The sequence below is a fragment of the Phocoena sinus genome, chromosome 7 (assembly GCF_008692025.1).
Source record: "Phocoena sinus isolate mPhoSin1 chromosome 7, mPhoSin1.pri, whole genome shotgun sequence".
NCBI lineage: Eukaryota > Metazoa > Chordata > Mammalia > Artiodactyla > Phocoenidae > Phocoena > Phocoena sinus.
The window spans coordinates 102680661-102824839 of NC_045769.1; positions in this window are offsets into that span (position 1 = coordinate 102680661).

The following is a 144179-nucleotide window of genomic DNA, read 5'->3' on the forward strand; positions in this document are numbered from 1 at the left end:
GTGTCCCCACTGAGTCCATTGTTTTTGGTCCAAAAGTGTATGAATTGCAGCCCCAAGATTTTGCTTTATTCTTTGTTATGAAATAGGTAACCAGATCCCGCTGAATGGAAATCCTCCTTCGAAGACTTTCTGGCATCCGACTCCACTTTCAACTCTTGCAAACCTTATTTTGGAAAAATGGTCATTTATAATATCAACATTTCTAGCTCATGTTTTAAAGACGGTTACAGGCATTTGGAGTAACCACATGCCAAAGCTGTCTACTTCTAATCTAACAACCCCCTAGGTTGAAACCAGAGCGAAACTTAGAGACAGGAGGCCTAGAGCCGAAAAACTCTTGGGGGATATTTATAATCCCCAAATTCAACCAAAATTGTTTCCACTCAAAATTAATACTTGGAAACAGATTTTGAAGCCCAAATTTAGACTCTGCCTTCAGTTTCTTGGTTCGTCGTGGAGCCAACTGCTTGAAATAAATGTATTTGAAACTGATTGAACATTAAAATGATTGTCTGTTACATCTAAAAGAAAAATAACACAGAATATTTGGAGGGATGACCCTCTTTGTCTACAGCTTTCCTAGCCAAGGACTACATGTTGGCTAATGTCCATAGTGAGAAAGAGTGGTTACCAGGAGTGCGGACGTACCTCTGTTTACACGTGCGATCTCTCTGTATCTTAACTAAGGGTCTGTTTGGTGAATGTAGTTGCAGTTCATATTTATGAAGGGAATGCAATACGCTGGAGAGCATTTTGGCCTTGGAGTTAGAGAAATCTACGTTTAAAGTAGATTTATCGGTTTAAACTTAAAAGCAGTTTAAACTGCTTTATCAGTTCCAAGTTGTGTAATCGTAACAAATCATTTAGTCTCTTGAAATCTCAGTTTCTCCCTATGTAAAATGAGGCTCACCAGCCCTGCACTGCCTCCGCCTTAGAGCTATTACAGACTCAAATGAGGAAATGTCTGTGGAAGTTCTTTATCACTAATCCAAATGTGAGGCGTTACTGTGTGGTTCTGGGTTTTCTGTTTGTTTTGTTTACTTTTCAAATATCAACAATGTTTTCAATTTCAAATGAGTATCAGACCTTACTTAATCAGTAAATTGCTGTGAAAAAAGAAGCATAACTATAAAGGAAATGGATTTGCCAAAGATTATCCCCTATACGGACAATAATTAGGGCATTGTCCTTGACCTGAATACATAGAGAGATTTTTTTTTTTTCAGAGTTTGAAACATGTTTCCTGGTCACTCATCACAATTGATTTTAAAAATTTGAGTTTTTAATTCTTCATTTGTTTCTGTATTCATGCATTTCACATTCTTGTTAGAATTCAGATTCCTTTTCAGAAGGTAGGGAGTAAAAATTCTGAATTTCTAACAACCTTCCAATGGCACCTATACAGCTGGTTGTGGACAATACTTTGAGCAGCAGGGCGTTAAGATACTATTCTAATAATACTGGTGACAGATGATGGTGGCTTGGACCTTCAAAGTGACTCTGGACATGGAGAGAAGTGGGCAGATTTGAGATATGATCTGGAGGTAGAATTGACAGGAGAGTTGAGGGGATATATATGTGTGAGGGTTAAGGGAGAAAGAATAAAAGACGACCCAGGTTTTCTGGCTTGGATAACTGGAGGGGCATTAGTGTCATTTATTAAAGTGCACAAAACAGGTGGTACAGGTTTTTGAGGGGCAGGAGGAATAAGGAGTTCTGCTTTGGACATGGTAGGGGTGAGACGTCTATGAGATAGTCAAATAGACTTGCCAAGTAAGTAGTTGCATAGGAGTATGGAGTTCAGAGTAAATCTCTAGGCTTGAGCATAAATTCATGAGTCAGAAACACACAGAAAACATTGAAAACCATGGGAATAAATGTGCTGATCTAGAGAGAAAGAGTAGAAAGAGAAAATAAAATGGTCCAGAATTGAGTTGAATGCAATGTAGATATGTATATCATACTCAGGAAAACTCTAGATAAACTATATAGATCAAGGGTCAAAATCTTAAAAGCCCACCAATGACAGGCATGCCAGGTAAATGAGAGAAGAGGGCTGGCTATAAGACAATGGAGAATGGTAAGGACCATGGATCTCAGAGGTGAGGATGACTTACTTAAATGGGTAGCTACCATCCCACTCCTCTGGCTGATTGGAGCCCAGCACTAGGGCTTGACCCTCCAAGTTCTCAAAAGAAGCCAGAAATCCAGATAATTTATGGGAAACTCTTTATGTGTTGGCAACCAAGCCAATGTTTTCAAACACTATTCTGGCCAAATAAAATACATCAGTGGGATGGACCTAGCCCATGAGCTCCTAGTTTGCAGCCTCTGACATAGACCCTTGAATGTATCAATTTAGCTGTTTTGATGATTAGTAGGGGAGGAGAGTGGCCTGGAAAGCCTATGACATGGAGGAATTTATAATTGCCCTGAGACACAAATTTGAATCACAGTCACTGGTTTGCAGAGTTAGTGAGTGACTGAGAACCCACACTGCAACAGGGTTTTGTAGCTCTCTACTCACCTCAATGCGTAATCCTTGTGATGCAGAAAAAGCAAACTCAGGGATTTTTTGAGGAATGGTTGCATGTAGTTTTAGTTTAAGTTTTAAAGTGGTGAACATTTGGTGGAGACTAGGTCTAGGCAACATGTGGTTCTAGTTGGAAATGTAATTTAGGAAAAAGCCAACAGCCTAAATAAAATTTCCACAGTCACAAATTTGAAGGTTTGGGAAGGTCTCTAGATGTCTCTCTGGAGAATACTCAGGAAGATTTCTGAATATGAAAGGGAGATAAAGTGTGGTTTAGTTGAACATTAGGACAAATGAAGGAACTGGGAAGCACACGGTTTAGGAAGCACATTATTCGCTTCCTAGCGGCAGCACATATCTCCTCTAAACCATGTGCCCAGGTGAAAAGAATGACGTTCTCAGAAAGAGGAGATTTGTACTCGGTAATGAGGTACATTTCTGTTCATTTGCATGTAAATCTTTGCTCCTCTAGGTCACATCAGTCTTGTGATACAGTTAAGGGTGTGGGTAATAAACTCAACTGGTTTTGACTTAAGGTGCCTTGACCAGTGTCCTTACAGGACATCTAACCTTTCTTTATTCCCTCCCCCAAGTTCTCCAAACATGTCACACACCTATACACAGACGGTTCCTCTAGTTGGCATCAGTATTCCTGTTTCTGCTTCTCACTATGGTGGTTCCAACTTGTGATTTAATGGCCAGCACCCTCAGCAAAGAGACTGAGTGAGCTTGCCACTGACAAGGAGAGGCCAGTGCAAATCATCGCTTCTGCCCACTTCACTAAGGAGAAGTTATTCTCTCAGCCTCTCATCTGTAAATAGAAATAATAATACAGATTTCTATTGAGACGATAATGCCCAATGTAGTGACCAGTATTTAGTAGGTGCTCAATTTTCCTTTTTCCATTGTCTCCCTCTTCACTTTCAAATCTTAACCAAATCTCAAAGCTTCGGAATCCAAATTGTACATCTTCAAACCCCCTCTCATTTTGTCCAGGGAGCCAAGGGTAAGATAGACGATGACCTATGTCCTGCCCCAATATCCCAGGATTCTCTAGATGGGAATGCACATTGGGTGTTTTTTTTTTTTTTTTCCGGAAACCCTGACCTTTGCTACACTTAATAAATCAATTAGTAAGCATGGCACATTTATTTTACAAACTTTTACTTACTTACCATATGCTCACTGTAAGACATGATCCTGGCCCATGAGGGGCTAGCCATCCAATGCGGAAGGTCTGACTTGTAAACAAAAAGAGCCATAAAGCATTGCAAATATGTATTGAGTGGCAGATGTTGGAGGCAGATCACCCTCACATCTGGAAAAAATATGGATTGCAACATTTTCTGAACAATGTCTTCCCCCAAATCTCTGCAAAAGTACTCAGCATTCCAGCTCCCCAGGGCATGAAGGTGTCCCTGTGTTGCCTTTGGACCTGTTGAGCCAGATTTCTTGTGGCTTGGTGAGTCCCTCTTCTATTGTACTTACATGGCAGGAGATTCTGTAGATCATGAGGCCCAGTCTCTCCATGTGTCACCTAAGTGAATGGTATCATCTTATGTAAATCTGGTCTTGAGGAAGGAACAAACCAACCAGTCAGAAGGGGTCAGGGCTGGGGACTTGGTACCATTTCGTGAACTGAATGTACGACTTTCCTCTTGATTGTTCCTGAGGGAAATGCCGCTCTCCCAGCTGACAGGGCTGGGAACGAATGGCCTGCAGACTCCTGTTTTCACACAGTACATCAGGTCTAAGTGAAATGTTTGTGCTGCTGCCAAGAGCAGAAAATGATGGCTTGGCGTCACTTTTGGAGGAGAGGATGCTTTAAAGCAGACCCTGGGTTCTCAGAGAGGTTTGGAGGTTGAGACGCTCACTTGGGGCCTCCTAAGACATCTGGTCCATGAAGCCCACACAGTGTCACTCCTTCCAGGCAACTCTCAAGGCTGGGGGATGTCTCACATGCTTCAGACATCTGGGATGTTACTCAGAGCCTTGCTTTCTATCTCTTAGTGAAGAGAAGTGTGGCCTATGCATGAAGATTAAATAAAAATAGAAGCTGGTCATTTATCAGAGCAAGCGTAGTGTGGGCTGCTTTTTCTTCGAAGCTTCCAGGGTCTTAATACAATTGATCGTGGTCCAGCCTGGCCATTAAGCAGGTTACCCTGGCTTGTGCCATGGTGCAGCAGCCAATGGGCCAAATGCTCAGCCCTCTCTTCTGGAACATGCATCCTTGACCCCTTTGCTTTGCCAAGCTAGAGCTCTCCTCCAGACTTGTCTTGGATCTTAGGACTCACACCTGGCTCCCTCTGGTGTAGACTTTGCTCTCTTCCTCAGATGCGTTTCAACCTCAGGTCTCTTTTACTCTTTGGTTTTCTTCCTTTCCAGTCTCCACCAGTGACATTTTCCTTTCCTGAGAGTGTCCCAGTATTTCCTTGTTATCTGTCTGGGCTAGCGTGCTGAGGCTGCCCAATTCTTCCAGATCTTTTTCTTTTCTCTTCTCTCAGTAATATTATAGATAAGTCCTCATACTCTAGATTCAACAGGCCCTAAATTAGACCATTAAGGGCCTGGACAGCAACAGCAATTAACTTATTTTATTAAGTTAATATTTATGCATGTTAAAAAACCTCGGTTTATGATAAAAACACAGTATTATTATGTCCTACTCTTTCATACCACTATTTCTTAATTTATCAATTTTCAACATTATCTACCAACCTGTAACTTTCTTTTTATGGTAGTTATATGAACTTCCTCTTTCTGATCATCTCAGTACTGTTAGGTCCTAATTGCTGGTTAAATCAATAGTTAAAATTTATATCATTATCACTGTTCAAAAACCAGTGGGCTAAGTAGCTTACTATGATTACACGTCCTTTTTCAAATATTTTTTTATTTTTTGTCTTTCCTGGAATTAACTGTTGCCTTATGATTTAATTTCTTTGGTTTTCTATGAATTTTAGGAGGGTAATTTTTGGGTCATTTCCCCCCCCTAATGTTCCAGCACCTCTCAAATACCCATCTATATTTTTTATATTGTCATAGCTATTGATTCCACTTTTTCTTTGAAGAACTATCCATTCTTCTGAACTACTGTGAATTACTCCTTAGCCCTGGTACCTAACTGTCATCCTGAGATTTCCCTTTGTGACTTTAAAGTGTTATACTACAGCATACTCCAATCTTGATTTATTCACTATTTTGTTTTTCTGAGGTACAGACCCCAGTAGCTTTTCCAGAAATTGTGCATGAGAAGTAACTTTTTTATCCTTAATGTGTCTAAAAATTCTATCTATACCCTTGAATATTTTAGCTAGGTATAGAATTCTAGATTGAGAATTCAAGATAAATTTCCTCAGAATATTGAAGGCATTGTTCCATTGTCTTCGAATTTCCAATGTTATCCTTTTTGACTTTCAGTCTTCATTATGTGATCTGGTATTTTGTTTTCCTGTAGAAAACAAAATCTTTGCCCAGGGTATTCTGAAAGTTCAGTTACGAACCTTGGCTCTCTTGCATTCATTACACTTTGTACCACAGGAGCCCTGTCAAGTTGGAGCCTAGGTCTCTTCACTTCTGTGGCATTTTCTTAATTTCTTTCACTTTTTTTTTTATTTTTGGCTGCATTGGGTATTCGTTAGTGCACATGGGCTTTCTCTAGTAGTGGCAGGTGGGGGCTACTCTTCGTTGCAGTGCACGGGTTTCTCATTGCAGAGGCTTCTCTTGTTGCAGAGCACAGGTTCTAGGCATGCGGGTTTCAGTAGTGGTGGCATGTGGGCTCAGTAGTTGTGGCTCGCAGGCTCTAGAGTGCAGGCTCAGTAGTTGTGACATACGGGCCTAACTGCTCTGCAGCATGTGGGATCTTCCCCAACCCGTGTCCGTTGCTTTGGCAGGCAGATTCTTAACCACTGTGCCACCAGGGAAGCTCCCTTAATTTCTGTAATAATTGTATTTTCTCTGGTTTATTTATTCTCTTTTTCAAGAATTTCTATAATTTGAATATTGGACCTCTTGGACCAAATCTCAAACTTTCTTAACTTTTCTGTCTTCTTTTTATCTTTTTGTTCTACTTTCTGCACAATTCCCTCATCTCTATGCCAGTTTTGTACCATATCAGCTTGGTTAGCCTGATGTATATTTTCTAGAATCTGCTACCATGGGTGGTTCCACAGTGTTGATTTTCCACTATGTGAACTTGGCTAACATGGAACTATATTTCCCCCCAATCACCTACTCTGTATGGTTCAGAGTTTTAGCTGGCCCAAAGAAAAGTTTGTGTAAGACTTGGGCAGTAGACAGGAAGTAGTCATCACCGCTGGAGCTCATCGTGGTTAGAAGTGGTGAGTGGCAAAACAGAGACAGAGGTGCCAGCAGGTTCCAATTTGTCTTGCCCACTCGATATACTCTTTCCCTGTCTGGTCCAGCTCTTTTTCTTCGTGTTGGCTCTGCTGCAACAGTGACTCCAAGCTCCCATCAGATGCTTGGCTGTAAACTCACTGCAACAGGAGCTAGGAAGAAGCAGCTCCCATAGACTTCTACCCAGTAACCCTTCACAGACCCACTCCAGAAGCTGAAGGTGCCCGAAATCGCCACCTGTACCTGTGCTTCAGGAGGGCTGGTTAGGGCTGTTCCTTGATCTTCTACTTTCCCTTTCAAGACTTTACTATTTTACAATGTGTAAAGTCTAAATTCCTATACAAATTCCTTATTCTGTAATATTCATAGTAGTTCTGCTTCTTTGTGTGAACCCTAATAGAATATTTTATTGAATTTTTTACTTTGGCTACTCTAGGTTCAATTTCCAGGTGTGCTTTCCTATTCTCTGGTTGTTCCTTTGCTTTTGTTGCTGTTTCAGTATAGTGTCTGTAGTGGGTTGAATAGTGTCCCCACCCAATTCAGGTCTTCCTAGAACCTCCGAATGTGAGCTCATTTGTACATAACAACATCTTTGCAGATGTAATTAACTAAATTAAGATGAGGTCATATTGGATTATGATAGAACCCAAATCTAATGACTGGTGTCTTTATAGGAGAGCCATGTGAAGATGCAGAGAGAGACACATGGAAGGCCATATTCCAGCAGAGGCAGAGATTGGGGTGAGGCAACCACAAACCAACAGACAGACACCAAGGATTGTCAGCAACCACCAGAAGCTAGGGGACTGGCCTGGACCATATTCTTCCTCACAGCCGTCAGAAGAACCAACCCTGCTGACATCTTGATTTCAGACTTCTGGCTGCTGAAGTATGAGATAATAAATATCTATGTTTAAACCAACCAATTTGTGGTAATTTTTTTGTAGCAGCCTTGAAAAACTAATATAGTATCTTCTCTTGTTTCAGATTATTGATTATATTTTTAAAGTTTACTTCTGATTCCTTTCTTCTCTGTGTGTGTGTGTGTTTGTTTTGGTTTTAATTTTTATTTTTTAACCTCTGACTTTTCTGTCAGCATTTCCTCAAATTATCGGTGGTTCTTGTCTGGCTGTTCACATTTCGGAGCAGGGCACTGGAAGTTAGTTGGAAGCTCCGTACTTTGGGTGAGACTTGTTAACTGGTGGGCTTTTCTGTAAGGTGGTTAAGCAGTAAGTCACCATTTTCTCTGAGGGGGACTCTTAATGTCAGCCTATTAACATGGCACTTCCATACGACCATTCAGTTTATTTCAAGAATTATCCTCAAACCTCCTACCTGGTGATCATAAATGAAGCTACTGAGATTTTTAAAACAGGGCAGGGGAAAATATTGAAATCATCTTCATCAACCCTATGTCCCAGTGTCTCCCACACCAAACTTGGCTTGTGTTCCCAAGTCTGGATATTCTCAGATTCAAGTTCCCCGAAGAGTAAGCCACAGTCTCCTGTCAAGGCCAAAGCACTTGGCAAGGAGGGATGCTGGTTGCCAGGCTGCTTAGGTGCTTGCAAGGCAGGAGCTCCAACTCTCCATATACAGCTATCCAACCAGTTATCCTGTTTTCAGCCTTACACCTCATGTCTTCTTTATGAGGTTTCATGTTCAGAAGCTCTGAGCCTTTCCAAGAGTGTTCAGGGCATATTGGGTCCACTTTTCATAAGTATAATCCTCCATAATTCCCCACGTTGAGCTTCCTTCCCTCAAAGTCCATTGTCACACCTCCACTCGCCTCTAAAGAGATTTCTGTTGAAATCTCTTGTCTGCTGTTGTCCAATCTCCATGTTTTTTGGTCTTTGCAGCTTAAAAATTTTACAATTTTTCTTTTGATGTTATTTTTAATTGGTGAGAGACAAACTAAATACATATGGTTCATTACATCATCCTAATTGAAATTACCCTTCCTATTTTCAGAGTAGCTCACATCTTAAAACAAAACAAAATGCAAGTCAAACAAAGAAGAGTTAGGGACCTATTTGGCCTGTGGATGTTTTGATCTCTGCCAAGAGATTACTGTGGAAGCCAAAACAGAGACAGGGGTCTAAAGCTGCCATGGCAATGACAACTGGAACTGCTAATACCAGGAAAACCCTGGAAGGAGGGGCAAACGTGCCAGTCTGCAGGAGAAAGAAGGATGGCAGGTACTTCTCTGCCCAGCTACCAGCAGACCTGGGACTTACCTGCCAAGGAAGTGAGGGAGTTCTGAGCCCAGGAGTGTTGGGCAGGCCTCTTGGTGAGGGGTTTTATGGGACTGTATCAGTTATCTATTTCTGCATTACAAATTATCCCCAAATTTAGTGGCTTAAAACAGCAAACACAAATCATCTCACAATCCATAGGCCAAGAATTCAGAAGCAACTTAGCTGAGTGGTTCTGGCTCAGATGAGAGTTCAGCCAGGGCTGCAGTCATCAGGAAGCTTCCCTGGGGCTGGAAGATCCACCTCCAAACATACTCGCTGTTTGCATGAGACACTAGTTTCTCTCTGGCTGTGGGTTGGAGGCCTCAGTTTCTCACCTGTCTCCATGTGGTGACAGCTAGTTTCTGCAGAGTGAGTGATCCAACAGAGCAAGCAGGAAGCCATGGTACCTTTTATGACCTCGTCTCCAAAGTTGAACGTTGTCACTTCTGACTTATTTTATTTATTAGAAATGAGTCACTAAGTTCAGATTATTCACAGGCAGGAAATTAAGCTCCACTGTTGAAGGAAGGAATATAAAGGAATTTGTGGACATTTTAAAACCACCACATAGGCCTATTTGGATATCTTTTTTTTTATAACTTCTTCTCTTTCTCACACTCACCTTATACCTCTGGGATATGTGTTTTTGGTTTTTTTTTTTTTTTTTTTTTTTTGCTTAGAAGTCACTGCTAATTTTAAGAGATGGAAACAAACTAATTTAAAACATATTTTCTTAGATAATCTTTAAACAGCTATCCCTCCTAAACTCCCTGAGGTAGGTAGTGTCCTCAGCTACAAAGTTCAGTTATTCATTCAACAAATATTTTTTGAGTGCATGCGATGTTTCAAGCTCTGTGCTGGGTGCCAGGGTACAGCGTTAAACAAGTTCCACTGTCTGAGCTCATCTAACTTATGTTTACATGGGACTTCAGTTCTTGGGGGGATACCTGGGAGGAAGTCAAGACATGTGCCCAAGGTCACAAAACTGACACTGTCCACTTCGCGGGAGGAGTAGCAGGGGCAGGGACTGAGAGAAAGGAGGGAAGGGGTTTCTTCTTGGTTGCCCGGCACTGCTCACAGCCAAGGAGAGGAGGGAGGGATGGGAGGAGAATCTTCAGCCAGGGGGTGAGGTCGTACATTTGTCTGAGTGCCCACTGTGGTGAGACTCCACAAAGCAGAGGGACAAAAGCCCTGACTCCACTGCCTTCAGTCCAAGGAGCTGGCAATCTGGGTGTCCTGGGAAGGAGCAACAGGCCAGATGTCTGTGCTCAAGGATGTTCTTTGGCTTTCCCCACATCACTTGTGCAGACAGCTGTCCCCTCTGACTTTCAGGGGACGTGGTCTGGCCTTTTCCCGGCTGATGTATTTAAGGATTAAGCACTCTGTGACCTGGGGCCTCAGACAGCAACCCAAGGTCAGTCCAGATGCTAACACCCATGGACATTCAGGGAGGGGCTCACGACATGTTTGGAAACAGAACTTGCATTGTATCAGGGGTTTGGGGCAGGGACTCAAGCAGAAGGGAGCTATTTGGAAAGCCAGACGTGAAAGGGAGGAAGGAACACTTGAATTTCCAGATGGGGTGGGCTGATTCTGGAGCTGCTGGAGCCTGGGTGGCTGTTGGGAGCTTTTCTGCTCTGTTGCGGTTGTAATTACAGCATCTGAAAGCTTGCGTGACCTTGCTAATTTTAGAGAAAATGGGACACTGATATCTGTACGAACACTCAGGCTCAGGTTGCTGATTAGTGCTACCACGTATCGTGGAATCAAACCCAGAAATGGTGTAGGCATTAGGAAATATTATTATTAGAAGAATGTTCCTAACGATGGAAATGAAAAATGTAAATGCCAACTCTTTAGAGAGGTTTAAAGAGATTAATTGGAATAATAAAACAACTGGAAGTCAAATTGGTTATGGAACTGTGCTTCGAAATGATAAATTCCATTTGAAGTCTGTTTTCCTTTGGCACATTCTTTTTTGACTAAAATGTAAAAATAAATTAGTAAAACATAGCTGTGTAAGTGAGCTTCTCAAATCCATGAAGGACTATATAATATGGGATATGCTGACCAAGTATTTCCCATGTGGTGTAAGAAAATAAATTTTAAAAAGAGAAAGAAAGATGTAATTGGAGAGCGTAGGGTAGCTATATAGGCAAACTTGTGGGCAGAAAGTGAGACACAGGAATTGGTTATCAAAGGTCAACCAGATATACCTTCATTTGAAAACAGGAACAGTGGGATGGTTTTAAGACTACATTGAGAAATAGTATAAACAAGAATAGGGTTAAGACACAGAAAAAATGAAATGATGTAGTTGGAAACAAGAAGTGAACAATGTTTAGGCCTGGAATGAATAACGCAAAGGTTTATTTGTTTGTTTTGACTAAGACAGAGAATAGTTCACATGCAAAGAGCTGAAATTCATCATTATTCTTAAGCATCATAGACGGAAACAAATCTGACAAAAAAATGTGTTATATCACATAGATGTAGGCTAAAATCTTATCAAGTTTTCTGACATTGCATTGTTAATAGTGTAGTTTTATAGTTTATAAGTTTAACTTCCAAGAGGGCTGGAAAGATATGAACTTTGAAGCCAGATGGAGCTGGGTCTGATCTGTGTGATCGTACACACTTTATTTCCCTGTACCCCTGGTTCCTCTGTGTAAAGGGAGGAATAACGTTAACCTTTCAGGATTGCCGTGATTAATGAGGCCATGTGTGTACAGCATCTTGACATATATTCCACCCCTGCAAGTGCCTCTTCTTTCCCTTTACTCGAAGGGAAACTACTTAAAGAAGAGAAATTATCATGTGCTATGTTGCCATCACCTTAACTGCCTGGGCCACAAGCCTCAGCTCTAACCTCTTGAGGTTTATACCTCAAGCACAGCTCTGAATGATCAGGACTTGTTTTCTTGAACTGTCCGTGGACTCAGGAAAACTTTGCATGGAATCCTGCAAAGCGTTTTGGATTCCATACTGAAGATATCAGAGGGAAATCATTGGAGCAATTAGGCTAAAACAGAAGTATGTGTTTAATACCTATGGTTGTTAGACAATAAAGCAAAGTCAGTGATTAAGTCATTAATCGTACTTTACCAAATATTTTCAGACAGCCTGGCTCTAGTCTTTGCTGGCTGTGTGACCTTGGGAAAGTCACCTAATTTCTCTTACGCTCTGCTTTCTCAGCTCTAGAATGGGAATAATAATAGTACTCGCCATGAGGTGATGTATAGAAGAGTGCTTATCGGAGTGCCTGGCACAGATTGGGCACTAAGTCAACAGCGGATCTAGTTAAACAATTGAACAAGTAAACAAACAAAATTAAACAAGTAAATAAACAAAATTAAACAAGTAAACAAACAAAATCCTTGTCCCTATTAAAGTGTAAAGGGTAAACAGGGCTTGCGCCTGAAATTCCTAGCACTTTGGTGACTGCTGGCTCTCAGCCCTGCTGTATAATTAATCACAGTACAGTGAACTCTCGATTATCTGCACTAGTGAAGGGCAGAGGCGTGGATAATACAAAACAAGGGGCAATCTAAAAGTCATTTATATCTTTGGCTTTGGAATCAACTCAGAGACAGGCACACATTGCGCATGTGTGTGCATGCACGCACACGCGTGTGCGTGCGCGCACACACACACACCCTTCATTTTCTTTCCTGTGAAGCCTTCCCAATAGGAATCCCTATCAGCCCCTGGAGGCTTTCTTGGGGCAGGGTGCGAGGGAAGGTACACTTGGCACTTAACAAAGGACATAAAGGATATATAAAGTACTTTAAAATTTTTTAAAATATACAACATATACAAATATAATAGTCATTATTGTTATTAGTAATAGTTGACTTGCAGATTTTTGACAGTTGACTGAAGGCATAAATCAGAATCCAGGAAGCAGGTTGTTCTCACTAACAGCTCCCCGTGACAAACCATATCACCCAAATGAAGTAGAATTTTGAACTGATTGAAGACAGAATATGATTCACTCTTAGATCCCTCTGAAGTATTTAACTAACAGAGTGCTGCCACATAGTAAGAGATCGGAAAGCATTCAGATGGGAATTGGTGTCTTTTAGGGAGATTTCTGTTGGGGCGATGTGGTCTGTAGACTTGAGATGGATCCTCCAGAGAACTCTCAGAAAGCACGAACAGCTCCATTCACCTGAGATGGTTTTCAGCTTTTACCTTCTTAAGGCTCATGGTACCTTCTGGAGAGGTTCTTCTAGTCCTTTTGCTGAAATACTTGACAGTGACAGTGAAGATGGAGTGGGTTAGAGATCAAGAAGGGGACAGAGAAAGATGTGATAGCAGTCTCACAGCTATAACATTAAAGAATTTGCAGAATCTCCCAGGTTAAGTCCCCACATCTCATCAAAACTTCATTTATTTAACCAACATTTGTTTAGCATCTCTTGCAGGTCAAGTCTTGTGCTCAACACCAGAACAAATAGGCATGCATTGTATCTGAGTTGCTTACATGCCTGTTTCACCTCCTGCGCTCAGCTCTTCAGCGGCGAGAACTGCGACACATTCATCTCTGTGTCCCTAGCAGTCGGTACAGTACTTAGCACAGCACTCCACAAAGATCTCCGCACAGAAAACACTATCCAGTGGTTAAGAGCAATGGAGTTTATTGCTCTACCCAAGATATTTTCCCCAGAAACAACAGATGTCTATGACTGGAGAAACATACCAAGAACTTCATGGTACTTGATGGGTGTAAGAATGAAGTAATTAATGAACGAGGGAGTTACGGTGTTGTTTTCTCAAGGAACCTGTTGCTTGGTAGGGAAGGCGGCATGACAATAAATGTTTGCAGAGCACTTAACACAGTGCTGTTATCAGGGGTTGCTCAGGGAAAGTCTTCATAGGTTTGTGTGGGCTGGGCAAGGTTCACGGAGGAGGAAATGCATGACCGGGGTCTTGCAAAAGGCTAGGGTTTAGCCAGGTGAAGAAAGAAGAGGAAGGCTCGCCAAAAACGGAGGCGTAGCCTATGCCTATGTGGAGCGTGTTGGAGTAGATTTGTGTGGAGGTGGGAGAAGAGGGTGGGAGGCTGATCAGGAACCAGAGAGCCACTTGAGCCCTCATTCTCATCTATGCATCACCGTGGGTTCTTCATTAAAGGCTGGTTGCTTGAACATTTTCCTGCATGTCTCCAAGGACCATCTTTTATGCCTTTCCTTTTGTTCTGTAGCACCCAAAACAGGTCAGGGCATGGAGCATACACACTCAAATCCATTTGGCTGTAATCCTGGTTCCCCCCAGGGGTGGGTCAGCAATACCTGGTGCTGTGCTTTTTAGCTACCAGTCTTCTAGGGTCTTGACAAAGATTATGCCCTTTGTCTCTTTCTCTCACTCATTCATCCGTCCATCCATCCATGGTTAAGAACAGCAGTCACAGAGATTACGTATTTAAAAAAAAAAAGGATGCTCTTTAGTCAGTGGAGAAGACAGCAGAGTCGGGTCTCCTGAGACATAACTTGCACTGGTGGGTGCCTGTAAAGGTTTAACTGCTTGATTTTCTTTCTTTCCTTGATTTTTCCTCCCCTCTCTCTGTGAATAAATGAAGATGCTGACGGTCTTCTATCAAGATCCCACTCACTATCTTAGATAGCTCAGCTTTTCATCCAGAGATGTCATCTTCACCGGCAGCAACCCAGGGTGGAGGAGAAGAAGATGGTGTGAAGGAAGTTGAACCCTTCTGTTTATCGGAGGCCTGCCTGAAATTGGATGCATCTCCTCTCTCTCAGTTGGGTCATGAGGCTTTCTTAATATCCGCCCCGAACACTAAATATTTAGTGCTGGGGCAACAAGGGGCCAGGAGGGAGGGAGCGGAGAGGCCCATGGCTCTGTGTTGGAGTGTTTGCTTCCTACAATGGGAGGGATTGGGATAGAAAAGACCCAGGCACAACATAAATATTTCCTATTATGGAGGAACTAAAGTCACAATGGAATCTGTCATGCTTGTGATATGAGAGATGGACAATATTTCGAGGCTGCTGCCATGCTGGCACCTGAATGGAGTTTATATTTTGTTTATGGAGCTGAATCCGAAGCCTTTTATTTTTTTGGCCCAGCCTGTGTAATTCTTCTTCATGGGAGCTCGAAATGGCTGCGGAGCAGCTCAATATTCCATTTATTTTATTTATAAAAGAAATTCAAAGGCTGAAAAGATGAAGTAATTGACTTACTGGGATGACAGTTAAACCCACTAAATTTAATCTTATCCTCTCAAGTACAACATATCGCACTTACAAATTATCGCCAGGCACCAGGCAGCCCCGCACTCCTCACCTAATGCAAATGGCAGGAGGCCTCTGTTATTGTATTATCTGACTTTACTATCAGCATTAATCCGGCTTAGCTCACTTAATGATGCCACTTGTGGCACTCTGAAGGCAGCGGAGAAGTCTATAAACTACTTCCATTAAAATGCAAATCGGGCCCGCCGAGAAAATAAGTGACACAAAAAAGTGGGAGAATTGGGCCCTGCGCAGCCCGGCTGCTGCTGCCCGCGTGATCCAGGGATAATGACTGATGCTGTGATTACCCGGCCCGCAGAGGCCCAGAGAAAGGGAGCCAGCCTTGCACAGAGCGCCACAAAAGTGCTCCAACAAGCCGGGGCATTTAATTTCTGAAGAGATTTATATTTTTTTGTTGTCAGGAAATGAACAAATACTTATCAATGTAAAAACTGCTATCTTCCATCTCGCTGCCAGGTTTTTTATACTGATATTATTTCACCCCATAACACAGGAAATGAAAATCTTCTCTGCCTTTCAGTTCGCCACTGTATCTTCAAATCCTCTGCTAACAGACTTGCCTACCCCGCTCGGTCTCCCTCCCCGGTAAACAGAAGAGAAAACTTTTGTGGGCTCAGGATTGAGAAATTCCAAGGCTTTGGATTTTCCAGCCCTGACTTGGATTTCAGGGACAACAGGAGGGCTCCCTCTGTCCGGTTCAGGGAGAGAGGATGGCTGGGGGAGGGCTAGGAATCATGGAACTCAACGGTAACATCTGTTTTACTTAAGCAGCCTGATTCAGTTTTAGGATGAAAAAGTATTCCCTTTCAGCGTGAGGAATCATGGGCCCTAATAAAACACGAGCAGGTGACTTAGTTTCATATTTTGATTCCCGTGTTTAAACAGTTTCTCTCAAGTTCTCCTGTGTCAGTTCGGGGATCATGGCATCCCCACTTTGATGTGGGAGGAACGCGAGGGCTGGCCGGGCTTGGCCTCCTCCACTCTTGCAGGTGATGGCGGAGTCCAAGGGCACTGTGTTTCTCACGGTCTCCCGGCAGCCAGCCCATCCTCTGTGGTCAGGCTCTCAGCTCTGCAAAGATTTATGGTCCTCGCAGAAGGATCAATACCACATTTTAAATATTACAATGGCTTTTATCAAGACAATATTACAACAAAAACATTTTATCCTGTCAGGGGACCCAATTAAAATTGATTTCGGCCCTGTCATTGGTAGGCTTCCCTGTTGCTCTGTATTTGCCACATCTGAAGACATGAGCGTGTTCACCGGGCCCGCTGGTCCTGCCCAGGAGGCCTGGGGACAGAAGAGCATGGTGATGCAGTATGTGAGGGATGCAGGGCACCCCGGGAGGGCTTCAGACACTGCTTTTGCCTAAGAGGGCTTTGTCCTCAGCCCCACCCACTGTTTCTTGTTAGGAAGGAATCTCAGGGGAAAGAAGGCTAAAGTGGGGTGAAGCGAGAGCCTGGCTGTGTGGGAGAGGATGAGATTTACCGTGAAGCCCTCGGACAGGGCCACAGAGCATCCTCTGTGCTTTCCTCTGTCTTCTCTACACATCTGGTACACATTTACCATGTTGCCTTGTAACTCCCTGAGGTCATGTCCTTTTCCCAGGCTCTGGTCTCTACAATGAATGTGCCTAGCAAGAGTTTGTTGAATGACTAAAAGAATGAAGGAAGGATCAGTATATACTCTTACCCCTATCTCTGCATACCCTGAAGAATTGCCTATGAGCAAATGCAGCACATCCATGGATTGCCCTCACACAGAAAGAAAGATCCCCTCAGGCTTTCTTGGTCCACTTGAACTTGGTTAGCCCCGCATGACACAAGTATGGAGTCATACCTGAGTTTGTACCCTGGTTTCTTCACTGCATAGTCGTGGATCTTGAGAGGTTTTCAGAATCGTTCTAAGCCTCAGCTTCCTCATCTCTTAATTGGGAATAGGAATATCTGCCACGCGGAGCTGTTGAGAGTCTGTTGAGATGCCGTGTGTTAATGGTTCTCGGGAGAAGCATCTAAGATGATTCTTTTTCTGTGAGCTGGGAGGTGTGTGTGTAATAACGATGGGTCACAGGCTGCCTGTTACCGATTTGTATGAGAAAAAAATTAATGCAAATCAGTTTTTTAAAGATTCATTTATTATTTTATTTATTTATATTTATTTTTGGCTGCTTCGGGTCTTGGTTGCGGCACGCAGGATCTTTGCTGAGGCGTGCGCGGGCTCTTCTTTGTGATGCGCAGGCTTCTCTCTAGTTGTGGCATGCGGGTTTTCTCTTCTCCAGTTGTGGCGCAGAGGCTCCAGGGTGCATGGGCTCTGTAGTTGTGGCGCGTGGGTTCCAGAGAGCATGGGCTCTGTAGTTTGGGGCATGCAGGCTCTAGTTGAGGCGCGGGAGCTCAGTAGTTGTGGCGTGTGTGGGCTTAGTTGCCCCGCGGCATGTGCGGTCTTAGTTCCCTGACCAGGGATCAAACCCCCGTCACATGCCTTGTAAGGCGGATTCTTTACCACTGGACCACCAGGGAAGTCCCAATGCAAATCATTTTAATTTAAAAATCCTAAATTGCATAGATTTTTTTCTTCTCTTAAAACGTTGACACATGGCTTTTGTAAGTGGGTCCTGTGTAATGGAATTGAATGTATCTGGATTTCATGGTGTTGATCCACTCATTACTTTTCCACAGATATTTTTAACCTGCTCACCACATGCCAGGCACTGAGTTAGGCGATGAGATACAACGAGAAAGATCAGGGTAACCAGGGAGCTTCTGTTCTGGGAGAGAGGAAAAGAAAATAAGTGAATGAGCAAATAAAGACTATAACTGCAAACTGTGATAAATGTTATGAAAGAAACGGAGAGGGTGATGTGATGGGGAGCATCCCACAAAAAAATACTATGATTTCTAGATAATTGACCTTCTGCACAAACAGGAGAAGGTGACTGTATATGACATCCAGCCAGCACCTAAAACAGCCGGTTCCGGTTATGTATTCCTGAGGAAACAAAACACCCCCAAACTTAATGGCTTAACATATCAACAACATTCCCTTTGCTCACAGATCAGCACTTCGAGCAGGGCTCAGAGAGGGGAACAGAGGCTGGGCCTGGGCCACCTGGAGGCCACTCCGTTTGCTTGGGGGGAGGTTCACACGTCAGCTGGGACCTCAGATGGGGCTGGGTCTGTTGGAACACATGGCCTTGCCATGGGACTGTTGGCTTCCTCATGGCCTGGGGACTGGCTTCCAAAGGCAAGCATCCTAACAGAAAGAGAGCAGGGTGGAAGCTCTAGTGCCTTTTATGACCCGACCTTTGAAGTCCCACACCATCACTTTGCTGCATTCTGTTGATTAGATGTTAGTTACTGACGTAGACCCACATTCAAGGGAGTGGAAGTAGACCCTGTCTTTCCACGGGAGGAGCGTCAAAGAATGTGTGGACATATTTCTAAATCGCCCACCTACTCAGTTGATGAGATATGAAGCATTCATTTGGATAGATGTTCCCAAGAGCACTGTACCTCCACATACCGTCTCCCCTCCCAACCAGTTCTCCTCCCTCTTGTCTTTCTATTCTTGCCATCCTGCCATGCCCAGGCAGGGCCTAAATCTTCCTCTGATTGTTTGTTTTTCATTTTGTCACTCTCTCCTTCAGTGGCCTTCAATTGTCTGCTAGAAAAAGCCCAGGCTCCTTATCCAGAGTCAAAATCCTTGTGTATCTGGCCGCAGCCTCCTTCCTTACTTTATTTCCTAAACCAATGGACTGAAGCTAAATTTAAGGATGAGACCCTCAGCTAGGCTGGGACAGTTATTTTCACCTAAATGAGTCACATTGTGTGTTTTTTGTCTGATACTTTCTCTATCAGGTTCCTCACCAACACCCAAATCCTACCCATTCTTCAAATCTCAGCCCGATACTGCCTCTTACAGAAAGTCTTCCTGGATCAAACCTGGTTAACAATAGCAATAGTAGCATTTATTGAGTCCCCACTATAGGCTAGCAAGTTCACTACAAGCTTTGTGTTTATTTCCATTCATTCTCACAACAACTTTGCAAGTTACTATTTGTTCATTTAAAACGTGAGGATGCAATGGCAAAGAGATTTAACTCTAGGCTACCCAGCTAGTATGAGGTGCGTTTGGGATATAAATTGTGCATATGCCCTGAGTTCGAGATCTTTCTACTATGATATCTACAAAAATCAGTGTTATCTCTACAAGGTAGAAAGCGATAAGTAGATAAGCCATAAAGGAAAAGTACAGGTGAGTGCTGTCTCTACCTCTCTGGAAATTGAACTAATCAGGAACTTCCTTGTCAATGATATGGTGTCACTATAGCAATGAACAGGTCTATTCCAAATTGAATGTTTTGTTTGTCTTTAGCTTGCATGACGCTCAAGGGCCACCATGCTCTTCAGAATTATGATCATGATTTCTTTAGGCCTCCCAATTACCTACTGGGAAGCAATGCCTTAAGGCCTGAGTGTTGAAGGGTAGAGAGAACAATGGGCTAGGATTTAGGTAGCCTGGCTGTTTGCTCCACCTCAGCAATATTGAAATAATGTTTTGTTGGGCAGGATAAAAAAATATGGCTACAAATTCTCCCCTTTCCTGTGTACATGCCCCTTGACAATGTGTCTTTGATGTTCCTCCCATAAAAAAGAGAGAGGGCTTGAATATGGACTGGACTTGTGACTTGCTTTGACCAATAGGAAGCAGTGGCATGATGGAAGTTCTGAGACTCGGACATAAGCGGCCCTGCAGCATCTGCTTCTGCTTCTCATGACTCTACTCCAGTCTGCCATGCCAGGAAGAAGCTGGGGTAAAGGACCAAGCGGGGAGTGAGGCCCAGCCATGTCTGCTCTCCCATCTGTTCTGGCTGACCCCAGCCCCCATCTGACGGCTGCTGTGGGAACGAGAACTGATCAGCCAACCCACAAAATCTCAGGGAAAGGTTAATTGTTAGTTTAAGTCACTAGGTTTTGGTGTGATTGGTTGCACAGCAATAGATAACCTCTACATGTGGGTGAGCGTTCACCATGGAAGGGAAATTTCCTTTAAAATAGAGGTGTAGAAAGGGGCTTTGGCTGTAGGAATTGAATGGAATGGGATGAGAGAGAGAAAGTTCATCATCTCCTGGAAGTTTATAAAGTTGGAAGAAAACAGGCACATGAAGGATGTTCAGACCAAGAGTTAGTATTCAAATACTGACTAAAATGAGAACCAGAGTATCAGAAAATTCCAGGGCTGGGAGGACCTTCCAAAATCATGTGGTCCAAGGATGACAGATGGATTCCATCATTCATCAACTCCAATTGATTGGTGGTGGCTGCCTGGAATGCTGTGTTGAGAATTCTGAGGCTTTGTCTATTTTCAACAGAAAGAAGAGCTCTGATCGATTAGTAATGTCTGCCATGAGTGCAGGTCTTACTTCAGTTACTCTATTGTGCGATGCTCTTTCCTGTCTCAGCATCTTTACCCTTGCTGCACAGTCTATTTGGCATGCTCCCCGCCCATGCACAGTTTTTCTAACTGGCTCACCCTTCAATATTCACCTTTAATGCCTCTTCCCTGAAGAGTCCTTCATTACCTAAAGTAGAACCCTCCCTGTTAATGTCTCTTCATTGCTCTTGTCATAATTTGTCATCATATATTTGTATGTGTGAGTGTTTAATTACCTTTCCTCACTCCCCTTCTCACAATACATTCATGTACCAGCAAGGTTCCTGAGGGCAAGGGCATGTGCATTTTTCCCCAGCTGTTTATCCAGCACCTAGCACAGTGCTGGGGCACAGAAGGTGCTCAGTACTATTTGTTGAAATGGTGATTGAGAGGTGATACAGATACCAAGCTTGGACATCCCAACCTAATCTCATTTCCTTCTCCACTATGGAGTCATTAGGTCACATTACTTGCTCACACAGTCTGTCAAACTGCAAACTCTTAGTCCAGTGCATCTTCCAAACCACCATGCATACGAGGCTAAGACTGTAAGAGATTGTAAGCTCCAGGAGGAAAGGTGCTGAGACTGTGCTGAGAGACCATGCAGCCGGCCAATTTAGACACGTAATCAAGTTTTGATGGGGAAAAATGGTGATCACTTCACATAAAAATAATGATCTTGAAATTTGTCATTTTAAGCTGACATTTGGCCAGGCTGTGATAGCAACTGTCGGGTGGTACCAAGTTGTGGACATGCAAGGGCTATTCTGTTTTGGGCTTTGTCTCTGCTCCCATCAACATGACACATTCCATATGATCTGGAATTAAATTGATGTGTGGTTGTAGCACCCGGTATCCTGGGGGGAGGATATTAAACGTAGTAAAAAATTTTCATTTTGCAAAACTCTTTTAAACATTAATATTTTGAAAAGATTAATTGAAAATGAAAAATAAAGATACTTTGTCTCACTCTCGAAATTAGAAACAATAAAAATAAATTAACTGACACATGCCCAAAGCAATCACTCTATTTGACGTAGGAAACCTTTGTTCCCCTGGATCTTCCACAGAGAGCAGACACGTTTCACTCTTTGCAAAGCTTTTCTCATTAGGAATGACCAGTGTTTCCCTGAGGTGAGTCAGCTGTTTATTGGGCTACCAAAGAACTGGCTAAAGAAAGCATTTCCCCCCTCAATGTACATTGAACAAGAAAGAATACTTGGCAAATTTTATGACAGCTGGATTGATAACGACCATTTGTGGGCTTTAAGCAGTGGTAAGAAACATTAAAATACTTTTACTATTTTCTCAGTTAAAAAGCTTTATTCTCTCTTTAGGATAAGTGTTCTCTCTCTAGCTCTACCCTGTAGGACAGGGGTTGACAAATTTTTCTGTAAATACTTTAGGCTTTGCCGGCCACAAGATGGTTGCTGCAACTCTGCCATAGAGGTGTGAGAGCAGGCAAAGTGTTGATTTCCAAAAACTGCCTCTCGCCTCCTAATATGTAATTAATATAAGCATCAAAGTATGGCCAAATTCCTAAGATTTTAAAGTTATTAAAACAAAAAGACTACGTTCATTGTTCCTCTAAAATGAAGGAACAGTGTCTAATCTAAGAAATTGTTCAAAAATTAAAACGATGAATAACTTCCAAATTCTGCTTCTATGCAGCAGCCCTCCTGCATTTGAAATTTTCAAGTAGAATAGCTATTATTTCCCACTGATGAACCACAAATGGGCTGAAAGTATTTGCATACCTTTTTACACACAGTATACACCAGTACTCTAACCTCTGATTCTTCTTACCAAATTCCATTTAATTTGTCATTAATTAGTAAATTGTTATGTGAAATGCTGCAAAGCATCTTGGGTGAAACAGGCAGCATGATGATTATTCTTCTGGAAGCTATCTGAAATTATTACTACTGAGCAATTTCCATGAAAATAGAAGGGTCTTTGGAGCTGTTCTTTTAAAATAAGAATGAAATGAACCAAATGGGGGAGAACAAATAAAGGCAATAATAAATCAAGGACAAAAGACAGGAAATTAGTCCCCAAAAAAGTATCCAGGAATAAACCATATTAGCTTATTTTTGCAAAGAGTAGATGCTTCTTAACTTTCCTTTGAATATACAATTAAAAAAACAAAACAAACAAAAAAAACAAGCTAAAAACAAGTCCCAAAGTAAACCTCCATAAGTGCAATTTGTATCTGCCTTAAGAATCTTCATATCTCTGAAAGCCTTTATCTAAGGGGGGTGGTGGGAAGAATCTTGGCAGAGTAGAGGCAAGTTCAAGTCCTTTCCTTCTTTCTGTTACACTCACCACATTAATGTATTTGTGCTTATTTTGTCAATTTCAGAATCATTGCTTTGAGTGATTAGCATTGTTTATCTTCCTCTTTCTCTCTTTCTTTCTCTTGCCTAGCTTGCTTGCTTTCCTTTATTTCCTTTTCTCTCTTCTTCTTTTCTCTCACCTAAAGCCCAGCTGAACTCATCCTCCAGATAGATGGGATTTTGCCTTCAAGTTGTTTCCAGTGTTTAATTCCTCCAACTGCCACCTCCATAACCAAGTCCAAATGAAAGGGAGCCTCTTTGACCCTCTGCCCTCCCTTTCCTGCCTTCTCTTCTCCCGGGTTTCAATGGTTGACTGAACGGTGTGTTAGGTTCACTGAACTTGGTCTTGGCTTCAGTTCCACTCAACGTCTGCTTCCAGGCCAATTTCCATATGAAAGCAGCTGAAATCTTTCCCCATTTTGGAATTCCAGGCAGCACCCTGGGCTCTGATTTCTCAGACTCAAAGTTTTTGCCCAGCTTTCCTTAAGCCCTACATCCCGACCCACCCCTAGTCTCCTCCCACCCCTGTTTCTCTGGCCACCAGATTTCCAGTTCTTCCAGCACACTACTGTGGCCCTGAGAAAGCATCTGTGAACTCAACTCCAGAGCAACTGGCTCATGTTTCTCTGAGGCTGATGGTGTAAGGAGAGATTTGCTTCTTAGGGTTTGAGATGGGCAGTGGGAGGTGGGAAGTACCATTAGGATCGGGAGGGAGGGAAGAGTCAACGCTTGTTAAGGCTAAGTCTAAGAAAATCATAATTCCCATTACCAACTATTTAGGAACAAATATAGCCCCACTACAGAATGTATCTGCTTGTAAATCCGGTTTGGGGTATTAGGCAAACTGCCTCCAAAATTTCTGCTTTACTTCTGAGATGTGTTTTTGCCAAGCTGAAAAATGACAACAAAAAAGATGTCGCTCCTTTCCAGTGCATTTCTTGTGTAAGCAAATGGCCTCTTTGGACCCTTGAAATGCCATTAGCAAAAATAATCTCCCCAAGCCAGGAGGAATGCAGGAAGCTTGTCTCAATTTGAAAGCCACAGAGATGTGTATGGGCCTCACCCTCAGGTCCTCATCCATTTCAAATCAGAATGGTTTCAGAAGTTGCTGGTGGCCAAATCAGCCATTATTTATTTACTGGTTTGTGTTAATATTGTCACCTTCGTGTTTCCACTTGAAGCTCTGTCCAACATTAATACCTGGTCACATTTTGGTTATGTTCTGAGCAATGCTTTGCCTCTTCCTTTTGCTGAAATTCAGGCACTGTGATTTATAGACTTCTTGTGGTGGAGCAAATACTGTAATTGTTTTCATTATATCTCCTAACATATGTCACTTTTATAGTGGGGTGCGATTGTCTAGAAGGCTATAAATGTGGCTATAATTTGGACACCGCAAGATTGTCACAGAATTCCTGCCATGGATATGAGGACCTACATGCACGAAGAGAGTATGTGTGTGTGTGTGCATGTGTGTGCACATGTGTGTGTACAGGCACATGTATATCTGTGGGTCTTTATAACTGTGCTCATACATATGAACAATGCATATGTGTGCATGTGTTTATTTTCAACCATGTGCACAAGGGTGCTTGTGTAAATATGCGTAAGTGTGTGAGATGCATATGCACGTGGGATAAGCGTGTTGATGGTCACTTTTATGTGTGGACCTAAATTTGCACAAGTGGGTATGTGTGTCAGGGAGCACTTAAATGTGCAAATCAGGATGTGGAGTTCATCCAGTAAGAATCCTAGCATTGTCCTAGCAGCCAAAGGCTTTCACGGCTCTTTGTTAATAGTTGTATTCCCAGTAGGCTCCAGTCTTCAGCTTCTGCCTTGAGGTGCAGTATACTCTACTGAAGGGAGAAATTTTTGAAATGCAGCATGTCTGCTGTTGCAAGCCTAAACTCACTAAGTTGTGTTGGCCAAGTCCCAGAGAAACAGCCTAGACATCACTGGACATGCAGGCCCTAAGCAAAAACATATGTGCACGTCTCTGCCTTGGAATCCAATGGCCTTTAAGGAAATGGATCTATCTCTGTGGAAGAGGGAAGGAGGAAAAACTGCACTGGCCACACCATTTGCAGGGAAGGTGCCTGGTATCATTTATTATGCTGACCAGGTACCTTCTCTATGGATTATAATAAAATAACTTGCCCTTGTTTTTTCTGTAGACCCGTTATTGTCTTGCATCTGGCCTTGGTGATGAATTCATAGGTACACAAGTGACAACAAGGGAGAAGAGTTTAAGTGTTATGGTAGTGTTAGTATTGATCACAGAATAGATTAAGAGACAGCTAGGAGGAATTTCTTCGTGTGATCAAATTCTCCCCTTTCCCACCCCCTGAGATAGTTGGCAGCAGTAGACACCAACATTTGTCAATGCAACAATTTCAACTCTTGAGCAAAAAGCTTTCCATCTCAGAAATTTTGCATCTAACAAATCATTGTATTTGTCCTTAAATTTATCCTGTGGCAATATTTTGGCAGGATTGTTAGACTGTGGGATAAGAAGGGGAAGAGTTTTCAAGAAAGGATTTCCTACCCCCAACTGCTGCACACTGAATTGCATTGTCCAGGGAGAGGTGGTGATGATTAATCACGTCCAGTTCCCAAGAACTCACTCTCCCTTTCCCCCTCTCCCCTTCCATCCCCTCCCTTTATGTAGGCTTCTGTGACAGGGAGAATGATTTACTGACTAGTGAGGATAACAGATATCAGTTCTTAGGTCCAATCTAGTTTAGTGTCTTTTAAATAAACAGGCCTGGCCTTGCCTTGGGCCCTAACACCATTGCTTTTTCATGGCCTTTATCCTACATAGTATGTCTCGGCTCCCAGATCTTGTTTGCTTGGTCCCTGACCCTTTGACTTACTTTGCAACCAAACCCAGGGTCTCAGACGCTGCTGAGACTTAGTTTGTGGGCTTACATTCCCAGTGCTGAGCTCTACTTCCCTTTCGACTGCAATTCTCACTTGCTTTTCTGGTTATTCTCTTTTGGGGCTCTCTGTGCAAGCACTTTGCGTGATCCCACCCAGCATCCCTGCTGGGGTCTCATTAGTTCCAGGGATAGCACCCCAACTCCTGGCCCGCTCCAGCTGTGTTATGAGAATTATTACAGGAGTGAGATTTAATAGGAACTAAAGAGGAAGAGGACTATGGTTTATTGAGCATCTCCTGCCATGCTAAGTGCCATGCAAGGGAACTTTACGTGTGTTACCTAATACAACAAGATGGGTAGTATTATGGCTCCCAGTTAAACTCTGCAGAACCTGGATCGAAGACAGTTGAAATAACTTGCCCAAGGTTACTCAGAACAGCTAGTGAATTGAAAAACCAGGGTTTAATCCCACATCTAACTTTTTTCTGTTATCTTACTCTTTCCAGTAATCTGTATCCCAATCACAGCAGTATTTGCTGAGCATTTGTTTCTGCCAGGCTGTCTGCCAAACATGCTCTCTATATTGCTTTTATTTTCTTAAAAAATTGAGATATAATTCACAGACCATAAAATTCATGCTTTTTACTTTTAAAGCATGCAATTCTGTGTTTTCTTAGTATACTTTCAAGGTTGTACAGCCATCACCACTATCTAATTCCACAATATTTTCATCTTCCCTAAGAGAAGCCCCATACCCCTTAGCAGTCACTCTTCATTCCTTCCTGTCCCTAGCCTCTGACAACCACTGATCTCCTTTTTACCTCTATGGAGTTGCTCATTTTGAGCATTTCATATAAATAGAATCATATCATACATGGCATATTTTTTGCATCTATGCATCTGGTTTCATTCACTCAGCATAATGTTTTCATGGTTCATCCAGGTTGTAGCATGTATCAGTACTTCATTCCTCTTCATGGCTGAATAATATTCCATTGTATGGGTGTACCACATTTTGTTTTCTACAATGACCTTCACAACTACCCTAGGAGGTTGGTGCAATTATCATCTCCATAGGTAAGCATAGGGAAAGCCATAGAAAGATGCAATGACTTGCTTTAGGTCATATTCTAGGAAAAGTCTGCAAAATATGATCATTTTGCATAAGTATTTTCTGTTTAACTTGCTTTTCGTCATCCCTAGCAGAACACGGAGCAGGCTTGTAACCACGCAATGCGGATTCAGGATGTAATGCCCGTTACACAAGGGATTCACATAGGTCGCCCCCACCCAGAGCCCTCCGTCTTCTCCATCTTAGGGTTCCGCTACACACTGTAACTTCAGGAAGCATCCTGACCCACCCCATGCCCTGAGCTCTGCAGTTTTGCAACACAACCTGGGGCCATAGTCTGGAGTGGAGTGTACATGGAGAGAAAGATCACTCTTCTGCTGGGACTTTGATTCTGCTTCTCAGAGGGCACAATGTGTCCATTTACAGTGTCCGCCTCAGGCAGAGCCTAGGGGGTTGTAGTTTTTCCTTTCCTGATAAGGACTCCAAAGACTACATTGTCTATAGAGAATAAGAGGATAAGAACTAAAGAACGGATTGCATATTATAGCAGTAAGTAAACAACTCTTTTATCAACAAAATCCAATTTCATGTCAACTTCTAACTGCTCCAATCTGGCTTTAAGATAATAAAATGTTGACTAATCACCCACTGCAGAGCCTGTACAATGGAGGCACTAGGGATTACCCACTATAGGGGTTTCCACCCAGAGTAGGGAGCTAGGACATGCATGGGAAAAGTCACTGCTGTAGCAGCCTCTGCACGCTGGACCACACACTGGCATTGGAAATGGATGTGCTGGGGAAGGGAAAGTCACGTGGGCTGGAGCAGTCAGGGAAAGCTTCCTGTACTGGAGTGGGAGAAGATGGACTGGGGGCATGGGAGCTCTTCAAAGAAGACTGGAATTTAGTCAAGCATCTAGAAGAGGATAGCGGTGGAGAAAACTTCCCAAGGAAAGACCCAGAGCTAGGTATAAGCTGGGTGTGGTTGGACAATGAGGAGTAAACCTGTCTGGCTGGAGTTGAAAGGATGTTGGGAGGGGCTGATGAGGGAGGCAGGCATGAGACTGTGGCAGGACAAAGAATTTGGATTTTATTTGGTAAGCAAACAAAAATCAGGGCAGAGGAACAGAGGCAGAGGCAGAGTCAACCTGAGTATGGTACAGGTGGCTGGCAAGACAGGAAGACCTAAGTAGCTGGGAAAAGGTTTCCCAACTTTATTGTTCCTTGAGGAATAATGGCAGAGATCCGGGACTTGGACCCAGAGAGGAAGGTGTGCTTAGAGTGGTGTGGTAAGAGCACAGTGCAGATAACAGGCAATGTTGGCTGGTGTGATGAGGGAAACCAGAGAGAGTGCTCTGAAACTGTCTGGACAGTCAGACAGCACTTCTTTGAATTGCCCAATTTGGTAGCCAAGTCAAGGAGGTGGGCTCAGGGGCAGAGAATGAAAAATTGAGCTAGCATCTGGGACGGATTGTGCTCACACCTGAACTTAAGAAATATGTTCATAATTCAGCTCAAACTCTGGATGATTTTGAAGGTCCAGTTTTAAAATGTAAATGAGAAACTTTTCATTCTGATGAGAGTTATCATTTATGGGACTCTAAAGTTTGGGGTATGTTATATATCATAATGAAACAGCTCAGAGAGGTTGAGTGACTTGCCCAAGGTCAAACAACTAGCAAATAGCAAGGCTAGGGTTCAGCCCTTGTGCAGTGACACCAAAGCCCACATTTGTTCATTCACTCAGGTTATATCCATACAGGTTTTCAGACATTGTATGACAGAGAGGCATCTGTGCATACTTTCATCCCAATCATCTTGACTTTTGACTTAATCCACATGTGAGGAATATGACACAGCCTAGTTATGTTTCTTTGCTGTGACCTAAAATATAGATGGTTGAACATAAAGCCTTGGGAGATTGGTGTCTCTTTTCAAGGCTTTAAACGGTAGTTCAATAAATGTTCTCTGTTCATATCCATGGATTTTTATGCCACAATCCCGTGGCTGAATTTTCCTGCAATTGCTCAACTATCTAGTGTTAGTATTTGTCTCTATTTATAAAGTTACTTTTTCTGTAGGAAGATTTCATCATTTAAACAGGAATAGACATTGTTATTTCACAGCTTTGTGTTCATCCTGGCCTCTTAGTTTATAATATTTGTTGGGGGAGTGAAAATGGGTGTGGGCACATGCTTGTGTGTGTAATGTGTGCGTGTGTGTGCACACACCCTCAGCCTTTGTTACTGGATGAGAATGAGCACATTAGGGAATGGGCAGTGGTCTGGTGCAGGAACATCTCTCGTGGGTCTGGTGAGGTCCAGCTGCAGGGTCTGTGCTGCAGGGGTGGGGTACGAGGGTGGGGGAGGGCTCCTCCCCTGACCTTTCCACTCAGGATTCTGGCACCAACACTGACATTCCAAGCATCCTCTCTGAGGGCACTGCCTGGGGTATGAGGCTGCTCACGTCAAGCCAGGAAATTTCATCCATATGTTTCTGATTCATTTACACCCATAAAAATGTGATTTTTAAGAGCAATGTGACATGCAATAAGATTTCTAGGCCCTCTCTCCTGCTCTGGGTCTCTGCTCAGAAGAGCGGACAGATCCATTTTGCCAAGAGAAAACGAATTCAGACTGCAGGATCCTCGACCCCAAAGGCCAGAACACCAGCGAGGCTCACACAGATGGTCCTCTGCCAGTGTAAGGCGACTCCTGACAATATACACGATCAGGCTGAAATTGTGCCCAAGATCTGGCTTCTGCCCTTCCCCAGGGAGCCCTGGTTCAATAACTCCATGATAATGATGACTTTTTTCCTTGCTGTTTTTATTTTCTCTACTTCTCAACCTTTCCTTTGCCCTCATTACACGAGGAGCATTGATTCCCCTGCTCTGCCTACTGCTCGAAATATTAGCAGCTCCTATTGCACCTTTGTCCCTTCAGATGAGCTCACCATGAGCCAATCCATTTACTCTCCTTGGTCTTTGTTCCTATTAACTGAGATATTGCAAGTTGCCTGAAATTAGTGGAACTCTGTTTCATTCTCAAATCCGTACTGCCTTTTAGGCCATTTGGCTCAAGAACTCTGTCTCCTGGCCTCTACCGAGTTTACCTAGTTTTGCCATCGTACTATACCTAGTCTATTGTCTTTTTGTTTTACTGGTCAGCCATGACTGGTTTTACTCTTTGCTGCTCCTGGAGATGTTGGGTGACGTCTGCTTCTGTTCCAAGTTATGGGAAGAAACTAAATGCCGCTGCTTCCAATTAAGGGAAGGATAGGAGTTTTGGAAACCCACAGATTGGTAGATTAGTTCTGACCCTACCACTTCTTAGTTGTTTGTCCTTGGGTCTCAGTTTCATCCTCTGTATAGTGAAGATGATAAAATACATCTCACAGAGTAGCTGTAAGGATTTAATAAGGCCATGCCATGTTTGTCCTTGTATCCACATGGCCCAGTACAGGGTCTGGAACACAGGAGGGGCCATTTCATGTTGGGTAGAGTCAATGTCCTTCAGCTGAAGGCCACCAGGGACAAACTTGTATTTGAGAAAGTTGGGTTTATTACTCATTGCAGCAAGGGAGAGAATAGGTTCTGGGAACCGTGGAATGTCTCACTAAGGGGGTGTTTGAAAGAAGCTATGATGGGATTTGGGCTTCAGCTGAGTGATTTGGGGGAGAGTCCAAGGAAGCAGGGGTTTGATTCAGGCAGAAAATGGGGATAATTCTATAATTGGGTGTCTCAATAAATCTGATCTCTAAGGACGGGAGGCAAGAGTAAGGATAAAGCTGTAACTGGTAAAGAAGTAGTCACTCATTCTGCCCAGAGATGGGGGTGCTGGGTGTGTCATGTGTGGCACAGTGACCCTGTCTTTGTCTTTTCTTCAACGCAATTATGACGCGGCCTTGCTTGGTCTTATTTTATCATGACCTTGGAGTCACCTTGTCTGAGGTTGGTGTTCTGTGAGTTTACATCTGATAGGAGAATAACAATGATTAGCTGTGAGTGCCAGGTCAACTTCCCAATGTGAGGGGTGCCTTTTTTTCTTGCTTGCTAGCTTTCTCTTTTTCTCTCTCTCAGAGGAACAGCAAACTGGCCAGTGTTTCTGTAAGAAAGTTGAATTAGGGATGAGTAACCCCCATGTCCTGCTATAACATCAAATGGGCTTCATGGAGCCCAAGTCTGTGAGAAAGTGACTCTGATTGGTGAGCAGTTCACGCAGCAGTTCAGGGGAGAGAAAGAAAAGGCACTGGGGAGGAGACTGAATATTACCTGAATTCTTGTCCTGGATAAGTGGGGGACTGGAGGTCCCAGGAGCTGGGGTTGAGCACGCAGAGGAGCAGGAGCATGGAGCAATCAGGTGGCTGGGGGCAAAGCCAACACAGTGCGCACACAACTAAGTACGCACAATGGGATCCAAGCACTGAACGATCCAAGTTAAGTGGGGAGGTCAAGCGCAAATGCGAAAATGAATAGAGGCAACCAGAGAAACACCAGAAGCAGTAAGAGGAAGTAAGAGGCTCAGGTATTAGAACTTGGAAAAACTTTATAAGCCCCAGAGTAGAGAGGCAAGGAGTTTATGAGATGTCTTGGTCCTCACCTACTCATAGGATAGAACTCTTAAAGATACTGGACCAGTTCATAGAAATATGGCATATTAGAAACCCATGGAGTAAAATGTCTGCCTGAAAGTTGAGAAGGAGGAAAGTGACCAGATTATTGATATTTTTAAATGTAGTTTCTCTATCCTCTACTCCCTGTAAAACACATTTATTTGTTAGGATTAATGAACTATGATGCTTAGACTACTGAAAGACTATGCTGATGTTACTGAAAGATTGATGTTGCCTAGAGATCTTTCCCACCCTGAATCACAAAGATGGCTTGCCTCCATCTTTAACAAGCCTTAGAGTCTACTGGCAAACGGCTATAGACTAAATGTTTATGTTCCCCAAATTCATATGTTGAAACTTAATCCCCAGTGTGATGGTATTTGGAGGTGGGGCTTATGCGAGGTGACCTAATGGTCATGAGGGTGGAACCTTCATGAATAGGATTAGTGGCCTTATAGAAGAGACCCCACAGATTCCTTGCCCCTTCTGTCATATGAGGACATAGGGAGAAGATGGCCATGTATGAACCAGGAAGAGGGCTGTCACTAGGCATTGAATCTGCCAGCAACTTGATCTTAGACTTCCCAGCCTCCAGAACTGTGAGAAATAAATAATCTGTTGTTTATGAGCCACCCAGTCTATGGTATTTTGTTATAGCAGACTCAGAAACAACCTTATCGTGTTCGCAAAGATGCAGCTCTTTCTTCTCCACATGCCTCATAATTGACTGCCTGCCTGGTACATCTGCAATTGGGATACTTTCCTCAAAGTCAATGCCAGAAACTGCCCTTTCCTTGCCCCAACTCTAGCTAGTGCTCTGGGCAGAGAGGACAATAAGTCCACAACTCCAGCTCTGACAGTCTATGGCCCAGTCTACAGTCCCTCTTATTCCTCTCCCAGTTTTCTAGACTCTTTCCTAAATTCTTTGTCTTGTTTCAGACAAATAAGCGTCCTTGATTTTCTGAATTCTTACTACTAGACAACCTGGAATTCTCTGTGCTTGATTCTTCAAGTTTTTTTTTTTTTTTTGCCTATTAGATTTCTTACTTATCATGAGGAAATTGGTGTTTGGTCTCAAATCCTTGGGTTGCAGTGACCACCAGCTTCCAGGTTCAGCTTCAGCCCTGCTCAGTTCTGTGCCTTCCCTAGTTCAGGCCCTGGTTCCCTTCCTTGATACCTAATACCCATCAGCACCCCCTTATTGTCTATAAGTCCTGCCATTCAAAAGGAAGGAAGTGAAGGTAATATATTCAGTAGAGAATAATTTGGACTATAGAAGTTGCCTAATAAATACTGAGGAAGATACATTGATGGAAACTCAGCCCTTTGGGATGTTTTTCTGGTTTCATAAAGAAACCTGTCCTGGTTCTCAAATAGGTTGTATTGATGTTAGGGTGCCATAGTGGGTCTGCACTGCTGACCCAGAGCTCCAGGAAGCATATTTCCTGCTTGGTATCTAAACTTGAGGTACATGGCTCTGTTTGCCCTATGGTCTGCAGAGCAGTGGAGTCAGTTTCACCTCTCTGAACTCTACCCATCATCTGCCCTGCAAATGTTTCAGCTTGGTCCCATTCTACATTTATTTCAATTATTCCAAATGAACAGTCCCCAGTTGTGCCTTGAACTTCATTCATTATATTCTCTTTTCACTTTCCCCCCATTTGCTCCAGGTTCCTAATTTTACAAATGCCTCTTTACTCTCAGCATAAGATATTGGATTCCATTTCACAAGGAAAATAGAGGAGCCAATGGGTGGCTCCCTCTTTGTGCTCCCCCACCACCCAAATGTTCTTGCATCATACTCACCCTTCTCTTCTTCTCCAATGAAAATATAAGAGGTGACCCTCTTCCTGTTTAAGGCTACCTTTCATCTGCTTCCTAAGTGACCATTTTTCATTTTATTTCCCCCAAATTATCCAATTTTCTTAACACCATTTATTAAATTGGTCCATTCTCTACTGATTTAAAATGTCAAATTTATCATATAATAAACTCTGTATAGCTACAGAGTTTAGACTCTATTTTGTTTGTCAGAGGTAAACAAAGCTGGAGACTACTGAGTGAGGTAAGGACAAATTTGAATCAGTAATATACTACTGCAGTGGAGAAAACAGTCCAGCGTGAGCTGAACTCAATTTTGATTTGTACAGAGGTGACTGGGTATTTTTAAAGGAGAGTGATGGAATAAGGATCCAGGTAAGTGAGGACTCAGTAGAGTCAGAGAAGTGAAAAATTACAAAATGCAGGAAGAGGGCTTTGTCTGTGTGGAACCCTATGGCTTTTGAAGTTCGGCCCCTACCCTCCCATGGAGGCTGGGAGACTGGGACTCTGTCTTCAGGTGCTGTTTGGAACAAACAGTAGATTCTTTCGGTAGCTTTGAGTTTTCCCAGGCAGGTACATTATGGAGGCCTAAAGTCATCCTGGGGATGTGGCCTTGAGCAGTTAGAAAGTATGTGACTTTTTGTGCAAGTCATTATAGGCCAAGGTTGAGGTCTAGTCAAGAAGAGGGCTCAGAGGAGGCTGGCTAGAGTTTGGGCAAGAGGAGTCTTTCTCACGATGCATCTCTTGTCTGTTCTTGTGTCAGTGCCAGAGTGTTTCAAGCATTATAGCTTTACACTGCAGTTTATACTTAATAGAGGCTATTATATGTGTTTGTTTATTTATTTCTTGTCTCCTTACCAGAAAGTAATTTCCGTGAAGTGGGGATGTTGTCATTTTTGCTTGCTGCTGGGTTGCCAGCACATGGTAGGGGTTCAATAGCTCTTTGTTCACAGAGTGAATTTCCTGTACTTTTAATCTCTCTTTCTCAGTTGCTTCCTTCTTACCAATATTTAAGCAAATTCTTTCATTGAAAAAATAAAACGCTCTCCCTGTACCCCATGTTCCCTCCACCTACTGCTTTTTTTCTATTTCTTCAGTCATACTTTTTTTCAGAATGTTGTCTACGCTGTATCCTCAGTCCATTCACTCCCCACTTCCTGCAGTCTGACTTCCACCTCCACCACTCCCTGGAAATTCTCCTGCTATAAGTACCTGGGATCTCTGTTCCTAGGATATCCTGTGCCCCCAAATCTCAACCTAAGCAAGATGCCTCTTCTGAGCTCCAAAACCATGTACCCACCTCTGACAAACTATTTCCACCTGTTTCCTCAAATGATGCACAATGGAGCTTGCAATCTTCCCTTTCCTTCCTAACTTGCTCTTCCTTCCATGTTCCTTATCTTAGATAACGACATTGTCATGGATCCAGTTGTTCAGATTGCAGACGCAAGACATCCTCAGTAGCCCGTGCTTCCTCACCCTCCAATTTCCAGCCTCCAACTGCTAGTTACTAAGCACTCCCTAAATACATCTGTAGTTGATTCTCTTTTGCTTGTTCAGGTCACCATCATTGTATGCCTGGATTACCTTGGCAGCTTCCAGCCTTCATGTCTCCCATCTTCTTTCTCTGAGACTCAGTCTCCATTCTACAGCCAGAGCGAGCTTTTGAAATAAAACTCCACTCCCGTACTCTCACTTTAAGTCCATCACTGGTCCCAACTGGCTATGGAACAAAGCTCAAACTCTGAAGTCTGAGTTCATATCTCCAGTCTTTAATAGCTACATAAATATACAAAAGTCATTCTGAGACTTAGTTTCTTCACCTATAAAGGGGGAATGATATATATTCACTAATATGTATAAAATAGATAACTAATAAGAACCTGCTGTATAAAAAAATAACTAAAATAAAATTCAAAATAAAAGTGGGAATGATAATGCATGCCCTTCCTATTTTGTAATGGAATGAAATGTCATCAGATATATACAATATAAAGTGCTTTATGAAGTAAGGAATGATCATCCACGGCTTGATACATACCTGTTGTGTGGATGAATGAATTGCCTCTGTCATTCTGTTCCCCCATTCAGGCCCACTGGATGGGGAGGGGAAGCATAGCAGTAGGGGAGACAATTTCTAGCCCCTTAAATTTGAGGGGGTGCTGCTTCACAATCTGGGATCAGCATGTTTAGTACTGACTTTCCTTCTCCTCAAGTGTCTTTATTGTATCCATTCATAAATCCAGCTGTGGAGGAACCACTTCAAATAAGCTCTCCTTAGCATATATCACCACCCCCTGAGGAGGATATGTTCTGTGAAGTTAAGGGAATAAATATAGATTTTTTTCTAGAAGAGAGTAAAAAGGAAGGACTTTCACTTTTATTCAAAATTATCACTTCAGCGGCTGTCTACATGACTTGGAAAATTCCTCTCACATCTCTCAATGGATTCTCCATTGTCAAAGTCCCCGTTCTCACTGGCTGATGGAGACTGGTTTTCAGAGTCAACAATATTTGATGTCAAAATGCAGAGGGAGGTGACACCAGGATCTCTTTCTCCACATTAATCTCTTCATTATTTCTGACATAGATATTATAATGTCATCACAGATTTAATAGAGGATAATGGTAATACAATTCTAATGCATTAGGTGTGATCTGGGGTGACTATAGTCTAAACTTCTAATATAAAATAGATATTCTGTATGTGAAGGTAAATGAGCTTGAACACAGACTCATACAATGGCTATCACAAAGGCACTGCTTTCACAATAGGGAGTGAAAAATGAACTTTTCATTACTGAGTATGATTGACATCTTTTTGTGTCCGTTCATGGCTGCAAAAATCCCAGTGTCATAGCAGAGAACATGAAGAATTTCTCCACAGCTGCGATGGAGACTTTAAGGCACAAAGTTATGGAGGTTTGAAGTCAATTGTTTCCAAAAATGCAGAGCAAAATGAAATAATTTTGCACCTTGCTGTTAGTCAAGATGTTTTGTTCTAAGGCATTTTTTTTCACTCAGTGGTATCTAGATGATATATATCTTTTCAATAGCCACAGGTGGTAGGTGTCTGTTCCAAGGATTTCCCTTTAAATGTTTCCAGCAGACCCCCATGGAGCTAAAGAAACAGGAGAATATCACTGCCCAGTTCTTCAGCTCCAGGTCATTCTAGTTTCTTAGAACTAACTTATCTTTCCTCTTTTTTCCTTTTTGTTTCTTGTTGTCTTTTATGTGGATTTTGCATCTGGACTTCCCCTCTTTTCTCCATGTCCCTATGTTCCCCTGATTAGGAACTGAGTTCTAACTTAATCCCTAGCTTGATGCCTACTCCTTTGAGTTGATTGTTTTTTTCAAAATCAATCTCTCTGACCACAGTTAAAAGAGACACAGCACACTTTTTCCACTGCTGTGTCTCTAGGGGACCCTCCCAGGTAGGCCTAGAGCATTGCCCAGGTCCTGATTGTCCTGCCAAAAGATCAAGTGACAGGTCATGAAGATAGGGTCATGAGGCTCATTCTGTGGATGGGAAACTGGGGCTTGGAAAGGTCATGTGAGTGGATCACCCTAACCCCCCAAGTCAATGTTCTGATTCATAGGAGATTAGGAAGAATAATTGAAATGGAGATAGTTTCCTATATGTTTCATAAGCAAAATATTTCAGGACACATTAGAATGGATTCACACAGGTGGTGGGAGTTTCCTAAAATTATGGCCTCAAGAATTTCTTCCTTTAGACATGTGTTTCTCAAGAGTTTCTCAGACTCTAACAAAGGTAAACTATTGAGACTTGAGAAAATTTCTTGCCATAATGGAAAAAAAAAGAAATAAAGAAAATAAAAGACAAAACCAAAACCAAAACCTAGCAAAAATCTCTTAGAACGTCACATAATTGTGAAATATAATACTATGTCTTGCAAAACCATGAGTTCTCTAGCAGGTTTATAATGAGTCAGTTTCCCACCTAGGTTTACAAAAAAAGGAAAGAGTATTCTAGTTTGTAAATCAGTATTTTCTGGGGTGCTGGTGTACTAGGTTCGTCTTTCTCTGAAGGTACTAGATTCAAATAGGAAGTCATGAAAAGAATCAACTAAGTTTGTAAAGCTGAACTGGTGAATCCAAGTTGTGAAAACATATTTTATCTTAGAAATTGCCCTATCACACTGGTCATTTGAGGCATGTTGTTAATAAAATATTAGAGAGGTAAAGAAGTGAAGACATTTAGGTTCTAAGGAGCAGAAGCATAAGGAGTAAAGACTGGGTAGAGGGGGATAAAAAGGTTGTAACTGGTCAGACAGCATAGTTAATATTGTAATGATTACCATATATTGAGCTCTTACTAGTGATTCATAGGTATTATTTTTGGTTTTTCACAATAACACCACAGTGCTGCTATCATTATTCCCATATTGCAGGTGAAGAAAGGGAGCTGGAGTAATTTGCCTACGGTTAAAATATTTCTGTGGTGGGCAGCTTCTGGCATGCTTCCTGGTGTTCAGTCCTTTGTGCAATCCCATCTACCTGATTGTGGGCTGGTCCAAAGAAGTTCTTCTAAGGAACATAACATGGCCAAAGTGATGGGTTATCTCTTCCAGATTAAGTTATAAAAGTGATTTCCACTTTCTCTCTCTCTGGTACTTCTCTCTTTTTCCACTGTGATTTCCACTTTCTCTCTGTCTGGTACTTCTCTTCCCTTCCTGTTTGTTCACTCTGATGAAGCAACCGCCATGTTGCAAAATACTCTGTAGAGAAGCTCATGTGACAAGGAACTGAGGGAAGCCTCCAGCTAACAGCTCGTGAGAAACTGAGGCCTCCGTCTCACAACCACAAGGAACTGAACTCATACCACAACCACAGGTGTGAACTTGAAAGTGGATTCTCCAGTTGAGCCTTCAGCAGAGACCAGAGCCCCAGCCAACACCTTGACTGTGGCCTGTGAGACACCCAAAGAGGCACCCAGCTAAGGTGTGTCAGATTCCTGACCCAAAAAACTGTGGGATAACAAATGTATGTCATTTGAATCTGCTGTGTTTGGGCCAATTTGTTACATAGCAATAGATAACTAATGTAGTTACAAAGTAGTTAAACTAGAATTTAACCTGAAAGCTTACCTGACCCCCAAACCTATCTTCTTTCCACATTACCCTAAAGTCATCCTCAACATTACTGAATATTTCCTATGTGCTGGCCATCATGTTAGACATTGGGGTGCATAGGCACAGTTCCTGGGAGGAAGGAAGCCTAGGTAAGTCATCATGAGGCATAGGATTTGAACTTGCCTCAAATATAGGGCAAATGAAGAAGTAGGATCACATCCCAAGCATGGGGAACATGGATATAGAGGTTAGGATCAGCTTGGCCTATGATTAATAGAAAAGCAGGGTCAGAGTGGAGGAATCTCATCTGTGGGTTAAGAAAAAATGGCTCCAAAGAAAAATCTTATGTGCCCTCAGGATACAACTAAAAAGGGCCTGGACTATTTTCTTATATATATGTTTATACTAGCATTTTTTAAAAAAATAAAAATAATATTACTATAAGGAATTCCCTGGAGGTCCAGTGGTTAGGACTCCATACTTTCACTGCTGAGGGTCTGGGTTCAATCCCTAGTCAGGGAACTAAGATCCCACATGCCGCACCATACGGCCAGGGGGGAAAAGAAAATTACTAGAGAAAAGACTCTGGCATGTAATCTCTCAAGATATCCTGGAATTGGTATCAACTGATTTCCATGTATATTGTTAAGGGAATACTGCCAAGAGCAGGATAGATTCTAGCTATTTAATAAGAAACGATGAAAGGATAAACCAGAAAGTAACCAAGAAAAAAAAAAACAAGGTAGAGAAGAGAAGTGGAGGGTAGGAGGATGGGAACAAGACTACTCTGAATGCATCTTTTTGTATAGTTCTACTTTTGAATTTTGTAAATGTCTTGAATTAAGGAAAAGTAAATGTTAAAGTTGAAAATAAAGGAAACAAATCAATCTAATTGTACCTAAAATTAAAGAATGATCCCAAGGGACATTTGAACATGGGCATATGACTGAGCATGCATAGAATATATATTCTAAGAACAAACAACACTGACTCCATTCAGTCTTTTCACATTAGAAGTAATACTGATGTTATACTTTTGAAGACTATATAATGGTCATCATAGGGTAAAGCAAATAAGTTATGCCAATGTTATCAGGAACCAAGATTTTCCACATAAGAGGAAAGAAATGTGGTATGACAAGATGTGCCTGGTTCACTTTTTACATTATCCTCCCTCAGCCTGGAATCAGGCATTTCTCCAAGAACCTCTGGTACCTCATAGTGGGAAGTGGTATTTAAAAAAACATAATCTAGGCACTAAAGAATACTAAAAAAATTGGTGTCCCTGTGTCCTTTTATTGCCCCTGCCTCTGGATGCAGGTGTTTTGGTTTAGTTTTACCTCCAGCTCACAGTGGGAGTAGTAGGAGATGAGTTTGGAGGGGGTGAATGCTATCAGATGGTAAAGGGCATTAAATGCATCTTATATAAATCTGGACATGATCAGTTTTATATAAGGAGGGGAACAGTTGAAGGTTACTGGGACTGAGCTGCCTACAGTTGACGGCAACCAAGAATAATGCTTAGTCCGATACACGTTACATATCTAAATTATGTCTTCTGGATTAACATCGGGGTTCATAATTTCTTGCTTCCCAGTATTCCATAATCCAGTTATAGAATGAATACAAAACCTCTTGTATAACTTTGCAAATCCTGCTATTATTGCTTCTTATGCCATTGGACATACTTGAGCTCCTAGGTTTAGACCAACAGGATTTTAGTTTTATCTTCTTATAGAGTTATTATCATAAATTTAGTTAAATATATATATTGAGCTTTAAATATGTGGGTAAAAGCTATGCTAGGCAGCCCAACACTTGCATGAATCCAGAATGTCTCCACATTTACTTCTTAGGAAGTGTGTTTATTTTGTTGTCACTCTCTAGTTTATAAATTATACAAATAATACACCCAGAATAAAAGAATAATTGATGTAGTACAGAATATTAACAATTGAGACAATAATAGTCTCCCTACCCCCACTCTCATTTCCAGAGGCTTTTTATTTTTTCATTGGGTAGCACCATAATTCTAAATTTATTTATAATTTGTTTTTGATTTATAGATTCCCTCATTTGGAAGATGAGGAATTTAACTCATCTACACGTACTAACTTTATCGTCCTTTCTACATGTCTTCTGAATTTGTTGGTTAAACTGTTATTTTCAGTTGCATTGGTGATCTTTAAAATGTTTCTTAATATAATGAAGCTTCTACTTTTGGTTCTATCTGTTTTAGGCACACGCTATTTTTTTTTTTTTTTTTTTTTTTTTTTTTTTTTTTTTGCGGTACGTGGGCTTCTCACCGTTGTGGCCTCTCCCGTTGCGGAGCACAGGCTCCAGACGCGCAGGCCCAGCGGCCATGGCTCACGTGCCCAGCCGCTCCGCGGCATGTGGGATCCTCCGGGACCGGGGCACGAACCCGCGTCCCCTGCATCGGCAGGCAGACTCTCAGCCACTGCGCCACCAGGGAAGCCCAACACACGCTATTTCTTGATTCATCATTATTCAGAAATAAACTACCTCTGTGATACTTTCCATTTTCTCTCCCTCTGCTCCACTTCCCATCCTCCATCAGTTTTATTATTTTTTTATGTTATCAAGGTTTGGGCACTGATATTCTGTTTTGTAATTACAATTACGTGTTAAGTGCTTTGTCCATAGGTTTATTACAAATATAAAAATCAATCAATAAAATTTATAGTATCATGTTATGTAACTGTTGTTTACTACAGAAGTAAATAGTGTGATTAGGTCCATGGAGAAAGTAAACATAATTTCACATCATCAAATGTGCTATTTGTAAGACAATATTTCAAGTGTCAAAGCCTAAGGGGTTCTCTTTTTTTAAATATGCCATAAAGTGCTTAAATTAATGCCATAATTTAGCATGCCCTGCTTATGATTCATAACTTTCTCATACTTTTTCATTTTTACTGGAGTTTATATTTACATATTTTATCCTTTTTGAGAAAAAAAGCTGTACCATTTTAGCATGGTACTTGCTTCTACTTAAATCATAATTTTTGTTGAATAAAATGTATTTCTTTTGAAGAAACTTTCCTTGGGACCCTCCACCTGCTGGTTCCAGTTCACATGAAGCTGGTATTTCTTTCACTGCTCTCTGTAGTAGTCTCCTTGTTTCTTAGAGCCCATGATTTCTTATTTCCTAGATTCCTTTCTCATGTACTGAAGTACACCCTTGAGCAAAATTTTTTTTTCATAATGCGTGATAGGTAAACTTTATGGCCTTGTATGATTGAGAATATCTATCTTTACCCTTTTCTGATAGTTTTTCTGCATATAGAATTCTAGTTTCAATATCATTTTTCTTCAGAACATTGAAGGAGTTGCTCCATTGTCTGTCAGCATCCAGTCAAATCTTGACTCAATATCTTTCTTTAGTTCTGGAAAGTTTATCTTTTATTATTTCACTGGTTATTTTCTCCCCTCTATGTAGTCTTTTCTTTTGTACCTGGAACTCCTGGTTGGTAGAGGTTAAGTCCCTGGATTATCCCTCTATGCTTCTTACTTTTTCAAATCTCAGATTTCTATTTTTTTTGTTCTTTTGCTGTACTTTTTAAAGTAGCTTTCCGTAATAAATTCTTTTAACACTTTGGATGTGTTTTTATTTAGACCATCTTATTTTTAATTTCTAATATTTATTTGAAAACTTATTTTATTGCCTCTATTTAGTTGTAGCTTACTCTCATTTTGTAAATTCCTTTGAGCATATTATTCTTAAAATCTCCCTTTACTATGAAGTCTGGTATTCTCAGATCCTTCCCATCTCTATCGCTGGTTTCCGCAAACACCTGCTGATCCTTGGTTATCTTTCTGTATTTGTGAATTAAGCACAGAGATGTGTAGTAGAAGACTGGATGAGGAAAGAAGGGACCATCAGAGGACAAGGAAGAATTGAGGACGGTACCAGAGCTGAACTGTGGAAAAAAGCCCTGGTAAATTCTTCCTTCCCAAGCTGGAGGCAGGTTGTGATGCTCTAATTATCCCAGAGCCAAAGCTGTTCTGCTTTTCTAGAAATAATATGGCAAGGCAATAGACTTAACTTTGTAAAGTGTTCAGCCTTGGGACAAAAGGAGAAATGAAAAAGACAAAGCCCACTGGTTAAAGCCAGGGTAGAGTGTGCCCTGTCTGCTGATGCTCTGTGAAGTTCCGCTCTGAGGGCAGCGGGCTCTGCATCTCCAGCTGCCTCGTGCGTTTATGCCTTAACTCTGAAAATGTGAAACTGTGTTCTCCCGTCAGGAAAAAACCTTCTTGACAGTTGCGAGTGCTCGGAGGGAGTGTTTGGAGCAGGGCTGGCTGACAGTCTGTCACTCCCGGGTTAATCCCGGCCGGGGCAGCTCTGCAGGAGGAAGCGCTGGACAGACGGGAGAAGGCCCTCCGTAGAAAGCAGCCTATCCTCACTCCAGAGCCCGTTTTAAGGAGGGGGTCCTGCCACTGGGCGAAGAAGCCACATTCTCCACGGGGCCGAAATAATCAAGAAAATCTGCTCACGTTTCAGTAGAAAAATCAACCCCCCACCCCACCCACCCCCCTGTTTTTCATTCCTCAAGAATTCTAGCATGTGGCTGGATGAAGTGGTCTGAGACATTCATATTAAGGGATGGAAATGAAATAATTGGAGCTAGCATTTTGGTTGCACCCACTATTACAGGCTCTGTCATACAATGCTTTCAGTGCCTATTTCATTCCTCACACCTCCTTCAAAGAAGATAGCCTTGTCTCCACTACATATGCAAGTAAGTAGAAGAACCAACATTTTAATGCAGGTCTGGCTGGCTCCAGAATGCTATTTGTTCCATTAACATTCGTGTATATCAAAGTATAGAGTACTTGTCAAGAACTGCATTAAAATCCCCTTTCACTACTAATTAGATAATTGTAGGTAAATTAACTTTTTGGACTTCAGACTTTTTTCTCTGTAAAATGGGGATAATAATAATATCAATGTTGTGATCTGTTGTGTACGTTAAATACGTATATGAAACTCAGTACATGCCTGGTATGTTGTAGACATTCAATCAATATTTGTTGAACAAATTAATAAAAACCAAAAATAGTCTTATAGAATACTCATTTCCTTAGGGCAGGGTTTCTCAACTTAGGCCCTATGGAGATTTTGGACTGGATAATTCTTTGCTGTGGGGCGGGGGTGAGGGTTGCTGGCTTGTGCATCGTAGACTTGTGGAAAGTTGAACACGGCTTCGACCAGTATCCTCTTCATAAGAGCACATTCCTACAAGATGGCTAGACAATAAAGCTGTTTTCAAAGAGTTCCACCTCCATGTGAGTGAATTCCTCCATTCAGAGGGATCCTTGATCCTCTGTAGCCACTGAATCTGGAAGGATAAGAGTGCTAGGCAGGAGAACAGAGCTGGATAGAAGGGACAAGTATCTACATTTGTGCAGCAGGAGCCCTGAACACAAATTTGTCTGACTTCTCAAGGCTACCAATAAAGAACATGTCCATTTTCGACTGAAGAGGAAATGGCACAAAAGTCAACTCGATAATTTGCCAAGGATGTAATTAGGCATACGAATGGACATTTATTAATAAGGAGCACTGAAATCCTTCTGTAAATAGTACCATACAGCCATTGTGTCAGCTGCCTGCAGGTTAAGGCATGTCCCTTGTTATCATGATGATGCTCTACACGTCTGTCTCAATAGAACAGAAACCCCAACCTGCAAAATACACTCTCACAGTGCCATAGGTAGAATTGTTGCCAAGTGCAAGCAAGAGAGAGGTAGATGGAAAGCAAAGAGTCTGGGTTAGATTTGTTTGGGATCCACTGCCTCACTTCACTTAGCTCATATATGTAAGTGTGGCTTTATTAGAAAAGAGCTCATTTTCATATCATGTCTTTCACAGTTTCCACTAATGATAGGGCTGGATCTTTAATCTATCTTTCTTCTTCATTTTCTCTGGCCCTTTCCCCATATCTGTGCCTTTCCTCACTGTGTTCCCCTTATCAGGAATGCCCAATTCCAGCTAAATGCCTCGCAGAGCTTAACACCTCCTAGATACCTCCCCTGACCACCCCAGGGCATTGTATCTACTTGCTGTAAAATTTTATAGCACTGAATTCTGTTCACTTATATGCCTCTTAGCCCATTGGCTTTTTAATGAGCTCTGTGGGAGCTCTTTCTGGTTGGAGGCCTCAGTTTATATTTCTCTGGGATCCCCAGTGACTTAATTTGTTCTCAGTAAGTTGGTTCATTAAGTGATAGCTAACCCTCTAAAGATTTGTGAGAGTAGGTTTTGGGAAGATCAAAGGGATAACAATGGGAAAGTGTGTTGAATGCTTTTGCAAGAGTGTGATGTTACTGCTACTTCACTTCTATAAAAATAACAAATACCATTACTATTACTACTATACCACCACTACCATTTTTACTACTGACACTTCAGTACTACTTTCACCGCTAATATCTAACAAAGGCTCAAAGTGAAACACAGAAGACTTGAGCAGAATCGTCCAATGAAATTGTGGAACAAGAGGACTATTGAGTGGTGGTGGTGAAAGCAGGTAAGAAGGGAGAATTCTGTAAGTGAAAGAGTAAGGCTGGAGGAGAAAAGAATTCTGTGAGAGGGAAAGAAAGGAGGACTGAGATTCATTCCCTGATGGGGTAGAATGCTGGGAATAAAAAGAAAAATTAAAATGAGATAAAGAACCACAAAAATGGTATAATACAATTTATTCCCATGGGAGGGAAGACATTTAAGCCCCTCAGTTTTATAGAAGATGCAGAAGCTGCTTGCCCAAGAGCAAGTCTAATGAATGGCTCAAAGAAAACAAGGTTGTCAAGTATGCAAAACCACTTCCTTGGAGATGTAGCTTTACTCTTTCAGTGGTCCAGTTTCATTGGAATAATTGGGAACTCTGCTCAGTGATCATGGAGGTCAAGAGCTTCTCAGGGTATAGCCTCACATCAGTCCAGCTTGGATGGGAACTGCAGCTTTGTGGATTTGGAAGTTTGGGCTCAGCTAAGAGCAGAGTAGTTTGACTCTTCCCCCAGAATGACAAAGGTAGAGAAATACCTGGATCAATATAACCAAAACCACCAGTAGATTTGTCATAACCTTCAATCCTCACTCACTGCCCAACTGGGTTCATTTCCACAGCTTTTAATTTTTTACCATTTTAAAACACCTTTAATCCCAAATTTCTCTAATATCCTGGATGGAGTTCCTATCATTCTATCCCTCCAAAGTCAGATCATTCTTTTCTTGGTTAATTTATTAACTGAGCTTCCTAATTGTATGTGATGGCTCTTGGTTAAAAATGCCCCACTGAACACATCAATCTGTCTAGTTGCTGACTTTCAACTTCCTAGCTCAATCAGTCACAAAGCACCCTAATACTTCTTGGTTTGCCCTGAATTAAATTTGATACCAGTCCAACCTTATCTTTAATAAGCTTACTTAGGTAATTTGCATATAACAAACAAATTAGGTCTTCCAATGATTATTTATAGGGTGCCAAAACCATAAATCAATCTAGAAATAACCTGTTACTAAAGACCTTCTTGTTAAATGGGGAGCAGAACCTAATAAACAAATTGAAGTTAATTCCTTCTCTCAGATTCAATTTGTTCTTTACAACTATACAGTTCCATCTGTCATCTACAATCAACTACTAAATTTAGATCAGGAATGGAACTCATGTTACTGTTTTGGTATCAATTCTTTGATTATTTTGAGCATGTGATCACAATTTGTGGTGTTTCTCTGTTCTACTTTAATGGCTCAACTGTAGGTATACATGTGGAATGGTACAAAGAAGAGACATAGGAGATTCTTTTTCTGGCTATGACATATAGTACCTGCGAGCTTTTGAGTAATATACTAACATGCCCCCAATTTCCCCACTCTGAACTGAGGGGAAAGGGGCCCATGGACAAGCTTCCAGTAGTCCGTGAACTCTTGAAATGACATGCAACATTTTTAATGTGTTTGTGCATTTTTTTTCCTTTTAGAGAGAGGTCCAGAGGTTTAATCAGAACGTATTTCTGACATTAAAAGATTAAGAATTACCAGATTAGAGTATATTCCATTCCTATTTCAGTACTTACATAATAATTTGATTATGATTTTATGTTCTCAAGGGAGAATTCTATTTTTCAAGAAGTCATGGTTTTATTCACTCAACTGTGCTCTCTAAATTGAATGCACCTACAAATCAGGAGTGTGAGGAAGGATAGACTTTTGATAAACTAACCTGGGATAATTGGTCATTCGTGTGGGGAAAATAAAATCCTTACCTCACACCATACACAAAAGCCAAATTCCAGATATTAAAAACTGTATGTGAAAAGCCAAAATTCAAAACTTTTAGAAGATATGGGAGACTATCCAGCAGTAAAGCATTTCTAAAATAAGAAAAAAATTATAAACCATAGAGGAAAACATGGATACATTTTAGTATGCTATAGATGCAAACTTCTGTATGATCAAAAGCTTCTAAACAAATTTTAAAAACATACCACAAACTAGAACAGTATTTCAAAAACTTATAACTCACAAAGTATTAATATTTTAAATATAATAAAATTTTCTTTCTCTATATTAATAAGAAGAGGACCAAAATATAGAAAAAATTATGAAGAGGTAATAAAACGTAGAGAGACATGTTGAATGGCCTCTACTATTCACATCGCTTCAGACTCTAACATGTCCTGCTATTTACTTTAAAATTTATTCTATGACATTAGTCATGGCTATCTGTTTCATCTGAACAACTCTTTTGTTAAATTTCTTGAGACAAGGACTATGTTTTAAACTTTTAAATATATCTATCAGACAGCCCCTAACGTATCACTGGATACACAGGAGAAACTCAACACATATCATATTTTTTAACATATAAATATCTCTGAAATTGAGATGCACATTACCATTTATGGAATTTGACACCGTCAGCCAAGTAGCATTCAAGACATAGTTGCCTTTAACTACGTAAGCATGAACTTGGTTATCACTATTCATCAGTACCATCACTTCGATTGACTTATATACATTGCTGGCACTACATTTATTTAGTTGAATTATCATTTAAATATATTTTAAAAGATTACACTATGATCTGACACTGATATAAATTGTTATAGTGAAGACAGAAGACATGGAAATAAAGTAGTGGAACAAAAAACAAATACCATTGGGCAGTGGCCACAATTCCACATCTTCCTGCAATGTGAAGACCAAGTACTTTATGAGGGTTCAGAAAGGAGGGGGTCCAGTATATAAGGCTGTGAAAAATTCTGTCCTTGAATATATGTGCAAAAGGATTGCCTATCATAGTCCAAGCAATACAACCTCAGGCAAGAGGAACTGCCAAGTCTAAGAAGGAAATTCAAAGCAACATGGGACTGATGTAACTGATCAAGCTGCCCCTCAGTCAATCAAGAAAATACTAGCATCAAAATTTGAATAATGCATGTCAGCAGCTTGGAGGAACTTTCTAGACATAATAGTGGAGCACTCTTTAAGAATGCTGCCTTGATGTGCACTTGATGGCACAGAGGATGATATTGTGTGGATAAACACAAATATTGACTCTCAAGTCAGACTCTGAATATGAGCAAATTTTGGAAATTTGCTTAACTAATTTACTTCACTTTTATTTATTTATTTTCCATATGCACAATAGTGATGGTTGATACAAATTTGGGTAAATATGTCTAAAATATCTTTTTCAATAAGCTTATAAAAATAAACAACACTAAGTGACTAAAGAAACCCACACTGAATATTGTTGTATATGAATAAAGATGCATCTGTTGATTGAGGTAACAGGAGATATAATTTTCCTTAGGTTGTGCTTTACTCTTTCACAGAAACTGGATTGGCCTTGCAAATAGCATTGATGGAGAGAGTGTGGTGGAAGGTGCTGAGTCCAGGCCTAGCCTTTAAGAGACCTGCAGTTTTAACGTTTACTCTCTTAGAACCCAGACACCATTCCATAAAGAATCTAGTCTAGACTACAGGAGCAGAGACACCATAGTGGGGAGGAATGAGGCAGTTGGGGATTGCCAGCATCAAACGTCAGATATGTGAGAAAGGCCTTCTTGGATATTCCAGCCCAAGCTGAATGAGGCTGCATGAATAATCTCACTAATACTACATGGAGCAAAACCAGCCAGCTGAGCCCAGCCAACACACAGAATTCTGAGCAGTAATATATCATTATTGTTTTCAGATACAAAGTTTTTTGAGGGTTCTTTCTTATGTAACAAAAAATAACTAAAACAGAGGTTTTTCTTAAAAGGGATTGTTACCAACCAAAAAGCCTCAAATGTGTGGTAATGGCTTTGGGACACAATACCAAGAGGAGACTGTAAAGGCAGCAAGAAGACTGTGGGAAAGCAGCAAAAGGCTCTTCATCAAGGCTAGCAAAATGTTGAACATTCAGTGTGGGCACTGCTATTGAAGGCTGAGAAGAAAGGGACCAACGTTATGTAATGGAAAAACTATGAACAAGACTACCAACTGGTATAACTTGGAAAAAGAAAAATTACCAGGTAAACTAGTGGATCAGGCTAAGAATATTTCCAGGAAGACTGTTGAAAATACTGGCTAGCTTCTTTTAAAAACATATAATAAATTGTTGCAAGAGAAAATTGAGTTAAAAAAATGAACCATTTAGTTTTCAAGCATAACTTTGAAGAAATGTATAGGACTTAGGACAATTTCTTCAGCTGGTAAAAGGTATTCAAAATAAGAAATGGCCTCATGGAAAAGAACAAATCTAGAGTACTTCCAGTAAAAGTGTCCTTAGGGTAAAAATTGAATCAAGACTGTAGCTGAAAGACTCTGTTTTGACCTCAGAAAGATTTAAAGTGGTGCTTCATAGACTCTTTCAGCTAAACAAAAGAGCTTCTAAAGATCATAAGTCAGTGTTCCCTGATTTCAAATTATACTACAAAACTAGAGTAATAAAAGCAGTATGGTACTGACACAAAAACCAACACATAGATCAATGGAACAGAATAGAGAGCCCAGAAATAAACCGACACATTTATGGTCAATTAATCTATAACAAAGGAGGCAAGAATATACAACAGGGAAAAGACAGCCTCTTCAATAACTGGTGCTGGGAAAACTGGAGAGCTACATACAAAAGAATGAACCTGGATGATTTTCTCACACTATGTACAAAAAATAAGCTCAAAATGGATCAAAGACTTAAATGTATGACCTGAAAAACCATAAAATTCCTAGAAGAAAACATAGGCAGTAGGTTTTCTGACATCAGTCTTAACAATGTTTTGTTTTGGATATGTCTCCTCAGGCAAAGGAAACAAAAGCAAAAACTAACAAATAGGACTGTATCAAACTAAAAGCTTTTTCACAGGGAAGGAAAATATCAATGAAATGAAAAGGCAGCCTACTGAATGAAAGAAAATACTTGAAAATATTTCCGGTAAGGGATTAATATCTAAAATACACAAAGAATTTATACAACACAATGTCAAAAGAAAAAAACTGATTAAAAAATGAGCAGAGGACCTGAATAGACATTCTTTCCAAAGAAGGCATACAGATGGCCAGTGGGCACATGAGAAGATGTTCAACATCACTAATCATCAGGGAAATGCAAATCAAAACCACAATGAGATACCACATTACACTTGTCAGAATGGCTATTTTCAAAAGACAACAATTAGCAAGTGTTGGCAAGGCTGTGGAGAAAAGGAAATACTTATGCACAATTGTTTGAAATGTAAATTGGTGCAGCCACTATGAAAAACAGTATGGAGGAATATACAAAAATAGAAAATAGAACTACTATACGATCCAGGAATTCCAAATCTTGGTACTTTTCTGAAGAAAACAAAAACACTAATTTGAACAGATATATGCACTCCTATGTTCATTGCAGCATTATTTGCAGTAGCCAAGATATATAGAAGCAACTTAAATGCCCATTGATAGATGAATGGATAAAGAAGATACACACACACACACACACACACACACACACACACACACACATATGTAATTGAATATTACACAGCCATTAAGAACAATAAAATATCGACATTTGCAACATTGATGGGCCAACAGCATATCATACTAAGTGAAATAAGTCAGACAGAGAAAGACAAATACTGCATGATTTCACTTATATGTGAATTCTAGAAAACAAACCAAATGAACAAACATAACAAAACAGAAACAGACTCAAAGATATAGAGAACAAACTGGTGGTTGTCAGCGGAGGGAGGGGTTGGAGGTGAGGGACATAAAAGGGGGAGATTAAGAGGTGCAAACTTTCAGTTATAAAATAAATGTCATGGGGTTGTAACATACAGCATTGGGAATATAGTCAATAATATTATATTAATTTTGTAAAGTGACAGATGGTAACTAGACTGATCATGGTGACCATTTTGTAATATATGAAAATATTGAATCACTATGTTGAACACCTGAAACTAATATAATATTGTAAGTCAACTATACTCCAATTAAAAAAATACCTTAAGGCAGTGTCTCTCAGCAGAAATATCTGTATCAGAATGAACTATGGATATGGCTCTGAAACGTAGGATAAGCCCAGTGGAACATGTAGAAAACCCACAGAGTCTTAAAGACTGCATTAGTGAAAATATCACCAGCTTGGATGAAAGGAGACAGAGCAGTTCATAAAGAAAAGAAGCTTCTGAACTTCCAATTTTCTGCAGGCAGGCTGAGAGAGCTATGCTGCTGCAAATATGTAACACTTATTGTAAAGGTATAGCTAAGAGCCTACAGGAATTAAACTACCAAGCCCAAAGGGCAGAATTGGTAACTAATCAAGGAATATTCCCTGCCTCAGGTTAGATAATTGACAACATGTACCCAGCTGAATTTCAAAATTACTAAGGACTAGTTGCTGTTATGTGTCTTACATATATATAATTGTGATAAAATATACAATACATAAAAGTTACCATTTAGCCATTTTTAAGTATACAATTAAGTGGCATTAAATATGTTCATATTGTTTACAACCATCACAGTATTCATCTTCAGAACTATCTCATTATCCCATTAAATTCCTTTTACCCTGCCTCTATCCATCCTCTGATAGTCACTAGTCTACTTTTAGTGTCTATGAATTTGACTTTTCTAGCACCTCATATAAATGGAATCATACAATATATGCCCTTTTGTATCTGGCTTACTTCACTTGGCATAATGTTTTCAAGGTTCACCCATGTTATAGCTTACATCAGAATTTCATTCCTTTTCAAGGCTGAATATTATTCCATTGTATGTATATACCACATTTTGCATGTACATTCATCTGTTGATAGACATTGAGTTGTTTTCATCTTTCAGCTATGGTAAATATTGTTGCTGTGAAAACTGGTATGTAAGTATCTGAGTCCCTGCTTTACAATTCTTTTGTATATAAACCTAGAAGTGGAATTGCTTGATAATATGGGAATTCCATGTCTAACTTTTCGGCAAACTGCCATACTTTTCGGCAGCAACTGTACCACATATTTGTGAATATTCCAGTTTTCCTTCTGTTATCGATTTCTAGTTTCATTCCATTGTGATCAGAAAAGATACTTTGTATAATTACAACCTTCTAAAATTTAGTTAGACTTGTTTTGTGGCCTAATATATGGTCTATCCTAGAGAATGTTGCATGCTCACTTGAAAAAAACATGTATTCTGCTTTTGTTAGGTGGAGGGTTCTGTATATGTCCACTAGGTTCAATTAACTTATAGTGTCCTCAAGTCCTCTTTTCTTTATTGATCTTCTGTCTGTTTTTTTCTACCAAGTTGAGAGGGGGTTGTTGAAGTCTCCCACTGTTATTGTAGACCTGCATACTTTTCCCTTCAGTTTTGCCAATGTTTGCTTCATATTTTTAGAGCTCAGAGATATGGCACATATAATTATTATATTTTCTTGGTGTATTGATCCTTTTATCAATAAGGAGGTCTCTCTTTATTCATTTAACAGTTTTTGTCTTAAAATTTATTTGATCTAATTTTAGTATAGTCATCCTAGTTTTCTTTTGGTGACTATATTAGGAAATATACTTTTCCATCATTTCACTTTCAACTTCTTTGTGTCTTTAGAACTAAAGTGAGTCTCTTGTAGACAGCATATCTTTGGATCATGCCCTTTTTAAAAAAATCTATGCTGCTAATCTATACCTTTTGATTGGGAAATTTAATTTTTATTTATATGTTAATAATCGCTAATAAGGAGGGACTTACTTTTGATATTTTCTAATTTGCTTTCTGTCTGATAAATTTTTTGTCCTCATTTCCTCCATTACTGCTTTCTTTTGTGTTTAGTTAATTTTTGCATTGTCATATTTTGATTTCTTCTCATTTCTCTTTGTGTGTGTATGTGTGTGTGTGTGTGTGTGTGTGTGTGTGTGTGTGTGTGTGTATATATATAGTGGTTATCACGGCAACTATGTATAATATCCTAAGCTTATGACAATATAATTTAAATTGATATCAACCTAACTTCAATTGCATACAAGAATTCTACTACTATACAGCTCCTCCCCCCTCATTTAAATTATTAATATTACAAATTCAACCTTATACAGTGTATGTCCACTAACACAGATTTATTATTTTGCATTTATTATTTAAGCCCTGAGGATAAAAAGTGGAGTTACAAACCAAAATTACAATAATACCAATTTTTATATTTGCCCATGTGTTTACCTTGACTAGAGATTATTATATCTTCATATGGTTTTGAGGTACTGCCTAGTATCCTTTTATTTTAACCTGAAGAATTCCCTCTAGCATTTTTTATTAGCAGGTCTAATGCTAATGAACTCTCTCAGTTTTTGTCTATCTGGGAGTGTCTTAATTTTTCCTTCATTTTTGAAGGACAGTTTTGTTAGGTATATAATTTTTGGTTGGCAGGATTTTTTCTCTCTAACTCAGCACTTTAAAGATATCATCCCACTGCCTTCTGGCCTGCAAGATTTCTTCTGATTGATCAGATGATAATATTATTGAGAATCCCTTGTATCTGACAAGCTGCTTCTCTCTGGCTGTTTTAAGGTTCTCTATTTGTCTTTGTCTTTTGACAGTTTGATTATAACATGTGTCTCTTTGGGATTTATTCTACTTGGAGCTTGTTGAGCTTCTTTGTATTTGTAGATTCATGTATTTAAGCAAATTTAGGAAGTTTTTTGGACATTCTCTCTCCAAATAATCTGTCTTCCTCCTTTCTCTCTCTCTTCTTCTTCTGAAACTCCTATAATGCATATATTGTTCTTTTTGATGGTGTCCCATATGTCCCTTTGGATCTTTTCATTTCTCTTCATTATTTTTTCTTTCTGCTCCTCAGACTTGATACTTTCATTTTCTGTCTTATGTTCCCTTGTACTTTCTTCTGCCTTTTCCAATCTGCTGTTGAAACCGTCCAGTGATTATTGTAATTCAGTTATTGCTTTTTACCAGCATCAGAATCTGGTTCTTTTTAATAATTTCTTTGTTGATATTCTCATTGTGTTCATATATTGTTTTACTGAGTTCATTAGTTTTTTTGTTCTTTTTTCCTTTAGCTCTCTGAGCATATTTAAGACAGTTCTTTTAATGTATTTGTCTGATGTCTGTGCTTCTTCATATATGGTATTTACCAATTAATTTTGTTTCTTTGAGTGGATACTGATTTCCCATTTTTTGTATGCCTTGTAATTTTTTGTTGAAATTGGGCATCTGTAAAGACAGCCACTTCTCTCAGTTTTTGCAGACTGTTTTTTTGCCTGGAAAGTCATTCACTGTGTAGCTGGGCATGCTCTGAGCCTAGGAATAAACCTGAGCTAAAATCTTTTTTTTTTTTCTTTTTTGCAGTACACGGGCCTCTCACTCTTGTGGCCTCACCCGTTGCAGAGCACAGGCTCCAGACACACAGGCTCAGTGGCCATGGTTCATGGGCCCAGCTGCTCCATGGCATGTGGGATCCTCCCGGACCAGGGCACGAACCCGTGTCCCCTGCATCAGCAGGCGGACTCTCAACCACTGCACCACCAGGGAAGCCCGAGCTGAAACCTTAAGGTCTTCTCAGGTCTTTACTGAGCATGCATCTTGCCTGGGCTTATATGTGACTTTCTCTATTCCCTTTATACACATCTGCTTTTGAATGCCTTAATTTCCCAAACATTCTCATCCCATGGGTCCTTACATGGTCTACTGTATGTTTCCATGCACAATCTCTTGCCCGGTATATGCAGCTCTATAGTTCCCCTGTAGCTTTCACAAGTAGCAGTTGCCACTCTTCCTCATCTAAGATTTGAGTTAGGTAAGACAGAGACCGGTTCTTTAGGCAAATCCCAGACAGTTTAGAACATTGTGAGTATCAACTACTCTGCTCCTTCCAGTTCAAGGGTGAAAAGTGGAAATTCTTCTACTGTCTCCTTCAAACCAAGACCACACCATGCAGAGAAAGAGTGTGGAAAGGTTGAATAATAATGCCTCAAAATTTCCTACAATTTTGAATGTGGACTTTTCTTTATTGGATGTTTGTTCGGTTGCTGTAGATTTTTCACTCTTCAGAAGCTCCTATAAGATTAGTTCAGCCAGTTTTGTTTTACTTTATTTATTTATTTTAAATATTTTCATGGGGAAAACAAGGGCTTGGAAGTTCCTAGTTTGCTATTTTTCTGACATCACTTCATTTTTCCCATTCTGAATGAAAGCTTCTAGTACAGTTATTTAATCCACATCTCACCATTTTATACTGGACAATTTGAGGTCAGATAACATGTTTTTAGTCTACATAACTCCAGACCAAAAGTGTTGCACGAAGGAGCCTCATACACATGTGGATCTGAGGCAAATGACAAGATTTGAACTTCGAGCTGCTGCCATAGTGGAATGAGACTTTTGAAAGAGGAGTGTATGTATTTCAAATGTGGGAGACATGAAAGGTTTTATTAGAGGATATAGTGTGGTAGAGCATTTTCAAAAACGGCCAAAAGAAAATTCTCTCTTTCTTGTACATATATGCTCAACCTTCCTTCTAGAGGTGAGGTGTATTTTCCCTTCCCTTGATCTGGGATGGCTTTTCAACTTGCTTGGATCAATAAAATATAGTTGAAATGATGCTCTTGGACCACAAAACCAAGGCCTTAGAAGGTCTTGTATCTTCTCCTTTCAACCTCTAATTCAGCCGTCATATAAAGAATCTTAGGTTAAGTCACTTAATTGTGATAGACCATATGGAAATGCAGGCGATATAGAGGAGCACTAAGGCTACCTGTCTTAGCCTCAGGAAAGTGCAGTCTCATGATGATACCAGTCTACACTGCATAAGCAAACAGCCACCCAGCTGAGCTCAACTAATGTTACATATTAACCTTCCCCAAGCCCTAAAAACAATTGCAGAATCATGAGCAAACAAAATTGGTTGTTGTTTTAGGTCACTAATAATTTTTGGGGGGAGGGGCTGGGAGGAAGAGCGTTTATATGGAATTGCCACATTATTTGTCTGAAATGACTAGTTAATATGTTTTCATGAATCTATTCAATTTAGACTAAAGGCTATTTTCACTTTTGTAGCTGACCTCAGAAACTAGCCCTTGTTTAAAATGAGACTCCTATAGCATGTGTTTTTCTTGTTAAATCTACATGCTAGAGAGGAAAGGGCATACATTTTGGGGGTATGAATTCTGGGTATTAAATTCTATTTCTGCCATTTATAAGCTCTGAGGCTATATTAAGTGATTTCATCTTTCTGAGTCAAGGTTTACTATTCTGTAAAATGAAGATAATAATTCTGACATAGATGTTTAGAAGGATGAGATATGCTAATATGTGGAGTTGGGTCCATATGTATATCTGCACAACCTACACAATTGCACATGGTGATGCTCTTGTATAAAACATAAAGCACAATTCCTGGCACACAGTAGGCATGTGAATAGTGGTAATTAAAGGAGCCCTCTTCTAAGAGGGGTATTTTTAGACATTGAAATGCAATGAGACTTCAAAGGTAGGAAGCTATAATAGAAAACTGACAGATGTTTGAATTATTAAGTTAAATTAATAACAACTTTATACTTACAAAGGAATTGGAACAGTGCTTGTGTACATAGTAAGCATTAAATAAATGCTAGCTAGTATTATTATTGTTGTTGCTACTGTTATTATTTGAACAGATGGCTTCACCTAACATCACTTCTGGTCACACTTGTTTATGTCAAGTCTGGCTTTATATCCTGGTACCTCATGCTGGTAAACCATCTTTGGGACATGCCTCTATCTCACAGGGGAAAACAGTGACACCACAATCTGTATCCTGTGCCCAATAGATATATCTATTTCATTCTGACATCCTCAATTAACCTTGCATCTTCTCTGCCTCAGAAACTTTTAGTCTTTGAACTAATTTAATAGCTTTATTATTATTACTGTTATCTGAAGAACACAGTCTTAGAGAAATGCTTGATTGATTAAACTGTTCCTAAGAATGTTCTATTTCTTACTTTTCTTTCCTTCTCTTTCTCTCACTTCACTAATTTGATAACCTACTATGTTTCAAGGAGTATTTGAAAAACAAAATATTTTCCAGTTTGCATTACATTAATTTAGCCACTTACTTTTTAGTTCAGGCATTTTTTAGTGTTAATTTGGCGCTGACAGGTGGTTTTTGACTTGGTGGGTTTTGTCTACAGTCTTCAGGACATCCTTTACTTCACAATTTTGCTCTAGGGTCAGAGTTCCACATATCTTAAGTCTCCCACAAAACAGCCCTCTGCTAAGCAACCTGCATCACTTCAGCTCAGTGGTAGCCTCAGACCTTTCGTATTTCTGACCAAATGTCCAAGCTTACTGACAGAATCAGTTACCGAATGTTGCATAAAAAATCACTCTAATACTTAGTAACTTAGAAAAACAATAATTGCTATTTCTTAGCTTCTGTGGGTTAAATATCCAAGAGCAGCATGATTGGGCTGTTCTGACTTGAGATCTCTCATGAGGTCACAGTCAGATGTCAGCTGGGCCTGCAGTTATCTGAAGGTTTGACTGTGACTGGAGGCTCCTCTTCCAAGGTGGCTCACTCATGTGGCTGACAAGTTGGTACTTGTTATTGGTAGGAGGCCTCAGTTCCTTTCCATGTGGGTCTTTTCACAGGACACCTTGAGTCTCCTAACAGCATGGTGACTGACTTCTCTCAGAGCAAAATATCTAAGAGAGAAAGTCAGAAGCTTCAATGTCTGTTGTGACCTAGCTTAGGTCACATCACTTTCCCCATATTCTGTTGGTCACACCAGCATGGCTCTAAGGAGACTACACAAAAGAGAGAATACTAGAAGGTACTAAATTATTGGAGGCCATACCAAAGCCTGACAACCATATTATCATCATGCTTCATTGAGTTTTCAAGAGTGGGTCCAAATCTAAAATTCTGACCAGCCCAGCTATTAACTCCATATCTCAGGAAAAAGGTTCTCTTTTACTGTATGAACATACTTTCCTCCTTAACTTTCTTTAGAGCTGTTGTTCCCAACCAGTGGTTCTTGAATTGAGTATGCAATCCTTAATATCCTCTCTTATTTCAGAAAGAAGGAAGGGAGAGAGGGAGTGGGGGGGAAGAGGAAAAGAAGTAAGGAAGAAGGGAGGAAAATCCTACTTAATGTTTTTCATCTTTGTTCTTAAACTGCTCTGGAGTTCCAATTGTCACACTGAAGATAGTATTTTCCAATACCTCATTTTGAAGGATCAGGCTCATTAATGAGTTCCAAACATATATTTCTTTCTCTACTGGTTGTTGGTTGTGTCAACTTGTTCCTTGGTGTTTTTACAGGCTCTCACTCTGCTTTCATGATGTGAAAAGTGATATTTTTACAAATATGATCTTCTTGGTTTAGACCTTCTCTGTATATACAGAGGATATTTAGTATTTCCCATCAAACTCACAGGATTTGTAGCAATCAAAATTTTTGCCAGTATCTTCCCTGCACACATATTGCTTTGGAAAAAAGCATATATTTGCATTTGAAAACAAAGATCTATATTGATGGTGCAGTCCATAATTTGGATTTCCTTTTGCTGAACTGGTCACGTGATTCTCTAAATCATGTAGACACTGGCATATAGATGTTTTTAGGCACAAATAATCTAATGGGTAAGAGCTTGGACTCTGGCGTCTATGCCTGAGTGTGAATCATGGTTCTGCCAGTTACAAATTGGGGGGCATTTTGGCAGGTTATTTAAATTTTCTATGCTTCAGTTTTCTCATCTGTAAAATGAGACTAACAATAGAGCTAACTCTGTAAGGGTTATCAGTTCAACACCTTTTAGCCATACTCAAAAACCAGTTTTGAAAACGAATCTAAAACAGCAGTAGCCATTGTGTTAACGTGTGAAGTGAAATGGTATAAGAAAAACCGCTTTGAAAAGCTAAGACCACTCTGACAATATTCTGAAAACACACCTGTATGTATTCTTCCTGCAGATGAATTCAGACAACTGCCACTCTGGGAAAACAGCCAATTTGTCACACTAGTAGATGTATCCAGTACAAAATAGCAGAGATAACTTCAGCTTTGACATAATTCAGACTTTTAAACATCAAATTCAACATTAAATGGAAATCAAGTTTCACTTTTTCAAAGAAATATTAGATCTCTATCTTTGATGTCTTCATAGATCCACGGTTCTCTATGACAGTGGGGTTCTCTTTTAATAGAACACTTTTGTCAATTAAAAAAAAGGGAAGACATGAATCTCAACAAGATAAGTATTTTTAATTTATTAGATATACACAATTTCTATGCTAATAATATATGCATTAAGAATATACACAAAGAATAGAAAATCTCACATAATGAATGAAAAAAATAGTGGTTGCATTTTTTCTCTGAGTATTTCAATGGATTATCTTGTCCGCATAATGGGATGTACACATCCTACTTTGGAGATGGCTGCTTACTCTTAGTTGAACAAGAACAAATGGCTGATTAAAACAACAATGAGATACTACTACACATCCATTAGAATGACTATAACCCAAAACAATAACAACATGAAATGTTGGTGAAATGTGTAGAACAAAGGAGCTCTCTCATTCCTCGCTGGTGAGAATGCAAAATGGTGAAGCCACTTTGGAAGACAGTCGGGCAATTTTTAACAAAACTAAGCATAGGTTTATCATAGGATCTAGCAATCAGGTTCTTAGGTATTTACTCAAATGAGGTGAAAACTTATGTCCACACAAAAACATGCACATGAATGTTTATAGCAACTTTACTCATAATTGCCAAAGCTTGGAAGCAACCAAGGTGTTCTTTGATAGGTGAATGGATAAATAATCTGTGATAATCCTTACAATGGAATATTACTGAGCAATAAAAAGAAATGAGCTGTCAAGGCATGGTACAACATGGAGGAAACAAATGCATTTTGCTAAGTGAGAAAAGACAGTTGGAAAAGGCTGCATACTGTATGATTCCAACTGACATTCTGGAACAGGCAAAACTATAGAGACAGTAAAAAGATCAGTGGTTGCCAGGGTTTCAGATGCAGGATGATGGGGAAGGTGGGCAGAGGAATGAATAGGTGGAGGAAAAGCAGTATAACTAATCCATATGATACCATAATTGTGGATACATTACATGCATTTGTCAAAACCCATAGCAGGTACAAGGCAGAGAGTGAACTGTAAACTATGAACTTTACTTAATAATAATGTATCAATAGTGGCTCACCAATTACAGTAGATATACCACAGGAATGCAACATGTTAATAATAGGAGAAACTGGGTGTGGAAAGAGGGAGACGTATGAGAGCTCTCTGTACAATTCTGTGTATTAAAACAAAATAAGCCAAATAAAAACTATTTAAAAATCATAGCCTCTGAAAAAAAAAATTAGTTGATTCGACTGGTTTGACTTGGGTGGCTCTTTGAGAATGATGACAGACATCAAGTTGAAGTCCTCGTGGACCATATTTGCAACATGATAAGGAAAGGACTGTGTTTCCCAAACTTCTACTCTAAGCGAAAGTCAGTGTTCCCTTTCTGGAAAGACTTTCGGCTTTGAAGCAGGCCAGAGTTGAATCTGTGCTCCAATACTTACAGTCACATGGCCATGAGCAGCTCACTTAACTGTTATCTCAGTTTCCGCATCTGTAAAATGGAGCTAATTGTTTGATATCTAACCTTATAGGGTTAGCGTAAGGATTAAATTGGGAGACGTACGTAAAAAACTAGCCAGCAGTAGGCACCAATGAACAATAGCTTTTGTTAGGGAAACCCAAGTAACTATGTCTTAAGAACCATCATTACATATTCTACCATGGCTTATACATTTATTGAAATTAAGACTCATGATGTCTATTAAAAATTCTCTCAATGACACTCAAATTCACTGAAGCATAGGAAATAACTGGGAACTGTAATAGTTCTAAGAAATAAAATAAAATGAGGCTAACATAAATAGAAAGGAGTTACCTACTGGCTTTTCCCAATTAATTAGCATACGCTCATTCAATTATTCATACCTTAGGGAACTCATTTAGGCAATCAGGTATCCCATAAATATTCATCTTATTTACCTTCAGTGTCTCTGTCATTAGGATTGGAAATTGGCAGTGTTTTCTCAAGATATTTCACAACTGGTTGCTTTGAAAAAAATTACCTGAGACTCAACTCGTATGTCATTAACAGTGAAAACGATCCACCACAAGAATGCTGAATTAACAAAGGGATGGTCTGTCCTCATTGTCAACTCCCAAGCCTCCATCCTCTACTTGAGAGACACGAGCTCTCTCAGCGGGCCAGCGATGGGAGCGCAGAGGTGCCATTCTGACCTTCGGCCACTAGCATGTGCTCTTGAATAGTTTTTCATGGCAGTCATGCCCTGGGCCCACAGGAACGGAGAGGCTACACCTCTGGTTCTAATTTGTGGAAGGGGCAGAAAAAAATGTGATTTATAAGTGCAATAGCAGTGTGCCACCAGCACAGACATGACTTCATAGAAGGAGAGCCTTCAAGATACCAAGATTGTCAGGAACAGCATTTTCAGAGGGGAATGTGCCATCAGGACAGGCCACATAATTTGCAGGACCCAGTGCAAAATGAAAATGCAGGGTGCCCTGTTGAAAAATTAAGAATTTTAAGACAGCAACGTGGGGTCCTTCCAAGTGTCAGGCCCTGTGTCACTGCTCAGGTTGTACACCCTTGAGGCTGGCCCTGTGTGCAATACGATGACACCATCTCCCTAAGTGCCTGGACTCCAACCACAAAACAGGTATGAGTGACCCTCCCTGGTTATTAGGAAGCCAGTTTTGCATTATCGATACTATTTTTTGAATGCTTATTAAAGCTAGGCCTTCTGCTAGGCTGACATTATCTCTAACCCTTAGGATATGCCTCCTAAATAGACTTTAGTGTGTCCGCTTTACAGGTAAAGAGAATGAGTTTTAGAGAGAGCAAGTGACTTAGAGTTTAGAAGGGACTGAATCAGGTTAGAAACCCAGGTTTGTCTATCTGCCTCCAAAACCCACAGGCTTCTCATGTGGATCGTGTTGCTTTATAAAGTTGGAACTTAGGAACATCTGAAATATAGCACATGCACTTTGGGGGGTAACTTTTCTATTTCCAATCATGTTATTTACCTTTAACGATTTTGTAACATGCCTCAGCTCCCCTCACCAGGCCGAGAACTCCCTTCCTGTGATAGGAAATACTGCAAAATAAAATTTACAGGACAAATTACAAGTGTTGCTTCTACCTCTTGCCCTCCAGGCTGCAGACAAAAGCTCTTTTCATTGTGTCAAAGGGATAGAGTCAGCCGAATAGTATAAACTAGAAGGACAATTTAGTTTCAAAGAGGAGCCTAGTCTAAACTTTTTTGATCCGCGCTTGAAATAAATCAATATGGTGCAGGACGGGTCATGAAAGACACTTTGAGAAGGGGAAGGTCTTTAGAATATAGAGTAGGTCCAAGTTTTCCTCTCACCTTCCCACTCACAAATTGTGTAAAAACCAGGGGTTTGGGGGGAGTGGGCAGGGAGTGTATCTTGGAATGGCCTTTTGAAGGTCTTTTCTTGCTTAATGGTAAGGAAACAATTTCAGAATGTCCCCACATTTGGAAAGGAAGGCTCCTTTTTGTTTGAAGCTTAGCAAAGCTACTTTGGTTGCCATGAAGACTCAGTCCGAAGGACCTTTATAGGCTGCGCTCCTGTTGGAAGCTACGGCCCCCTTGCAGCCAACAAACAGCATGAGTGGCCCAGCTTTCCCAAAGCTCCGCTGCTCATTAGATCCATCAGTTAACCCTCTGCCCCTTCCCGTTGCCTACTTATTATCATTAATTTTATGGCCCCTTTAAAAAAAGAGAGAAAAGAAAGGGAGACCTCTACATTTTATGCTACATTGCACAAGCAATTGAAAATTACGGGGAAGGAAGAAAAAAAAAATCCCAGAACCAAATGTTTAGCAGGCTTTTCTTCTATTTTAAATGAGCAACCTATTTAAATCAATTATCAGCTCAAAATGAGCAGGCTGATCTAATTAGTCTTGGCCCCTGGTGGGTTAATGAATGAAAGGGAGGTGCTTGGTAGATATGGGCTTTGGAGTCTTCGGAACTGACCACACTAACACAGATCCCTTCTGAGTTTCTAATTCTTATCAGGCAGAATTATAGAAAGAAATAAAGACAAGCACAGGGAGAGTAGAATGAGAAACCGAGAGGCACAGAGGAGAAATATTAGTTCCATTAGCAGAATGACTAAGCATTGCATGGCATATTTTCAGCCTGTGTTTTACCAGGCACTGATCATTACTGTTTGATAAGTAGTTCAGAATTGTAAATAAATCAGTTCGTGTTTTCTTTAAGTGTGTTTCAAATGGAACAACGTATTGACTTCAGAAGCAAACGTGCTGGTGAGTGATGACAGCACAAGCCCTGAATCTTGGCACATATAACCTCCTCCCGCTTCCTGCCCCACTCATGTCCAACCCTTTATTCAATCACGATGGTCCCTGGCCATTAATATGTGCTTAATTAAGGAACTAATATAAGGAAGCAGGAGTGGGAAATATGATCAACAGTAAGTTTGTGATTGTTGCACCGGAAGGTATCAAGTTTCCCAGGATTTTTTTTTTTAATATGTCTTTTTGAGTATTCCTCTGTACAAGGAAGTAGATATTTGCTTTTTGGGTTATGACATTTCTTACCCCAAATGTTAACTCTTTGGTAAATGTTACAAGTGTTTACAGTTTGGGAGTCTGATGTCTGTTACTTTTTGGGTTACTCCTTTCTAACGGAAATTATAAGGGCCTGAGGTCAGGTAGAGCAGCTCTGCTTAAGTGTGTGAACTTAAGGAACTTTCTTCCTACCTCTGAGCCTCAATTGTCTTACCTCTAATATGGGGATGATCTCACTTGGTTGTTCTGAGAACTGAGATGGTACGTGTAAAGTGGCCACTCTATGTGCCCTACCTCTCTCCTTCCTCATTTGAAGAGTGTACCTAAGGATGTTTTGGCAAAAGGCAGAAGTGAACTTGCATTTTGCAAAATAATGCAATAGGATGTGAATATTTCTGTGTAAATTTTCCCTTGAATGGAATCACTTTTTAAAGACACTACTTGAAGGAATATAAGAGTGAGTCTCAGGTAACCAAGCTCTTGCCTCCAATTGAGGATGGGGAATAGACAAGGAGACTCCATAAACGCCCTGCTGTTTAATGAAGATAGCCAACAGGTATTTCTAGATTAGAAAAGCATCAATGAAAGGCTGAAAAGAACCAATATTGTCAGTAGGTTTTCAGGAGGCCAGTCACCATGGGATGGAGTAGGGGCTGTGGAAGGTTAGGTGAATGTACTCAGGCTGCCTGAGCCCAGCCTGTGATGGAAGGAGGTGAAGGCCTGAGGAACTTGTTGAAAACATACTACTAGGTATGGAAGAACCACTCTCCATAACTCCTCTACCTAGTTCTCCTCCCCCCACACCAGTTTTTATTTCATCAGGGTCAGAGAGATTTAGGAGATATTGGATCATCTTTGAACTACAAAATGAGTATGTTGGCTGATGTGGCAAGATGCTTCTTTGCCGCAAAACAGCTATACCCTTTAAGACATTTCTAAGAACTCAGTCTTTAATCAATGAAATGTCCAGACACATTGGCCTTTACAGAAATCAAAACCCCACTGTTCTATGACCACTTGGAGAGATCATGATACTTTTCACCAAGCACCCAATACCGGCACCTTATCATCCATTGTTTAAGGCTGGGAAGTCTCGCACTGAAACTACAAAATGCCTTGTTGGAGATGAAAGTGGTAGAATTTGGAAGATGAGGGAAAACTTTTCAGAATCTCATGTGAAATGGATTTTGGCTTTGTGGAGCAAAGAGTGGGTGTGGGAGGATTCAGAAGCACATATAAAGGAATGGAAATAATTTGCTATTTTTAGAGACACAGAAAGACATAGAGAAAAAAGGGAAGAAAAAAATCTTTTGCAGCCAGGAATTGCAAACTTTATAGTTCATCGTAGTTTCAACATGGGTTTTACAATGATTTATTCAATTAACCTCTTGCCTGTAACCCCCATCTTTAAATAAGCAGAATCTGAGAACAACAATTATAACTTTGCTAACGAGAAACTGGGTGAGTATTAAGTGTTTAAAAATCCCACTATTGGAGCCTGGTAATTTTTAAACATATAATTACCTCTTTTATTATGCTTTGATTAGATTAAAATTAATGCATTATTAAGTCATGATATGTTCAACCATCTAGACCTCTGTATAGACACAGATAGCAATTCCTTTATTTCCCCTTCCCCAGGTCTAAGTTAATTAAATTCCCTTTAATTATAATTTACTAAAAAGCTTCACTTTTGCCACTATTATGTCTTTTGAACTTTGAAATTTGAAAAAAAAAAGGGAACCTTAAAATGGTCTTTTACAGGAGAAATGAACTGTCAGCGAATTCAGGCAAAATTAATTATTTCAGCTTGATAAACCTTTTCATCTATTTGACTCCTTATACAGAAAAGCCAATTAATAATGTCAAACATGCTTTGCCTCCAGGGACCTGCAAGTTCTAATGAGTCTGTTTACTGTGGAGTGGCTAGCAAAATGAGCTTCATGTAGAAATTTTCTAATCGCGCCACACCTGTCAAGCTCAGTCTCATTATCTGTGTACCAAGGGCAAACCTCATTTTGTCAGTAGTGGTTTTCGAAGAACTAACAGATGCCTGGGGGAACATGCAGGACTGTCCTCCAGTAGACGAGTCACTTAATTAACAATCAGAGCAGCAGGGTGAATTCCTAATGCTCCTTAGTCCCGACCTTCCTCATCCCAAGTCCACGCGCCCCTCTTATCGGCGACTCGGAGCCTCGGTCCTTCTCAGCGCCGAGCGCACATCGACCAGGACCTCTTTCTCCTGGGTGCCTTGAGGTGATGATTGATGAGGTGCCTCTGGAAACAGTGATTAAGCAAACGTGTATTGTACCAAGAGTGGGCCAATCTGGGGACCCGGGCTCCACCTGCCCAGGAGCTGATAATTGTTTGGTTGGTGGGGCGGAGCCTGTAGCAGAGGGCGTTGACAACCACCCCTAAAGGAAACCACATGTTCCCCCCTCCTCTCCATTTGCCTCTGACTTGCAGGAAGGCCAAATATGCAGAATTTGACAGCAGGCAGGGGCCCAGGATTCGGGAAAGTACACATGCCTTAGAGCAGTGCTTCTCAAGCTTTGATGCACCTTGAATCACCTGGGGATTTTGTTCAAACCATTTTCTGATTCAGTGAGTCTGGGCCTGAGACTATGCGTTTCTGACCAGTTGATGCTGATGCTGCAGGGAATGCGAATCATGTACTGAGGCCAGAGTTGAGACCAGTGATCTTGGACAAGATGCTAAGCCTTTCTGGACCTTCAATCCCACCTCTGTAAAATATTACAGAAGATTCAGTTCCTCCCTTTTGCCTTTAGGATAACAGACAAACTCCTTCATGTTTATGGAGACCACAATATTCCCCCAATACCCAGAAAGATTAAACTGGCCCATCTCCCCATCTCTGAGAAAGAATCATGCTGGCTCTCTACCCTGAGTTCTGAAGATCAACACACTTCTCCAGTCGTCTTGTTTGAAGAGAATTTGTCTTGACTAGGACCACATTCCCAGCTCCTGAGGTAATTTTATAATACTGCATCATGCCTGAGAAGAACTGAGATTTGGAAGAGAAGCCTGGAGAGGCAGTCAGACTCAGGGATTAGATGTCCAAGAGTCCTGAATTCAAAATGGAAATTTGCCATTTATGGGCAAGTGATTTATTCTTGCGCTGGCTCAGTTTCCACTTCTGTAAAATTGAGGGATAATATCTAACTCACCTATTATGATAAGGATTAGAGATAGACTTGACTAAATGGTAGATATTTATTACTATGTATTGAAATAATCTGTGGAAGGGCTTTGACATTAGATGAGTGCCATCCATGTGCAAGGTACAGTACTATGACTTTTTGATTTATTCACAAATGTTTTTCTCTGTCTTCTCTGAGCAATGTAGTGTCACTGAGCTATGGACTTAAAGGTCTAAAATAAATCAGACAGTTCACATAAAATCAGGCAGTGGGCTTTGAGGAAATCAAACATTGTCAACCTCTCCTTTCATTAGCTTTATTTCCCCAGGAAAAGTGTGTTTCTGGGGAAATCCCAAAGTGTAGCTGATTCAGCCAGAGCCTTCTAATTTCTTAGCCCAGGGAGCAAAAGAAAACTGGAATATAGAGCCTGATTAATTCTGTCAACACTCTACTAGATTGCTTTCTATGCTGCCCTCCTGTTGAATATTGGGCAGAGAGATGGCTGGACGCCAAGGGACTCTTCTGTCCTCCGTGTATGCTTCAGCTAAGCTGACACTGTTGTGCCTCCCTTAGACCTTTAGACTGTTGGTCTCCAGAAAATATCCTCAGGAATTTTGCAACGATTAAAAAAATTTTTGAGCAGTATTTCACATTGTCCTCTTTCAATAAGCAGAAAAGGCTTAGTCCATTTTTAAGTATGATGTTTTTCCATACTGATATCAATTTGTTTACCCAAACAATAAAACTACCATCTCTAATCTTAGAGAATTAGGTATTGATGTGGAAAAAAGTCACAGAGATGTTTCTTTTGGGCCAGAGCTTTTCATACTGAGTTCTGTGAAGCCCTAGGTTTTCAGGGAAATGTCTTGAGATGTCTCGGAAGGGAGGGAACAAATGAGAAGGTGGAGCCACGGGCCTCCCATCTTAGTTTCAATCAGGTCTGTTTGTATCTGTTTTATATATTGGGGTTCCATTAAGATTTTATTTGAAAAAGGCACTGTGACTTTTAAAATGTTGGAAATCATTTTTTGATTGGTCAAATTTCTGTGCTCTAGGTCAAATTTCTGTGCTAACAAGGATGTCAGATCTCATAGCTTTAGGGTCCTCATACCTCAACACAATGTCCTTGCTTACTACAGCCAGCATTGCTCATCATACCTTCCCATTATCCTGATGAGCTTTACCTTTACAGAAAAATCTGCAGAGAGTCCACAGTTCCTTATGCTGACATACTGCTGATAAATAGTTATGGGGAAGGCTGTCCATCTCGTCTCCTTTTTTGTATCACAAGGGGGACTAGAGAAAGTGTAGAACAAGTATAGGACATGGCTGGCCCGTTTTATTCACACTGATGGCAGGTAAGAAAGTTCTTTGGGATTCCAAAGTTGTGTTCCCCATCATAATCTTGGTATTGCCAAATCGCCGTCTACATTTTAATGGAGAACTCATTTTTAGGGTCACTCAAGTATTAAGCATCTTTAAATTGTGTCTGTAGACTGTATTTACACACAGAACATTGGACTTTCTATGACTATGGAAGAATATCCCCCTTGTTTAGTAGAAAACTACAGATTTCAGAGTCTGACAGAACTGTTCTTTATTTTGTTCTACCGTTTACTGGAGAGATACCTTAAGTGAACTAGGTACTCAGTGCTCAATTTATCCCTATATTTCTGGACAGATCCAGAAGACAGATCCCTCTCCATATTTTCCCATCATGATTCAGAGCCAGCTTATGTTAGTAAAAATATTTTGGTCCAACCCAAACTACGGTGGGGTGTCTGAATGGAAAAAATGGTTCAAAGTAGATTTCAGTTCACTCTAAGCAATTCATTGTTCACCTACCAAGCACCTATCTTATGTCAAACACTGTTCAATGTACAATGAGGACTACATACAGAGGTGAGTCAAGCATACATCCTGGAGCAGAGAGACACAGACCACAGTCAAACTGGAGTAAGGGCTACAATAGGAATTACACTCTGACATCATGAATGACTGACTTCACATTCTATACACCCTCACTAAGATTGGAATGTTTCCTCACATGCTCCACTCCCTTCATTTTACAGGGAAGAAACCAAGGCCCTGAAATGAGGAAGGCCTTATGGAAGGTCACATTTCTTGTCCCCCAGGTTACAGCAATTTTTATTTCACATAGGTGTCAACTTAAAGAACACCATATCACGCCACCTGATGACACATCCTGGGCAGGTTGGCACTAATTCCATACTCATTTATGCTTTTTTTTTTTTTTTTTTTTTTTTTTTGCCATATGCAGGCCTCTCACTGTTGTGGCCTCTCCTGTTGCGGAGCACAGGCTCTGAACGCGCAGGCTCAGTAGCCATGGCTCACAGGCCCAGCCGCTCCGCGGCATGTGGGATCTTCCCGGACGGGGGCACGAACCCGCGTCCCCTGCATCGGCAGGCGGACTCTCAACCACTACGCCACCAGGAAAGCCCCCATTTATGCTCTAAGTCTACCTTCTTTTAGTAAGTCTGGAAACTTTTCCCACTTTTTAAAAGAATGTAACTCTCACCCTTCACAGCTTTCCCATTGCATTACCGTGTCTGTCCAGCTCTCCTGGCAAGCCCATGAGCACTTCTGAGCTCAGCAGAGCCCTGTGGTTAGAAAGAGCTGGTGGAAGTTAACACAGATTTCTTGCTGCCATGTCAGTTTTGTGACTTCCCAGAGATTTTCTAAACCTCCTTTTAGCAAAGCGACTAGAAGGGCTGGAGGCAGGGGAGTCATAAGCTCAGTAGTAGAGAAACTCTGCCTGGCGATGCCATGGTGAGTGATATTTAAATACAGTGTCTCATTACTTTCCTAGGACAGAACTGGAGTGCACTCACACTCATTCTGGCTATGACTCTCCATGAAGTGCACTTCTAGAGAAGATTTCCGTGCTGCATTTCCTGGGAAGCTATCCTTTGCTTAACTTCTTCATTTTGATATGATAACAGTACCCACTGAAGACCAGAATACCCAGTCAATAAAAAATGTACAACTTAGCTTATCTTTAAAAAAAAATTTGGTTGAAGTATAGTTGATTTACAATGTTGTGTTAATTTCTTCTGTATGGCAAAGTAACTCAGTTATATATATATATATATATATATATATATATATATATATACAACTTAGCCTATCTTTGAATGTTAGGTTTTGAAAATAGCCTGGGAAAGCATATCGTGGAAATAGAGATGTTTATTTATTTACCTAGTTTATCATAGGCCAGATACTTTGCTAAACTATGAGGAGTAAGAAATGAGAAACTTATACAGTCATGATGCAGTAAAGAAAACCTACAAGAAAACATGGGTTTGCACTTCAGGCTGGTAATTTAAATAATAGTATGATGTCCAAGCAGTGCTGGCATAAATATATCAATGAAAACTTTGTAGAGGTAGTAAGAAGTGAATTGGATCTCTAAGGGTGAGTGAGAGCTCTCTGGGTGCAATTTCAGACAGAGAAAATTTCCTGGGGACTCTTAGTTAGGCCCGACAACTAGACATTTATTCCTAAGACCCCATGAAGCCAGTTGGTTATTGAAGACCTTAAGACAATATCATAATGGTTAAAGAGAAGATTCCAGACCCGATTGCCTGAATTTGGACTAGCTGTACCAATTCTTAGCTAAGGGATCCTGTGTAAGTTATTTACCTCTCTGAGCCCCAGTTTCCTCGTTTGTAAAATAGATATACTAATAGTTACTTCCTTGCAGATAGTTAGGGAGATTAAATGTTAGAGGTATCCACATTAGTTTCTTAAGACCAATGCTTGGTGTTTAGTATACATTACTTACGTTGTATCATTTGTCCCTCCCACATTCAAATATCTCTATGATTTCCCTGTTACAGTGCCTGCTACTAGAATTGACAGTGTGTTAAGCAAGAGAGACCAATTATCTTCCTGGCAAAGTGTCATTAGCTTGTTGGCCCAGATATAGTCAGAGATGGCCTGATCTCTTAGCAATATTTGCCATGGGTATGGGAGGAGTGGGGGCATATATGCTTCTTAGTTGTTATCATTTTCTGTAGGCATTTAGGAGGTAAGGCCAGGAATAAGGAAGCCTCAACAGTGTGGATGTCAAGGGAAGGACACTGAGGCAGCCAGGGAAGGGGGAAGTCTGGATAGAGAAGGCTAAGTACTAGGAGAGGCAGGGAAGGCAAGGAGGGCTCAGGAGGCTGGGTTGGGAGGGGTGTAAAGCAAGAAGATCACATTCAGAAAGCTAGATCCACCAGTTTTAGAAGGATTTACAAGCTAGGGTGGTGGCACCAAAGAGGGAATTATTGATGTGTCTGTGGGTGATATGAACACCACTTCAACGAAAGTACCAGAAATGTCAGGTGATGTCATGCCTCATTCATTTGTTTACTGAGCTCCTCCTGGGTACCAGGAGAAATCATGGCAAACCTTTCATGATGTTTATATTCTACTAGGGAGGGGGAAACAGTGGGGGAACAGATTGCAAACAAATAGTATGTAGCATGTTAGATGTTATAAGTACTCTAAGGAAAAATAGAACTGGGTAAGAGGAGAGAGAGTGAGAATGGTGAGAGGGATTCCATTCTGGGAGGGAGTTCAGGGGAAGTCCAGTACAGTGACTTTTGAGCAGAGACCGGGAGGGAGTGAGAGTGTAAGTTGTGCTGACACCTGGGGGAAGAGTATTCCAAGCAGAGGGACTATAAGTGTAACTGTGGTAGCCAGCCTCCAAGAAGGTCCCAAAGATTGTTGCCTCTGAATACACATGTACCCCAGTGTGGTCACTTTTCACATTGAATAGAGCTGACCAGTATAGAACATTGTGGAACTATAGTGTGACTTCCAGGGTTAGTTCAAAAAAGGTATTGCAGCTTCTTCCTTGGTCTTTCTTTGATCACTCACTCTGGGGAAAGCCCACCACCATGTCATGAGGACACTCAAGCAACTCTGTGGAGGGGTCCACATGGGGAAGAACTGGGAGTTCCTATCAACAGCCAGTACCAACTTGCCAACCACATGCATGAGCCATCTTGGAATCAGATCCTCAAGCCTTCAGAAACAGCAGCCCTGGCTTATATCTTGAGTGCAACCTCAGGAGAGATTCCCATGCCAGAACCAGCCAACTAAGCTGCTCTCTCATTTCTGACCCACAGAAACTATATGAGATAATAAATGCTGATTGTCATTTTAAGCCATTCAATCTTGGAGTAATTTGTTACACAGATAACAAGTATGAGAGTGAAAAAAACTTTTTCAGCAGAATTGCTAAAGATGAGGAGTCAGCACTGAGACAACATCTAGGACCTGCTCAATAGAGTAGCAGGAGAAGCAGAGCAAAGAAACAGTGCCCAGGTTACTTGTTCTGTGTGTTTCCATGCCTTTTCTTATGCTCTCCCATCATATACCTTCCTCTCTCCTGTCATCACACCAGGTTTAACTTCAGGCCTAAACTAAGACCCTACCAAAGCTCTGATCTTACCTCCTGCATTAAGCATTAAACATTGTTAGTGAACTCCTGGAAGAAGAAATGAGAGGAATATAAATTTATTGGGTTCATGTTTTATGCACAGCCCTTTACATGTATTATCTAATATAACCTCCTACAACCTTATAAGGTAGGTATAATTACCTACTTTCTATAGATGGAAAAAAATGAAATTTAGAATAGTTAAGTAGTTTATCTTAGGACACATAACAAAGTGATCATTTGAATTTAAACCTCCGAAATTTTAAACTTTAGATTTATATTGTTTTGTTTTTCTTTTTTCACCGTGCAAGACATTGGTTATGGAAAATTTGAAAAGTGTAAGAAGGCACACACATAAATTATTAGTAATCTCACAATTTGGAGATAAGTACTACTAATATTTGGGATTAGATAGGTCTAGTCTCTTTTTTAAACATTTTTTTTCAGTTTACAAAATTCGTTTAGACTATACAGTTTTAAAAAATATTTTGCATCCTCTAATATATCATAAACACTTAAAACATTTTTTTAATTTAGGTTTTGGCTGCATTGAGTCTTCATTGCTATGCGCGGGCTTTCTCTAGTTGTGGCGAGTGGGAGCTACTCTTCATTGCGGTGCATGGACCTCTCATTGTGGTGGCTTCTCATTGCAGAGCACGTGCTCTAGGCGTGTGGGCTTCAGTAGTTGCAGCACATGGGCTCAGTAGTTGTGACACTCAGGCCCTAAAGCACGTGGACTTCAGTAGTTGTGGCATGTGGATTCAGTAGTTGTGGCTAGCTGCCTCTAGAGTGCAGGCTCAGTAGTTGTGGTGCACGGGCTTAGTTGCTCTGCAGCATGTGGGATCTTCCTGGACCAGGGTTCGAACCCATGTCCCCTGCATTGGCAGATGGATTCTTAATCACTGCACCACCAGGGAAGTCCCCATAAACACTTTCTGTATTGTTACATACTCCTCTACAAGTAATGGTTGCAAGTAAATTTCATTTTTTATTAAATCAATGTATTTAATAAGAATTTATTATTGTACATTTATGTTGTTTCCAAATTTTCTCTGTTATAAAGAATCATGAAATAAGCATACTTGAAGACAAATCTTTTTGCACATTCATGATTATTAGGATAAAATTTTTTACAGGTAGTATCACTGGTAAAATTTAAATTAAAATTTAATTTTTTAAGTTTAAGGTAAAAACGTAGGTAATGCTTCTGATACACATCACCAAACTGCTGTCCAGAAAGGTTGTGCCAAACCTACTCCCACCAGCAGTACACAAGGGTACTCATTTCTCCACACATTCATCAGCATTAGAATTTGTATTAGAATTTTAAAAATCTGTTAGTTCTTTTAGTTTGAATTAAACTCAGATTTTAATTTTGAATTTATGGGATTCTGTTCATGAGTCATGAAAAGCTGCCCAAAGAAATCTTGGTGGAAAACATGCACACACTCATTAAAAATGTTTATGAGGTTCTTGAATCCAAGGACACATAGGTAATGTAACATTTATACAGGCACTGTATTGGTGAAGTACAGAGAAATAGGAAACACTTGCCTCCAAATATTAGTTTGTAACAGTTGAGGGAGATGAGGCTGAGGAGTGTTCTCACTACTATGCTATTAATACTACTATTACTACCATTCCTGGCAGTGACAGTGTTAGAGGAGAGGTCATTAGGCCCAATCCAATCTCATGTGGAGTTGCATGGTTGCAAGGTTTGTGAAAGGATGGGGGCAAGCCTGTGCAGCTGCAAGGAGTCAATCACAGTCACGTGATTTTGAATCTGCATCAACAGGTGTGCCACCTGGGAGTCACTATCTGGATAGGTACTAGCTGGTATCACTCTGCTATGTGAAGCACTGTAGGAGGCCCTTTGCAACAGCATCATGACTTGGGCATAACCTTCTTGTCACTGTCGTGATCACTGAGACGCCAGGTCATATAGCAAGTGAGGGAGTGGGCAGACCCAAGACTTGAATCCAACGAGTCTGACCCAATGCTTGTATTTTGCCTACCCCTTGTTTTGCATATTACTTCACAAAGTTGCTGAGGATTCTCCATACAGGCAGGTAGGCACAACGCCTCCTTCTCTTCTGCACTTGGCACCTGCCACTGTGAAAACAATGAAGCCGCTAAATGGTACCACATGTCTACATGTTGGACTCCATGCTAGTCTGTGAATTCCTTGAGAGTTAGAATGGTACTTAACTCATCTGTGCCCAGCATCTGGTATTATAATTATTATGGTATGTTTTCATTAAATGTTGCCAACTAATGAAAGGAAATTAGAGAGGGAGAGAAGGAGGGAAGGAAAGGGGGAAAAATAAGTGGAGGAAAGAAGGAACAATGGTCTTGAATCTTTTCCAATAATTTTCCCCAGGGCCCTGAAGACCACTGTGACCCAATGTGTTAACAAGTAATGGTCTATGAGAAGCAGGTGATCTACCCACAGTTCTGAATTAACAGTGGTGGCAGAGTCAAGCAGAGTGAATCTCTAGGAGAGACTGGCCTCCACCTGGTGGGGAGCGACTCCATCTCTGGGTAGAGGACCACTCTTCCTAGGGTCTGGGGCTTTTCCGTGGATCCCAGGGACTCCTGGTTACTCTAGGACAGTTGGCAATGGCCCTGCACTCTCTGGGTAGTGGTGATCCCTCTTCTGCGTGGGGTGCTCCCTGGGTACATTTTACCTTAGTCTCTAAGGTGTGTCTGCCCTTCACTTCTCATTGGAATCACCCCAGGGGCCATGGCCAAGCTTGATTCCATGTTCCTGATGAAAAAGCATTTTTGGAAAGGGCATTTTCACTTAAAATCCTTTTTAAGCAGAAGCAAATCTTAACCTAATGTTCAAGGTGTCATCCTTTTGAACTTTCTCTTTTAAAAATGAACAAAACAAAACAAAACAAAGCACATTCTGCACAATGATGTGTCAGAACATTACAGCTTTGTTGATTTTTTAAAAACATTTTTTTGAGAAATGCTTACTCCACAGATCCTGCTGAAGAAGCCACTGAGAGAACATTCTCCTCTCTGGTGTGGTTTAATATAATTATTACGAATCACAGCAATAATGAGCCACATTCACCTCGATTTATAAAAATTAAATAATAGTGATCATAGGACTTTTTAAGGGTGTGATGCTTCTGTAATTCCCAAAGCATGCCCACAAACATGATCTCATTGGATTGCCACAGCAGCCAGGTGAGATGCGGAAGTGTTGGTACAATTGGCCCCATTTTCAGACCAGATGGAAAGAGGTCAGGAATCTCGCTTAAGGTCACAGAGCCTATCAGTGGCTGGTAAAGAGTCTGGGACCCAGCCTTAATAGTCCCACATCTTTTACAGAACACTTGGGACAACCTAAATATGACTGCCCGTGTGCCTGGCTGTGGAATTCTACAGTTAAGTCTCTGAACTTTTCTCTCTTGCTGACGCCACCAACCATGGCAAGAGCATGACTCCAAAGTACTCTCCCATTCCATCTAGCCCTCCCAGCTTTTACCAGGAAGCTGCCAGGCTAGTGGGAGGCAGCTTTACATGTATGGGTAGGTTTAGCAGGTAGTTCAACCTGAGATTTCATGAGAACACACTCCCTCTTCCATTGGCCACAGGACAGAACTAGGCTGTTAATGATACAGTTAGGGGCTTGGGCTCTGGGCACAGCAAACCTGGCTTTAAATGCAGGCTCTGATTCTTACTAGTGTGTGACCTTGGACTGAGTACTTCTCCTAGCCTTTTTCCCCATGTAAAATTGGTTTGATAGTAGAATAAATTGCAGAGATGGTTTTGATAATTAAATGAGATATAAAGCACTCAGCACATAGCAAGCACTCAATACATCTTAGCCATTTTGATTATTAGTAGTATTATTAGCTGGTAGGATAGAAATTCATCTAGAAACCCCATTTGTGTCATTTGGACCCCAAAGATGGTATAAACACTGATGCCACCACAAAGTCATTAAGCAGGGAACAGAGTGAGATTTTCAGAACCTAGCAGTCCAGTCTCTGGTACTGTTAGTTTCCTATGACTGCTGTCACACACTTAGTGGCTCAAAACAATACAGATTTATTGTATTACTGTTATATAGGTCAGAACTATGATGTGGGTCTCACTGGGCTAAAATCTAGGTGTTGGCAAGGCTGTATTCTTTTCTGGAGGCTCCAGGGAGAATTGTTTTCCTTGCCTTTTCCAGCTTCTAAAGGCTCCTGCATTCCCTGGCACCTGGCCGCCTTCCTCCAACATCAAAGCCAGCAACAGTGGGCTGAGTCCTTCTGTTGCTGGACATTGCATCACCCTGGCCTCTTTTGTCCCCTTCTTCCACTTTAAATGACCCTGTGACTAAATTGGGCCCACCCAGATAGTCCAGGGTAATTTCTTATCTTAAGATTGGCTGATTAGCCAATTTAATTCCATCTAAACTTTGATTCCCTCAGTTCTGTGGATTAGGACATGGACATTTAGGAAGGGGGTGTTATTCTGTTTACCACAGATATATGAGCTCTGCTCACTGAGTTAAAAAGTGGAAACAGAGTTGAGCACTTGGGAGCCACAGCAAGATCAAGGGAATGAGGAAGGACACTGGGCCAGGCAAACTGATCCACAGCTCAGGATTGTTATAGCTGCTGTTTATTGCCAACTATCTGCTGGACAATGTATATACATATTCTCTTTAATCCACATAATCATATAAAGTAGATATTATTAGCCTCATTTTATATGAAGAACCAGAGACTCAGAGGAATTAATTCATCCAAGGTTACCCAACTGGGCTAAGGTTTAACTTAGGCTTGACTCCCAAAGCCTATAAAGGTGTTTCTCAAAGAATGTTCTATGTGTCTGCATCAGAATCTTCTGGGGAGCTTGTTAAAACACTGATTCCTGGAATCCATCCCCCATCCCAACATCCTGGTTTAGTGAGTCTAGAATAGACCAAAGGATCTGCATTTAACAAACTCTCTGGGAGAGCAGGTGATTCCAGCATTCACTAACTCATAATTTCTACCCTCTTAAATTTGTTGAGGTTTATTTTGTAGTCTAGTATGTGATCTATCCTGGAGAATGTTCCATGTGCACTTGAAAAGCATGTGTATTCTACTGGTTTTGGATGTAGTGTCCTGTAGATACCTATTAAGTCCAACTGCTCTATTGTGTCATTTAAGACCATTGTGGCCTTATTGATTTTCTGTCCAGATGATCTGTCCATTGATGTCAGTGGGGTGTGTTAAAGCCCCCAACTACTGTTGTGTTATTGTCAATTTCTCCCTTTACATCTGTTAGAATTTGCTTCATATATTTAAGTGCTCCTGTATTGGTTGTGTATATGTTAACTAGCATAGTAATTTTTCTTGTATCAATCCCTTTATTATTATATAATGTCCTTCACAAAACCTATGTCTCTAAAGCACACAGCCCTGAGGTGAGCAGGGCACCAACAGGCAAACATGATCCAGAGTTTCGGGATAAAGACCACAAGGAATCTGTAAATAGAGGGGAAACAAGAAGATCCCGTGAAGTGTTTCCTGATGGATGGCCTGGGCTAGGCCAGGAGTAAAAGATGAGATAGAGGCTGAGGCCTAACCTGGTTTCTCAGTTTTCTGGTTTCTCTGCCATCAGGGAGTTAGAGGACTGGCCTGAAATTTGCATAACATGTATCTGACCAGCTTTTGAGCAGTTCAGAGTGGGGAAGGGAAGGAAGAATGGGTCCATGTGAGTCACTGGAAACAAAGCCATACTAAGTGTGGAATACCTGCTCCCTTCCCTGGTGTGGGAAATTGCAGGGAAGGGGTGGCTCCCAGGACCCTGCTTACTGCTGAGGAATATGCAGGATCACAGGACACTGAGCCCTTCTCTGCTCACCACACTTCATTCCCTTCAGACCCAGTATCTGTTCTCCAGAGGTCAGACAGAGACCACAGAGGAGGGATGGGTACCAGGCTGAATCATCCTTCCCTTCACTTGGAGGAGAGTTGGGATGACTGCATGCCAGGTTAGTACCTCCTTTACAGACTTGTACTCACAGAGGGAGGTGGCGTCCTTACCTTGGGCAAGTTCTTCTACCAAAGACATTTATGGAGTTCTTGTTTTGCAGCAAGTTCATCTTTTCATTACCTGAGGTGAGCACTGGTACCATCTGTTTCCTTGTCAAGTAGTTCCTGTTTCTTCCATTAACCTTCAAAAGTCCCCATCCCTTCATTGGTCTTGAGGTCAGTTCAGACACGGGCAAAAAACGGGTGCAGCAGTGCTGGGATCTAGGATGCCCTGGAACAAGCTTTGGCTCCTCTGTGACCTCTGTCTATGCATTCTTGGCACCCCCTTCTCCCGAAAGTCCTGGATTTCTCACCAAATTAACTTCCCTAGAGGATATACACAGGCAAAGGCATTATCTCCCGATGGCTCTACCTGAAGTCCACGAGACACCTGCTAATAGTGTATCAGTGGTTTCTCTTATTCCCAGGTCTTTCTTGTGACCAAGTATTTTTACCAGACCATCTTTGTTTCTAAGGGTTCAGTTGACATAGGAAGGAAGGACAATAATGCTCCAAAAAGAGGGGAGGATTTTTACCAGACAACTTTGGTGCAAGTCCCAGCAGAACCATTTGCTTGCTGTCATCTTGGACAAATACCTTAACCTCCCTGGGACTCATTTCACTTGGTTGACTCACAGGGTCATTTTGAGGATTAAATGAGACAATGCATATAAAAACACATTATGAAGAATAAGATATTGTATACATTCGTTAAAAATTTATTGAGTCCATTTATTATTTATTCTATGTCACTCACTGAGCGAGGCACTGGAGGAATGGACATTTAAGATACAGTGCAAACTGAAAGCATTTGCAGGACACAGCTTTCATTATTGTGATTAAGAATAAGCTAACATTTGAAGGCCAGCAAGCCCAGCATAGTGATGAGGGTATGGGGCCTTATGAGGAACTGGCCATAGTGGTCACCTGGAAGCCAGGGTTTGGGGACAGCCATTCCTTGTTAGTGACCTAAGGAGATCTCCACATGCACCCATGTCCCCTGGGATGGAATCTAGTCCACAGGAGGGAAGTACTCTGGCTTGGGCTTCTATTTTCTTCTTTCTCTCCTGACATCCACTTCTAGAGATGGTACTAGATTTTCCATCCATCCTTCTTGGAACTTCTTTGGGCATCCACTGGGCTTTGGTTCCTTGGCTCCTGAATATAGGGGAGACTCACATGCAGTCCCTTGTCTGTACTTTTTGGGGCCTGATGTGTTTCAGAAGCCGGCTTTACATTTTATAAAAACAATACTGTCCATATATTTCATATTAAGTAACACCTCAGGAGGATCTGGGAGTCACCCCCAATCAAATGTGGAAGCATTTCTGCAGAAAAACATACAACTATTTTCCGCTAAGTGGGGTCAGTAAACACTACCCATAATTTCATGTCACCAAATGAATTATGCTAAAATTTGTGATTTTCAGAGTTTTTGAGTTTGGGAATTGTGCCTAAAGGACTATGGATCTATAACAATTTAGGCCTTCAATTCAGAAAGTGACCACTCAGAGCAAATGCCCTTCTCCCCACTGTTACTAAGGGTTGATGTAGCTAATCATTGTAAAATCTCCCCTTGTCTCAAATGGCATTGCCACTCCTCATTCACTCCTTCAATCACTTATTTACTTATTCAATCATTCATTCATTTCCCCACAAATCAAAGTTGATTAATTTGTTCCTTCATTTAATAAAAAATAAGGTTAGCAATGAATTTGTATCAGACCCAGACCCAGAGCCTGAGAAAAGAAAGAGAAATGAGACATGTTTTTGCCCTCGGGGGCTCTCAGTCAGGTGGGGTAGACATATAGGAACACAACCCTGATGCATGTCAAAACAGAAAGAAATTTGGGGGAGGGGGCCCAAGAAAAGGGTCTAAGCAAGACAGACTAAGAAGATGATTTTGTGGAGGAGGGCCTTGCCTGGCCCTGAAGAACAATTAGATTTAATAGACACAGAAGTTAGGGCCATGGATGGGGAAGGTGGGTTTCTAGATTGGGGAATGTGCACAAACATGGAGGGCTTAAAATCATGACACATTTGTGAACAGTGGAGGGCAAGCTACAGAGGGGTAAGTTCAGCAGCTGTGACACCTCTTAGCTTGTCTCTGAGACAGACATTGGTCCCATAATTAGGCTAGTAGGGCAGGCATCCCCACAGCACCCTCTAGGGAAGGCCTTTAGGAAATGCCTTTAACTTTTATTCACAAATTACATTTCTTGGAGCCGAAAGACACCACCAGTAGCTATCTGGTCTTGCTCTGGTTTCAAACAGGTATTTGCTAACAAAGACCACCAACGCAGGAAATGGTAGAGGGAGGACAGAGTTTGACTGTCTTAACTTCCCAGACCAGCTGTCAAATCAGCCCCACGGTTAGACAGATCATTGTTTAGATTCAGAGTCTAGCTCTGCTGCCTTGTAGCTGTTTGATCCATTTGAACTTCAGAGAGATTGTTGGGAGAGGGGAGGACAAGTGGAATTATATGTAAAGATCGAGCAAATAGGATGTGTTCAGGGATTGTTCCGGATGTAAAGCCAATGAGGACAGAAATCTTCATCTTTGCTCACTGCTGTCTCCCCAGGATTTATAACTGACACATAGTAAGAGATCAACATATATTTGTGGAATAATGAAGGACTCCTCTTCCCCCCTTTCAGTGACTAATACAACCTTTTCTTGGTTTTACTTTTTTTTTTGTCATTTATATTTGGTTTCCTATATTCAGTTTCTTGTGTGCTCTTTTGATTTGGGGGTATGAGATTGACACCACGCTCTAAGACAGGCCAGTGTTCTAAGAAAAGATTTGTGATGCATTTACTGACCAGACCAAACTCAAGAGCTGGATGGGCCCATTATCAATTTGGAAAAGTTCAACTCTATTTGGCTGCTTCAAGGAGAGAAATTGTGTACAGCAAAAATAATTATCAAAAGAAAGAAATGATGAGGTTAAAAACTCAAACTCATCTCTTTATCTCAAGAGGGACTGATACAGGGACTGACAGGTATACATTAAGTGCCCAGTGAATGTTGAATGGAATAACAAAGAAACAAACAAATAAATGAGTGATTGAGTGAATGAATGCATTAATTTATAACAGGAGAGGCGAAGGAAACTGTCGTTGAAGGCCCACCATGTGTCAAATTCTGTAATGGTTGTTTAAATCTATTCATTAATGAAAAGAAATTCTCAATTTGGTGAGCCAGTACTTCCTTCTTTGTTGATAAATTAATCATTTCCTTGTAGCAGACTATTATCAAAATCCTAAATTTGAGATGGGTAAGTTTTTCTTTTTTCTAAAGTCTGTGAGGGATATATAGCAATAAGAGAACTTTGGATGTGACCTAAAAAACATGTATATGACATGGAAAATCTCACCAAAATGGTTTAGAAATGAACTTTTTGGTTTATTTTTGGTAGAAGACTAGAATTGAGTAGACAGTCAAATTATGGGTTAGTAGGTTCATGCCAATTGAGAGGTGAGTATACACCCTTCAAGATGGAGAAGAAGGAAAAGCTCTCCCTGTACTCCACGTTTTTAAAAGAACCAGTAAATCAATCAAACAGATTCCTAAGCTATAAACACAAAAACACATCTTGGGCAGTATGTCCTGAATCTTTTATTCTTCTGAAGAATCCTTTATTCTCTCCATTACCTTTGATGGATTTATGTTTGATTAAAAAATAATAAATTTTCAGCACTTTAATAAATATTATACATATGCAATGGATTCTAAATATATACATAGTTTAGTTTATTAACCTAATACCTATATTTTTCCATAAAAGAGAAAAACACTACTTACCACAAACCTGTTTTGACTGTGGCTTCATCCTCCTCCAAGACATTGATTCTTTCTTTACCGTTACTGGCCATAGAAGAATGACACCTTCATAGTATGGAAGCCACTGATTGGGAAGTTAAAAAAAGTGTGACAGCTTTTTAAAAAGGCAGTAGACTGAGTCATCTCTTTCTTCTTATCCAGGTTACCAATGTATAACTGGGGCGATCTGGTGGAAAGCTCAGGGAAAGGGACTTAGAAATGTTGTTGACTCCTATCTCAGATGACAGTGGCTGGAACCATACATCCTTGATTGGAATTTGACTCTTGTATTTAATAGCTGTGTGAATTTGGCAACTTATTTAAACTTTTTTCCCTTGGTTTATAATCTGTAATAAAGGAAAAGAGTTTAAAAACCCATATGTTATTTAACAGTTATATAGTGTGTTTTCATTGTTGTTGCTATTAAAGTGAAGTTGGGGTATAATTCTGAAAAGAGGTTTCTGAAATTGCATTTTGGTTCCTATACACATGAAAGAGCTATTTAAATGTTAATATCTTTTTATAGATTAGTGTCCTAATGCCAAGAAGAAACGGAAGCTGGCCATGATCTGTGGAGTGGCCTGCCAATACTTGCAAGCTTGGTGGGGGCCCAGCTGTTATAATTCAGAGAAGGGATGAAAAGAAGAAAGAGAAGTGTCCTAAGAGAAGAGGAAAAAGTTGGAGGAAGGGGGTTGGAGACAATCTCCCTTAGATCAAATCCAGCTTACATCATTTAGAAACAAGCTCTTCTTTGAAGACTATTTGTAAAACCCATGAGCCAGGTCCAGATTGCTCCCCCCACCTCCCCACACACATAAGAGCTCATACAAGGGCTACTTGACTCCTGCCTGTAGATCTAGCTCTATCCCAAGCCGTGAAAACAAACCTATTCATTATCAGTGGGAATTTAGGAAATAGCAAATCAACATGGGGCTTGTCGTAGTAAGGGCACCATAAGGTTCCTCTGAACAGCTTCATTTGCCCCATCAGCTGACAAGTGGGGATTAGCCAGGTTAAGGGTGAGGGGGAAGATGCACCAGGAAGAGAAAATGGCATGTATGGGAATACCCTCAGGAGGAAAGCAAAATGAGCAAGGGTCAGAATAGTATAAAAATAGGCTAGACCCTATGACCCAACCATTCTCCTCCTAGGTATATACCTCACAGGAAAACATACACTGTGTGCCAAAAATATGTACTCAAATGTTCATAACAGCAGTCAGAGTTGGTAATATCCCCAAACTGGAAACTACCCAAATGCATATCAACAGAAGGATGAATAAACGAATTATGATACATTCACACTGGAAAACTATTCAGAATGCAAATGAATGAACCACAACTATACACAACAATATGGTGGAGTCTTACAAACAAAAGGTTGGGTGACAGAAATCAGACACAAGCCGGTACATGCTATGACTGTGCTTATAGAAGGTGCAAAAGCTGAGTAGTTGTTCACCTTTGCAGGGTTAATGACCAGAAGGCTGTTCTGAGGGGGTTTCTAGGGTGCTGGCAATATTCTGTTTCATGATCTGGGTGCTGGTTACTTGGATGTATTTAGTTTGGGAAAATTCATTAAGCTATACACTTAAAATATATGACCTTTAATTTATGCATGTTATACTTCAATAGAAAGTTCAAAGTATGGGACTAGACAGATAGGGACCTTATAAGTCTTGTCTAGGTTTTGAGTTTCACCCTGCTTGGGCCCCTGACCCAGGAACTTGGAGCTGGCTGTTCTTTCTTCCTTTGATGACCTGACTGCATGCCTCAAGTCCCACACTGCAATCTGGCCCCATCCCCACTGTTTTGTTCTGTATTCTCTCCTGCCCAGCTGCCTGGTATCTAGGCCACACTCTCTGACCACCACCTGAGATTCTCTCAGTATCTGCCCCTCACTTCAACTCTATGTCTCACCCCACTTCCTGTCCATACTGGGGAAGGGTACTATACCCTTCCCCAGAGTCTAGTGGGCAATCTCATTGGGACTTGAAGGGGAAATATTGGTTTTTTGCTACTTTATTTGGCTTAATGCCTAAGATGTCACAGATGGTCTCTCACTTAAGATCATACTCCGAATGTTTTTAAAGTTTATTATCTGATTTGGGTCAATATTTACTTTCTCGTTAGGTGACAAAATGATGACCCCATATGGTTTAAGTTACTTTTAGTTGGCTATTCTGTTACTTGCAGCTGTAGGCATTGTAACGTGCATGTTGTAGTTCTGTATAGAAATAGCAGCCACTGTCTGTTCTTTATCTCCTCCTACAAGGGGTGGTACATAGTCTCCTGAGCATGGAGAGGAGCTAGGATGGGTGAATGAAGAGATAAAACTTTATTCCTGTGAGCATGGGCAGTTTATCTAAACCCTTGGGGATTCAATTTCCCTCAGTGCTAACTTTGAGTTTGATAGTGTCTGGCCTTACATTTAGGTCTTTAATCCATTTTGAATGTATTTTTGTGCATGGTGTTAGGGAGTGTTCTAATTTCATTCTTTCTCCATCATATATTCTAGGCCTCTTTTGTCATAGATTAGGTGACCACAGGTGTGTGGGTTTATCTTTGGGCTTTCTATCCTGTTCTACTGATCTATATTCCTGTTTTTGTGCCAGTACCATACTGTCTTGATTACTGTAGCTTTGTAGTATAGTCTGAAGTCAGGGAGCCTGATGCCTCCAGCTCCATTTTTCTTTCTCAAGATTGCTTTGGCTATTTGGGGTCTTTTGTGTTTCCATATAAATTGTAAAATATTTTGTTCTGGTTCTGTGAAAAATGCCATTGGTAATTTGATAGGGATTGCATTTAATCTGTAGATTGCTTTGGGTAATAGTCATTTTCACAATATTGATTCTTCCGATCCAAGAACATGGTATATCTCTCCATCTGTTTGGAAGTTCCTTAAAAAACTAAAAAGTAGAACTACCATACAACTCAGCAGTCTCACTATTGGGCATATACCCAGAGAAAACCATAATTCAAAAAGACACATGCACCCCTATGTTCATTGCAACACTATCTACAATAGCTAAGACATGGAAGCAACCTAAATGTCCATCAACAGATGTATAGATAAAGTAGATGTGGTACATATATATAATGGAATATTACTCAGTCATAAAAAGGAACGAAATGGGGTCATTTGTAGAGATGTGGATGGACCTAGACACTGTCATACAGAGTGAAGTAAGTCAGAAAGTGAAAAACAAATATTGTATATTAACGCATATATGTGGAATCTAAAAAAATGGTATAGATAATCTTATCTGCAAAGCAGAAATAGAGACACAGACATAGAGAACAAATGTATGGATACCAAGGGGGAAGGAGGGGGTGGGATGAATTGGGAGATGGGGGTTGACATATATACACTATTGATACAGTGAATAAAATAGATAACTAATGAGAACCTACAGTAAAGCGCAGGGAACTCTACTCAATGCTCTGCAGTGACGTAAATGGGAAAGAAATCCAGAAAAGAGGGCATATATGTACATGTATAGCTGATTCACTTTGCTGTACAGTAGAGACTAACACAACATTGTAAAGCAACTATTCTCCAATAAAAATTTTAAAGAAACAAACAAAAACCCAGAATCACAACAGAAGACAACTGTAAAATAGATAAAATGTAAACAAAACCCTGTGGTATATCTGGCTAGATCCTATTGAGCGCAAGAAGCAAAAGAGATGAGCCAGTGTTAGAGACCTCTTTGATGTAATGAGAAGGCTTGGAGAGTATTGAAAAGCACTCATTTTCTCATTGTGCAAGCCAATGTTACTTCATGCCTTGCCTGCACACCACCTAAAATCATCCTTCTGAGCCCCGGGGGAGGTACTGTACCATATTATGGAAACTGGCCCAATGATCCTGTAGAATCTGGCTAGCAAGAGGTAGGGAAGTGGACAAATGGTGAAGAAGAGAGTATGTAGAAGTCACTCCCTTTGGCAAAGGGAAAAATGTGAGACAAACAGTTTGCTTTGCAAGTGTCAACTGGTTCCTTGTCCCTGTGTTCCTACATCCCCTTTCCCTCATTGTTTCAATGAGAGCAGCAACACAAAGCTGTTCGTGTCACCAAGGTAAAGAGAGAAAGGGGTCAATGGGCTGTGCACCTCACCATGTTGCCAACCTTGTCTGCTCCTGCAGTGGTCCTGGCTCTTCCCTCACCCTCCATGCCTGTCCCCACCGAGATGCAGTGGGAGCCCAGAGGTCATCTTGGTGTTGGGGCAGCTTCCTGTAGCCTCATCCTGTCGCCAAATCAAAACCAGACTGTTCATGTCTTTGTATGTTGCATTTTGGATACATGGTGGGATCTCTTCAGGGTACTGTTCCCAATCTGTATGGAAGTGAGTTGTGAATGATGATTACAGTAGATCATCTTGTTTGTGAATGGCACCTTAATATGCTGAAAGTAATGTGAAGCCGTATATCTTTCCAGAAGGATATATCCACGTCCTGAAACAGCTTAATAGACTCTCCTACCCGCTTCAGTTATTATTCAGATTCACCAAATGGAGTTCCCCAAAAGACATTACTGCTTTTGACCAAAACTGAAATTTCCTGTCTCTGATTTCCTGTAATTTCAAAGTTACTTCCCTTCTGTCCTGTAACTAGCAAACCCAAATCCCCAAAGTCAAAGAGGCCTGATACACTGGCTTCTTCCATAGCACTATAATAAATAATTGATATCTTACTGTTTTATGGGGTTGCTTTGCCCTCAACAAGGACTGCAAGACATTGCACATTCTGTGGACTTCTATGGAAGCTCCTTCAGTTCTCAAGGAAGCTAACATTGTCAGTCATTTTAAATTTTAATTAAGATGTTCAGTAAAAATAAAAAGACTATAAAATATTCTGGGTAGTATATGACTAATACTTCTTGAAGCAGGTACTTATTTTTATCTCCATAGTAACTGGGAGCATCTATGAGCTTGCTTCTTTAACCCATGTTAACACTTTTGTTGTCATTCAGCTTTAGGTGTCTTCTAGTTACTTAAGTCATCTTAGAAAACCATGTCCACTTTATTCTTAAAAATTTTATTCTTGCTTTTGTCCTCCTCAAACTTATAGAATGTAAGAGATGATGTCTGTTTCTTCTCTATGTGTTTCAGTCATTGTCTTAAGTCATCGTTTTTGAGATGTATTATACAGAAAACTAATCCTAGGGCATTCCAATGTTAAAATACTTTGCAAGAAGACACACACCATATTCTACTCTTGGAGATTTCCAGTGTATATTAGCCTTCTAAAGGTTATGAGAATCCCTGCATACTTAAGAAAACTGTTTAACCTTGTGTAACTACATTTTTTTAAACTCATAAGTGATAAGTTATAAGTGATAAGTTTGGCAGAGGTGTTCAATAGTTCTTTCTAGAACTGAATTTAGAAGATTTGTGTAAAAAAGGAATATGATAGTTTTTTTGTGTGTGTCCATTACAATTTTTTTAACATCTTTAATGGAGTATTATTGCTTTACAATGGTGTGATAGTTTCTGCTATAAAACAAAGCGAATAAGTTATACATATACATATATCCCCATATATCTTCCCTCTTGCATCTCCCTCCCACCCTCCCTATCCCACCCCTCTAGGTGGTCACAAAGCACCAAGCCGATTACCTTGTGCTATGGGACTGCTTTCTACTATCTACCTATTTTACATTTGGTAGTGTATATAAAAGTCCATGCCACTCTCTCACTTATTCCCAGCTTACCATTCCCCCTCCCCATGTCCTCAAGTCCATTCTCTAGGTCTGAGTCTTTATTCCTGTCCTGCCCCTAGGTACTTCAGAGCCAGTTTTTTTCTTGTAGATTCCATATATAAGTGTTAGCATATGGGATTTATTTTTCTCTTTCTGACTTACTTCACTCTGTATGACAGTCTCTAGGTCCATCCACCTCATTACAAATAACTCAATTTCATTTCTTTTTATGGCTGAGTAATGTTCCATTGTATATATGTGCCACATCCTTTTTATCCATTCATCTGTTGATGGACACTTAGGTTGCTTCCATGTCCTGGCTATTGTAAATAGAGCTGCAATGAACATTGTGATACATGACTCTTTTTGAATTATGGTTTTCTCACAGTATATGCCCAGTAGTGGGATTGCCAGGTCATATGGTAGTTCTATTTTTAGTTTTTAAGGAACTTCTATACTGTTCTCCATAGTGGCTGTATCAATTTACATTCCCACCAACAGTGCAAGAGGGTACCCTTTTCTCCACACACTCTCCAGCATTTATTGTTTGCAGATATTTTGATGATAGCCATCCTGAATAGTGTGAAGTGATACCTCATTGTAGTTTTGATTTGCATTTCTCTAATGATTAGTGATGTTGAGCATTCTTTCAGGTGTCTGATGGCAATCTGTATATCTTCTTGGAGAAATGTCTATTTAGGTCTTTGGCCCATTTTTGGATTGGGTTGTTTTTTTTGATATGGAGCTGCATGAGTTGCTTGTATACTTTGGAGAGTAATCCTTTGTCAGTTGCTTTATTTGTAAATATTTTCTCTCATTCAAGGGTTGTCTTTTCATCTTATTTATGTTATCCTTTGGTGTGAAAAAGATTTCAAGTTTCATTAGGTCCCATTGGTTTACTTTTGTTTTTATTTTCATTTCTCTAGGAGGTGGGTCAAAAAAGATCTTGTGATTTATGTCATAGACTGTTCTGCCTATGATTTCCTCTAAGAGTTTTATAGCGTCTGGCCTTATATTAAGGTTTTTAATCCATTTTGAGTTTATTTCTGTGTATGGTGTTAGGGAGTGTTCTAATTTCATTCTTTTACATGTAGCTGTCCAGTTTTCCCAGCAACACTTATTGAAGTGGCTGTCTTTTCTCCATTGTATATTCTTGCCTCCTTTATAAAAAATAAGGTGACCACATGTGCGTGGGTTTATCTCTGGGCTTTCTGTCCTGTTCCAGTCATCTATATTTATGTTTTTGTGCCAGTACCATACTGTCTTGATTACTGTAGCTTTGTAGTATACTCTGAAGTCTGGAGCGTGATTCCTCCAGCTATGTTTTTCTTTCTCAAGATTGCTTTGGCTATTCGCGGTTTTTTGTTTCCATAGAAATTGTAAAATTTTTTGTTCTGATTCTTTGAAAAATTCCATTGGTAATTTGATAGGGTTTGCATTGAATCTCTAGATTGTTTTGAGTAGTATATTCATTTCCACAGTATTGATTATTCCAATCCAAGAATAAGGTATAACTCTCCATCTGTTTGTACCAGCTTTACTTTCTTTCACCAGTGTCTTATAGTTTTCTACATACAGGTCTTTTGTCTCCTTAGGTAGGTTTATTCCTAGGTATTTTATTCTATTTGCTGCAATGGTAAATGGGAATGTTTCTTTAATTTCTCTTTCAGATTTTTCATCATTAATGTAGAAGAATGCGAGAGATTTCTCTCCATTAATTTTGTATCCTGCAACTTTACCAAATTCATTGATTAGCTCTAGTAGTTTTCTGCTGGCATCTTTAGGATTTTCTATGTATAGTATCATGTCACCTGCAAACAGTGACAGCTTTACTTCTTTTTTTCTGATTTGGATTCCTTTTATTTCTTTTTCTTCTCTGATTGCCATAGCTAGGACTTTCAAAGCTATGTTGAATAATACTGGTAAGAGTGGACAACCTTGTCTTGCTCCTGATCTTAGAGGAAATGGTTTCAGGTTTTCACCTTTGAGAACGATGTTGGCTGTGGGTCTGTCATATATGACCTTTATTATGTTCAGTTAAGTTCCCTCTATGCCTACTTTCTGGAGGGTTTTTATCATAAATCGTTGTTGAATTTTGTCAAAAGCTTTTTCTGCATCTATTGAGATGATCATATGGTTTTTATCCTTCAACTTGTTAATATGGTGTATCACATTAATTGATTTTTGTATATTGAAGAATCCTTGCATTGCTGGAATAAACCCCACTTGATCATGGTGTATGATCCTTTTAATGTGCAGTTGGATCCTGTTTGCTACTATTTTCTTGAGGATTTTTGCACATATGTTCATCAGTGATATTGGCCTGTAGTATTCTTTCTTTGTGACATCTGTGTCTGGTTATGGGTGCATAACCATGGCCAATGGTGGCATTACAGAATGAGTTTGGGAGTGTTCCTTCTTCTGATATACTTTGGAAGAGTTTGAGAAGGATAGGTCTTAGCTCTTCTCTAAATGATTGATAGAATTTGCCTGTGAAGCCATCTGGTCCTGGGCTTTTTGTTTGTTTGTTGGAAGATTTTAAATCACAGTATCAATTTCAGTGTTTGTGATTGCTCTGTTCATATTTTCTATTTCTTCCTGGTTCCAGCTTGGAAGGTTGTGCTTTTCTAAGAATTTGTCCATTTCTTCCAGGTTGTCCATTTTATTGGCATATAGTTGCTTGTAGTAATCTCTCATGATCCTTTCTATTTCTGCAGTGTCAGTTGTTACTTCTCCTCTTTCATTTCTAATTCTGTTGATTTGAGTCTTCTCCCTTTTTTTCTTGATGAGTCTGGCTAATGGTTTATCAATTGTGTTTATCTTCTCAGAGAACAAGCTTTTAGTTTTATTGATCTTTGTTATCATTTCCTTCTTTTTCATTTATTTCTGATCTGATCATTATGATTTCTTTCCTTCTGCTAACTTTGGGGTTTTTTTGTTTTCTTTCTCTAATTGCTTTACATGTAGGGTTAAGTTGTTTATTTGAGATGTTTCTTCTTTCTTGAGGTAGGTTTGTATTGCTATATACTTCCCTCTTTGAACTGCTTTTGCTGTATCCCATAGGTTGTAGGTCATCGTGTTTTCATTGTCATTTGTTTCTAGGTGTATTTTGGTTTCTTCAGTGATGTCTTGGTTATTTCATAATGTATTCTTTAGCCTCCATGTGTTTCTATTTTTTACAGATTTTTTTTCCTGTAATTGGTATCTAGTCTCATAGCATTGTGGTTGGAAAAGATACTTGATATGATTTCAATTTTCTTAAATTTACCAAGGCTTGATTTGTGACCCAAGATATGATCTATCCTGCAGAATGTTCATGAGCACTCGAGAAGAAAGTGTATTCTGTTGTTTTTGGATGGAGTGTCCTTTAAATATCAATCAAGTCCATCTTGTTTAATGTATCTTTAAAGCTTGTGTTTCGTTATTTATTTTCATTTTGGATGATCAGTCCATTGGTGAAAGTGGGGTGTTAAAGTCGCTTACTATGATTGTGTTACCATCGATTTCCCCTTTTATGGCTGTTAGCATTTGCCTTATGTATTGAGGTGCTCCTATATTGGATGCATAAATATTTATCATTGTTATATCTTCTTCTTGGATTGATCCCTTGATCATTATGTAGTGTCCTTCTTTGTATCTTGCAATAGTCTTTATTTTAAAGTCTATTATGTTGGATACGAGACTTGCCACTCCAGCTTTCTTTTGATTTCCATTTACATAGAATATCTTTTTCCATCCTCTCACTTTCAGCCTGTATGTGTCCCTAGGTTTCAAGTGGGTCTCTTGTAGACAGCTTATATACGGGTCTTGTTTCTGTATCCATTCAGCCAGTCTATGTCTTTTGGTGGGAGCATTTAATCCATTTACATTTAAGGTAACTATCAATATGTATGTTCCTATTACCATTTTCTTAATTGTTTGGGATTTGTTATTGTAGGTCTTTTCCTTCTCTTCTGTTTCCTGCCTAGAGAAATTCCTTTACCATTTGTTGTAAAGCTGCTTTGGTGGTGTTAAAATCTCTTAGTTTTTCTTGTCTGTAAAAGTTTTAATTTCTTTGTGGAATCTGAATGTGATCCTTGCTGGGTACAGTAATCTTGGTTGTAGGTTTTTCCCTTTCATCACTTTAAATATGTCCTGCCACTCCCTTCTGGCTTTTAGAGTTTCTGCTGAAAGATCAGCTGTTAACCTTATGGGGATTCCCTTGTGTGTTATTTGTTATTTTTCCCTTGCTGCTTTTAATATTTTTTCTTTGTATTTAATTTTTTATAGTTTGATTAATATGTGTCTTGGTGTGTTTCTCCTTGGATTTATCCTGTGTGGGTCTCTGTGCACTTCCTGGACTTGATTGACTATTTCCTTTCACGTATTAGGGAAGTTTTCAACTATAATCACTTCAAGTATTTTCTCAGTCCCTTCTTTCTCTCTTCTTCTTCTGGGACACATATGATTTGAATGTTGGTGTGTTTAATGTTGTCCCAGAAGTCTCTGAGAGTGTCCTCAGTTCTTTTCATTCTTTTTTCTTTATCCTGCTCTGCAGTAGTTATTTCCACTATTTTATCTTCCAGATCACTTATCCGTTCTTCTGCCTCAGTTATTCTGCTATTGATTCCTTCTAGAGAATTTTTAATTTCATATATTGTAATTTTTCATCATTGTTTGTTTGCTCTTTAATTCTTGTAGGTTCTTGTTGCTAATTTCTTGTATTTTCTCCATTTTATATCCAAGATTTTATATCATCTTTACTATCATTACTCTGAATTATTTTTCAGGTATACTGCTTATTCCCTCTTCATTTGTTTGGTCTGGTGGGTTTTTACCTTGCTGCTTCATCCGGTGTGTGTTTCTCTGTCTTCTCATTTTACTTAACTTATTGTGTTTTGGGTCTCTTTTTCACAGGCTACATGTTCGTAGTTCCCATTGTTTTTGGTGTCTGCCCCAGTGGCTAAGGTTGGTTCAGTGTGTTGTGTAGGCTTCCTGGTGGAGGGGACTAGTGCCTGTGTTCTGGTGGATGAGGCTGGATCGTGTCTTTCTGGTTGACAGGACCATGTCCGGTGGTGTGTTTTGGGGTGTCTGTGACCTTATTAGGACATTAGCTACTCTCCCTGGTAATGGATGGGGTTGTTTTCCTGTCTTGCTGGTTGTTTGGCATAGGGTGTACAGTACTGTAGCTTGCTGGTCGTTGAGTGGAGCTGGGTTTTAGCATTGAGGTGGAGATCTCTGGGAGAGCTTTTGCCATTTGATATTACATGGAGCCAGGAGGTCTCTGGTGGACAAATGTCCTGAACTTGGCTCTCCCACCTCAGAGACATAGGCTTGATACCCAACCAGAGCAACAAGATCCTGTCAGCAATCAGTTGCATACAGGAAACCCCAAGTCTACAGTTGCTCCAAAAGTCTACCTCCTCAATTTTGGGATGATTCATTGTCTATTCAGGTATTCCACAGATGCATGGTACATCAAGTTGATAGTGGAGATTTAACCCACTGCTCCTGAAGCTGCTGGGAGAAATTTCCCTTTCTCTTCTTTGTTTGCACAGCTCCTGGGGTTCAGCTTTGGATTGGCCCTGCCTCTTCATGTGGGTAGCCTGAGGGTGTCTGTTCCCGCCCAGACAGGATGTGGTTAAACTAGCAGCTGATTAGGGGGCTGTGCCTCACTCAGGTCGGGGGGAGGGATGGGTACGGTGTGCGGGGCTAGTCTGGGGTGGCAGAGGCCAGCGTGACATTGAAACAGCCTGAGGCCTGCCGTGTGTTCTCCCGGGGAAGCTGAACCTGGATCACGGGACCCTGGCAGTGGCGGGCTGCACAGGCTCCAGGGAGGGGAAGTGTGGATAGTGATCTGTGCTTGCACACAGGCTTGTAGGTGGCTGCAGCAGCAGCCTCAGCATTTCATGCCCATTCTGTGTTTGCCCTGATAGCTGAGGCTCATTCCCATCTCTGGAGCTTGTTTAGACGGTGCTCTGAACCCCCTCTCTTCGAGCACCCTGAAACAATGGTGTCTTGTCTCTTAGGCAGGTCCAGGTTTTTTTCCTGGACTCCCTCCTGGCTAACTGTGGTGCAGTAGCCCCCTTCAGGCTGTGTTCACACAGCCAACCCCAGTCCTCTCTCTGGGATCTGACCTCCAAAGTCAGAGCCTCAGCTCCCAACCCCCACCCACCCCAGCGGTTGAGCAGACAAGCCTCTCAGGCTGGTGAGTGCTGGTCGGCACTGATCCTCTGTGCAGGAATCTCTCCGCTTTGCCCTCTGCACTGCTGCCCTCTCCTTCGTGGCTTCGAAGCTTCCACCCCCGCCACCACCCCATCTCCACCATTGAAGGGGCTTCCTAGTGTGTGGAAACTTTTCCTCCTTCACAGCTCCCTCACACAGGTGCAGGTCCCATCCCTATTCTTTTGTCTCTGTTTTTCCTTTTGCCCTACCCAGGTACCTGGGGAGTTTCTTGCCTTTTGGGAAGTCTGAGGTCTTCTGCCCATGTTCAGTAGGTGTTCTGTAGTTGTTGTTCCACATGTAGATGTATTTCTGATGTATTTGTGGGGAGGAAGGTGATCTCCACGTCTTACTCCTCCGCCATATTGAAGGTCTCCCCTACATTTTATTTATTTATTTTATTTTATTTTTTATTAATTAATTAATTTATTTATTTATTTATTTTTGGCTGCATTGGGACTTTGTTGCTGTGCACGGGCTTTCTCTAGTTGCGGCGAGTGGGGGCTACTCTTCTTTGCGGTGCTAGGGATTCTCATTGCAGTGGCTTCTCTTGTTGCAGAGCATGGGCTCTAGGCATGTGGGCTTCAGTAGTTGTGGCACGCAGGCTCAGTAGTTGTGGCTCCCAGGCTCTGGAGTGCAGGCTCAGTATTTGTGGTGTGTGAGTTTAGTTGCAATGTGGACCAGGGCTCGAACCCATGTCGCCTGCATTGACAGGTTGATTCTTAACCACTGCACCACCAAGTAAATTCTGGGAATATGATAGTTTTAAAACATGGCTTCATGGTTTATGTCTACCCTCCTTGAATCTGGGTGGCTTCAATCAGTAGAATACAGCAGAAGTGTGCTCTGAGTAGATCATGCATACCCACATAGCTTCTGCCACATCACATTTGGAGTTCTAAGCTACCATTTAAGATATCTAACTATCCAGAGACTAGGCTACCTGTAGGTATATTGATCAATAGCTAAGCCATCTGGTCAGCCACCCCGTAAAAGGTGCCAGCATAGATGTGACGTCATCTTGGATCCACCAGATCCAGACCCAACTTAAGTACCAGGTTGACATCCCAACCGATGTCAATTGATGCCATGTAGAACAGAAGGATCACCCAGCTGAGCTCTGGTTGAATTCCTAACCTACAAAATGATGAGAAATAATAAAATACTTGTTGTTTAAACCTCTATGTTTTGGGTTAGTTTGTTATATAGTAATAGATAACTAAGACAGGTATGACTGAATTCCTAGGTGTGGAAGAGAAACCTGAATGTCTTCTCTGAGACATTCCAAATCTAGAAAGGCCAGAGCCCATTAGGGAAAGCTTGGAGTCAGGGAATACCCAAGGATCAGCACTTTGATCAGGTTTGATAAATGCAGTCATTGGTTTAACATCAAGCAAAAGTGTGACCAGAGCAAGAACAAGTTGGAAACAAGAAGATCTCTGGGGTATTATACCTTACCTTGTATATGGATGTGCTGCCTGGTGTATGGATGTGCTAGGCTGAGTCACACCAATCACATTTGCTGTATGGACCTAAATCTTCTGATGTAGACATGAAAGAGTCAACCATACTCTCCTACCACCAAGTTCCTGGTGCCTCTGACAGAGATATAATCATGGGTTGGATGAAACATGAAGAAGATTCTGATGTCCTTATGCCTATGAGGAGAAAAGAAGTGCCAGTAGGAGGAAATTCATGTCTAGAAGGGTCAGAGTAGTTATGATTGATCACTGATCAGTGCTCAACTGTTGTGTTTGGAAAGTGAAGATTACCACTCTGTCTTCCTATTAAAGCTCAGTTAGGGGGCTTCCCTGGTGGCACAGTGGTTGAGAGTCCGCCTGCCAATGCAGGGGAGATGGGTTCATGCCCCGGTCCAGGAGGATCCTGCATGCCACGGAGTGGCTGGGCCCATGAGCCATGGCCACTGAGCCTGCGTGTCCAGAGCCTGTGCTCCGCAATGGGAAAGGCCACAACAGTGAGAGGCCCGCGTACTGCAATAAATAAATAAATAAATAAATAAATAAATAAATAAATAAATAAAATTTTAAAAGCTCAGTTAGCAGTGCTAATGGAAAGAGAACAAGATTGTAGCAAATTGAGAGATCATAAGATCCAAATTTCTTGACTCATTTTCTAAGATTCTGCCCTCAGTGTACTCTGGGCCATTCAATGGTATTCTAATAATCCATTGGTTACCTCATTTTTGCCTCTGACTAGTCTCCTAGTTTCTCCATCTAGGTTTTTCCCTCTGTACATATTATACCCAAGAATGTATTCATCAGGAATGAACTCCTCCCTTGGCCAGCTCTAGGACCTTCCTATTAATTGCACTCTCAGGCTGCTCTCCAAGTGAGCCAGACACAAATCATTTGATGCTAGACTTTGATGTGAATTAAAAGATGGGGGATAAGGGAGAAAATGTGCCATTCCCTCACAGTCCCTCACAAGCTTATATTAAAATGGATGATACTTATGTGCAAACACTCTTATCTAATAAGTCATTAGAACTTGACAATGCCACCTCCTTTATATATTATTAATCCAATGCATTCTCTCAATCACTGCTCTAGTTCAGGCACTCATCATATCTCTCTTATATAACATCCTCCTTCTTCCAACTTCTCCCCAACTGTTGCCTGAAGGGTTTTTCTAAGGTATAAATTAGGCTATCACTTCCCTGAATAAGACCCTTCTTACTGGGCACAGGATAAAGTCCAAATTCTATAGTATTACCATATTAGTCATAGTCCAGTGAGGAAAAGAGCAATTATTCTAGGTTTTCAAATAGATGGAGCTTAATAGAGGGAATTGTTTTCACAGCTAATGGAAGAGCTAAAAAACCAAACAGAGGATGATAAGGCAATGCAGATATTAACAAGGAGCAGGTAGGCGTAGAGGTGGGACTGAGATCTTTGAAAGGGGGTGCCAGCAGGAGCTTCAGCCACAGAGATAAGCGGCTGATGCTAGAAAGGTCACTCACTGAAGAGCAAGAGACAAATTCCCTGGTTTCTGTCCTGCTTCTACCCTCCAGTTTCCACCTGTGCCTTTCATTGTTTAAACTTCCCAGGTAGCCAATAAATGAAGGATTTTATACTGTAGTTTCCTTCAGAGCAAAGGTGGAAATGGAACTGAAAGCAAAGTGGGAAAATGACTAACACAGTGACATATAAGACCTTTGTGGTCTAAATGTACTTATTCCATCCTCATGTTTCAGCATTCCCCAAACTTCTCCTCTCCCCTAATCTGTACTGAACTACTCAGAGATCCCTAAATGTATCATTCTCTTTCATTTTAGGTGAATGTTCCTTCCACTTATAATGTCCTCCTCTTGATAGGGTTAGATAATTTACACTTATTTTTCAAAACCCACCTCACAATCTTCTATGTTAAAGTGTTCCTTACATCTCTCCAAAATAGAGTTTATCACTCCTTTATGTGTTTCTACCCCTGCATTCTGTTTCTATGTGTATTATAACCTTCTTCACTTTGGCATTGAAGGTGAGGCAGATAACTTTTAGTTTTGCTTGCCCAACTTTTTCTCTCATAATAAGAAGCCCCCTATTTTTCTTTTGGGAGCCTTCTATTCTAGTTTACATGATGATAGAGAGGCTTTCAGTCACATGGATCTATCTCCTCGTTCTTGAGATTGGCATATGACTCAGGTTGAACAATGGAGTATTTTGTCTATAGTGATTTCATTGAGACGTGTACGTGAGTAAATGACCTGTGGGAGTTCTTTTTAGAGACTGATATGGATATTAGAGGACAGAGTCACAATCTTTAACTGTCAGCACAATGAAAGCTAGAGCTTCTGGGGGTCATCTTTGTCACCTCTTGGTAAAAACCTGCCTGAGAATCAAACCAAAAGAAAGCAAAGCAGGACCAAGTGATAAAGAGATTCTTGACATTGTTTGGGCACCTGGATTTAAGTGTACCTGAATGAGATTAACCCCTAAACTTCTCAGGTACATGAGTCAGCAGATACCTCCACTCTTTTATTTTTTTTTTAATTAAACACTTCTTATGTGTACGTAAGAGAAGATTTATTCTCTGTTATTGGAATTAAGAATTTGACAATATAGCCATAAGATCTACATTACAGATTGTGTTGTTAGGTCTTCTTTGCTTACAATATTTTTGTTTATTTATCTTGGACTATAAGAAATGTGTTAAAATTATCTTTTATTGGGCTCCCCTGGTGGCACAGTGGTTGAGAGTCCGCCTGCCGATGCAGGGGATACGAGTTCGTGCACCGGTCCGGGAAGATCCCACATGCCGCGGAGCGGCTGGGCCCGTGAGCTGTGGTCGCTGAGCCTGCACGTCCAGAGCCTGTGCTCCGCAACGGGAGAGACCACAACAGTGAGAGGCCCACACACCGCAAAAAAAAAAAAAAAAGTCTTTTATTAATGCATTTCTGTCCATTTTTTCCTTGTTTCTCCTGTAGTTTCTGTTTTATGCAAGTTGTTGCTGTTTTATTGGATACATAGATATAATTATATGTTTATTGTGAATTATAACTTTTAGCATTATAAAATGTACTTTTCCCCAAAAAATTGCTTTTGACTTTCACTGTGTATGTGTGCACACATGTGTTACACTATGTGGTCTGTTCATTTGTTTTCTCACTTTCTTTTTGAAATTTCTCTTGCTGAAAAGGCTCATTTTTTCCTCATTACCTTTCAGTGAATATCTTTATACAATACCTTTAATACCTTCTTTGTTAGATACTGTCTATTAGTTTCTTACTATAAACAATATTGAAATAAACCAATAAATAATATCTTGTCCCCTCTCTTTTCCCACCATAGCAAAATTCTACTCTCAGTTAATATCTATAAGACAATTAGCAAGCTTATCTTGCTTTCTACATAATCCCCTCCCTCTTTTTTATTTCAAGATAACTTTAGTAGTTTTTCTTATGAATCATTTCCAAAATATATTAGAGATCACCATCATTTTTTAAAACTTTTGCCACCTGTAGTGAAATATACGGGTTACGTATAAGTACAAACAGTACCCTGTGTCAATTACTTTCAATTGGAAAGTGCCTCTCCTTAAAAACAGAATGAAGACTCACCTTCCAGGTAAGTGGCCACTGCATTTGTTTCATGGGAAAAAAAAGACACAATATTTATAAGTACGCATTTGCCTTTGAATAAGAATTACTCTAAGTCAGAATCACTGCTGGTCACATTTGCCTTCTCTGTACTTCCTTCCTCTCCTTATTAGGTCCCCGTGGGCCAGGTCACCCTATTTGTCATGGAAGCAATCCGTGCCTGTGGAGCATCTGTGGGTAGCCCTTGTGGTCTACAGGGATGTGTTTGTGCCCAAATCATGCAAAAATCTTTGAGAGAGGCTTCAAAGCATGTTCTCATTCCCCACCCATTATATTCTCTTAGTTCCATCTTGGCTGGTATAAGCTATCCTCAGCCTTAAAGGGAAGTCTCAAGTGCAGGTTTTAGTTTGTTGGATACTCTGACCTCCTCGTCTTTTCCAACAAGCCATTACGATGTTCTTCTTTACCCCCTCCCCATTTGTGTTGCCTCCAGTGTGAGACAGAATGAGGTAGGCAAACTCATTGTCGTCTCCTTTCTGAGCAGCTCTGGCTTAATAAATTCCTCAGTGAGCTGAGAGGAGGCACCTCCTGCCTGGTCCACGGCATCTCCTGGCCTCACGCTCCACGATGGTACAAATCCTGCTCTACCATGGAGAGTGCAAATATTCAGGGTTTAACACCTCCTGGGTCCCTTCTCCCTGACTGTTCACCCACTTAGGATTACTCCTCTCCCCTTGCTTTCTCCTTATGTTCTCTCCTCAGCCTTTCTGTCTTCCTCCTGGCTTGCTAATTTCTGTCTCCTTTCCCTCTCCCGTCAATGGCCTAGACGAATAATGAATGACATTTTAGCCACTCTCCTACCAGCAATTTTTCATGCTCTACATCAGATGCTTCCAGTTGCTCAGAATTAAGTGCAGAGCATTGGAAAAGGTGCAAAGTCTGAATTTAAGTCCTGGCTTGGTCACAAAGCATCTGGGAAGTCTGTATAGATGTTTACTAAATCTGTTTTTGCAGAGAGTTGCACTACAACCATGGCTTAATGCTGGCTCTGTTTGTAAATTGAAAACTCTCACAAGATTTGAACTAAATATACATCAGATAGAGTCAGTTTTGGAGAAAGCACCCACTCTTCAAGGTAGAAGGGCAGAAGATATAGCCAGTCACGTTAGCTACTTTTCTAAAGTCCGTGAAAGGCTGTCAGCAGAAAACAGCTCACAAGCTTCCTCACCCCTCCTGCCTGGCTCCAGCAAGCACCCTCCCACCCCTTGTCCCACAGTGGGAATATTTTGGGAAGGCTCTTTTTCCTCTTGGACTCATTTTAAATTACATTCTGGCAGCAGTTAGATAAATTCTATCTGTCTTCTGAGCCCCAGGGCCTCCTGAGAAAGGTATAATTGAAGAAAGAACAGAAACCAAAGCTTGACCCAGGCAGTTTGTGTTTATGTGCTTTGTCAATTTACCTGGGTGATTCCCCAGAGGACCAGGAGGATAAAGTTTACTTAGGAGTGAAAAGTAAGAAGGAGAGATCCTTACAATGGGGGATCTGATTTACACAAAATAAAGATGAACAGGCAACCTTTGACTAAAGTGCTTTTATACACAAGAGGTCAAGTTAAATAACTTGGGATCCATGTCTAGCCTTCACATAAACATCCAGCCTGGAGTCAGTGGTACATAATTGCTTTGCATGGTGCTTTGTACAAGGAAAAGTGCAGTTAGTTAGATGTGTGTTAATGACTCAAGGGCTCTGGATGTGATTTCCACCCAGGCAGGGCTCTGCCATGGCTGCAGACTTTGTGAAAGAATTTGTATTCCCCAAAGCTCCAGGATCAGCTCTCACTGTTCTCATTTTATACCGTCTTTATTTAAGAATGCATCCGGTCTCATGTCTTTAATTACTATCCCAATATAAGCAGCCTTCCAGAGCCATATCTTCTGTCTTTTACTATATTTGGATCACTGGTTCTGAGACTCAGGTCAGGTACCTACCATGTTCCCACTGTCTCAATTACCCAAGCACACAACTCCCACCAACACGTAAAACTACTTTTCCTTTTCCAACTTCTTATCTTTGGAAAGGGTGCCTTTAGAGGAGGAGGCTACCCTCACATTAAGAAAACTCATTCAATAAGAAGTAGCCCTGAACGTTCCAATGCTACATACAGCAAACAAATTGAGCATTCTTACTTCAGTAGTGGCCAAAAACTAAGTACCTTTCATTCTCTAGCTTTTGGCAGCATGGAAGTGACTCCTATGTTACAGCTATATCTATTTTTGCCTGTCTCATCCCCTGTTTAAACTGTATGAGCTCCTTCAGTGCAGGAGCTGTGTTGCTTATTTTTTGTGGCCCCCACAGAATGTCAAATAGAGATTTTGTAGTATATGCTCAATAAACACTTGCTAAAAGAATAAATAAGAGAATGAACAGATGAAAAAGCAAGATATTCTCTTAAGGAACCTCATCTTTGAGTTCTCTGGACTTTAATGACTACAGTAGGTCTTATGGCATTTTAAAAGCGTGTCTTCTCTGAAAATCTGTGCATCATATTTTCTAAGAGTTTAGTGTATAAGTAGTAAGGCTTCTAATGCTGTTAGCTACATTTAAAAGGTGAGAAGGTTGGCATCTGAGTCTCAGAGGTTTCAAAATCAAATTTATAAATACTTATGTCTTTTTTCCTCATTTGAGGGACAGAAAAGTGGGACAATCCCCTGGAAAGTGCACATTTCAGGAAAGTCTCTAGGTTGGGTTAGGATAAAATGCATCAGTATTTTAAAATTTGATACATATATTGAACTTTAAGTGCAACCTTGTGGGAAACTGTATTGTGAAGTTAATCTGGAAAGTGCTGCAGTTCCACTACAGGCATTTCTTCTTGGGATATGAGATTAATTCAGATGTCTAAGAATTCTGAATTCAAGCTTACAGAGTGAATTTTGATGTTTTTTTTTTTTCTTTCAAAAGAGATGCATAAAGCTGCATGGGTAGAATTAAGAAGCCAGGTAGTGTCAAGGTAAGAAACCTTACCAATGAGGTGAGACCTAGGTGATCTCTACCATCCTTTCCACCTCAACAAGTCTGACTAGTATATGAAGAAATGGCCAAGATGCGCTAGGGATTTTAGTCTTAGAAATAAATCAACTTCATGTAATCCCTAATTACTAGAATTACTATACTAATCAAGTGACTGATCATCAGGATATAACTGGCTTAAACCACTCCAGTGAATCAAAGTTATACTCCTTACTATGGACTGTAAAGTCCTACATCATACCCCCCCCACCACCAGTTTTTCCTATCTTATCTCTTGCCATTCTGTCCATCACTCTCTATGTTCTATCCAGATCAGTTCTCTGTTGTTTCTTTGAAAATATTAAGTCCATGCTTCATGCACTTTTTTCACTTCTTAGTTTACTGTGCCAGGAATACTCTCCCACATCTGTGCATAGCTGGTTAATTCTCAAGTCTCTTCTCAATAATTACTGGAAAGTAACATTTCAAAATCACCCTCAGTCCTTGCATTGTGCTTTGTTTGTCCTTATAGTTCTTTTCATGGATTGAGTTTATCTATATATTATCCTATACTTCCTATTTGCTTATTTACTTATCTATGTGCTTATTTTCTGTCTGTCTGTCTCGACTAGAATATAAATTCCTAAAAAGGATGGGTCTTGCCAGTTTTTTCCAGAAGAGAGCTTGGCAGAGTGTGTGCTCATTCTTAAAATGTGGGAAACCACAGAAAAAACATAGCTCCCAACCTGTCAATAAGAAAAAAACAGAATAATATACAAAATCAAACTTTCCTTGAGCCTATCACAGACAGAGGTCACAAGACAACAAATGAACTAAATTCCAAAAAGTGAAAAACCTCTTCGAAGGGTGATGAGTCACACAAATCGTGTTTGATAGAACATGAGAGAAAGAGATGGCCTCCATCAATTTAATACATTATTAAGGCTAAGTGTGGGCTAGAGTGACAATTTAGAGTATTGAGAACCCCAGCCACAAGAAGAAGCTGTACTCACTTGCAAGCTATGCTTTATGAGCCTCCACTGTGTTATCACAAGAAAGACTGGGGACAGGTCAAGAGACAAGAAAACTTCCTTCCATGGTGTAGACATGCAGGAAGCTTTTGGTAGCTGTGGGGTGGGGAAATAGGCATGAAACACCATGCACATCTCTGAACCCTTTTCTCATATGAAACAAAGACTTAAGCCACTGAAGGAGGGGTAGGAAATCCTGCCCAGGGCTCAGCAAAATCCATAGCTTCTAAAAGAAGGAGTAGAGGTCAAAAGCTGTCTTTTCTGAGAGAGAGAAGAAACATTTTTAGTCCTAGGGATTCTGCATAGATATAAAACAGAAGTCTGCTATCATTGGGGAAGAGGCAAGAAATTATCTCTGTCCAAGAGCCTCCGCAAGTAAAAGGAAATGTTCAACTGCCATGGATGGGGAAGGACAGCAACACGGAAAATGCTTCACTCCTGAGGCAGGTTCACAGAGTGTATGTAAGGCTAAAGCTGACTGAGAAGAATGAAGAATCCTCCTGCCCCAACTATTAGCTTAGCAGTGAGTAACAAGCAACATTTGTCTAATCCTAGAGGAGAGTCCAGAACATGGCACAGGTGTCCAGAGACACTTGAAAGCTGAGAGTGGAGCCAGATATTGAGAAAAGTCATCCCACAGCTAGACCTCTCTCCAAGCACAAGTTAACAGCACACCACTGAGGGAGAAACTTAAAGTTTGTGGTCAATATGCAACAACAAAACAAAAACCCAAATTAATTACTATCTACATTGACTCAAACCTCCAGTCACTACACCCCAGCAGATACACACACTCTTGTCTGATACAAAGAGACACATGGCTACTTTCGGGCAAAACACTATTTGCTTCTGTCTCTATTGTCTTTCTACACATAATATCAGATATGTAATAAAAAATTATGAGATATACATAGAAACGAGCAAAAAAAAAAAATACTACCCCCATTGTCAAGGGAAAAGGCCATTGACAGAACTATACTCAGAAACTCAGAGATAACACAGATGTTGGAGTTATGAGATAGAGACTTTAAAATAACTATGATAATTTATATTAAAGGATCTCATGAAAAACAAAAACCACACATAAACAAATGGAGAATTTCAGCAAGGAATGGAGAATTATAAAAAAGAGTCAAATAGAAATCTGAGGGGAAAACGCTAACAAGATATCAGAGATGGATAATTCCCAAGATGGGCTTATAATAAGACAGGACACACATGAATAAAGAGGCAATGATCTCAAAAATTCGTCAATAGAAATAATCCAAACTGAAACAGAGAGAGAAAAAAAGAAATGAGTGACAAAAACGGAGCATCCAAGAACTGTGGGACAATATCAAATGGTCGAACATAAGGGTAACTTAAGACCCAGAAGAAAGGAAAGAGGAAACAAGGTCAAATATGTATACTTAAAGAGATGATGACTGAGAATTTTCCCCTAATAAAAGACAACAAACTATAGATCCAAGCAGAACAAAAACACACACAAGTGCACACACACACACATACACACACAGAGAAAGACAGAGAGAGCACCACACACACTAAGAGAGATGATAACAAAACTGCCAAAATCAAATTAAAGAGAGAATATTGAAGGTAGGCAGAAATAAAGGAAATATTACAAACAGGGCAACAAAGAATGACAGCAGACATGTAGTCAAAACTATGTAAGCCAGGAAACAATAATGAGGCATCTGTAAAGCAACTGAAAGAAAAATCTGTCAACTTAGAATTTTAAACTCAGTGAAAATATATTTTAAAAATGAAGAGAAAATCATTTTTCAGATAAACAAAAGCTGAAAAAAATGTATTGCCAAATGACCTGCACTAAGTATTAAGAATGTTAAATGAAATCCTCTAAGCAGAATAAATATTATAATAAATGGACATTTAGTTCTACACAAAGTAATTAAATAGTTGGAAATTATAAAATTAAGGAAAATACAAAAACGTTTTTTTCTCTTATATTTTATTGCCTCTAAAAGATAACTGAAAGCACATGAGAAGATGCTTGACAGCATTAGTTATCAGGGATATGCTAATCAAAGCCATAATGAGATGCTATTTCTAGGCCACTAAGGTGGCCAGTATAAGAGAGTTAGATAATCACATGTTTTTGGGCAGAATATGGAGAAATCAGAACCCTTATACTCTGCTGGTGGGAATGTAAAATGATTTAAACCATTCTGGAAAAAAGTCTTGCAGTCCCTCAATGAGTTAAGTATAGAGTTACCATGGGACCCAGACATTCTACTCCCCAGGTATATACCCCCCCAAAATAAAAGCATGTGTCCACACAAAAACTGTAACAAAGGTCCATACCTACATAAATCACTTGTGAATTTTTCTTAACATTGAAGGAAGAAATAAAACCAATCTTACAAAAACTATTTCAGAAAATAGAAAAGAGGACACTCCTCTTAACTAGTATTAAGAGACTAGTATAATCTTGATTTCAGAATCTTTCTAAGAACATTATAAGAAAGGAAAGTTGCAATCCAATCTCTTCATGAGGATAGGTCAGAATTCTTAACAAAATATTAGCAAATCAAATCCAGAAGTAGAGAAGGATAATACGGCATGAGCAACTTGTTTATTCCAGGAATGCAATGCATATTTAACATTAAAGAATCAATTAGTATATTTGACACATAGATGGAGTAATGGAGGAAAACTATGTCCTCATCTCAATAATTGCAGAAAATTTACATAATTGCAAATTTTATCAAATTTAACTTTGGTTCACAAAAATATTCTTAGCAAACCAGGAACAAACAAAACTTACCCAAATAAAATTAATGAATTTCTTACAAAAACCTTTTAGCCAACATCATAATTAATGCTGAAATATTTAAAGTTTTATCATTTAGAAACAAGACAAAAATATCTGTTATCAACAAAAAGAAACACTCGTTGTCCCCTATTTTTAGGAAATAATTTTTTCTACTGAAATAAAGGTATTATTTCATATTAACATTGCCCTGGAAGTCCTAGGCAGAGCAAGAAAACAATGCATACACACATACATACATACCATTAGGATGGTTTGGTGTATTAGTTTCCTGTGACTGCTGTAAAAATTTCCACAAACTTGGTGGCTTAAACAACAGAAGTTTATTCTTTTTATAGGTTTAGAGACTAGAAGTCCAAAACTTTAAGAGGACTGTGCTCCCTCGGGGACTTTAGAGGAGAATCCATTCCTTGTCTCTTCCAGTTTTCTGGTGGTTGACCTAGTATTCCTGGGTTTGCAGTTGCCTTTATGACTCTAGTCTCTGCCTCCATGTTTGTATCAATTCCCTCTCTGTGTGTCTATTATCTCCCTTTCCTTCCCTCTTATAAGGACAATCATGATGGCATTTAGGTCCCATTCAGATAACTCAGAACAATCTCCTTAGATCAAGATTTTTAATTTAATTATATCTACAAAGAGCCTTTTTCAAACAAGATAATATTTACAAGTTTTAAGAATTAAGATTTGACATCCTTGGATAGTCATCATTCAATCTACTACAGATGGAAAATGAATAAATAAAATTATCATTATTTACAGACAACATGATTTTATAAATCATAAACTAAAAGAATCTATAGGTAAACTATAAGTGACTTTACTAAGGTTGCTAGATATAAAGCACTATTTTAAAATTAATGGTATTTGACACACAATCAACAAACAACTAGAATATGAACTTTTAAAAAGATACAGTAAGCAATAGCATAGAAATCCACCAAATACCTAGAAATAAATCAAACAAATGATGCACAACACTTCTGCTGTAAAAAACTGTCATAACTGAGAGAAATTGGAGAAGACCTAAATAACTAGAAAGATATATCATGTTTCATAGATTGAAATATTCAATATTGTAAAGATGTCAGATCTCCCTAAATGGATCAACAGATTCAAGGCAATCTTAATCAAAATTTTCATTGCTTTTTAAAATGGAAATTGACAAGCTGACACCAAAATGTGTATGGGAATACAAAGGGCCAATAATGATCAAAATAAGCCTGAAGAAGAGCAACCAAGATGTAGTTCTTCTGTTACCAGATATCAAGACAATATAAAACTATAGTAATTAAGATTATGGCATACAAGACATATCCACATGCTCATGTAAAAGATAGAAAATCCAAAAAGAGACCAACACTAACATCACTCTTTCTTTACTACTTTCTTTTCCCAGAATCTACCTCTAATTGCCCCAGTCTCTTGTACTATCTCCCTCCTTCCTGTCTCATTTCCCCTTAGCATAGACATTTTTATTAGAAAGTTGTCTGTACATTGATTTTAACCCTATGCTACTATAATCTTCTGGAGGGAAAGAAACAAATCTAGTACCTCTTTATATATAATAAATGAGAGCTGTCTCTTTAATTTCTCTCACAGAGAGGAGCCCAACAGAAAAACTTCTAGATGATCTGATGCAACTCCCAAATCTTAGTGAAGAGAAAACTTCAATTCTGAGAGATGAAAAGACTTGCTAGAGTAACATATAAAGTTAATGGAGGAAGTAAATCTACAGTCTAGGTAAGAAAAATTCTAAATCAACAGGGATTTCTAACCTCTCTGACTCACTGTGAAAAATACAAAGAATACACTTTCACCATATACGTATGTACTTCTATGTATATATGTGTGTGTGTGTGTGTGTGTGTGTGTGTGTGTATAAAGACCCTTGCTCTTTGTGTATTTCTTGTAATGTTGTCATCTGTTTTTATATGAAGACCTGGCAGGTCTTCTCAGAATGGATTTTTCACATATAGAGTCAGTCCTTCAGGAAAGGAGTGGGCTGGAGAGGGAGGCAGGAGAGAGCAACTTCAGGGTCTCTGAACCCTCCATGCTCTACTCAGACTTTGAGCAGGAAAGACTTCTTGACAAGCACTCCTCATGGTGCTCTCGGGGTGGGAGGAGGAGGAATAGTAAGGCAGCACCCACTACAGGAGACAGGTTGAAGGAGAAGGACACCTTGGAAACTGGCTGCAGGCTGAATGAAGGGGAAGTTCCATCTTGAGAACCATGCTCTGAGTTTCTGAATTGATTTCCCCTTTGAAATCCTACCACTTACAAAGTTCATTTCAGCTCTGCACAGGGTGTCTTGGGAAGGGGCCATAATCCTGCCCTAGGAACAGAGTGTCAGCAGACAGTGGTCTCTCCTATCCCCAGAGGTCAGTGTTGTGGGGCAGGGGTTAATCTTAGAGAGCTCTGAGGGGAAGGAGAATCTTGGGGAGAAAAAGCAGCAAACTTAGTGGCCTGATGACCCACCCTAGCTGGAAATAATGTCTCTAATGCACACTTAGATGATTTAAGATTTGTTTCATTAAGGAAGTTACTTGTATCTTTACATCCTCAGTCTTCTCTTTCCTCTGGCACATGAAACATTGCACTCTTGGGGAATCTGGCCTCACTTCTTTCACATCTCTAGTCATCCCTTTCTCTCATCAAAGAACTGGTCTCTTTAACATACGGGAGATTAGTTCACAAACAGGAATTCCACCTTCTCACAAGAGAACTTCAAAATTAAGTCAAGAAATCTGCCCCCCTGCAACAGTCACATATCCCTCCATAATGCTCTGCTGTGCCTAGGATGAAGAATTTGTGGAGGGGTGAGGTGTAGAAAGTATGGTGTGAAAATTTCACCACATCAAACTGCCTCAATCCCCTTTTATAGCTGCTGTGGAAATGGAGGAAGGGTTTAAGCCTTTGGGCCATGTGTTTTAAAAAATAATTATAAATAAGAGAAATATGCGTTTCATGCATGAAGCATTTTAAGACACTGAAGCATGAGTTTCACAAAAGCCCATGCTTAGGTCAGAACACTGGTTGGCATTCATCACTTACTGTAAACCTTGACTTTGGTCCCTGGATTCCTGGGAAGCCTGCATCTGTGTCGGCAGCTCCCACCAGCTTTCACACTTCATAACCCTCTAGGATCACAGTTCCACATTTTGGGAGAATGCGTCATTCGGGACATGTGCTCATCATCCTAGCTACAACCTATGGTGAAAATGGTCAAGGGATATGTTGAAGCTGAATCATTTTCCTCTGTGGGTTCCTTTCGTTTTACCTTTTGAAATAATTTCAGGAAAGTTCAAAAGATTTTCTAGGAATTGCAGGCTTTGGGAAAATAAAATGTATGATCACTTACTTACTGAAAAATTATACGGTAGAACAGAATGGCCAAGGGGGCAAACTAGAGCTTGATTGCTTGGCTTTACTTCTGATGTCTATTACTTACCAACTGTGTGTACTTGGGCAAAAATGTAATCTATCTATGCCTCAAAATCTTCATACATGATAAAATGGGGATCATGGGGCTTCCCTGGTGGCGCAGTGGTTGAGAGTCCACCTGCCGATGCAGGGGACACGAGTTCGTGCCCTGGTCCGGGAGGATCCCACATGCTGCAGAGCGGCTGGGCCCGTGAGCCATGGCCGCTGAGCCTGCGCATCCGGAGCTTGTGCTCCACAACGGGAGAGGTCACAACAGTGAGAGGCCCGCATACCGCAAAAAAAAAAAAATGAGGATCATAACAGAACTTAACCTTTACAATTGTTGTACATAAAGGAACACATTGCTGGTGAGTACATATTGGCTGGATGCATTAAAAACTTAGAGTTTTTCAACACCCATGTGGATAACTGCCTTTTATCTGTCCTTTTAAAAATAAAATTTGTCCTATCTTTTCCATTACATGTTAAAAACAATTTGGAAAGTGCATAAAAGTAGAAAAGAGAAAAAGCATTCTTGTTGTCCTATTCAAGGGGAAATATTAATTAAATTTTGGTATGTTTCCTTCTGGTCTTTTCCTGACATAGATAAAAGAAAAAAATCATACACATAGATGTGAATTTGCTACTAGTACCAATTCAGAAGAAGGTTTCTTGTAAATGTAACTGTACCGGGTGGCTCAAAGCTGGACCCGATCTCATTTTACCTGATGCGTTGTCCAGAGTGGTCTTTGCGGTTATTCTGTGGAGAACATATGCTTCTCCAGATGAGGACAAGAGCCCCAAGGGAAAGAAATTACACTGTTTATTCATTTTATAACCCTCTCATTTTTACAAACATAGTTCTAAGGCATATGATAGATTCTCAATAAATAGTTGTAGAAGAGGCTTGAGAAGCCATGGAATTATTTATTGTTATGGTAGTAATAATATTGAAAACCTTGGAAAACTAGCTAGAGCAGGACCAAATAAAACCTTGTTTGCTAAAATAGCTGATGTTTCTAAGAAGTTACTGTTAATGAAGTCAAAGAAGAATTCCAAGTACTCTGGCTTATCTTTCAAGGACTGCCTTTTGTCCTATTAGGGACAGCATCGAATATTCAGAGCTGGTTTGGAGATTTTCACAGAGAAGCAGAGATCTTTGAATATCTTGGACCAAAAATGGATGCTCTTTAACACTTTTTAAATGCCCTGATTGGGGAGGATCACAGATGGGATGATAGAGGAAGGACACGCCTACTCAGTTGGCCCCATCAAGAGGTGGTGGTTGGCATAATCTGATTGTTCTCATCTTAGATATTCTCACAGGATTGACTCTCACACAGAAGTCAAAAGTGTTTGTCTTTGAGGTTCACCTCCTTATCCTCTGAGTGACTGTATCTACCCCTACGTACACAGGTCTTTTGAGTTACTTCTGTGCTATCCAGAGTTGATTTCAGGAAACCAGCATCTGTCTACCGTTTACATCTTAGCAGGAATGAATCATTGTGCTCCTTCCCTCTGGTGTATTAATTTTTAAGTCTCATCTGTCACTGTAAAAAAAATGTATTTCTGTCTTGCACATCAGCCAACAGGGAAGAGTAGAATTGGAGGAACATTAGGTCCACCCCAGGCCTTGGAGTTGTACTATGAAGATGGTCACTTCATTACACCTGTCTTTATTCTCATTTTCTCCAATGTTTCTGGAACCCTCCTCCTCCTAACACTTACTGCAGTATCCTTCTTATCTTTCTTCAAACCATAAAACTGCAAACACTTATTTCTCATTGGATCTTCACAGTAGCTAATAAAGCTGGTAGGGAAGAGACTATTATTATTTCCACTTCACAAATGAAGAAATTAACATTTTACAAAGAAGGACTGTGCTGTGCAAAAGCTTTTAAGCTTAATTAGGTTCCCATTTGTTTCTTTTTGTTTTTATTTCCTTTACTCTATGAGACAGATCCAAAAAAATGTTGCTGTGATTTATGTCAAAGACTGTTCAGCCTAGGTTTCCCTCTAGGAGTTTTATAGTATCTGGTCTTACATATAGACCAGAATGTTCTAATTTTATTCTTTTACATGTAGCGGTCCAGTTTTCCCAGCACCACTTATTGAAGAGACTGTCTTTTCTCCTCTGTTAATTTTTGCCTCCTTTATTGTAGATTAACTGACCATAAGTGTGTGGGTTTATTTCTGGGTTTCCTATCCTGTTCCATTGATCTATATTTCTGTTTTTGTGCCAGTACCATACTATTTTGTTGACTACCTTTGTAGTATAGTCTGAAGTCAGGGAGACTGATTCCTCCGGCTCCATTCTTCTTTCTCAAGATTGCTTTGGCTATTCAGGATCTTTTCTGTTTCCATACAAATTAAAAACAATTTTGTCCTAGTTCTGTGAAAAATGCCATTGGTGATTTGATATGGATTGCATTTAATCTATAGATTGCCTTGGATAGTATGGTCATTTTGACAATATTGCTTCTTCCAATCCAAGAACATGGTATATCTTTCCATCTGTTTGTGTTGTCTTCAGTTGGAGATAAAGGAACTCTCCTACACTGTTAGTGGCAATGTAAGTTGGTGCAGCCACTATGGAAAACAGTATAAAGATTCCTTAGAAAACTAAAATATAATTACTATATAATCTAACAATCCAACTCCTGGGCATATATCTGGAGAAAACTGTAATTCGAAAAGATCCATGCACCCCAATGTTCACAGCAGCAGTATTTTACAATAGCCAAAACATGGACGCAACCTAAGTGTCCATCAACAGATGAATGGATAAAGAAGATGTGATATATATACACACAGATACTCAGCCATAAAAAAGAATGAAATAATGCCATTTGCAGCAACATGGATGGACCAAGAGATTATTGTACTAAGTGAACTAAATCAGACAGAGAAAGACAAATATCATATGATATCACTTATGTGTGGAATCTAAAAAATTATACAAATGAACTTATTTACAGAATAGAAATAGACTCACAGACATAGAAAACCAACTTATGATTACAAAGGGGAAAGGGGAGGGAGGGATAAATTAACAGTTTGGGATTAAAATATACATACTACTGTATATAAAATAGATAACCAACAGGGACCTACTGTATAGCACAAGGAACTATACTCAATATCTTGTAATAACCTATAATGGAAAAGAATCTAATATATATATATATATATATATATATATATATACACACACACACACACACACACACATACATATATATGTTTGTATAACTGAATCACTTTGCTTTATACCTGAAAGTAACACAATATTGTAAATCAACATTATTTCCATTTTAAAAATAGTTCTTTTCAATCATCTTCTTTTTAAAAAAGAAAAAAAAGATGAACTGCGAAAACAAAGGTATATAGTGCTTATTGGTAGAGCCAGGAGTAGAATCCACATGCCTTGATTTGGTCAGAACATTTTCCTCACCAGTGCACACTATGGTGAAGTGGTACCTAAGGTCAGGACCAGTAGCCCTCCTCAGGGCTGTGCTTTCCCTGTCATTCGTTCAAGGAAAGCTCCGGTGGAAGAGGTTACTTGACTCATTGAGAAGCCTCCTACCACCACAGTCCTGCCCATAGGTGAGAAGAGAAGTGTTGGGTAGGTCAGGTAGCCTGGACTGATTGTCTTTGGCCTCTGCCATCACCATTCCTGAAGAAAGTCTAGAACTTCTTTCTAGTGTGGCTGGATATTTTTTCCCAAACACTGCAGAGAAAAAAGACCTAGCATATGTAATCTAACTCTCTTTCTAGTAATTCCAGGTCCAAATGGACTTTTTCAACAGTCTCTATTTACTGTTTATTCACTTTTATTTATCTGTGGTAGCCAGGTATCAGTGCTATCGATGCTTGCTGTGAGTTAGAGACTATGGAGAGAGGGCACTCTAGGGTGAGCCATGTTGATATGGGGACTGGGGGTGGTTACTTGTCGCAGTCTGTCAGTTCTGTTGATGAGGTTGAAAAAGCCATTATGCTTTCTTTCCACTCAAAATTAGAGTTTGGCTGATATAGGAGACTTTTTGTGCCTATAGCCACTTCAGTCAGAACCTGAAAAAATTACATGAAAATCTAAAAATGTTGCTATGCAGTGAAACCCAATATGTTTTTTCTATGAGGGGCTGTTCACATGAAACAGCTATGCCATATAATAAAAATAATTATTATAGATAAGATTTACTGAGTGTTCACTATATCCTTCCATGCAATGACTACATGTATGCATTAGTCAGTACAGGCTGGAATATAACACAGTAACAAAATTACCTTGCTTATCATTTTCCTATTCTGTCATAATAAATTATCATAAATTTAATGGTTTTAAAATGCAAATTTATTTATCTTACAGTTCTGCAGGTCAGAAGCCTGATCTGGGTTTCACCTGGTTAAAATTGAGGTGCCTTCAAGGCTGTGTTTCTTTTGGAAAGCTATAATTAAGAATCCACTTTTTAAATTCATGTTGTTGGTAAAATCTAGTTCCTTGTGGTTGTAGGATTCAGGTTCCCTTTTTTCTAGCTGTAAATGAGGACCCACCCAATTCCCAGCACTCCTTGGCTCAGTGTCCCCTTTGTTCATCTTCATAGTGCCAATGGCATGTTGAGTCCTTCTCCCATTGCATCTCTCTGACCTACCTGGGAAAAGTTTTAATGACTCATGTGATTAGACTGGACTCCCCCAGATAACTCAGAATAATCATCTCTATTTCAAAGTCAATGTCTTTAATCATATCTCAAAATTCCATTGTCATGTAAGAAAATATATTCACAGGGTCTAGGGATTAGGGTGTGAACATTTTTGGAGGGTCATTTTCCTGCCTACCATAACCTGAAATCTCAGTGACTTAACACAATAAAAGTTTGTTTCTTTTCATGTAAATTCTATGTGGGTATAATGCAGCTTTCCTCTGTCTTCTATCTCTACCATTTAGAATACATGACATTTAAGGCAAATGCTACTGCTAAATCAAGTAAAATAGAAACTACTGGATTAATAACATGGCCCTTAACTAGGATAACATTGGTGGAGAGGCAGGATGGAAGTCTGCTTGGGATGTATTCAAGAGATATAGAAGAAGAGTAATTGAAGATAATAAGTATAGAAAACTATTATTTTCATTTTACAAAGGAGAAACTTGAGGGTCAGGAGTTGTCTTTGTAGAGCCTAGAGTGATCCTCAGTAAAACTGAAAAGTGATGAATTTTGTCTGGGAGCCACTTCATTAGGGTAAGAATTATAGATTGGACACTCAAAAGCCCAGGGTCTGGACTCCAGCCATTTACTTCTCTGAGTATTTACTTGACTATGTGCTCTTGGTCTCAAGCATATACAATATTTTAATGTGTGATACATATGTATTATAAATATATTGATATATGCATATTTACCGTATATCAGATATCTGTGGAATTGATTTGAATTGAATTAAACAAATAAAATACAATACAGAGGTTTGGACAAGGTACTACTTATACCTGAGAATAAATTAGTCCATGTTAAATTAGTCCTCCATTCTATATTATATGTTCAATTAATCCTCTTTTATAGGAGGATCTGCCCAGGGTGAAGACAAAGGAGACAGTAGCATATAATCATTATGAGTATTGGGTTTGGAAGCCAACAACCTTAGGCTTAAATTTTTACTTTGCTATTTATAGCTATGTGACCATGGTCAAGTTAATTAACTTTCCATGGTTCATCCTTGCATCTGTAAAATGGATAGGATATCAGCCCCATCCTGTAGGTGAGATAAACAGAGAATTCATGTAAAGCACATAGAAAAATGCTCAATAAACATTATTACATTAACTGGGTGTGGTGATAAAAGAATGGAGGACTCAGAGAAAGCAGAATAGGAAAAGCCTTTCAGGCAGCTCTTTAAAGGATGGTTGGCAGGGGTGTGAACCTGCATATAAAAGGTCAGTTCTAAGTCAATTCTGAGAGTATGTGGTAATGAAGAGGGCCTGAACTAAGGTAGTGGCCATGGAGATGGTGAGATAGGCTGGATTTGAGAGTGCTTTGGAAGGTAGAATCAGAAGGACTGGTGGTGGGGAAGGAAAGTGTCGAGGTTAATTCCCAGGGTTCAAATCTGGGAGGACTGGATTTTGTCATCGACCAAGAGACGTTTTTGTGAGAGAAGAAAATGAGCTTGGTTTTGGCTTTTTCACTTCCAGCTTCTGGGGACCCACAAGTAGATATAACTATAGTCCATGAGTGTGTGGCTCTGGACTTCTGTTCTCTCCATCTCATTCAAAATAAAGATTTGAGTAATATCTTCATAGGAGCAGAAGTGGAAGCCATATGTGTGATTGTTATCACCCATGGATAGTACAGAACACAGAGAGTATAGAACATTCACAGATAGTATAGAGTTCTCAATCTTAATGCAATTGTGGATGGGACTGCTTTTGTTGTTGTTGTTGTGGCGGGACAGGCCTGTGCATTTGTAGGATGTTTAGGAGCATCCCTTGCCTCTACCCACTGGATGCCAATAGCATCCCCCTGCCCCAATTATAATTACCAGAAATGTCTCCAGAAGTTGTAAAATATCCCTGGAGGACACAGTTGGCCCAGATTGAGAACCACTGGTTAGAATAAAGGTAAGAGGTCAAAGGACAGGACCCTGGAGTCCACCAACATTTAAAAGTAAAGTAGACAATGGACAGATCATCCAAACTGAAAACAAATAAGGATGCACAGCTTTAAATGATACATTAAGCAAGATGGACTTAATTGATATTTATAGGACATTCCATCCATAAACAAGAGAATACACTTTCTTCACAAGTGCTCATGGAACATTCTGAAACATAGATCATATCTTGGGTCAAAAATCAAGCCTTGGCAAATTTTAGAAAATTGAAATCAAATTGAGTATCTTTTCCAACCACAACACTATGAGACTAGATATCAATTACAGGAAAAAAACTGTAAAAATACAAACACATGGAGGCTACACAATACACTACTAAATAATCAAAGAGATCACTGGAGAAATCAAAGAGGAAATCAAAAAATACCTAGAAACAAATGAAATGAAAACACGAAGACACAAAACCTATGGGATGCAACAAAAGCAGTTCTAAGAGGGAAGTTTATAGCAATTCAATCCTACCTCAAGAAAGAAGAAACATCTCAAGTAAACAACCTAACCCTTACACCTAAAGCAATTAGAGAATGAAGAACAAAAGACCTCAAAGTTAGCAGATGGAAAAAAATCATAATGATCAGATCAGAAATAAACGAAAAAAAAATGAAGGAAACAATAGCAAAGATCAATAAAACTAAAAGCTGCTTTTTTAAGGAGATAAATGTAATTGATAAATCATTAGCCAGACTCATCAAGAAAAAAAGAGAGAACACTCAAATCAATAGAATTGGAAATGAAAAAGGAGAAGTAACAACTGACACTGTGGAAACACAAAGGATGAGGAGAGATTACTATAAGCAACTATATGCCAATAAAATGGACAACCTGGAAGAAATGGCCAAATTCTTAGAAAAGCACAACCTTCTGAGACTGAACCAGGAAGAAATAGAAAATATAAACAGACCAATCACAAGCACTGAAATTGAAACTGTGATTAAAATCTTCCAACAAACAAAAGCCCAGGACCAGATGGCTTCACAAGAAAATTCTATCAAACATTTAGAGAAGAGCTAACACCCATTCTTCTCAAACTCTTCCAAAATACAGCAGAGGGAGGAACACTCTCAAACTCATTCTACGAGGCCACCATCACCCTGATACCAAAACCAGACAAAAATGCCACAAAGAAAAAATACTACAGGCCAATATCACTGAAGAACATAGATGAAAAAAATCCTCAACAAAGTAGTAGCAAACAGGATCCAACAGCACATTAAAAGGGTCATACACCATGATCAAGTGGGGTTTATCCCAGGAATGCAAGGATTCTTCAATATACACAAATCAATCAATGTGATACAGCATATTAACAAAGTGAAGGATAAAAAACATATGATCATCTCAATAGATGCAGAAAAATCTTTTGGCAAAATTCAACACTCATTTATGATAAAACCCTCCAGAATTTAGGCATAGAGGGAACTTACCTCAACATAATAAAGGTCATATATGACAAACCCACAGCCAACATCATTCTCAATGGTGAAAAACTGAAAGCATTTCCACTAAGATTAGGAACAAGACAAGGCTGCCCACTCTCACCACTCTTATTCAACATAGTTTTGGAAGTTTTAGCCACAGCAACAAGAGAAGAAAATGAAATAAAAGGAATCCAAATTGGAAAAGAAGTAAAACTGTCACTGTTCGCAGATGACATGATACTATACATAGAGAATCCTAAAGATGCTATCAGAAAACTACTAGAGCTAATCAATGAATTTGGTAAAGTAGCAGGATACAAAATTAATGCACAGAAATCTCTTGCATTCCTATACACTAATGATGAAAAATCTGAAAGTGAGATTAAGGAAACACTCCCATTTACCATTTCAACAAAAAGAGTAAAATACCTAGGAATAAACCTACCTAAGGAGACAAAAGACCTGTATGGAAAAAATTATAAGCCACTGATGAAAGAAATTAAAGCTGATACAGACAGATGAGAAGATATACCATGTTGTTGGATTCGAAGAATCCACATTGTGAAAATGACTATACTATCCAAAGCAATCTACAGATTCAATGCAATCTCTATCAAACTACCAGTGGCATTTTGCACAGAAATACAACAAAAATTTCACAATTTGTATAGAAACACAAAAGACCCTGAATAGCAAAAACAATCTTGAGAAAGAGAAATGGAGCTGGAGGAATCCGTCTCCCTGACTTCAGATTATACTACAAAACTACAGTAATCAAGACAGTATGGTACTGGCATAAAAACAGAAATATAGATAAATGGAACAGGATAGAAAGCCCAGAGATAAACCCACACACCTATGGTCACCTTATCTTTGATAAGGAGGCAAAAATATACAATGAAGAAAAGACAACCTCTTCAATAAGTGGTGCTAGGAAAACTGGACAGCTACATGTAAAAAAATGAAACTAGAGCACTCCCTAACACCATACACAAAAATAAACTCAAAATGGATTAAAGACCTAAATGTAAAGCCAGACACTATAAAATTCTTAGAGGAAAACATAGGGAGAACACTCTATGACATACATCACAGCAAGATCTTTTGTGACCCACCTCCTAGAGAAAGGGAAATAAAAACAAAAATAAACAAATGGGACTTAATGAAAATAGCTTTTGCACAGAAAAGGAAACCATAAGATGAAAGGTAACCCTCAGAATGGGAGACAATATTTGCAAATGAAGCAACCGACAAAGGATTAATCTCCAAAATGTACAAGCATCTCATGCAGCTCCATATCTAAAAAGAAACAACCCAATCCAAAAATGGGCAGAACACCTAAACAGACATTTCTCCAAAGAAGATATACAGATTGCCAACAAACACATGAAAGGATGCTCAACATCACTAATCTTTAGAGAAATGCAAATCAAAACCACAATGAGGTATCACCTCACACCAATCAGAATGGCCATCATCAAAAAACATACAAACAATAAATGCTGGAAAGCATGTGGAGAAAAGGGAATTCTCTTGCACTGATGGTGGGAATGTAAATTGATACAGCCACTATGGAGAACAGTATGGAGGTTCCTTAAAAACAAAGAATAGAATTACCATGTGACCCAGAAAACCCACTACTGGGCATATACCCTTAGAAAACCATAATTCAAAAAGTCATGTAGCACAATGTTCATGCAGCACTATTTACAATAGCCAGGATGTGAAAGCAACCTCAGTGTCCACTGACAGATGAATGGATAAAGAAGATGTGGCACATATATACAATGGAATATTACTCAGCCATAAAAAGAAATGAAAATGAGTTATTTGTAGTGAGGTGGCTGGACCTAGAGACTGTCATACAGACTGAAGTTAAGTCAGAAAGAGTAAAACAAATATCATATGCTAACACATATATACGGAATAAAAAAAAATGGTCTGAAGAACTTAGGGGCAGGACAGGAATAAAGACACAGACATGAAGAATGGACTTGAGGACACTGGGAGGGGGAATGTTAACGTGGGATGAAGTGAGAGAATGACATGGACATATATACATTACCAAATGTAAAATAGATAGCTAGTGGAAAGCAGCTGCATAACACAGGGAGATCAGCTCGGTGCTTTGTGACCACATAGAGTGGTGGGATAGGAGGTGTGTGAGGGAGGTGCAAGAGGGAGGTGTTATGGTGATAAATATGTACATATAGTTGATTCACTTTGTTATACAGCAGAAACTAAAAAACATTGTAAAGCAATTATACTCCAATAAAGATGTTAAAAATAAATAAATAAACAAATAAAAATAAGGTAGAGAAAGAGGGTTTAGTTTGAACAATCAAGAGAGGCGAGTTCCAAGAGAGAAGTGTTTGGAAAAGTCAACCTCTCTATAGAGGTTACATAAGAAATGGACAGAAAAAAATGATCTTTGAGTTTGGTGATTGGAATGTTCTTGGTGGACCTCATTCAAAGGCCTTGGTGAGGGCAGGAGCTTTGAGGTGAGGAATAAATTAAATGCATGGGAGTAGAGCTAGTGAAAGTAAAGTCTACTTTCAATAAGCTTGAGTCAGAAATGAAGGAGTAAGAAGAGCAGTCATTAAAGGGATGGGATATCAGTGGTGTGTCTTCTCAAGAATGGAACTTCTTGTGTACCACTCCTTGCAGGCTATGACCACATCTTATTACTTTTTGTAATGTCACACTTGATTGTAGAAAAGACTCCAATAAATATAGATTGTTGAAGCAGAGACTTATTTTGTTACTGTTTCTTGGACTGTGGGTATTTTAAAACAACTCCAGGAAGAAAGCAATGTTTAACACAAAGGGATGAATCATAAATGGCAGAATTTTCAGATGTGAGTCAGAGATATTTTGGGCGTTGTCTTGCCCTGTGTCCTCTAACTATACCACCTACTCACCTCACATTTCCCATATGAACTGATTGTTCCCTTTTTTGCAGCCAACCAGACTTTGTTCCCTAACTGAAGCCATGGGTAATTACTTCACCCTTGACTAATTGACTGTGACAAATAGCTACTAAATTGGGTAGATAAGGAGAACAAATTTGGTGTCCTTGTCTTTCCCCAGCTCTTCAGCCTTGGAGAGATTGGAATGTTCCCCTGGATTGAGTTGCACAAAATTCTACCGTCAATCTTAAGGATGTCTGCTTAGCTAATGAGATGCAAATAGTGACATGTCAAAGAAAACAGCCCAACTGAAAACCTCATAACTTACAATGCTGTCCTAAGGGCAGCAGCAGAGTACCTAAAAGGGGAAAAAATACAACTAACAGTATGACTTTTGAGTGATGAGTTGTTGATTTATCTACAGTTTATAGACATAATCTCAGCCTCAAGAGACAAATGAGAAGAAGTTTCAAGAAGGAAATCTCTTATTTGAAGATGTAGAATTGTAGTTTCGTAAAGCCACAAGCAAAGGCAAAGTTTATTTTCATTTGGTTTTGACCATAGCTCATCTCTTCTCCCCCCGAAGAACTCATAACTAGAAATAGATTTTTTTTTTTCATTTGGTAATCAGTAATCATTTACAAACAAGAATCATCCTGATCATAGCTTCCAGAAGCCAGGACTTACTTAGGTCTCATTCACGGCTGTTCTTTACATCACTTAGCCTGGTGCTTGACACCACACAGTACTTGGTTCATAATTATTGAACTAAAATGGAGTGATGTTTGAATTGATGTAGGTTAAAGTAGGATTCCGAACGTCTAATTTGATTTTAAATAAAAACTCAGAAACATTGCCTCGCATCAGGTGACACAACTGGCCTTGAAGCGAACAGCGCTTAGGTAAGCCCCAACTTTTGATGTATTGCTAAACAGCCAGCTTAATCAGAATGCCTTTCTTGAAGCCTCCACGATGAGCAGTGACACGCTAATTGAAATGTACTTTCCCCAGTGAACCACTTAACAATTTATATAAATATCAAAGCCCTGGGCTTTACTGTCAGTCTTTGTTTTGGAATGAGAAATTTATAAAAAAACATATGTTTCCAACTGTCATTGATAGAGTGTTCTGAAAATATGGTCACTGAATCACATCCGACTTTTCTTTCTGCAGACACTGAACTCGTCAGGGTACATTTCTCTGTTAATAACATCTCCTTTCAGAAGGAATCTACTCCACACCAGGGTTTCATTACTAAATTCTGGGGAGCTATTGATAATGGAGGTGGTGTCGAGAGAAAGAATGGCCAGAGAGAAAGAGCTAATATATTTGAAATTCTAATTCTGGCAGATGAGAAAGGGAAGCAATATGAGAGAAACTGCTGATCTTGTTGCTGGCTTGGTAATTCTAATGAATATTATTGTCTTCTCTGGTAACTTTTAGACACGAGTCTGTGTCCTTTCACAGGCAAAGTTCTGTGATTGTAAGTGAAATTCCTTCCTGAATCTGGAGACCTTCCTGTTTGAATTGGAGGAGGGACAGTTCAGACTGTGATCATAAGTCTGGCTTACAGAGGACTTGGGAGTTGAGCTGAAAGTTGTGAAATCCTATAATAACTGTATCCTTGTGCCAGACAAGCCTCTTGTCTTTTTAAGCTATCTGACTTTCCCATAGGGTTTTCTTTCCCCAACATGTCTCGAATGGTGTTGCTTAATGAAAAATGCCACTCAGGACAAGGTAGCTTTCGCCAACGACTGTACGTGGTGGACATTCTAGTAATTCTAGTCATATAAGAGAGCAGGCTAGACTTAGAGAGCTTGGGAAAATGAGTTCTGAGAGTGGCACCCAGAGCACAGCTCGGCTGGTGGAGCAGAGGAAATGGGTCATATGTCAGTTTGTGTCCTCCACAAGCCTCTCCAAATCATCTTGAAAATGCCCCAGATCCTGAACCCATGCAGTGTTTTGCTTCTAGTGTAGTGTACATATAAATCTTTTAATTTCATGTCCTAAGCCTTGAGACATTTATATGGAATTGTTTGGGGGGAAAAAAAAGGTCGGGGAAGGAAGGAAGAAAGAAACTTCTGCCGGCAGTCAAGCAATCTGCATTTCATTTCAATTTAGATAGCTTTGCTCTACATTTTTTTTCCCAAGGTTTCCTGGATTTCAATAATATATCTTTCATCACCAGATCACCAAAAACTGCTTGTATTGAGCTGTCCCTGGGGCTTTGGAGTGGATATCAGAGATTACTTTATAACTGGGAACTTATGGAATTGTACGGGGTTACAAATGACTTGTTTTTCTCAGTTTAATGGTCAAGCCAAGAAACTGATAACTTATTCCTGGAAGGGTATGCATCTGATATGTTAACAGGTCTTTGAGAACAGGATTAAAAAAAGAATCCAAATACAACACACACACACACACACACACACACACACAACTAGTTTTAAATAAGACATTTGTTGAGTAGATGAGCTCTGACCGCCACAAATTGCAGGCTTTAAAATGTTCATTTTAACGTGTTCTTATGTCTCTCTACCTTTGACCCACCTATCCCAAATACTCCTAAGAGCTTTGGGGATGAATATTTTTTTAACCTCTTGGGGCTGTCATTTGACCCTGCAACTGACAACCCTGTGGACTTTCGGCAGGACCAACAGTGGAAGAGCACTGAGCTCCAGCATTTGCTGGTTTGAACTGTAGAAGTGACTGAGCTGGCAGTGGATTCTGGGGTCTGGTGGGTTTGGGGAGGACTAGTGTGCGTGGTGCCTTTCTGAGTGCAACTGTTTTATTTCGTATCAGCCTGATGGCTGGTAGCAGGTCAGGGGGTAGCAGGAGGGGGGTCAATAAGTGTGGGGTTTCTATAAAAGATATGTTTGGATTTCCATTTTATAGGAAACTGTGTTTGCCAAATTGCAAACCCATAGAAATATCCTGAGCTGGGAACAAAGAATTCAATTGCAGCCTTTGGGGTGGAGGTGATTTATGGCTGGCCAAAGGAAGAGTCCAGGTCACACAGTGAGGGAAGTGGGAATTGAGGGGCAGAACAAGAAATGAAAGAAGGACTGGAATTTCCTGACCTCTCTACCAGCTCTCTCAATATAACAGTGTGATGTGTTAGGTGTAAATGGATCAGAAACATATGGATTAAAGTTCCCTTCTAGTGGGGAAATAGTGGGAAACAATAGTTGTCAAAGTGGGGGGTTGGACAATTCGAGTGTGAATTCAGTTGAAAAATATGTCAGCTGATAAGTTAAAAGTCTTCTGTGATGGCTTCTCTCCAGCTTTGGAGGATGGTTGCATTGAAATCTGATAGCCGAAACTGGCTTTATTATTCCCAAGATAATAGGTGCTCTGGGATTCATTTCCCACCCCTTCTCTACCTCCACAGCCAACTTCCCAAACCATAAGGTCTTTCCAAGGTCCTCTTATGATACCCCTTGGCTGTCATTGCTCTTATCTTTTTAGTTTCAATGGATTTTCAACACAGTGATTTTAATGGTGATTTTTTTCAAAGATGTGGATTTTGAAATGTGTGATGTTTAAAGTTGGAGAGTCTTTTCTTTGGTTTACTCTTGCAGGCCCTGCCAATATGCATCCTTATGCATGATAATTTTTGGCTAATGTTAAAAAAAAAATCAGCAATTTCTTTTTTTTTTTTTTTTTTTTAAACATCTTTATTGGGGTATAATTGCTTTACAATGGTGTGTTAGTTTCTGCTTTATAACAAAGTGAATCAGCTATACATATACATATGTTCCCATATGTCTTCCCTCTTGCGTCTCCCTCCCTCCCACTCTCCCCATCCCACCCTTCCCAGGCTGTCACAAAGCACCGAGCTAATATCCCTGTGCCTTGCGGCTGCTTCCCCCCAGCTATCTACCTTACTACGTTTGTTAGTGTGTATATGTCCATGACTCTCTCTCGCCCTGTCAAAACTCACCCCTCCCCCTCCCCATACCCTCAAGTCCATTCTCCAGTAGGTCTGCGTCTTTATTCCTATCTTACCCCTAGGTTCTTCATGACATTTTTTTCCCTTAAATTCCATATATATGTGTTAGCATACGGTATTTGTCTTTTTCTTTCTGACTTACTTCACTCTGTATGACAGACTCTAGGTCTATCCATCTCATTACAAATAGCTCAATTTCATTTCTTTTTAAGGCTGAGTAATATTCCATTGTGTATATGTGCCACATCTTCTTTATCCATTCATCCGATGATGGGCGCTTAGGTTGTTTCCATGTCCTGGCTATTGTAAATAGAGCTGCAATGAACATTTTGGTACATGACTCTTTTTTGAATTTTGGTTTTTCTCAGGGTATATGCCAAGTAGTGGGATTGCTGGGTCATATGGTAATTCTATTTGTAGTTTTTAAGGAACCTCCATACTGTTCTCCACAGTGGCTGAACCAATTCACATTCCCACCAGCAGTGCAAGAGTGTCCCCTTTTCTCCACACCCTCTCCAGCATTATTGTTTCTAGATTTTTTTGATGATGGCCATTCTGACTGGTGTGAGATGATATCTCATTGTAGTTTTGATTGCATTTCTCTAATGATTAATGATGTTGAGCATTCTTTCATGTGTTTGTTGGCATTCTGTATATCTTCTTTGGAGAAATGTCTATTTAGGTCTTCTGCCCATTTTGGATGGGGTTGTTTGTTTTTTTGTTATTGAGCTGCATGAGCTGCTTGTAAATTTTGGAGATTAATCCTTTGTCAGTTGCTTCATTTGCAAATGTTTTCTCCCATTCTGAGGGTTGTCTTTGGTCTTGGTTATGGTTTCCTTTGCTGTGCAAAAGCTTTGAAGTTTCATTAGGTCCCATTTGTTTATTTTTGTTTTTATTTCCATTACTCTAGGAGGTGGGTCAGAAAGGATCTTGCTGTGATTTATGTCATAGAGTGTTCTTCCTATGTTTTTCTTCTAAGAGTTTGATAGTTTTCTGGCCTTACATATAGGTCTTTAATCCATTTTGAGCTTATTTTTGTGTATGGTGTTAGGGAGTGATCTAATCTCATACTTTTACATGTACCTGTCCAGTTTTCCCAGCACCATTTAATTGAAGAGGCTGTCCTTTCTCCACTGTACATTCCTGCCTCCTTTATCAAAGATAAGGTGTCCATATGTGCGTGGGTTTATCTCTGGGCTTTCTATCCTGTTCCACTGATCTATCTTTCTGTTTTTGTGCCAGTACCATACTGTCTTGATTACTGTTGCTTTGTAATATAGTCTGAAGTCAGGGAGCCTTATTCCTCCAGCTCCTTTTTTCGTTCTCAAGATTGCTTTGCTATTCGGGGTCTTTTGTGTTTCCATACAAATTGCGAAATTTTTGTTCTAGTTCTGTGAAAAATGCCAGTGGTAGTTTGATAGGGATTGCATTGAATCTGTAGATTGCTTTGGGTAGTAGAGTCATTTTCACAATGTTGATTCTTCCCATCCAAGAACATGGTATATCTCTCCATCTATTTGTATCATCTTTAATTTCTTTCATCAGTGTCTTATAATTTTCTGCATACAGGTCTTTCGTATCCTTAGGTAGGTTTATTCCTAGATATTTATTCTTTTTGTTGCAATGGTAAATGGGAGGTGTTTTCTTGATTTCACTTTCAGATTTTTCATCATTAGTATATAGGAATGCCAGAGATTTCTGTGCATTAATTTTGTATCCTGCTACTTTACCAAATTCATTGATTAGCTCTAGTAGTTTTCTGGTAGCATCTTTAGGATTCTCTATGTATAGATCATGCATCTGCAAACAGTGACAGCTTTACTTCTTCTTTTCGATTGGATTCCTTTTATTTTCCTTTCTTCTCTGATTGCTGTGGCTAAAACTTCCAAAACTATGTTGAATAAGAGTGGTGAGAGTGGCAACCTTGTCTTGTTCCTGATCTTAGTGGAAATGCTTTCAGTTTTTCACCATTGAGGATGATGTTTGCTGTGGGCTTGTCATATATGGCTTTTATATGTTAGGAAAGTTCCCTCTATGCCTACTTTCTGGAGGGTTTTTTATCATAAATGGGTGTTGAATTTTGTCAAAAGCTTTCTCTGCATCTATTGAGATGATCATATGGTTTTTCTCCTTCAATTTGTTAATATGGTTTATCACATTGATAGATTTGCGTATATGAAGAATCCTTGCATTCCTGGAATAACCCCACTTTGATCATGGTGTATGATCCTTTTATGTGCTGTTGGATTCTGTTTGCTAGATTTTTGTGAGGATTTTTGCATCTATGTTCATCAGTGATATTGGCCTGTAGTTTTCTTTCTTGTGGCATCCTTGTCTGGTTTTGGTATCAAGGTGATGGTGGCTTCGTAGAAGGAATTTGGGAGTGTTCCTCCCTCTGCTATATTTTGGAAGAGTTTGAGAAGGATAGGTGTTTAGCTCTTCTCTAAACGTTTGATAGAATTCACCTGTGAAGCCATCTGGTCCGGGCTTTTGTTTGTTGGAAGGTTTTAATCACAGTTTCAATTTCAGTGCTTGTGATTGGTCTGTTCATATTTTCTATTTCTTCCTGATTCAGTCTTGGCAGGTTGTGCATTTCTAAGAATTTGTCCATTTCTTCCAGATTGTCCATTTTATTGGCATAGAGTTGCTTGTAGTAATCTCTCATGATTTTTTTTTATTTCTGCAGTGTCAGTTGTTACTTCTCCTTTTTCATTTCTAATTCTATTGATTTGAGTCTTCTCCCTTTTTTTCTTGATGAGTCTGGCTAGTGGTTATCTATTTGTTTATCTTCTCAAAGAACCAGCTTTTAGTTTTATTGATCTTTGCTATTGTTTCCTTCATTTCTTTTTCATTTATTTCTGATCTGATTTTTATGATTTCTTTCCTTCTGCTAGCTTTGGGGTTTTGTTCTTCTTTCTCTAATTGCTTGAGGTGCAAGGTTAGGTTGTTTATTCGAGATGTTTCCTGCTTCTTAAGGTGGGCTTGTATTGCTATAAACTTCCCCCTTAGAAATGCTTTTGCTGCATCCCATAGGTTTTGGGTCGTTGTGTCTCCATTGTCATTTGTTTCTAGGTATTTTTTTTATTTCCTCTTTGATTTCTTCAGTGATCACTTCATTATTAGTAGTGTATTGTTTAGCCTCCATGTGTTTGTATTTTTTAAAGATCTTTTCCTGTAATTGATATCTAGTCTCATGGCGTTGTGGTCGGAAAAGATACTTGGATACAATTTCAGTTTTCTTAAATTACCAAGGCTTGATTTGTGACCCAAGATATGATCTATCCTGGAGAATGTTCCATGAGCACTTGAGAAAAATGTGTATTCTGTTGTTTTTGGATGGAGTGTCCTATAAATATCAATTAAGTCCATCTTGTTAATGTATCATTTAAAGCTTGTGTTTCCTTATTTATTTTCATTTGGATGATCTGTCCATGGGTGAAAGTGGGGTGTTAAAGTCCCCTGCTATGAATGTGTACTGTTGATCTCCCCTTTTATGGTTGTTAGTATTTGCCTTATGTATTGAGGTGCTCCTATGTTGGGTGCATAAATATTTACAATTGTTATATCTTCTTCTTGGATCGATCCCTTGATCATTATGTAGTGTCCTTCTTTGTCCCTTTTAATAGTCCTTATTTTAAAGTCTATTTTGTCTGATATGAGAATTGCTACTCCAGCTTTCTTTTGGTTTCCATTTGCATGGAATATCTTTTTCCATCCCCTTACTTTCAGTCTGTATGTGTCTCTAGTTCTGAAGTGGGTCTCTTGTAGACAGCATATATAAGGGTCTTGTTTTTGTATCCATTCAGCCAATCTGTGTCTTTTGGTGGGAGCATTTAGTCCATTTACATTTAAGGTAATTATCGATATGTATGTTCCTATTTCCATTTTATATATTGTTTTGGGTTTCGCTACTATAGGTCATTTCCTTCTCTTGTGTTTCGTGTCTAGAGAAGTTCCTTTAGCATTTGTTTGTAAAGCTGGTTTGGTGGTGCTGAACTCTCTCAGCTTTTGCTTGTCTGTAAAGGTTTTTAATTTCTCCATCAAATGTGAATGAGATCCTTGCTGGGTAGAGTAGTCTTGGTTGCAGGCTATTCTCCTTCATCACTTTCAGTATGTCCTGCCACTCCCTTCTGGCTTGTATGGGTTTCTGCTGAGAGATCAGCTGTTAACCTTATGGGGATTCCCTTGTGTGTTATTTGTTGTTTTTCCCTTGCTGCTTTTAATATGCTTTCTTTGTATTTAATTTTTGACAGTTTGATTAATATGTGTCTTGGCGTGTTTCTCCTTGTATTTATCCTGTATGGGACCCTCTGTGCTTCCTGGACTTGATTAACTATTTCCTTTCCCATATTAGGGAAGTTTTCAACTATAATCTCTTCAAATATTTTCTCAGTCCCTTTCTTTCTTTCTTCTTCTTCTGGAACCCCTATAATTCGAATGTTGGTGTGTTTCATGTTGTCCCAGAGGTCTCTGAGTCTGTCCTCAGTTCTTTTCATTCTTTTTTCTTTATTCTGCTCTGCAGTAGTTATTTCCACTACTTTATCTTCCAGGTCACTTATCCGTTCTTCTGCCTCAGTTATTCTGCTATTGATCCTATCTAGAGTGATTTTAATTTCATTTATTGCATTGTTCATCGTTGCTTGTTTCATCTTTAGTTCTTGTAGGTCCTTGTTAACTGTTTCTTGCATTTTGTCCATTCTACTTCCAAGATTTCGGATCATCCTTACTATCATTATTCTGAATTCTTTTTCAGGTAGATTGCCTATTTCCTCTTCATTTGTTAGGTCTGGTGGGTTTTATCTTGCTCCTTCATCTGCTGTGTGTTTTTCTGTCTTCTCATTTTGCTTATCTTACTGTGTTTGGGGTCTCCTTTTTGCAGGCTGCACTTTCGTAGTTCCCGTTGTTTTTGATGTCTGTCTCCAGTGGCTAAGGTTGTTTCAGTGGGTTGTGTAGGCTTCCTGGTGGAGGGGACTAGTGCCTGTGTTGTGCTGGATGAGGCTGGATCTTGTCTCTCTAGTGGGCAGGTTCACGTCTGGTGGTGTGTTTTGGGGTGTCTGTGGCCTTACTATGATTTTAGGCAGCCTCTCTGCTAATGGGTGGGGTTGTGTTCCTGTTTTGCTAGTTGTTTGGCATAGGTTGTCCAGCACTGTGGCTTGCTGGTCGTTGAGTGAAGCTGGGTGCTGGTGTTAAGATGGAGGTCTCTGGGAGATTTCCACCGTTTAATATTATGTGGAGCTGGGAGGTCTCTTGTTGACCAGTGTCCTGAAGTTGGCTCTCCTACCTCAGAGGCAGAGCCCTGACTCCTGGCTGGAGCACCAAGAGCCTTTCATCCACACAGCTCAGAATAAAAGGGAGAAAAAGTAGGGAGAATTAGTAGAAGTATGAGTAAAGAAAGAAGGAAAGGAGGAAAGGAAGGAAGGAAGAAAGAAGCAAAGAAGGAAAGAAAGGAGGGAGGGAGGGAGGGAGGGAGGAAGGAAGGAAGGAGGGAAAGAAGGAAAAAAGACAGAAAGAAAGATGATACAGTAAAATAAAATAAAGTATAATATAGTTATTGAATTAAAAAATATTTAGAAAAAAAAAAAAGGGACGGATAGAACCTTAGGACAAATGTTGGAAGCAAAGCTATACAGAAAAAATCTTACACAGAAGCATACACATACACCTTCACAAAAAGAGGTAAAGGGGGAAAAATCATAAATCCTGCTCCCTGAGACCACCTCCTCAATTTGGGGTGATTCGTTGTCTAAAGGAGGGAAGGAAGGAAGGAAAGAAAGAAAGAACGAAGGTAAAGTATAATAAAGTTATTACAATTAAACTTAATTATTAAGAAAAAGAATTTTTAAAAAAAAGTCATGGACGGATAGAGCCCTAGGACAAATGGTGGAAGCAAGAGTATACAGACAGGATCTCACACAGAAGCATACACGTACACATTCACAAAAAGAGGAAAAGGGAAAAAAATCATAGATCTCGCTCCTAAATTCCACCTCTTCAATTTGGGATCATTCCTTGTCTATTCAGGTATTCCACAGATGCAGGGTATATCAAGTTGATTGTGGAGCTTTAATCCGCTGCTTCTGTGGCTGCTGGGAGAGATTTCCCTTTCTCTTCTTTGTTCTCACAGCTCACAGGAGCTCAGCTTTGGATTTGGCCCTGCCTCTGCGTGTAGGTCGCTGGAGGGCGTCTGTTTTTTCCGCTCAGACAGGACGGGGTTAAAGGAGCCGCTGATTCGGGGCCTCCGGCTCACTCAGGCCGGGGGTTGGGGGATGGGGGTAGGAGGGGCACTATGTGCGGGGCGGGCCTGCGGCTGCAGAGGCAGCGTGACGTTGCGGCAGAGGCCAGCGTGATGTTGCACCAGCCTGAGGCCCGCCGTGCGTTGTCCCGGGGAAGTTGTCCCTGGATCCCGGGAACCTGGCAGTGGCGGGCTGCACAGGCTCCGCGGAAGAGGGGTGTGGAGAGTGACCTGTGCTCGCACACAGGCCCCTTGGTGGCGGCAGCAGCAGCCTTAGCGTCTCCCGCCCGTCTCTGGGGTCCGCGGTTTTAGCCGCGGCTCGCGCCTGTCTCTGGGGTTTGCGCTTTCAGCCGCGGCTCGCGCCCGTCTCGGGGGCTCGCGCCCTCAGCCGCGGCTCGCGCCCGTCTCTGGGGTTCGCGCTTTTAGCCGCGGCTCGCGCCCGTCTCTGGAGTTCCTTTAAGCAGCGCTCTTAAACCCCTCTCCTCGCGCACCAGGAAACAAAGAGGGAAGAAAAAGTCTCTTGCCTCTTCGGCCGGTGCAGGCTTTTCCCCGAACTCCCTCCCGGCTAGTCGTGGTGCACTAACCCCTTCAGGCTATGTTCAAGCCGCCAACCCCAGTCCTCTCCCTGAGCTCCGTCCAAAACCAAAACCCGAGCCTCAGCTCGCAGCCCCGCCCGCCCCGGCGGGTGAGCAGACAAGCCACTCGGGCTGGTGAGTGCCGGTCAGCACCGATCGTCTGTGCAGGAATCTCCCCGCTTTGCCCTCCGCACCCGTCGCTGTGCACTACTCCGCGGTCCCGATACTCCCCGCTCTGCCTCCCGCAGTCTCCGCCCGCGGAGGGGCTTCCTAGTGTGTGGAAACTTTTCCTCCTTCACAGCTCCCTCCCACTGGTGCAGGTGCCGTCCTTATTCTTTTGTCTCTGTTTTTTCTTTTGCCCTACCCAGTTACGTGGGGAGTTTCTTGCCTTTTGGGAGGTCTGAGGTCTTCTGCCAGCCTTCAGTAGGAGTTCTGTAGGAGTTGTTCCACGTGTGGATGTATTTCTGGTGTATCCGTGGGGAGGAAGGCGATCTCCGCGTCTTACTCTTCCGCCATCTTCAAGGTCCCCCTCAGCAATTTCTTTTTGAGAATTTTTAGTACTATGACATGTTGCTAGGTGGCTGGGGTCATTCTTGGGATGACATACACTTGAGGAAAGGTTGGAGGAGGAAGAGAGAGAAGTCTGCAAAGGAGTCTTCTGAAGATAATTGAAGATAATCTGAATATGAGGCTGAACGTGGCTGTGCTCATTCCACTTCTGCATGTAATAATAATTATAACATTTCTGGAGCATTGGCAATGTTCTGGGCACTGTTCTAAGTTCCCACATACGTTTCTTCACTTAGCCTTGACTCTCAGGACTACATTGAAGGAGAGTGTATGATACCCATTTACAGATGGGAAAACTAAACCACAGAGATTTTAGTCACTTGTGTATGTTTACAAAGCTAGTAGTAAAGAGGGGACTAGGGTGAGGCAAATGAGACAGAAAGCTTGTCTGGTGCAAGATTTAAGAGGGTACCCCAAAACTCAGTAATCCAGATAGATGATATTTAAATGTAACATTTAAAAAAAATAGAATTAAAACATTTAAATATTTTAAAGTGTTCGTATTAAATGTGATTTTTTTTGTTTATAAGGAATATAGAAAATAAACTGATGGAAACATTTACTAAAAACTTTTATAAGGCTTGAGAACTTTCCATAGCTTGTCCAATGTTACAAAACTGGTAAGAATGCAGCTAAGACTCCCTCTTGCGAGAGCACTGGAATCACAACTAACTGCTGAGTGGTCATCAATAGGAAGACACTGGAACTCACCAAGGATGATACCCTACATCCAGAGACAAAGGAGGAGCCACAGTGAGACAGTAGGGGGGACACAATCACAATAGAATCAAATCCCATAACTGCTGGGTGGGTGACTCACAAATTGGAGAACACTTATACCACAGAAGTCCACCAACTGGAGTGAAGGTTCTGAGCCCCACTTCAGGCTTCCCAACCCGGGGGTCTGGCAATGGGAGGAGGAATTCCTAGAGAATCAGACTTTGAAGAGTTGTGGGATTTGACTGCAGGACTTCAACAAGACTGGGAGAAACAGAGACTCCACTCTTGAAGGGCACACACAAAGTAGTGTGCATGTCAGGACGCAGAGGAAGGAGCAGTGACCCCATAAGACTGAACCTGACCTACATGCTGGTGTTGGAGGGTCTCCCACAGAGGCTGGGGATAGCTGTGTCCCACCGTGAGGACAGTGGCAACAGAAGTTCTGGGAAATATTCCTTGGCATGTGCCCTCCCAGAGTCTGCCATTAGCCCCAACAAAGAGCCCAGGTAGGCTCCAGTGTTGGGTCGCCTCAGGCCAAACAACCAACAAGGAGAGACCCCAGCTCCACCCATCAGCAGACAATCGGATTAAAGTTTTACTGAACTCTGTCCACCAGAGCAACAGACAGCTCTACCTACCACCAGTTCCTCCCATCAGGAAGCTTGCACAAGCCTCATAGATAGCCTCATCCACCAAAGGGCAGACAGCAGAAGCAAGAAGAATTACAATCCTGCAGCCTGTGGAACAAAAAACATATTCACAAAAAGATAGGCAAGATGAAAAGGCAGAGGGCTATGTATCAGATGAAGGAACAAGATAAAACCCCAGAAAAACAACTAAATGAAGTGAAGATAGGCAACCTTCCAGAAAAAGAATGCAGAATAATGATAGTGAAGATGATCCAGGACCTCAGAAAAAGAATGGAGGCAAAGATGGAGAAGATACAAGAAATGTTTAACGAAGACCGAAGAATTAAAGAAGAAACAAATAGAGATAAACAATACAATAATTGAAATGATAACTATTCTAGATGTAATCAATAACAGAATAACTGAGGCAGATAACGGATAAGTGACTTGGAAGACAGAATGGTGGAATTCACTGCTGTGGAGCAGAATAAACAAAAAAGAATGAAAAGAAATGAAGACAACCTAAGAGACCTCTGGGACAACATTAAATGGAACAACATTCGCATTATAGGGCTCCCAGGAGAAGAAGACAGAGAGAGGGGACCTGAAAAAATATTTGAGAAGATTACAGTAAAAAACTTTCCTAACATGGGAAAGAAAATAGCCACCCAGGTCCAGGAAGTGCAGAGAGTCCCATACAGGATAAACCCAAGGAGAAACACGCTGAGACACATAGTAATCAAACTGGCAAAAATTAAAGACAAAGAAAAATTATTGAAAGCAGCAAGGGAAAAACGACAAATAACATACAAGGGAACTCCCATAAGGTTAACAGCTGATGTCTCAGCAGAAACTCTACAAGCCAGAAGGGGGTGGCATGACATATTTAAAGTGATGAAAGGGAGGAACCTACAACCAAGATTACAGGGCAAGGATCTCATTCAGATTCGATGTAGAAATTAAAATGTTTACAGACAGGCAAAAGCTAAGAGAATTCAACACCACCAAACCAACTCTACAACAAATGGTTAAGGAACTTCTCTAAGTGGGAAACACAAGAGAAGAAAAGGACCTACAAAAACAAACCCAAAACAATTAATAAAATTGCCATAGGAACATACATATGGATAATTACCTTAAATGTGAATGGTTTAAATGCTCCAACCAAAAGACACGGGCTTGCTGAATAGATACAAAAACAAGACCCATATATGTGCTGTTTACAAGAGACCCACTTCAGACCTAGGGACACATACAGACTGACAGTGAGGGGATGGAAAAAGATATTCCATGCAAATGGAAATCAAAAGAAAGCTGGAGTAGCAATATGCATGTCAGATGAAATAGATTTTATAATAAAGAATGTTACAAGAGACAAGGAAGGACACTACATAATCATCAAGGCATCAACCCAAGAAGAAGATATAACAATTATAAATATATACGCACCCAACATAGGAGCACCTCAATATATAAGGCAACTGCTAACAGCTATAAAAGAGGAAATCGACAGTAACACAATAATAGTGGGGAACTATAACACCTCATATACACCAATGGGCAGATCATAAAAAATGGAAATAAACAAGGAAACAAAACCTTTAAATGACACAATAGACTGGATAGATTTAATTGATATTTATAGGACATGCCATCCAAAAACAGCAGAGTACACTTTCTTCTCAAGTGCACATGGAACATTCTCCAAGATAGATCCCATCTTGGGTCACAAATCAAGCCTCAGTAAATTTAAGAAAATTGAAATCATATCAAGCATCTTTTCTGACCACAATGCTACGAGACTAGATATCAATTACATGGGGGAAAAATGTAATGAACACAAACACATGGAGGCTAAACAATAAATTACTAAATAACCAGGGGATCACTGAAGAAATCAAAGAGGAAATCAAAAATACCTACAGACAAATGACAATGAAAACATGATGACCCAAAACCTATGGAATGCAGCAAAAGCAGTTCTAAGAGGAAAGTTTATAGCAATACAATTCTACCTCAAGAAACAAGAAAAATCTCAAGTAAACAATCTAACGTTACACCTAAAGGAACTAGAGAAAGAAGAACAAACAAAACCCAAAGTTAGTCGAAGGGAAGAAATCATAAAGATCAGAGCAGAAATAAATGAAATAGACACAAAGAAAACAATAGCAAAGATCAATAAAACTAAAAACTGGCTCTTTGAGAAGATAAACAAAATTGATACACCATTAGCCAAACTCATCAAAAAAAGAGGGGGAGGACTCAAATCAATACAATTAGAAATGAAAAAGGAGAAGTTACAACAGACAATGCAGAAATACAAAACATCCTAAGAGACTACTACAAGCAACTCTATGCCAATAAAATGGACAACCTGGAAGAAATGGCCAAATTCTTAGAAGGGTATAACCTTCCAAGACTTAAACAGGATGAAATAGAAAATATGGACAGCCCAATCACAAGTAATGAAATTGAAACTGTGATTTAAAAACTTCCAACAAACAAAAATCCAGGACCAGATGACTTCACAGGTGAATTCTATCAAACATTTAGATAAGAGCTAACACCCATCCTTCTCAAATTCTTCCAAAAAATTGCAGAGGAAGGAACACTCCTAAATTCATTCTATGAAGCTACCATCACCCTGATACCAAAACCAGACAAGGATGTCACAAAAAAAGAAAACTACAGACCAATATGACTGATGAACATAGATGCAAAAATCCTCAACAAAATACTAGTAAACAGAATCCAACAACACATTAAAAGGATCACACACCACCAGCAAGTGGAATTTATCCCAGGGGTGCAAGGATTCTTCAATATACTCCAATCAATCAATGTAATACACCATATTAACAAACTGAAGAATAAAAACCATATGATCATCTCAATAGATGCAGAAAAAGCTTTTGATAAAATTCAACACGAATTTGTGATAAAAAGTCTCCAGAAAGTGGACATAGAGGGAACCTACCTCAACATAATAAAGGCCATATATGACAAACCCACAGCAAACATCATTCTAAATGGTGAAATATTGAAAGCCTTTCCGCTAAGATCAGGAACAAGACAAGGATGTCCACTCTCACGACTATTATTCAACATAGTTTTGGAAGTCCTAGCCACGGCAATCAGAGAAGAAAAACAAATAAAAGGAATACAAATTGGAAAAGAAGAAGTACAACTGTCACTGATTTTAGATGACATGATACTATACATAGAGAATCCTAAAGACGCCACCAGAAAACTACTGGAGCTAATAAATGAATTTGGTAAAGTTGCAGGATACAAAATTAATGCACAGAAATCTCTTGTATTCTTATACACTAATGATGAAAAATCTGAAAGAGAAATTAAGGAAACACTCCCATTTACCATTGCAACAAAAGAATAAAATACCTAAGAATAAATCTACCTAGGGAGACAGAAGACCTGTATGCAGAAAACTATGACACTAATGAAAGAAATTAAAGATGATACAAATAGATGTAGAGATATACCGTGTTCTTGGACTGGAAGAATCAATATTGTGAAAATGACTATACTACCCAAAGCAATCTACAGATTCAAAGCAATCCTTATCATATTACCAATGGCATTTTTTACAGAACTAGAACAAAACATCTTAAAATTTGTATGGAGACACAAAAGACCCCGAATAGCCAAAGCAGTCTTGAGGGAAAAAAATGGTGCTGGAGGAATCAGACTTCTTGACTTCAGACTATACTACAAAGCTACAATAATCAAGACAATATGGTACTGGCACAAAAACAGAAAGAGAGATCAATGGAAAAAGATAGAAAGCCCAGAGATAAACCCACGCACCTCTGGTCAAATAATCTATGACAAAGGAGGCAAGGATATACAATGGAGAAAAGACAGTCTCTTCAATAAGTGGTGCTGGGAAATCTGGACAGCTACATGTAAAAGAATGAAATTAGAACACTCCCTAACACCATGCACAAAAATAAACTCAAAATGGATTACAGACCTAAATATAAGACTGGACACTGTAAAACTCTTAGGCTAAGACATAGGAAGAGCACTCTTTGACATGAATCACAGCAAGATCTTTTTCGATCCATCTCCTATAGTAATGGAAATAAAAACAAAAGTAAACAAATGGGGCCTAATGAAACGTAAAAGCTTTAGCACAGCAAAGGAAACTTCAAACAAGACGAAAAGACAACCCTCAGAATGGGAGAAAATATTTGCAAATGAATCAATGGACAAAGGATTAATCTCCAAAATATATAAACAGCTCATGCAGCTCAATATTTAAAAAACAAACAACCCAATCGAAAAAAAGGGCAGAAGACCTAAATAGCCATTTCTCCAAAGAAGACATTCAGATGGCCAAGCTGCTCAACACCACTAATTATTAGAGAAATGCAAATCAAAACTACAATGAGTTATCACCTCACACCAGTTAGAATGGGCATCAGAAAATCTACAAACAACAAATGTTGGAGAGGATGTGGAGAAAAGGGAAACCTCTTGCCCTGTTGGTGGGAATGTAAATTGATGCAGCCACTATGGAGAACAGTATGGAGGTTCCTTAAAAACTAAAAATAGAGTTACCATGTGACCCAGCAATCCCACTACTGGGCACATACCCAAAGAAAGCCATAATTCAAAAAGACACATGCACCCCGATGTTCACTGCAGCACTATTTACAATAGCCGTGTCACGGACACAACCTAAATGCCTATCAACAGACGAATGGATAAAGAAGATGTAGTACATATATACAATGGGATATTCCTGAGCCATATAAAAGAATGAAATTGGGTCATTTGTAGAGATATGGATGGTTCTAGAGACTGTCATACAGAGTGAAATAAGTCAGAAAAAGAAAAAAAAATACTGTACATTAATGCGTATATGTGGAACCTAGAAAAATGGTACAGATGAACCTGTTTTCAGGGCAGAAATTGAGACACAGATGTAGAGAACAAATGTATGGACACCAAGGGGGGAAAGCGGTGGTGGGTGGTGGTGGTGGTGAGATGAATTGGGAGATTGGGACTGACATATATACACTAATATGTATAAAATGGATAACTAATAAGGACCTGCTGTATAAAAAAATGCAAAAAAAAAGAATGCAAAAAAACTTTTATAAAGCTCAAAAAACTAAAGAATTTAAATTAAACATTAAAATTAATTAAATTAAAATATTGATAGATGCCAAATAATTCGTGATGATCTCATTATTGTGATGATCACTGCCCTGCACACTTGCCCAATCTTTCTTCCTCCTTCACCCCTGCTGGGCCCTGGCACACCAGGGATGTAAGAAATTGTAACCCCCAACCTGCCCCCACCAGATGCCTCCACCGCCCACCAGCCCTGTGTCCCTGGTGTGCATACCTTGAAGAGACAAAGTCAGAAGGGAGAGAGGGATGAGAGGACATGGGATGAGGTTCAATCCATTTCTGAGGAGGAGAAGGTGGCTGACTGTAGAGATAGGAAAGTAGTGAGGTCTGAAGGTTCCCGGGGAAACGTCAGAAACCAAAAGTCTCCGGGGTTGTGGGAAGAAACGAAAGCAAATGAAGAGTGTGTCCAGGAGGCTGAAGGAATTGTTGTGTGTTTGTTGTGGTCCTGTTCCAGTCTTTCCACCTCACTGAGGGGAGACAGTCACGGTGGGACCGGGACAGGGCACCACAGACGCCGATCGTATGTAAGCGTGGAACCGCTGTGCGGGTTCAGCAAAGATGCTGCCCCCGGCAGGGTAGGAGGGGTGTGGGGCTTCCCGGGGGCCCCAGGGGTGGGCCGAGGTTGTAGAGATGGCGAAGAAATGGGGAGTGGCGGTCAGGAAAGGGATACAGAGGGAAAGGTGCGCGGCTGGAGAAGAGAAAAGCCACACGCCCTACCTCCACCGCAGCTCCACTTCAGAGAAAGTAGTGCTGGACCTTTCATCATCATCATCAACATCATCATCATTCCTTTTGGAGATAAAGGAACTGAGACAGTGAGACATTCCGTCATTTGCCCAAACTCACACAATTACTAAAGGGCAGAGACAGAATTTCAGCTCGGAGTTGGCTCCACTGCTCTTGACCACCAGGTGAGAGAGACTGGGAGAAGACAGGCAGAATGCAGAAGACCAAGATGCAGAGTTTAAAACTAAATCCTGCTTGGCTATCCTGGGTAAAATCTGAGCAGTGTGGAGGAATCCCCCCACAACCCAAGCACGAGTCAGGGCTGGGGATGCATAAATTAATCATGCCATGATTTTCCATCATTAACTTATAGAATAGGCTCTGGCAGCAGAGAGACCCAGACCAGAGTCCACATCAATGTTTTGAGCTTCACTTTTCTCATCTGTAGAATGGGGATAGTAATACATACCAGCAGAGAGCCATGGTGAGGAAGAAACAAGAAGATGCTGTTGAAGGCAGAAGACATTTAGTAAGCTGAGTTGTACCAGTATTTGCTAATATCATTAGGAGCTGGATAATCATCATTGTGAATTTCATCTGCTATAACAGACATAATAGTAATAAGAGCTAATATTATTGAGCACTTACCATGTGTCAGGCACTGTATTAACCTGTTTCATCATTTTAAACTGCCTCTGAAGTAGGCACTGGACTGTACTCATTTCACTGCTAAATTAGTCTGAGCACTGATGTTTTGGGCATGGGCTGACCACTATGGGTTTGGTTCATCCACTATACATTTTGAAATTTAGAAGGCATTTTGCAGTAAACTTGTCTTAGCAGAACAAACTCAGTGTCTGCCCCCCATCAGAGCTCAGAGCAGCCATTGATCCCTCTGTGCAATCTCTGTGATCAGCACAGCCCGCCACAGTCCCTTCCACTGGTGAACATGTTCTGCTTACTGTGATAGCTGTAGCTCAGCTGGCCAGGTTGCAGGTGTGGTCTTATCACTGCTCTTGTGTTTTCTTCTGCTTCCTTTTTTTTAGTAGATGACCTGTTGCCGCAGTTGCAACCTGAGGTGGACACTCTATCTCATATTACTTTGCATCCACCATATAGACTTGATGGGTGAATAAATGAATATATGGTATATCATAGAATAGTCCATGACATAATTGATCTGTTTATATCTAGCTTAAATTAAATGTTTGTGATTTTCATCCTCAACTGTTACCCCTACTAGGGGATCTGGTGTTTCTGTTCTATTTTATAGGTGATTTCATGTCCCTCTGCCAGAAAAAAAAGCAAACATTACCACTCTCTAGAACCCTAGGGTGCTTGCCCGAGTGACAATGCTTTGTTTGTTTGTCTTTCTCAACTTTATTCCATGAAAGACCTTAGAACCTATGCAGGGGAGGATGGCGGGGGAAGCGCCAAAGAACTTAGTCTACATCTCCTTGGCCCAGTGATATGATGTGAAAATAGTTCCTTGAGATTTGGAGATGTCAACATGCTGAGTGCATGACAGGTAATGAAAGAAGATTGTTCCAACACATTATTTTTATGGGCTCATTGGCTCAAGCTGTGGAATAACAGAAACAAATCCTGTTTGAAAGTATAACATCACATTTACAGATAGACTTAGCAGCCTGAGAACAGTCACTGCAAGCTTCAGCCTGGTAGGGGGTAAGCATGAGGTAAGAGCTATTGATTTTTATATCTCCTAGAATAGCAGAAGTCTATGAGGGATGGAGTGTAAGTAGCATATATGCCCCCATTTCCCACTCTTATCTGTGACAGACATCACTAATCAATTATAGCCATCTTTCCCACTTTGCCTGGTCCAGTCTCACAATTCTCAATACAGCATTCCAGGCAGTCACTTCCAATCAGATGGAATTGGAATGAGGAATGAAACTTATTTGCCAACTACGTTCTTCCTATGGACAGGATCATGCTGAGTTTAGTACCATTTAGTAGATACAATAAGTTTGACTTTTAAATGATGAAAAGCACCATCTGCATATGTTTAACTTTAGAAATGTTACCACCTATTTTTTTTAACCTTGGTTTACCCATCTCTGAAGTAGAGAAATAATGACAAATCCTGCAGGGCTATTGGATTGATTAATACGATTATAAATGTAGAGTGCCTACTAGAGTATCAGGGGACATTCAGTTAATTGTGGCTCCTACTATGACTGGCTTCAAGCTTTAAAGAGCTTGAGGATCCATCTGGTCCATGACTCTGCATCTAGACACAATTAAGCTTAGCCCTTCCCACACCAAAAGTGGGTATGATACCCAAAAAGGGAGAAAACTTCCCCTGCTTCCTTCCTCAGCCTTCTTGTAAGTTTTACAAATGCTTATGTGATGATATGAATTGGCAGATTCTCTCAAAATGCTTTCCTTCAAGAGGTCATTACTGTTGGAATTGATACAGAGATTCAAGTTTAATGAAGTGACACCAATTATTTGGATAAAGTTGAAAAGTCTACCCCAGTAACTAGAATGCCATTGCCTGTCATTGTCACCATGTTAATGGCCTTGGAATTGGTTCCCTACTCCTACCCTATTTCACTGCATTCTTCACACAATTCCAATGTATTTTAAAGTGCAAATCTGACAATGCCATTCTCCTTCTTAGAGATTTTTAATGGTGCTGTACCAGTCAGCATTCTGATAGAAAAGTGATGGCTCAGATGGTAAGCAGGGGAGTTCAATAAAGGAGTTATTTACAAAAATGTGGACAAGGGTAAGGGAAGCCAACAAGGTGTGGTGGTATATCCCCAGTCTAGCAACAGTGGGAGCCATCACCAATGACCCTCCGGGCTGAAGGGTCAGTGTGAGGGAACGACTATAACTCAGGCTTTCTCAGTAGGAGTGATATCACTCCCAGGAGAGAGAAAATTGGTTGGGGGATGTGAAAAAAATTTCCGTTTTATGTATAGAGCTCAGATATACAGAGTACATAAACACATTTCACTTGGGAGTGATTAGCAAAATAAAATGCTTTAAAAGTTTCCTTAAAGAGGTAATAATAATAAAAAAAGATGGAGAAATAAAATCTATGGCCTTATGTAGAGGAATATAGTGGCCATGACCTGCATGGAGGGAGGCTGGGGAGCAGATACCCTTACCTCCCTCCTCACCTGCCCTTTGATCTGCGTGTGCTTCCGAGGGCTGACCCAACTGGAACCAGAGCATAAGGGAGCTTTTGAACATAGACAATTCAGGTCAACTTCCATGGGACCCAGAAGTGGGTGAGGAAGTTAGAGTGGATTTGGAGGGGCAAATGGAGAATATCCAACAGCGCTACCAAGAGCTCTTAGGATAAAGGGCCAAAGATTTATTTTGCCTCATAAAGATCTACACAACTGGTCTCTCACCCTGCACTCCTCTCTTACTCTTACATGAGTCCATAATTTCATCTTTTTGGTTTCCCAAATGTTAAGCTGGTTCCTGACTCAGGGCCTTTGCTGTGAACATGCTGTTTCTTTGCTGTGGTACATGTTTCCTTCCCCCTTCTTATCTTTCAACTCTCAGCTTACAGGTCACTTTCTCAGGGAGCCCTTCCTGACGCTGTGGCAGAGATCCATTCTATTATAGTTTCTCCAAGAAGCACTCAGAGCTTCTTCTCTATAGCACTTATTATAATCATAATTCAAATACCTATTTGTGTAATTATTTGCTTAATTTCTCTCTCTCTCACCAGACAAAATGCTTTATAACACGAGAGCCTACCTAGCACACAGCAAGAATTCAATGAATATTTGATGAATAGGTACATGCCAGCAGGAAATAAATACACCAAAGACATGGGAGCTTCCTGGAGCCACTATGTTAGAAACATAGCTTTACCATTGACTAGCTGTGTGATCTTAAGCAAGTTGTTTAACCTCTCTGAGCCCCAAACTTGACTCATCTGTGAAATGAGGATAATAATAGTAGCTATTTCATAGGGCTAGGGAGAGTACAATGAAGTCTGTACATGTAAAGTGCTTAGAAGAGTGTCTGATAATTTCTCAATAAATGACATCATCAAACCTTCATTGTATAATTCTTCTGTTGTTGACTGGCTGTTTGGTGGTGAAATTTGCACTAATTAGAGAAGGAAAAGAGTATGTTAATTATAGACAGCACTGATCCTAACCATATCATTTTTTAGAACCAAGAACCTAATTTTCTTGATATCAAATACTAAAAACAATTTAGTCTTTCTCTTGTCATATAGTTAAAGTCTGGGGAAAAGTTATGTGACAGCTAATTGAGTTTAACCTGTAAAAAGCAGAGATTAAATTTTTGCTATTGAGATGGAACATGAAGGCTTGGGTTGTTCTGCAAGTCTTTGCTTTGTTGGTTTTCTCCCAAGGCTTTGCTTCTAACTCAACACCAGGCAAATTAGGGACAAAGGGGAGACAGGGCAGAAAGTGGCATTAGGAGCCCTCTGGGTTACAAGAGGCATGGTCTTGGGACAGTCAGAGTTGCTTTCTGGGAAGTCACTGGGAGATGTAGGGAGACCAGTTGAGGGGATGCTAATCACACCGAGAGTGGGGACTGAGGATGAAGGACCAGGAGAAGTAAGCAAGGTAACATGAATAATACCATGAGGCAGGAGCATTGACAGCACCTGCGAGAAACATTGGATACATTTTCTGTATTACCTGTCTGAGAACAATTTAACCAGATTGGGCGAAGACACACTGAATTTTACACTGCCGCAATTTAACTTTCTTTTTTTCCCTGATGCTAGGCACAGGGTGAATCATGGAGTCCTGTGGTAGTCAGAACCTTCTCACTCTGTCCTTTAATACCAGAGAAAAGTGAAGTCTAAAGAGGTCAAGTGACTGACCTCAAGCCACGCAGCTATGATAGAATCGGTACATGATCTCACATCTCCCTGGCTCCAGGCCAGTATTACTGTCTTCTTTGACTTTCCTTTAAATCTAACTCTTACCTCCTTTTGTTGCCCTCTATTCAGACTCGGGCCAGAAATTAAATCAATATCTATAAATTTAATTTCCATAAAGTCACACAAGCAAACCAACTCCAGTCCTCAAGCCCCACCACCTGTCTCACACACACACACACACACACACACACACACACACACACACATCACCTGCTGTCCCAGCTCTGTTTC